The sequence below is a fragment of the Phocoena sinus genome, chromosome 8 (genome assembly GCF_008692025.1).
Source record: "Phocoena sinus isolate mPhoSin1 chromosome 8, mPhoSin1.pri, whole genome shotgun sequence".
Taxonomy (NCBI): domain Eukaryota; kingdom Metazoa; phylum Chordata; class Mammalia; order Artiodactyla; family Phocoenidae; genus Phocoena; species Phocoena sinus.
The window spans coordinates 101,016,708-101,158,531 of NC_045770.1; the positions used below are offsets into that span (position 1 = coordinate 101,016,708).

Sequence of the window (141,824 nt, forward strand, 5' to 3'; positions counted from 1 at the left end):
CGCAACAACTTTGGAAAACTGTATCTTATAAAGTTACACATACGTTAGCTATACGCCTCAGCAATTCTACTCCTACATATTTACACAAGACAAACGTAAACATAAATCCACAAAGAGTTCTCTATGAATGTTCGTAGCAGCTGTCTTCATAACAGCCCCACACTGGAAATAGCCAAAATGATGAATGAATAGACACGTTGTGGTATATTTACACAACTTAATATTATTCAGCAATAAAAAGGGAACCAAATACTGAGACCCACAATATGGGTGATTCCCCAAAATATAGAGCTGAATGGAAGGAGTGAGACACAAAGCCCATTTTGCAGTACAAAGCGGCAGGGGGGACATTTCTGAGGGGCTGGAAGTGCGCTTAGTTTGATCACAGGTGCCTACATTTGCCCAAATTCACTGAGCTGGACTTTTAAAATATAGTCATATAAACAAGGTCCTACTGTATAGCAGAGGGAACTATATTCAGTATTCTGTAATAAACAATAATGGAAAAGAGTACAAAAAAGAATGTATATGTATAACTGAATCACTTTGCTGTACACCAGAAACTAACACAACATTGTAAATCAACTATACCTCAATAAGTAATAAAATTAAAAAATAAAATATAGTCATATATAATTATACCTCAATAAAGTTGGTTAAAACAAAAGAACAAGGAGGGCTAGCCCCTGGCATTGGTAGCTGATCAGGGGTCCGCCCTGAGAGGTGCTGCTAACTTCCACACTCCTCTAGAAACTTCTACACAGAAAGATTCTGGAAACTTCTCAGGAGGCAGAGTCTGCAGTTAAAATCTGACTCCCCCACTCACTAGTGTCATAGTCTTGAGGAAATGACTTAACCTTTCTGAGATGGCTTTCCTCAACCCTAAAAAGGGATAATGCTATTTTTTTCCCCCAAGAGCTGTTGAGAATGTTAAAAGATTTATAGCAGCGCTATTCATAATAGCAGAAATGTGGGGGGGAAAATCCGTATCCCAAATATCCATCATCAGTAGAATGAATCAAAATTGCAAAATACTCATAAATTGTACTTTTATACAGCAGCAATAAGAATGAAGGAACTAGAGCCACGAACAACAGCATGGATGAATCTCACGTAATATTGAGCAAAAGATGTCAGACCCAAGAGCAAACTGTGTAACACTTTATTTTTTTTTTAAACACAAACAAAACTATAATGTTGAGAGATGCATGTTTCTGGGTGGTAAATCTATACGGTAGTCCCCCTTATCCATGGGGGATACCTTCCAAGATCCCCAGTGGATGCCTGAAACCTCAGACAGTACCAAACTCTATATATACCAAGTTTCTTCCTATACGTACATACCTATGATAAAGTTTAATTTATAAATTAGGCACCGTAAGAGACTGACAATAATAAAAGAGAACAATTATAACAACATACTGTAATAAAAGCTATGTGAATGTGGTCTCTCAAGACATCTTATTGTACAAATTTAATGCTTTTTCCAACCTAACTAAGCAGCTATTGGGCACTGTGGCTGTAACATTTGCACTTTGAGGTGTGACAGCAAGACTAGCACGAGTTCCTTTTTCCTTCTTCACAACTTCACAGATAGAAGATTCATTCTTACCATAGATCTTAGTAATCTTAGTATACGATTTTTTTTCCTTATTAACTTGAGAACTTTCACCTTTCACTTAAAGGAAGCACTTTATGGCTTCTCTTTGTCATATCCGAATTGCTGGCATCACTACTCTTGGGGGCCATTATTAAGTAAAATAAGGGTCACTTGAACACAAGCCCTGCGATACCTCGACAGTTGATCCTCTAACCAAGACAGTGACTAATGGGTGGGATACACAGGACAAGGGTTGATTCTTGTCACCAGCTGGATAGAGCAGGTGGTGTGAGATTTCAACACCCCACTCTGAACACAGCACAGTTTAAAACTTATGAATTATTTACTTCTGGAATTTTCCATGTAATATTTTTAGACTGCATTTGACCCCAGTAATTGAAACACGGAAAGTGAAACTATGGATAAGGGGAGACTACTGTACAGGCAATACAATACAATGATCACCATACTTTTTTAAAGGTTTTACTTTGGGGGAGGGAGCAGGGGGGTTTCTGGGAAGCTGGCCAAGCTCTATTTCTTGACGTGGGAGGTGGTTTTTAAGGAATGATTTTGACAAACTAATAAGCTGTATGTCTCAGTTTTGTGCCTTTTTCTAGATGTGTGCTATATTTCACAATTAAAATGTTGGAAAGAAGGAAGGGAGGGAGGGAGGGAGGTTGGGAGGGAGAGAAAAGAAAAAGAAACCCTCATTCAGAATAATCTGAGGTGTCCAAGAAGCCAGCGCCTGCCCCCAGGTCCATCCACCACCCGCAGCATGAAGACCCATCAAGGGTAGCCCGTCCTTCGCTGGTCGCCAGATCCTCCGGCACAAACAGCCTGGAAACTAAACTGCCTGGAAACTAGAGTGCCTGGAACGTGCTCTTGGCAGCTCAGCAGTCAGGCTCCCAGTCAGCGGCTTCTCACCACCTGCGCCTGCGCTGACGTGCCTGCGGGAGACTCGGCTGCGCGTGCGCTGTCTGCCCCGCTGGGCTTTAACTCCAGTCCAGCAGCACCTCGTTGGCAGCTGCCCGGTGGGCAAAGTATCATTACGTGGCTAGGAGCTGCGGTCACGTGTCCCCTGGACTGAGTTGCACGTTCCTAAGGGGGTACCCGTGTTTAGTTCCAGAAATGTTGTCCTTGCGTAGGGATAAGCAAACTTCTATAAAGTCTAGACGGTAAATACTTTCAGCTTTTGTGGGCCAAGAGGCAAAATCTCGGATATTACGTAGGTACTTACCTAACAAGAGAGGAAAAAAATATCTACAGTTTTAAAATTTGATGTAATTCAAAATATAGTAATAATAATTGAATATAATTTTTAAAGGTATATGCCTACTAATAACAATAGAATTCTATTTGGGGGATAAGGGTGAGGCGTGGAGGATAATATTTTCTTAAGTGTGGCTCAGTTAGTGTTCCCTATCATTAAAACTCGATTGCGATGTTCATCTGTTAATGCAGATCTACAGTGAGATTTTTACCCACTTCCCTTTTGAAATGTCTTTTCACACAGATATGTACTGCCAGATGCTGATATCCGCCCCTGAGCAGATGCTTTCAATCTATCATATTCACCAGCAGGAAGACATTTGTAGAATCTGTTATATTCTTCTCTTGATATTTGTGTTTTAGCAGGTCATCACATTGCAGATTAATCACTCCCAACTGGAGATTAGGTGGAAACTCCTGGATCGCACAGTTAAATGGATTTTGAAATAATGGAAATTTCCTTTGCATTTGCATCAAAGTCTGAAAAACTATGCTGGAACTGCAGTTTGAGCTTGGAAAATATACCTGCTGCAAATTTGCGTGGGAACAGAGATCTGGATTCTTGTTTTAACATCTGACAGCGTGGGAAGCATATAAGCAACTTGGCTTTACCTGTGACTCGAACATTGTTAATTGTCATCGAAATGATTTCACTGTATCATAAATTTTGCATGTAAGTGCTGTTTCAGTTTGTAATTTTAAGTTGAAATCATTAAGAAACATTATCAAGTCTATAGCAAGTATTATTTCTCAAAAGTGTCAGAGTCTCGTATAGAGGACAAATTGGGTGAAGTCATGGCAATGGCAAAGCATAAGACTCCCAGAAAGAGCACGACCTCCAGGTCCACGACTTAAGGCCCCACGCACTTCCCACGTCCCCTAGGGCACTCGCAGTGCACGCTGGGACGTGTAGTTCCGGCGTGCGAGGTCCTGCGCGCGCAACTCCCACCGCGGGCGACTTAGTCTCTAGGCCGCGCGCCGCCGTTCCCGGAAGCTGTTCGGGTTAAAGTTTCAAAGCTTCCTTTCCCCGCCTCTTAGTCCCGCAGATTGCCAATCCAAGTAGCCAATAGATGGCCGGACTGGTGCTTCCTTTTACTTGATTGGCTTAGGTTTCTGCAGCCGCACAGACAAACTTGCCGGGGATTGGCCGAGCCTTCCGTTTTGAAAATCGTAGGTTTGGCCCGCGCTGCACCGCCCCGTTGCTTCCTTGCAGCCGCGAGCTTTGGAGGCCGGGAGCGGTGGGACTTGGGCGGGCTGAGATTTGTGCTGGGAAGGTCGTCGGACTTGGATCGGAGCATCACTTAGGAGACGCGGTGCAGTCGAGTGAGTGCGCGCGGGCGGCCGGCGGGGGTGGGGGGGTAGTTAGCGATTTGTTAGCCCTTCCTCCAGCCCCGGACCGGGGGCGTGACCCTCTACCCCCCGTTGCGGCCTGGCAGTGGATGGACCACCTCTTCCAAGTGACGAGGTGACCTGCCTTGGTCCTGGGGCCAGAGATGACCCCCACCCTCCATCCTAGAGAATAACCCCGTCCCTTCCCCCTCCCGGTGCCTAGCACCTTCTTTTGTGCCCAGGAGGCCCTTTGTTGATCTGGACGCGCAGGAAGCGCACACCGACCGGGTTGTGTGACGGAATTATGCCAGATGGCATTTCTGTACAGTTAACTCTCGCTCAACACCTCCCCCATCGGCTGAGCAACATTTTAAAGTGACCATTTCTGGAGTCCACTGCTACCCCTGATCTTGTCATTTCCCAAGCACGTTCACTGACAGTGGCCTTCTCTGGGGCGCCCAGAGCCAGAACTTGGCCCCTGCCTTCCCGAGGTTGAAATGGAGGAGGCGGCAAAGCTTGTGGTTAAGAGCACAATTTACATCCAGGCCTTGCCCTTGACTTAACTTCTCTTTGCCTCAATTTGCTCATCTGTACAAGGGTCTCCTTGAGGTTGTGGTGAGAATTAAATGAGATGATGCTCCATCCAAGCACGGAGTAGGACTCTTTAAAGAAAGCAACTGTTGTGACCCTTCTTTGCTGAGGCGAGGTCACAGTTAGGTGCCCGACTTCCTGCACCCTCAAAAGAACAGGTATTGTGAAGGAGGGCCGTGGGGCCCTAGTCTGGTGTATGATGTGAGAGAAGTATTGGGAGACGAAAATGAACAAGCACCCTTCACCCTTGGTGGGATGTAGGGTGCTCTGGGTTTGTGCCCAGGTTCTTGCAGGGGCTGAAGAGATTTTTGCTGCTTTTCCCAGGACCCTCATTCTTACACTGATCCCTCCTTTCACAGGGTCACCTCTGATCTAATGACAATGACCCTTTTTAAATACCCAGGCTGAGGCTGCTGAAAACAAACTTCCTCATGGAAGAAGCCCAAACACCTTTTTGCCCTTTGTGAAAGAAGCTTTCGCCCATTTTGCCATTTTGAACAAATACTTTAAAAAAAAAGAGCAAGTTGTTGATTTCCATAGCAACAAAGTGTTTTGTCTTCCTTTAACATTTTTCTCTTTCCTAGCCTCAAACTGTGTTCCTGCCCTTAGCCAGGGCTGAGCTCTGGGACAGAGGGACTGGGGGGATCCAGAAGGATGGCAGCCGAGAGGCTGTGTCGGTGACTGGCTGGCTGCAGAGCTGTCTCTGCCCAAAGCCTCTGCAGTCCTGCCCGATTGGCCCTGCCCCGATGAGTGCTGCCTTTGGCATCTAGGAGTAGGCCTTTGGATGAGTAAGGCATGCCCTAACCTGTGTAGAATGAGTTCATTTGGTGTCCCTGTACGTGTGTATGTGTTGGGGTGGGAGTACCTGTAGAATGTTTATTTCTAGGTATAGAGTTGATAGATGGATGAATTCATTTAACAAGTATCCCTTTTGTGCCAGGCACTGTGCCATACTCTGGGCTTTCAAAGCTGCGAGCAAGACAGACAAAGGCTTGTCCTCAGGGAACAAACGCTTAGTGGTCAGAGACAGGCAGCAAGCAAACAGATACAGTCACCCAAGTGCCATGCGGAGAATTGAAATTGATGGATAGGATGGTAGCTGGTGGTCAGGTCCTCCCTGAGTTGCTGAGAGCCAAGTGCTGAGGAATGAGCTGCACAAAATAGGAGACAGAAGGTTCCAGACAGAGGGCAGAGCTTGCTCAAGGAACAAAGGCTCGTGTGCCCTGGAAATCAGCCCCCAGGAAGTCCTATGAGGCTGCAACAGGACCTGGCATTAAGCTCTGTAAGGGGTGACTTAGCCCCTCCTTCCAGGAGTTCCCATCTTAGGTGGGAGGCTGAGCTATGCGTGGTTCTTGGTTTTGAAGGTGTAGATCAGGGTGGTGGGTTACTGCCATGGCATGAGACATGCAGTCTGTTATTGTGGCTAACGACTGTCACCCATTCATTTGTTCTTTCATTCATTCTACCAGTCGGGATATTTATTGAGCCCCTGCTATGACCAGAATAGAACACTTCTTCCTTGCCTGGGGCTTTGGTGATGATTTTATAACTGAGTTTTGAGGAGAATATCTGAGTTGCCAGTTGTTTTTTTGTTTTTGTTTGTTTATTTGTTTGCTTTTTTGAGTTCCTAGTTTTTTAAGAAATTAAGTGAAGTCATAGAACAAATCTAGTTACCAAGGGGGAAGAGGGGGAAGGGATAAATTAGGAGTTTGGGATTAAGATATACACACTGCTATATATAAAATAGATAACCTACTGTATAGCACAGGGAATTGTGCTCAATATCTTGTGATAACCTGTAATAAAAAAGAATCTTAAAAACAATAAATATATATGTATAACTGAATCACTTTGCCATACACCTGAAACTAACACAGCATGGAAAATCAACTATACTTCAATAAAATTTTTTTTAAAGGAAATTAAGAGAAAACTAATTTTGTATTTTCCACTGCCTGATATTTCTAGACAATTTTTCCTAAAAACAAGACATTGCTTATCCGCTCCCCTCGTGCTCCGTCATGCGTCTCAAGGGCATTTCAGCTCAAGGGAGAGGGTTGTAGGGGCCCCTTAGAGAAGAGCCTGTCTGTAGACCCCGCTTTCTTACCCACTACTTTGGGACACAGAACCCCTTCCAGCCACTGGCCTCCCGAAGAGGCAGTTGGATTTGATGTTCTCTGGCCTGATGCCTGGGGTCAGCTCGTGGGTAACTCACCCTCCGACAGTAGGAGAGGAGCCCTTAGGAGGGTAAGAGCAGGCCTTTGGGCAGGTCAAGGGGTCCTACCTGGTGGGACCACAGTTTCTGCTGATCCAGGAAGGCAGTTGGCCGTGCCCTGTCATTTTAAGTCCGAGAGACAGCCATTTGTAAGGAGGTCCATTGACACCACAATTGGCTGGTCATTGTGGGCTTCTGGGGGCAACGTGCTGTGTGGGGTGGGGATGGGGCGGCATTGAAGAGTGTGAAGATTCCAGCCCTGAGCCCTCATGCCTCTTATCTCTGCTTTCTCCCGACAGAGCCATCATGGGGACGACAGCCCCAGGGCCCATTCACCTGCTGGAGCTCTGTGACCAGAAGCTCATGGAGTTTGTCTGCAACGTGGACAATAAGGACATGGTGTGGCTGGAGGAGATCGAGGAGGAGGCCGAGCGCATGTTCACCAGGTGCGGGAGGGACGGACCCGGGGCTGCCTGAGGCCCCAGCGGGGGCCGCTTCCCCACCTGACAGGCAGAACAGACAGGCTGCCAGCAGTCCCTGCTGAGTGCACAGGACGCTCAGGACTAGGGTGATGGGAAGCAGGGGGAGAAGTGTTGGGCTGCACCTCAGAGGGTGGGGCTGCCTGGCAACCTTGCTCCCCTGCCATGTGTCAGGGGCGGGGGGGGGGGGGCGTTGCGGAGCCCTGAGTGCCTGCGGTGACTCACTTGCAGCCTTGGAGAGCTCGCTTGGTGCTGGTCACCCCAGCTTGACCAGGCACTGCCAGGAAGGGGGCAGGGGTCGGGCTGGGTGGAGAAGGGGGACCCATGGTTTCCAGGCAGCCTCGAACATCACCCTCTTTGTACCAAACAGAGAATTCAGCAGGGAGCCCGAGCTGATGCCCAAAACACCTTCTCAGAAGAACCGACGGAAAAAGAGACGGATTTCTTATGTTCAGGATGAAAACAGAGACCCCGTCCGGAGAAGGTAGGAGGGGCCGGAGGCTTGGGGCCCACGTGGAGAGCTTGATTCGCAGGTATTAACTGACATGAGGAGCCGCCCAGGGGAAATGAAGCGTGACCCGAGGCCGTGGAGTCCAGAGCTTGTGTGTGTTGGAGGTGGGGATGGTGTTTGATCTGGGCCTCTCCTTCCAGAGGTAGGAGAAGCAAGAGAACCTGACCTTCTGCTTGGGGGAGAGTGACCAGAGGTGTAGACCGGGCGCTGTTCCCTAACCCCCTGTTGCTGTGCTGGTTATAACTACCCTGGTAATGACCATGGGCTGCTAAGTACCAGGGGAAAGAGGCTGGGTCTTGGGGGTCAGGTGGTCTTGGGTGCACACCCCAGCTCTGCCCCTTAGCAACTGTATGTCCTTGGGTTAATTTTCCACGTCTCCAAGCCTCAAGTTTCTGGAGTCTAAAGTGAGGATAATGGTCCCTGCCTCTCAGGGCTGTCTGGTGGTTTAGGCGACAGCATGAGTAATGCCTCCAGCAAGGTGTTTGGCCCAGCGTGACCCCGGTCAGTGGGAGGTTTAGGGGAATTTAATCTTCCCAGTGGTTCTGAGAGGACAGGCATTATCCCAATTTACAGGTAGGGAGACTGAGGCCCAGAGAGGGGCAGCCGGGGTGTCACGGCTAGAGGCAGCAGAGCCTGGACCAGAACCCCGGTCTTCTGCCTCCTAGCCCTCCGCTTCAGACTCCACTTGAGCTGGCGGCTCCTGGGGAGGCCGGTGCCTGCAGCTGGAATTCTGGGGAGCCTCCCCGCCCCACTGGGTCAGCTCAGCTTCCGCTCCACCTCCTCCAGCAGGTTGTCCCGCAGAAAGATGCGCAGCAGCCATCAGAGCTCCCGGCACCTCCGCAGCAAGGACAAGGTGGAGAGGCTGGCCACAGTGGTGGGGGAGAACGGCTCCATCCTGCGGCGGGTGACCCGTGCTGCGGCCGCAGCTGCAGCCACCTCCACGGCAGCCACGCCTTCGCCCACCCCTGAGTCTCCCACGGTGCTGACCGAGAAGCCCAAGGAGAGCCTGGCCCAGTGCCAGCTGGTACCCATGGTGGAGATTGGCATCAGCGAGCGCCGGAGCGCTGAGCAGCATCTCAGCCAGCTCCAGTCTGCCCAGGCTCCACCCCCCGCCCCGGCGCCGGCCGCTGCTCTGGCCTCCCAGATCACCTTGACCTCAGAGGAGGACTCTACACCCCAGAAGCCAGAGGCCGGGAGACTGGAGTCTGTCACCGTGAGCTCCCTGATAACTACACCCCAGGACCCCAAGGGCCGAGGGATCGGAGCAGGAAGATCCGCCTCCAAGCTCAGAATTGCCGCGACCTCCCCAGGCCCGCAGGACTCGCCCAGCTCTCCGGCCTCCCCGTGGCGGGAGCGGGTGCTGGCTCCCATCCTGCCGGATAACTTCTCCACGCCCACGGGCTCCCGTGTGGACCGCAGGTCAGTGCGGCGCAGCCTGATCGCCCCGTCCGCCCCGGGTCCCCAGGTCTCGCTGGCCCAGAATTACTCCCTGGTTTCCAAAGAGGAGAGCACCGTCCGAAGATCAAGCAGAAGGATTGCCAGGAAGGCCACCAAAGAGCCGGCCGCCTCCGCCCGCATCATCTGTGAGTCTGGGGCTCAGCTCTGGGCAAGGCTGTGGAGGGTGGTCCTTCATGCCTGGCTCAGCCAAAGGGGCTCTGGGGACCATTTAGCAAGGAGCTGTCCACAGAACTTTCTGCAGTGGTGGAAGTGTTCCAGATCTGTGCCGTCCTATATTGTAGCCACTAGCTAGCCACGAATGGCTATTGAGCCCTCAAAATGTGGCTCGTTTGATCGAGGAACTGAATTTTTAGTTTTATTACATTTTACATAGTTCAGATTTAAGTTGCCACACGTACCTAGTGGCTACCACGTTGGACAGGGCAGATCTGGTCCGACGCTCTTGTTTTACAAATGAGGAAACTGAGGTCCGGGGCTGTTGGCCGCAGTGTCCCTGTGGTTAATGCCATGCTGAGCTTGAACCTGGGCCTCTTCCTCAGGGCCCGCGTGTTCCCCTTCCTTCCTGTGGAGGCTCACTTAGATTCACCATGTTTGTGGGCCACCTCCTGTTAACATAACTGTTTGGTCTGGCCCCAGCTGTACATTTAAACTGAGGCTTACGGAGGCTACCAAGTCTGTAAATTGGGAGGAGCCCCACATGTTTCATCCCTTCTGGGATGGTGGCTGCTTGCTGAGGAGGCCAGGTGGAAAGCCACAGGGCGGGCTTGTCAGGCAGGTGAGGGCACCTCCCTGGGCCCGGTTTCTTCCCCGCCTGGGGAAGGGTTTGCTCCAGGGCCTGGGGCTCAAGGACACACAATCGGGGGGGCCTGTGCAGACATGCGATCTGGCACACTGTTCATTTTTGGATTCTCAGAAGGGCCCCAGTGATTCTGACCTGCCTTGGAGATTTCCTCAGGTGTGAATCTGATCCTGGGCAGGGGCCCAAGAGGGCGGGCAAGCCTGGAACTCTAGAGGGAGGTTTGGGGAGAGATCCTAAAGGCCCTCCCCATGCTTCTGGTCAGACATCCAGAAGCTCTTCTTAAGCCAGTCCGTTTGCTTGGCCCCCTGCCCTGCACACGGGTGGGCTTCTGATTTGATTCGCCTTTGACCCAGTCCTGTGGAAGGAAGACAGTCAAACACAGTGGTTAAGCCTTGGAGTCACACAGAGCCTGGGGGGCCTGGGGCACACCCTTCTCCGAACCTCAGTTTCCCCATGTGTTAAATGGTAAGAACACCTGCCTTGAATGTGGGTAGAGGACCCATCTTAGTGCTTGGCTATGGTACAGCTCAGTCCATCTAAATCAAAACAAAACTGGATGATAAAACTGCAGACGGCCTGGGTCCCTGAAGCTGAGTGGAGGTGTGGCCTGGGTGACCCTCCGGGGCGCTCAAGGGTGTGGAGCAGGGAGGGGAGAGGGGGCTTCCTGGAGGCCTTCCTGACACCCAGGCCCTGGGGCTTGGCTGGGTGGGCAACTCAGAGGTTGGATTTTACTTTGGGTTACCCCAGAAGCAGCCCTTGATATCAGGATTTGAGTGTAACTTGTTACTGTGGGAGGGGAAGGAAGCACCTGCAGCAGGGGAGCGGGGAGGTGAGCCGGGGAGAGAGGACCGCCAGTGACGCCCATAACAGGCCTGGGGCCTCGGCGGAGCCTCTGGAGCCAGTGTGGTGCCCCTCGACCCCCTTCCAGGCCTCCTCCCTGCCCCCAGACCTGTTCTGAAGCCTGAATGGCATGCAGGTGGCACTTAACATTCCAGAACATTCTTTGCGCTGGTGGAATAGTTGTGCGGTCACATGGGCATCTTCTCACCCTTCTGCCCCCTCATCAGCGAGCCCTGAGCTGGGATGGGAGGCAGGGGATGTGAGCTGTCTCCTGGCTACAGACTCCTCAGGTGGGAGCTGGCCCTCCCACACCTCCAGGCCTGCCTGCCTCACCCCAGGAAGGTCCCTGCTTCCAGCCTCGGCTCCCTCAGCCTTAACCTCTGGCCACGCACCTGTGGCCCAGATGCTCCAGCCGAGCCAGGTTCCTGTGCCCAGCAAAGCCTGCTCTTTCCTGCCTCATGGCCTTTGCCGATGCTGTTCCTTCTGCCTAGACTGGCACCTCTCAACCCCTGCTCAGCCCCTGCTTCCAGACTTCAAAATTATTGAGGACCCCAAAGAGCTTTTGATTATGAGGGCGCTATCTATTGACAGTTACTGTATTAGAAATTAACTTGAAGGATTAAAAAATTCTTAATATTCATTAATATTTTATTTTTTATATTAATACTACCTTCTGTTTTGATATTAAAAGTATTATTTAATACTTTAATATAAAAGTAATAAGCCAATCACCTGTTAAGGTTAGTTGTGTTTATTTTTGTTGGTTTTTTTTTTTTAAGAAAAAATAACTGTTTTCCAAACAAAAATGTGATGAGGAGGCTGGCGTTGTTCTGCAGTTTGCAGGTCCCTTTCATGTGTGGCTTAAAAGAAGACAGCTAGGCTCTGCATTCACTCTGTTGCATTGTGTTGTTTGGGTTCAAGTATATGAAGAAAATCTGGCCTTACGCAGCTACGTAGCTGGAAGAGGGAAGAGTACTTCACAAGCCTTTTCAGATAATGGTGCATATCCTTTTTTTTTTCCAGATAATTTGTGCATACTCACAAATATGTGGCGTTATGCACATCTTCCAGATGTCGACACACTTCATTATGTATGTTTTTAAAGGAGCACATTTGCTTTCTGGTCTCATCAGAAACATCTTTAGGCATTGGGAAGCTATGAAGTTCATGGTGGTGGATACAAGGTTCAAAATTCTATTTTTGGCTTTTTTGTGGGCTCAGTTTTTTATTCTTGGCAACAAATACTGTTCGTTTTATTTGAAGGGACAGACTCCCTTTGTTTATTTTTTGTTTTTTTTTTGCGGTACGCGGGCCTCTCACTGCTGTGGCCTCCCCCGTTGCGGAGCACAGGCTCCGGACGTGCAGGCCCAGCGGCCATGGCTCACGGGCCCAGCCGCTCCGCGGCATGTGGGATCTTCCCGGACCGGGGCACGAACCCGTGTCCCCTGCCTCGGCAGGTGGACTCTCAACCACTGCGCCACCAGGGAAGCCCCCTTTGTTCATTTTTAAGAAAATGTCTGCCAAATACCGAAGCTTGATTAGCCATAGTTTGTCAGTTGTTCTTTGACTTAAAAACAGCATTCCGTTAAAAAAGGGGCCAGTTCAGCTGAGACCTCAGACCCCTGTGCTTTTCAGAGACTTGGCTATGCAGCCCAAGGGCATTTTTGCATACTTCCTACTTTATCACATAGTGTATTAGAAAGACATGTACTTAAGTTTAGATTTAATAAAATTAATAGTTTTCATTCCTTCACCAAGGACATTCTTAAGTGAAACCAGACGTTTCCGTCCCGAGTGTGGGGTGCAGTTTGGTACCCAGGCTTCGTGCTTTACCTCCATTGCTTTCACTCTCTCAGGGCAAATCTCAACACCATGAAAAGGGAAGATAACATTTTGGTGTTATGGTGGAAATAGTTAGGACCTCGTGGGTCCCCCAAAAGGGTCCTCTTGGGCACTCGACTTCAAGAACCCCAGAGTACACTTTGAGAACCACTGTCCAGGACATCCTCCTCCCTCCCCTTCCTCCTTTGCGACCTTCTTACCTTTTTATCCTTTACGTCCCAGCCTCCAGACCAGCTCGGCTTCCCATTATAGGCTTTTCAAGTCCTCTGCTTGTTTCTGTCATGGCACGTGTCACATGTCGGTTACAGGATTATCTGATGATTATCTAGACCAGGTCGTGGCCCAGCCTGGTTCGCTCTCCATTGGGTCCCCAGGGCCTGTGCATGGTATAGACCCTCGATGTATGTTTGTTGAATGAATAAGCTGCTTTGTGTTGGCCTGTGCTGGGAGTTGGAGGCTCAGAGCTGGACATCGTCCCTCTTCCCAGGATACTCCCAACCCAGTGAAGGAGCCAAAACGTGCCCTCAGATGGGCATGTTACCCTCTAGGGGGTAGCAGGAGACATCAAGCCAGCAGCTCTGTTGAGGGTGTTAGGAGTCGAGGGAGTGCTGACGGCAGGGATCTGCACCCAGGAAAGGGGGAGAGGTCTCCGGGGTCGAGAGGGTCTATGTCTAGTGAAAGGAGGGGTCTGCAGGTGGAGAGGGTCCGGCTGCAGATGAGAAGTGGTGGAGCCCCCATCAGAGCCTGGTTCCCTGGACCTCTTGGAGGGGCACCTGGCTGATTCTGAGGGCATCTCTTGTTCCTTTGTTTTCCTGTCAGGCCACAGTTACCTGGAGAGGCTCCTGAATGTCGAGGTGCCTCAGAAAGTGAGGTGAGTTCAGTTCCAGGGCTTGGGGACCTTCCCAGGGCTGGGCAGGGCACACGGGGGGCCCTTTCTAGGTGAGCCCCACAGGTGGAGGCGTTTCCTGTGCTCGAGCCTTCCCTCATCACAGGGACTGCCCCTGGGCTGCCCACCGCTACCCCATGCCCCTGCCCCAGTCTTACCAGGCAGTGCCACCCGGGTGTCAGGTCTTCCCGAATTGCTTGTCAACATCGCTTGTCAGTCCTGGCCTCGCCTTGACCCCTCCAAGCCTTACCCTGGGGCCTGGGCTTCATTGCTTTGTCAAATCAGAGGCCTGTGGATGAGCCAGTGCAGCCGTGAGGAGCCAGTTCAGACTGGGGTGGGTGGCATGGGGGTTGGTGGGGTGCTTCCTGCTCCAGGCTTACACCCCAGCACTGCTTTGAGCCAGCGCTCCTTTTCCTGGAGGCCACGTCCTGCTGTCACTAAAACTATTCCACCACCACCACGACTCCCTGCTCTGGAGCAGAGGGACAGTGCTTGGGACAGGGAGACTGGTGACTTTGCCGGCGGTGAATGGAGAACGGGCCTCAAAAGAGACGTGGCTCATTCAGGCCCAAAGGGTCGAGACGGAGCTGGGAAAGGGCCGACCTCCCGAATCAAGGCCCTGGTGGAATACAAGCGAAGCCAAATTCAGAAGCTGGCACCGCTCGTCTGCCCAGGCCGCAGACTTAAACCACGGGGCCACTGGCTCCGGCTGCCCATCCTCCCGTCCCTCCTAGGTCGCTACCCCAGGGCGTAGGGGAGGGGCTTCTGCGGGGAGGCTTGGGCTGGGTGGCTCCCGCAGTGCCCCCTGCTCTGCTTCCAGCCCCACGGCGGAGGAGCCCAGCAAGGAAGCTGAGCCAGAGGAGGCAGCTGAGCCGGAGGTGAGATGGGCAGGCCAGGGAGGGGCGGGCCTGCGAGTCCCATGTGCAGACCCCTAAAGCCATGGCTCTTCCCTTAGGTCCCCAAGAACAGTGGCAGCGCCTTGCAGCTCCGCAGTGCCACCAAGATCGCCATTAGCACACCCGGCTCGCAGCCTGCAGCCGGTGGCCAGGGAACGCCCTCTGAAGGGCGGCTGGGTGAGTCTCCTGACCTACAGACCGTCAGGGCCACGCAGGCCGTGGTAGCCTCGGCCTGACTTTCTCTTGGAGGAGAGGCAAGCCCGGTTTTCTGGGCTGATAGGCCGAGGGAAAGTGAGACCCAGGGTGCAGCGATCTCCTTCGAGTCTGCACGTTTCATCTCCCACCTTTTGGCTGGAGCCACTGCTGAGTGCCACTGGGTGGCCATGGCTGGTTGGTGCAGGAAGCTGGGGGTGGGACCTGAATTGGGGCGTTAACTGTGAACATGCCAGGTCAAGGCCTGGAGCCTCAATCCAGGGGGGACAGGAGGAACTGTGTCCTGGGGTGTGAACACCCGGCCTCGTGTTCTGTCTCTGTCGCTGGCTCACTTCTCTCCTCTGTGGGTCTCCTGGCTAAAGGGCGTGAGAGCTGTGGGCTCTGGGGCCTGGCCTGCATCTCCCTGGTGGGAGGAGCACCGTAGCCGTGAGAGCTTGAACACGGCTCCCTCAGCTGCTGGACGGGGTTAGCACAATGGCCATGCCAGCCCCATAGGCCCCAGGGGCTGCCGGGACCCTTTGGAGTAAAGAGTGTTGGAGAGCCGGGGGAGAGATCGGCACTTCCTCCTGGCAGCAAATTGAAACATACAGACCCGCACCGCACACGTTGACCTGCTCAGGAGGCCCCGCCCCCGTGCCAGCCCCAGCTGAAAGGGCCGGGAGGAGTGGGATTTCGAAGCCTCTCAAGGGGCCTGTTAGAGCTTGCAGCTTCTGTAGGTTTCTGCCCCCGGCTCTCAGTGTTAGAGGTGGGTGGGATGTGGTTAGGGCCACCTCGATGGGACTGTCCTGCTGTTCTCGCCCCAGAGGCCAGGCCTGGGGGCGAGGGATCTGCGGGCTGCAGGCAGCGTGCCAGCTCTGCGCGTCCACAGAGGGGTCACGGCCGGGCAGTGCTAAGCCTGATGCTTCTGCTCCTGGCTACCCTGGGGTCTGCCGGGAAGAGAGCCTCGCCCCTGCCACGGCCACTGCTGGTGGGCGTGTTCCCCTGACCCCTCCGTGCTCTCCCGATCGCCCCCCTGAAACTGCTTTCTCCACAGAGGCCAAGACTGACCAAGCAGATGGCCCCAAGGAGCCGCCTCAGAGTGTCAGGTTCGCATGCGGGAAGGCGTGTGCAGGCAACCATTATGAGGGGCCCAGAGGGGCACGAACCTTGAGTCCTCCCTCGGGAAGGGTGGGCATGTGGTCAGGGACCTCTGTGTCCTCTCAGCAGGGGTGGGGACTGGCGCTCTCACTTAATAACAGAGGTGGCTTCAGGCTGTGGGAGGAGCCTGGCCTGGGGGTGGGCCACGGGATCCCAGACCCCCATCCTCCTGTGTCCTGGCTGTGTGACCTTGGACTGGTCACTCCCCTTCCTCTGACTGGGCGGCAGAGGGTTGGTCAGGGAGCCCCCACCTCTGCAGTGCCTTTCAATCTGGAGTCCCGGGGGCTGGGCCCAGTTGCATTCACAAGGGGGACCTTTTCTGGGGCGTGACAGGGGGCGCTGGGGGGGACGCGAGGGCGGGCCCTGTGACACTGCTGCACCTGCACGCCGGCAGGAGGAAGCGCAGCTACAAGCAGGCCGTGAGTGAGCTGGATGAAGAGCAGCAGCTGGAGGATGAAGAGCTGCAGCCCCCCAGGAGCAAGACCCCTTCCCCGCCCTGTCCCGCCAGCAAGGTGAGTGTGCGTCTGCCCTCCCTCCGCCCCCTGCCCCCCCACGGGCTCTGACCCTGGTCCCTCTGCAGGTGGTGCGGCCCCTCCGGACCTTCCTGCACACCGTGCAGAGGAACCAGACGCTCATGACCCCGACCTCGACCCCTCACAGCAGCGTGAAATCCTTCATGAAGCGCAACACTCCCCTGCGCGTGGACCCCAAGGTGAGGGCGGCCTGGCTGAAGGCTGCAGCATGTCCCCAGGCTGCTGGGAGCAGCGGGGGCCTGGGCCAAGGCGGGTGTGACCTGGCACTGGTCAAGAACCAGCTTGAGCTTCTGTGGCCCTGGGCTCCCTCGACATCTGGGGACTGTCCAGACTCCTTGGGCTCTGCACTGCAGCCTAGAGGCTCAGCCGGGTCTGGGATCCGGGACTGGGAAGTGGCAGAATTGGCCTGGCTGGCCACCTCCGTGGCCATCCATCCCCAGGCACCGCCCCCATTCCCTCCCGGCGGCCTGAGTAGTTAAGGTGAGGGACTCACGTGGACGCTGACCTGGGGGTGAGGCCTGGGTGACGTGAGAGGAGTGGTGGCGCTGGGAGAGGGCGCAGGCCCCAAGCAGACTCACTGGCGTCTTCAGGAGGGCGGCCTGCTTTCCAGGATGCCCTCCACCTGGCATTAACTCTTGGCTTTTTCCTTGTCTCCTCTCCTCCACAGTGCAGCTTTGTTGTAAGTAAAGCCTTTCCCTGTCCTGTAACCTAGCTCCACCCAGCACTTACCCGCCGTAGCCCTGTCCCTGCAAAACTGACAGCACTTGTAGAGGCACTAACGTCATCAGTGGGAGCGTTAAGGGGGCCGGGAGGTGGGAGGTGAGCTAGAGTTGCTGGCTGGCTGGCCCGCCGGCCCTGCAGTTCTGGAGCCGATGTCCTCCCTCTGCAGAGCCTGCCCAGGAGGATGAGAGGGGGTGTGGTCCCCAGGCAGGAGGAAGCAGAGGGGGTGTGACCTGCGATGGGTCACCAGGGCCACATCTTGCAGTGTTCCCCCCCAGCCACGTCCCTCCCACCTCCCCGGTGCCGGGCTTGCCCTCAGGGTCTGGGGCTGCAAAGAGAATAGACAAGGCATCTCTGATCCCAGGCCACCGAGATTTACAGGATTGCAGACCTAAGCTGCTGCCTTGAGGGGTGGGGCAGTGGGGAAAGGAGATCTGGGTCTGCTGGGTAATGGTGGAACTGTCAGTGCCATCCTCCAGAAAGAAGGCCACAGAAGCTGTTCTCTTCTCAGATACCCCAGAGCTGAGCTGGACCACCGGCTGCGTGCAAGGAGCCATGGGGGCCTGGGACCTGCTCGGCCCACAGTCCCAGCTCCCAGGGTCTCCCGAGCAGCTGCAAGGTTGCATCCCCCTGAGTCCTTCAGTGTCCACTGACACTTTGAAGGGCCACCTACCTGGAGGGCTTCTGCCTCCAACCAGGGGTCTTAGGGCCCCAGGAGCACTGCCGTGGAGCTTGACAAATCAAGAGGCTGCCCAGCAGCTGGACAGGCAGGTCCTGAACTGGCCTCTCCTGCAAGAAGGCTGGTCCCATCTGGGTGGACAGGGCCATGGCGTGTCATCCAACATGCCAGCAAGCAGGCTGTGAGGTTCTTATGTACCTGTCTTTGTGCCAGGGCCCTACTAGGCACCTGGGCCCACAGCAGTGAACCAGCCTTGGACTTTTTCCTCCTACAAGGAACTACCTGTACCCCACCCAGACTGATCGGGGCCTCGCAGGAATGACCAAGAGGTTCAGGAAGCTGCCCTTTCCTGCTTTGGGGAGCCCAGGTCCCTGCATGCGACATCTGCGCGGGTGGGACAGTCCTCAGGAGGCCAGGGGACCTACCTAGGTAGGTCGCTGTGGCATTGGACTGGTTTCCTAACCTTCGGGCCTAAATTTCCTTGGCTACAAAGTGTGGAGACAGAGGTTCATTCAGGGAGATTGGATGAACCAGGGAGTAGTAGCGAGTGTCAAGCACCCAGCACGTGGATCGGCATGAAGTGGTTGTTTGATGGATGGCAGAGAGGCTGCTCATTTGAGACCCCTGGAGGCAGAAGGGGCTGCACAAGCTTTTGGATCCCTCCCACCCTCTGCTTTGGGCTTGATGGTGGCCCCTGGGGAGCAGCCCACCTTCCAAGGTTGGAGCAGAGAGGAAGCACGGATTCTACGACCTAAGAAACTCTTGTTTTCTTCTATAAAATTCACAGTGCAACAGGATAAATTCTCTGACCTGGGCTGGGAAATCCTAATAGTCAAGCTTCAGGACAAAAGCCTGTTTTGCTGAGCCCTGCTGAGAGTAGGAATCTGGGGGCAGGACGAGAGGGTGGTGAGCGCTGTGGGTGCCACGTGGCCTTTGTTTCCCAGGTGCTTTCCTCATAGGCCAGCGGGCGGTGTGACCTCTTGCTGGGTTTCCCTGGGTCCGTGTGGTTGGAGAGCACAAAGCCACCTGCTCCCTCCCTGAGGGGCCCTCCCAAAGGCCAGCATCCTCCTCCAGCCTGGCTTCCTACCCCAGCTCGGCCCCTATGACCCAGGATCATCTCTCTCCATTTCTCTTTCCATCTTTAAAAAAAAAAATCTTATTTATGTTAAAAATTATCGTACAGTGAAATCTACACTTTGTGAAAGCATAGGTTTATGTAACCACTACAACAGTTGGGATGCAGAGCGGTTCCATCACCCCACAAGGCTCCCGCCCCCACCCCTACCACGTGTTCTTCACCACTATAGTTTTGTCTTTTTGAGAATGTCACGTGAGTGTAATCATACAACACGTGACCTCTTGAGATTGGCTTACTCAGCATAATGCTTTGAACTCAGTCATTACGTTTGAATTCAGTTTCTTGTAGACAGCATATAGTTGAGTCAGGGTGGTGGTTTTGTTTCTTTTTAAAATCGAACAGTGTCTTATTTGATATATTTAGTGGTATGTTTCAATTTATGTCTACTGTTTTATTATTATTGGCTGTTACCTTTGTTTTTTTCTTCTGTCTCCCCTTTCTTGCCTTTTTTGGGGTCCCTTGACGGTTCTTAGTATTCCATTTTAATTTGTCTCTTGCGATTTGGACTATATCATTTTTAGGGTTTTTAATGGTTGTTTTGAGGCATTACATACTTAACTTTCACAATTACTTTAGCATCAGTATCTTTTTTTTTTTTGCGGTACGCGGGCCTCTCACTGTTGTGGCCTCTCCCGTTGCGGAGCACAGGCTCCGGACGCGCAGGTTCAGCGGCCGTGGCTCACGGGCCTAGCCGCTCCGCGGCATGTGGGATCTTCCCAGACCGGGGCACGAACCCGTGTCCCCTGCATCGGCAGGCAGACTCTCAACCACTGCGCCACCAGGGAAGCCCAAGCATCAGTATCTTATCAGTTGAATTGGAATGTAGAAACCTTACCACCTGTAGATGCCTTGACTTCCCACTGTGTGTGATCCTTGTCTTACATATTCCATCTCCATACATCGATGACTCCAGCAGAATAATTTTTGCTTTCAACTGTCAAACATTTTAAAGAAACTCAAGAGGAAAAGAAGTCTTGATATTTACCCAGGTATTTGTCATTTCTGTTCTTCATTCTTGAAGCTTCACCTTTCCTTCTGGTATTATTTCTCTTCTGTCTGAAAAACTTCCTTTAGCAATTCTTTGAGAAGTCTGCTGGCAACAAATTCTTTAGTTTTCCTTTATTTGAGAAAGTTTATTTCCCTTCATTTCTGAAGGATATTTTCACTGAATATAGGTAGAGTTCTGGATTAACAGTTCTTTCCTTTTAGCAATCTTAAAATGTGCTCCTTCCGTCTGGCCTCCAAACTTTCTGATGAGAAATCCCCAGTCATTCAAATCATTGCTCCCTGATAGATAATGTGTCTTTTTTCTTCTGGTGCCTGCTTTTCAGAATTTTTTTTCCTTTGTTTTAATATTAAGTTTTTAGCAGTTTGATTCTTTTGTGGCTGGACATGGGTTTCCTTGGGTTTATCCTGTTTGGGTTTTGATGACCTTCTTGAATCTGTAGATTTATATCTTTGAGCAAAGCTTGACATCTTCAGCCATTATTTCTTCAAGGTTTTGGGTTTTTTTTCAGTACTTCATAGACTTTTTTTTTTTTTCCCCACACCACACGGCTTGCGGGATCTTCCCCAACCAGGGATTAAACCCAGGCCACCGCAGTGAAAGCCCAGAATCCTAACCACTAGGTCACCAGGGAAGTCCTCATAGAACTTTTGTTGTCATCTCACAGTTCCCTCAGGCTCTGTTAATTTTTCTTCCGTATATTTTCTCTCTGTGTTTAGATTGGATAAATTTTGATTTATCTTCATGTTTTCTCCATTCTGCTCTTGGATCTGTCCACTGAATTTTTTTTTTTCAGTTATTGTATTTTTAGTTCCAAATCGCCATTTGCTTCTTCTTTAGATCTTCTAGTTGCTGAGATTTTCTGTTTTTCCAGTTGTCTTAAGAGTGCTGTGATTATTTGTTGGGGCATTTTTGTCAGAGAATTCCAACCCGACATCTTGGCATTGGTGTCTGTTGATTGCCTTTTCCCGTGGGAGTTGAGATTTTCCTGGTCCTTGTATGCTTAGTAATTCTGGATTGCAGCCTGCACATTTTGAATATGATGTTAGGAGACTCTGGGTCTTGTTTAAATCTTATGGAGACTGTTGATAGTTTGCTTTAGCAGTAACCCACTGGTTCTGGCTGTGGTTCCAACCTGCTTTCTGTGGCCTGTGGTTCCAATGCCCATTCAGATTTCAAAGCCGTTACAGTGCTCCTTGGATCTGTCGTGGGTGTGCCAGTCAGCGGTCCGTCTGGGATCTGGCAGGTGGCCCGTGAGTTTAGTTCTCAAAGTTTCAGGTGTGATAGTTCGGGTCAAATCCAAACATCTCCAGTTTGGTGCTGCGCCCAGGAGTGCATAAAAACCTTATGGTACTACTTTCTCAATCTATCCAGTGCTTTCCTCTTCTCTGGGGCTCCCCCTTTCTGCCCCCCAGCCAGGAAGCTGGGGCCTTAGTTGTTTTGCTCTGCTGTGTGCTCCCCTAACCACGTGGAGGGCCTCCGGCTGGGAGACAGAAAGAAAGGCAACAGTGTTTCCCAGCATTTTGGGATCACAGCTCCACAGTGTGGCATGGAAGGGTCTCCTCCTTGAGTTTTGACTCTGCAGGTTCCAGTAACTGCTGCTGTCCCCGTTGCCACAGGATTGCTTGTGGGCCAGAGCATGAGAGAAGGGAGAAAAGAGGGAAAAAACCATAGTGTTCTGAGTCAGAACCAGAGGGCTCTTCCCGGAGTTCTGTCAGCACCTCGGTGATCTCTTTGGGGTCTCAGGCTTCACTGAGTTAGTGCTGGAGGGAAAAAAAAGCATTCAGCTCATTGCTGGTTCGGTGATGCTTCAAAGTTTGGTCTCCTTCCCCAGTCTGCCTGCGGCTGTTTACCTTGCAGAGGCCTCAAATAACTGCTCCGTGCATTCTGTTAGGTTATACAGCCACATGTAGTGGGAGAGACAGATGGGAGTGTCTACTCCATCTCACCCAGAACCGGAGCCCTTCTCTCCATCTTTAGGATGGTATTACCTCGGGGCCAGATTTCTAGGTGGGAAATCTATAGTCAAGGTCAGTGGCCAAGGAGAAATGGACAGTAAGGCCGATGGGTGGCTTAGCCCAGAGGTGGTGTCTAATGGGAGCCAGGTTGGGGTGAGGGGTGGGCCTCTAGTCCAGGTCCCAGTTTCTACCCTTATCCCCTGATCGTTACTGGTAAAGCACCAGTCTCGTCCTTGGCCAGGGAGCGCTTGGAGGCCCCACCTGTCCTGCTGGTTGCCTACTGCTATGGCCATGCCCCTGGGGCTTTCTGGGCCTGTGGAGGAGGAGGGTACCAGCATCGATCTGCTGAAGCAACTAGGACTTTTAAAAAGTTGTTTTTGAGATTTGTATGTAGCCGTATCACAAGAAGTTTGGAAAATGAAAGGGAAAAAAATGCCATCCCTAATCAGTGTCACCAGCCTATATAGTAACCTCTGTTAGCATTTGACAGTATTTTCTTTTTTTTTCAGCTGTTAGGAAAGAGTCGATACACTGTGTGTGTGTGTGTGTGTGTGTGTGTGTGTGTGTGTGTGTATATACACTCGTAAAAGTTATAAAGCATAATAATAAAAAATTAACACATGTGTACCCATCCACCCCCTTAAATAGAACATTAACCATAACTTTCAAAGTTGCCTTTCTGTCCCTTCCCAATCTGGTTCTTTTTTTCTTATTATTATTACTTTTGGCTGCGTTGGGTCTTTGTTGTTGCATGCGGGCATTTTCTACTTGTGGCGAGCAGGGGCTACTCTTCCTTGCGGTGCGTGGGCTTCTCATTGCGATGGCTCCTCTTGTTGCAGAGCACAGGCTTTAGGCACGCAGGGTCAGTAGTTGTGGCTCGCGGGCTCTAGAGCACAGGCTCGGTAGTTGTGGCGAGCGGACCCAGCCGCTCCGCGGCGTGTGGGATCTTCCCGGACCAGGGCTTGAACCCATGTCCCCTGCATTGGCAGGCGGATTCTCAGCCACTGCACCACCAGGGAAGTCCCTCGTTCTTAACTCTTTTATCAAATATAAGTTTTTATATAGTTATAACCTCTGCTAACAGAGGTTACTATAGGCTGGTGAAGTAGATTAGGGATGGCATTTTTTTCCTTTATTTTCCAAACTTCTTGTGATGTGGCTATATAATAATTTCAAAAACAACTTTTTAAAAGTACTAGTTGGAGGCTTCCCTGGTGGCGCAGTGGTTGAGAGTCTGCCTGCCGATGCAGGGGACGCGGGTTCGTGCCCCGGTCCGGGAAGATCCCACATGCCGCGGAGCGGCTGGGCCCTGAGCCATCGCCGCTGAGCCTGCGCGTCCGGAGCCTGTGCTCCGCAACGGGAGAGGCCGCAGCAGTGAGAGGCCCGCGTACCGCAAAAAAAAAACAAACGAGAAAAGTACTAGTTGGTTCAGCAGATCAATCTGAATCATCCAGTCTTGAGCCTGACTTTTGTGTTGCCCACACCTTGGCAGGGCTCAGGTGAGGGCACTCGTGACTCAGGCCCTTGGGAGGCCTTTGGGGTCGTCCTGGCCCAGCGCCGGGCTGCCCTCACTCCCCCACCGCCACCCCCCCAGGCGAAGGAGCGGCAGCGCCTTGAGAACCTGCGGCGGAAGGAGGAGGCCGAGCAGCTCCGCAGGCAGAAGGTGGAGGAGGACAAGCGGCGCCGGCTGGAGGAGGTGAAGCTGTAAGTGCCCGCGCCCCCCCTCCGGCTCCCCCGGCCTTGCTGGGCCCCCATGACCACCCTGTGCCCGCAGGAAGCGTGAGGAGCGCCTCCGTAAGGTGCTGCAGGCCCGGGAACGGGTGGAGCAGATGAAGGAGGAGAAGAAGAAGCAGATCGAGCAGAAGTTTGCTCAGATCGACGAGAAGACGGAGAAGGTGCAGGCCTCGGGCTGTGGGCAACAGCTTCCGCGGGCTGTGCCCTGGCGGGACCCAGGCCCGTCACACTGGGTGGCCCGAGGGTTAGGACTGGACCCGTCGGGAAGTTACGGGTTTGATGCCCTGTATCCCTCTCGTGGCCGTCCGTGGGGTCTGTTCTGAGCCACGTGGAGGGTGGAAGGTCTGCCCGGGACCGAGCACAGCCTTGCGCTCCTGGCAGGTCTGGCTCCCGGGTACCCCCTCCCCCGGGCTGTGGGGAGCTAGCCGGGGCCCCAGGGGCATGGAGTATCTGCTCTGCTGCGTACTGGGCCCCACCCTGTACAGCTGAGTGGCGGGGGGCTGCTCCAATGGGCGTCTGTGGATGGGCTCCGCAGGCCAAGGAGGAGCGGCTGGCCGAGGAGAAGGCCAAGAAGAAGGCGGCGGCCAAGAAGATGGGGGAGGTGGAGGCGCGCAGGAGGCAGGAGGACGAGGCGCGGAGGCTCAGGTGGCTGCAGCAGGTACGCACGCCGGGCTCACGCAGCAGGAGGACGGCACTGCCTCCGTGCCCCTGGACCGCTGGGCTCACCCCCCTGTGTCGGGTTGATCTTGGTGGGTCTTGCTGCCTTGAGCTCACAAGGAGGTTTAACAAAGGTCATGGAGGTGGGGACGGGGGCGGTGACCCGCCTTGTGTTTTCCGTAGAGGCAGCAATTTGAGGGTTAAGTGCGTGGACTCTGGAGCCAGACTTCCAATCTCAGTTCTGCCATCTATTAGCTGTGTGACCCTGGGTGGGTTATTTGACCTCTCTGTGCTCTGGTTCCTTCAGGTAGCAGTGGTATCTACTCGATAGGGTTGTTGCGAGGATTAAACGTTCTGCCTCTAAGATTACGGGCCCACCTCGTCCTGGGAACTGTCGGTCTTATGACTCTAGGGAACACAAATCTGGCATGAGGGGTTATAAGACTAATGGCTAAAATGTATGGAGTATTTACATTGTGCCAGGCACTGTTCTAAGTGCGTCACGTGTATAAACTCAGCAGTCTTAGGAGGCGTGGGCGTGACTGTTGTCCCCATTTTATCAATGAGGGTAAAACCGAGGCCAGAAGGCTTCTGTGACTCGCCTCGTGTCACCCAGCTCGTGAGTTTGGCTCCGTCCAGTCTGTACCCTTAACTACTAAATCGCTGCAGCAAAAGGAGTTGTCGCAAGACACTCCTCAAGCCGGTTGCAGTGGTCCTTGTGGATGGAGCCTCGTATGGGGTGTCCCTGCGCTCAGCCCCTGCTGTTCTTTTTTTAAATTTATTTATTTATATTTATTTCTTTAAATTTTGGGCTGCGTTGGGTCTTCTTGTTGCGGCGAGTGGGGGCTACTTTTCGTTGCAGTGCACGGGCTTCTCATTGCGGTGGCTCCTCTTGTTGCGGAGCCCGGGGTCTAGGTGCACGGGCTTCAGTAGTTGTGGCACACAGCCTCAGTAGTTGTGGCGTGTGGGCTCAGTAGTTGTGGCTCGCAGGCTCAGTAGTTTTGCTGCACAGGCTTTAGTTGCTCCGTGCATGTGGGATCTTCCCGGACCGGGGCTCGAACCCGTGTCCCCTGCATTGGCAGACGGATTCTCAACCACTGCGCCACCAGGGAAGTCAGCCCCTGCTGTTCCTGACGCGAGAGGAGCTTCTGGAAAGGACTGGCCCTCCGGCCAGCCGCTCCTCCCCCCACCCCCCCTTCCTCCCAGACCCGCTCTTGCCTCTCCAGCCTGGGCTGGCCTGCGAACCCTGACCTTGCTCTCTGGTCACAGGAGGAGGAGGAGAGGCGCCACCAGGAGCTGCTGCAGAGGAGGAGGGAGGAAGAGCAGGAGCGGCTGCGGAAGGCGGCCGAGGCCAAGAGGCTGGCGGAGCAGCGCGAGCTGGAGCGGCTGCAGGCCGAGAGGTGAGGCATCGCGGAGGCCCGGCGCCCAGGTGACCTTGCGGCGCCTTGCCGTCACGTCAGCCGTCCTCCCGTGCACATGTGTGGCTGCCACACAGATGTAGCCGTCACCTAGAGGCAGCTCCCGCCTTCGCTCGGGAGTTTGGAAAAGAAGGACAGGCTTTCTTCCTGGCTCCAGACAAGGCGAACCCCCCAAACGTGGTGTGTTGGCTGCTGGAGGTTCAAGGAGTAACGGGCAGGGTCGCTCGGGGTTGTGTCTCTGTTCTGCTTCCAACCGGATGAGCTGAGTTTGTTCTTTTCTCAGCTGACGTAAGGGGGAAGGGGGCCGCAGGACGAGCCAGCATTTCTCAGCAGCCACTGAGGGCCTTTGGGTGGCAGAGTCAGGCCACCACGTGCTGTGACTCATTGCAGGGCCTTCGGCACCCCTGGCTCGTGCCCACCGCTCGTGCCCCTCTGGGGCTGGTGATGACTCGGGCTGCCCCCCCACCACCATTTCCCTACTGTCCCGCCTCCCTCCAACTGGGGACCGTGGCAGATCCTCGCAGAGGCAGTGGTCTCTGCGATAGGCAAGAATTCCACGTTCAGTTCCACAAGCGTTTATCCAAGGCCAGTCCCTGTGCCAGGTTGCGCTGGGTCCTGGGGATGCCGAGGAGGATAAGCCTCCGTCACCACTGGCCAGGAGATATGTGGGATCCTATGCCTGGGTGCAGACGCAGACTCCGCCCGTGTGCGTGTAGACTCTCGGTGGGCCCAGGCCCAGGCCTGGCCTCTCTCCTGCTTCCACCCGCTGGGAAACACCAGGCAGCACTTCTTTCCGTGTCCGTCTTTGTGCATGGCTACAGGCCCAGTGCAGAAGGAGGTGGGTCACAACCAGAGGGCTGACTGCGTCAGGGCCATCGTGTTGTTTGGCATAAAGGGGTCCCTGGTCCTGTGGGCAGAATCAGAGACAGGAGTCTGGGAGGGGGACAGAGGGCGGCAGCTGATGTAGCTTTAGAATTGGATGTGTGTCGGGCAGCGCCAGGGGCTTCAGCGGGTGGCGACGGTCATGACGTTTGGCAGCTTGGGCGGGTACCGAGCCACACGCTTTCCGCACATTTCCTTGTTTAATCCTCACCTGAAGACACCTGCAGCGTGGGTGCCAGCTGCTCCACTTCCCGGAGGGGGACACAGGTCCAGAGAGGTTCCGTGACTCGTTCAGGGTCATGAGCGAGTTAGTGCAGGTGGCTCTGAGCCGTGAACGGCCCCTCCCTGCTTCGTGTCAGGCTTGGGGCTGGGTGTTGGCCTGTGGGTCAGGACGAGTGGCGGTAGCTCAGATGACCTCATTTTGTTCTCGTGGCAGCTCTGGAGGAAAGGCGTTATGTTCCCCATTGTACATCAGGCAAGACTGAGGCACGGAGGTCTAAGTGGTGTGGAGGCGTGGGGCCCAGTTTGGCGGGCCTCGGGGCTGAGTGCTCCCAGACCCTCGGCTGAGCGCTCCTAGCCCCTTGGGCGCGAACACAGCTGCTGGCTCTTCGCTGGCGTGACCGTCCTGCCATTCCCTCTTCTGCGGCGTGTGCCAGGGCTCTGACTTCCCTGGCAAGGGTGGAACGGGGCCGGGCCTCGGCTTCCTACCCAGACAGGCTCTTGCTCGGTCCTCAGGGAGCTGCAGGAGAGGGAGAAGGCCCTGCGGCTACAGAAGGAGCGGCTGCAGAGGGAGCTGGAGGAGAAGAAGAAAAAGGTAAAGGGGAGCCGGGCCTGTGGCTCCCACGGGGTCTGCCCTGAGCTTTGGGCTGGGAGGCCTGGTCCAGGGGCCCTGGTGCAGGAGCCGCCCTGCCTGCCTCGCTGCGCGGCGTTGGTGGGGGGGAGGGGAGAACGCACACGTGGTCTGTGACATCCCGCCCTCCGCCGGGGTCCCAGGAAGAACAGCAGCGCCTGGCTGAGCAGCGGCTGCAGGAGGAGCAGGAGAAGAAAGCCAGGGAGGCTGCGGCGGCCAGCAAAAGCCTGAACGTGACTGTGGACGTGCAGGTGAGGCCCAGGCATCAGGGTGGAGAGGGCCCCCTGGCTCTCATTATTCTCTTCCCGGTAGCCGAAGGCACAGGCTGTTGTATGTATTAGAACCATAAGAAAGTGGAAGGATACAGTTGGCCCAGTTGTATTTTTACTATATTTGAAATATATCTTCTTCCTTATTCTGAAAGTAGAATTTGTTGTAAAAAAAAGAAAAGAAAAGAAACTAAACTTTATAAAAGAATATAAAGCAAAAGAAAGGTACCCCCAGAGGGAAAGTCTTAAGTCTGGTGTATATCTTTCTATATTTTATGTGTAAATACATTTTATACACACACTTTCTCTCACACACACACATAGTTTTAAATGGGCACAGACTATCCATACTGTCTTAGTCTGTTTGTGCTGCTACAACAAATTACCCTAGACTGGGTGGCTTAAACGACAGGCACGCTGGGAAGTCCAGGGTCAAGGCGCTGGCAGATCCAGTGTCTGATGAGAGCCCTCCTCTGGTTCACAGACGGCCATCTTCTCGCTGTGTCCTCACATGGCCAAAGGGGAGAGGGAGCTCTCTTTTCTAAGGGAACTAATCCCATTTTTGAGGGCTCTGCCCTCATGACCTGAGTACCTCCCGAAGGCCCCACCTCCAAATACCATCACATCGTGGGTTAGGATTTAACATGGGAATGTGGGGGGGAATACATTTAGTCCACAACACATACCATTTGACAGTTTGATTTTTTTCTCATTTTTTTTCCTTTCATTTAATGTATCCTAGGCGTCTGTCTGTTTCACCGCTTGTAAATCTCTTACTTTTGACCGCTGTGTTCCAGTTAGTGGTACCAGAAGGTCTTTAACCAGTCCCTAATGACAAGCATTTAGCCTGTTAATGCTGTTACAAACAAAATGTAACATAAGGTTTTCATTGCAACACCATTTAAGATGTTGAAAACTTGGAAGTTAGCTGAACCACATGGTTAAATTACAAATCGTGGGGTTCCCAGTGAAGTGCCCTGCTGCGGGTCACAGGACACACACTGACACACTAACCTAGAAGGATGTTTACAACATACTTTCACATGAAAAAGGAAGACATGGAGCCATGTATATGGTGTGATTTTTTTTTTTTTTTTTTTTTAAATTAAAAAGCGACCCCTGAACCTTTTTCTTTTTTCCCGTGAAATGAGGGGAGGTGGCCAGGGCCCCATGCTCCTCAGTGGCGGGAGGTGACAGCCTGCAGGGCAGGCAGCTGAAGGTCTTGTTCATCTCTTCCAGTCTCCAGCTTGTACCTCATATCAAATGACCCCACAGGGACACAGGGCGCCCCCCAAGATCAACCCAGATAACTACGGGATGGATCTGAACAGCGATGACTCCACCGATGACGAGGCCCATCCCCGGAAGCCCATCCCCAACTGGGCCAGAGGTGTGCAGGGCCCGGAGCTCCCCAGGAGAGCTGGGTCCCCACTTGCGACTTCGAGCCCTGGAGGGGGTGGCTCAGCGGCCGCGGGGGTCAGGAGCCCATTGTACCCGTGGGCTGGCAGCTTGAGTCGTTGGCCGACAAGTCTGCATCGGGCCTCGGGATGCGCCTGGGAAAGGGTGGGCGCCCTGTGGCCAGCGGGCTCGTCTGAGGACCAGACCTGGACGTTGGGCGCTTCCATTCTCAACAGATACATTAGATTTCAGCTGGCTGCTGGCAGGCGTGGTGCTGGGTGTTCCACCTCAGACTCTATCTGGCTGCCCCTTTGGAGTCCCGCCCAGCAGGCCACAGGGACCCAAATATGCTGCCTGGGGGTGGGAATAGAGATAAGAGTAGTGGGGTTTCAGCAGCGCACAGAGCTGGAGCAAGGGGTTCCAGCCAGCTGGGGGAGTTGGAGATGGGGATGGGGGTACTTGAGGCCCAGCAGGATGGGACGCTGAGTTTACAGGCCTCTAAACAGGAGTGTGGGTAAGTGTGAAGGTGCCACCTCAGGCCTGGGTGCAAGGCCTGCGGGGAGTGAGCAGGGCCAGTGCATGCAGCGGCTGCCTTACAGAGTTGGCCGAGCTGGGGTCGGGGTGGGCTGCAGTCTCACTCCCTGGAGGAAGGGCCAGAACCCTGGAGGGGATCAGTGCTGTACAGAAGAGAGCTTGCTTTGTGAGTTTCACCTCATCTGAACCCCACAGTGACTGGAATCCGACTTCGTCTCCTTAACGTCCAGTCATTCCGGAGGCGGCAGCAGGCAGGGGTCAGCGTGGCCGGGGAGCCCTTGACCTTTACCAGCCTACTTGAACTCTCACTCAGTTTTCCCATCTGTGGAATGGGGGTGCTTAGAGCACCCAGCTGAGAAGGGCTATCGAGGATGAAGTGAGTTAGCGTAGGAAGGCCTGGTGCAGGGCAAGTGCCGGGCACACATTCTGCTTCCTGACCCCCCCGGGGTCCTCCTCAGCCTCGCTGGCCAGGCTCTGAGCCACCGGCAGTGTCAGCCTGCACCAGGCATCGTGGGGCTGTGGTGCTGATGAGATGAGTAGCCAACCAAGGCAGTCGAGGATGGCATCAGATGCTTTGGCTCTGGAGCTGGACTTGTCTTCAAATCCCGGCTCTGCCAGTCTCTAGCTGTGTGCCTCTGGGCAGATCTCACCCTTGTAAACGGGGGCGGGTAGAGGGCCTGCCTCCGAGGTGGCTGTGGGGATGAAGGGGTCATGCAGTGACCTCAGCCGAGCGCCTGGCTCACGTGAGTCGCTGGAGAGCAGCTGTAGGAGCACGCAGTGAGAGGTTATCCGTGTTTGGTTGGCGGCGGGGGGGGGGGGCGGCTGGAGGAGGCCCCTGAGAGGAGCTGATTTGACAGGAGGTGAAGGAATGCTGAGGTGGAGAGGGTGCCGAGGGCTCTTTGTGGGGGGCAGGGGGAGCCCCAGGGTAGTGACCCAGCCCTTGGTGTCCTCCTGCAGGCACCCAGCTTAGCCAGGCCATCATCCACCAGTACTACCACCCCCCGAACCTTCTGGAACTCTTCGGAACCATTCTGCCACTGGACTTGGAGGACATCTTCAAGAAGAGCAAGCCCCGCTACCATAAGCGCACCAGCTCCGCCGTGTGGAACTCGCCGCCCCTGCAGGGCACCAGGGTCCCTGGCAGCCTGGCCTACAGCCTGAAGAAGCACTGAGCCAGGCCCTCGGGCCTGCTCGGCAGCCTCAGCCTTCATCTGTGTCTGTATGTCTGTGTCTCTGTTGGTCTGGTGCCGTCCTGCCTCGTATCCTGTCGCTGAGGGTTCGGTCAAGTGTATATAGACGTCCTCTGTGGGCTACAGGGGGAAGGCGGCTCAGGCCTGCTGGGAGGCCGAGCTTGTTGGGTGTTCGGGGAAGGCCCAGGGCCAGCCTTGCCTGGTCTGCTGATAGCACTCTGTAAATAGATTGTTAAGAGTTCAACTGAATTTTAGCCTCTAGTGTTTGAGAGCTAGAGTAATAAAGTCTGTTCCTTCAAGCCTGCTGTGGGTATCGTGAAGACTGTGCTTCTCTGCAGAAAGCCCCGGATCCTGGCCGCGTCTCGGGCCGCTGGATGGGCTGGAGGAATAGGACCTGCTTTTTCTCCTGGGGTGTGCGTCAAGGCCACCTGGGTCCCACCCCCAGAGATGCCGACGGAGTGGGTGATTCTGATGCCACCCTGGACAACCCTGAGAAACACTTCAGTTACTTTCATGTTGGGGCAGGTGACGCTACTTCCTGTTTTTCTGGGGAGCGCCCTGCCTGTAGAGGGGGGCTCATTCAGTGGGTAAGACCTGGAGTTGAGGTCGGGGGAATTGGGCTCTTGACACAGCTCTGCCGCTTAAGAGAGGCCCTCAGCCCCTCCACGCCTCAGGCTCCACCCACCCTTGCTGCACGGATGGTGAAAGGACTTGAGAACGTGGACGTGCTGCTGAAGCAGGAGATCTGGGTTAGGAAGGGGCCGTCTCTTGAAACTACCTCGGGACCAGTACGTGCAAGTAGTTGAGATGTTTCTCCAACAAATCCAGGCAGCTGCTAATTAAATGCTTAGTGTCCATGGAAGCTGGCCCTGCCCCATCACTGCCAACCATGTTCTAAACGTGCCACAGCTTCATCATCTCCTACTCCAGCCCCTGGAATGGGGGTTGGTGAATTTAGGCCTGTGGGCCAAATCAAGTTGCAGTCCATTTTTGTAAAGTTTCATTGGAACCCGCCCAGTAGAAATGAATGCCTGTTGTCTCCGGCTGCTCTGCTGAGGGCAGAGTTAAGTAGTTACAACAGAGGACTTATGGTTCGCAAAGCTGAGAATATTTACTATGAACCTTGACAGATGTTTGCTGACCCTGCTTTAGGACAAAATCAAGGCTGAATATAAGGGAGCTTTTTAAAATGAGTAAAGAGTGAATGCACACAACAGAATGAAATCTAGAAGATTCCACCACGCAAAGAAAAACATTTTACAGTTCATTCAAATACGGTGCGAATTTAAATTTGTTCCATATGTTCTCTGATGAGAAACTGTTGTGAGTCAACTGGTGAATGTGTCTTTGTCTGAAACCACAATGTCAAAATATTACCTCTTATAAAAGCATTTACATAGTGTGTTTGAGAAAAAAATTGTTATTCAGCAAAAAGGTAGTTACAGGTTGCACTGCGTCTTCACTAGTACTTGATATTGTCAGTGCTTCTTATTTTAGCCATTCTAATAGACGCGTAGTGAATTTTCATTGTGGTTTTAATTTGCATTTCCATAATAGCTGGTGATGGTGAACGTCTGCTCACGTGCTTACTTGCCATCTGTGTATCTTCTTTGGCAAAGTGTTTGTTCAACTCATTTGTTCTTTTTTTTTTTTGGTTCCTTTTTTACTGGGCCACGATTTCTTTCTTCATGTGCCTTGTGGGTTTTTTGTTTTTTTTTTTTTTTTTTTGCCATGCCACGTGGCATGTGAGATTTTAGTTCCTCAACCAGGGGACCAGGTATCAAACCCATGCCCCCCTGCAGTGGAAGCACAGAGTCTTAACCACTGGGCCACCAGGGAAGTCCCTCATTTGTTCATTTTTAAATTGAGTTGTTAGTTTTCTTACTGTTGTGTTTAGAATCTCTACGTATTATGGGTACAAATGTGATGTCAGATACGTGCTTTGCAGTATTTTCTCCTAGTCTGCAACTTGTCTTTTCATTCACTTAACAGTATTTTTCATAGAGCAAAAATTTTAATTTTGATGAAATCCAGTTTATCAGCTTTTTTTCCTTTTTATGGATTGTGCTTTTTTGGCTTCATGTCTAAGAAATCTTTGTCTAGCCCCAGTTCTCAAAGATTTTCTCCTATATTTTCTTCTAAATAGTTTGTAGATTTATATATTACATTTAGGCTTATGGTCTGTTTTGAGTTAATTTTTTTTTAATGTGAGGTTTATGTTTTTTGTTTTGGGGAGCATATAGATGGATGTCCAGTTGTTCTAGAACCATTTGTTTAAAAGACTATTCTTTTTCACTGAATTTCTTTTGTATCTTTGTCAAGAGTCAATCAGCCATATTTGTATGGGTCTATTTCCAGACTTTGTATTCTGTTTCGTTGATCTATGTGTCTGTCCTTTTACCAATGCCACATGGTCAAGATTACTGTAGCTTTTATAAGTCTTAAAAATCTGGTAGTGTGATTTCTCCATCTTTATTCTTTGCAAAATTATTTTGGCTTTTCTATTAATTTTGCCTTTCTGTATAAATTTTAGAATCAGCTTATCTATACAAAAACACTGCTGGGATTTTGATTGAAATTACATTAAATCTATATATTATAAGTTTGGGGAGAATTCACATGTTTATGCTAGTGAGTCTACTAATCCATGAACATGACATATCTCTTCATTTATTTACATCTTTGGTTTCTTTTATCAGCATTTTGCAGTTTCAGCATGCAGATCCTGTATAAGATTTGTTAGATTTAAAGCTAAGTATTTATTTTCTTGGAACTGTTATAAATGGTATTGTCCTTCTAATTTTGGTTTCTACTTGTTCATTGCTAGTATATAGAAATGCAGTTTCTATACTTTGATGTATTCACCTTGTGATGCAACTAAAGCAGTACTTAGAGGGAAATTTATAGCACTAAAATGCCTATGTTAGAAAGACAGTGTCAAATCAATGACCCTAGCTTCCACTTTAATAAACTAGAAAAAGAAGAGCAAACAAAAATATAAGCAGAATAAGGGAAATAACAAAGGTAGAGCAGAAGTCAGTGACATTGGAAAGAGAAAAATGATAGAGAAAATTTTATTAAATCCAAAGCTGGTTCTTTAAGAAGCTCAGAAAAAAAAAAATGTAAACCTCTGTTGAGACTGATAAGGAGAAAAAGAGTAAACAAATGACCTATGTCAGGAATGAGAGGAAACACCACCACAGATTCTACAGATACTAAAACTAAAAGAGAATATTATGAACAACTTATGGTAATTTGACAATTTAAATGACATGGACACAAATTCCTTGGAAGATAAAAATTATCTCAGTTCACTCAAGAAAAAATATAAAATCTAAACAGCCCTATCTATGACAGAAGTTTAATTTGTAGTTTAAGATCTCACAAAAAGGGTCTTCCCTGGTGGTACAGTGGTTAAGAATCCACCTGCCAACTCAGGGGACATGGGTTCGATCCCCAGTCCGGGAAGATCCCACATGCCGCGGAGCAACTAAGCCTGTGCGCCACAACTACTGAGCCCATGTGCCACAACTACTGAGCCCACGCACCACAACTACTGAAGCCCGTGCACCTAGAGCCCGTGCTCTGCAACAAGAGACGCCACCACAACGAGGAGCCCTCGCACCTCAACGAAGAGTAGACCCCACTCGCCACAACTAGAGAAAGCCCACGCACAGCAACAAAGACCCAATGCAGGCAAAAATAAATAAATTTTAAAAATAAATAAAATTTCACAAAGAACCCTCTAGGCTTAGATCATTTTAGCGGTAAATGTTCAAGGAAGAAATAACACCAATTCTACACAACCTCTCCCAACAAATCAGGAAAAAATATTTTCCTGCTCCATCTATGTGGCCAACATTGCTCTGATCCCCAAACCAGACAAAAGACGTTGCAAAAAAGGAAAGCTAGAAGATTACCTGCCATGAACATCAAGGTTCTTTGAGTTTTAGCAAATGAAATCCAACAAATGACTCATATAAAGAGCATAATATATCTTAACCAAATAGGGTTTATCCCAGCATTGCAAAGTAGGTTTAACATTTGAAAGTCAATGTAATTCACCATATCAATACAGGGGGAAAATCATGTGATTAAATTGATAGATACAGAAAGTGAGCTGGACAGTTTAACACTGATTCATGATAAAAGCTTTAAGCAAGTAAGAATCTTAAGGAAATTTCCCCAGTTTGAAAAAGCCCTTCTACCAAAAAATCTTCAGCAAGCATGGTGAATGTCTGGATGCATTCCTCCTACTAACAGGTCCAATGCAAGGATGCCCACTGTCATTACTTCTGAACATTTTACTGGAGGTTCTAGCCAGTGCAAGAGGGCAGTAAGGAAAAAAGGTACGAGAAAGAAAGAATTAAAATTATATTCAGAGATGACTTGTAGAAAATCTCACAGTGTCTACAAAAGGATTAATAAGTGAGTCTAGCATGGATGCAGGGTACAAGATTAATATATGAAAACCGATTGTATTTCTATACACCTGCCTTGCACAGAAGTTGAAATTAAAAAACAATGCAATGGATAATGTCCAAAATTATCAAAATCTTAGTAAATTTGACAAAAGATGTGAAAGACCTGTATAGTAAAAAAAAAAAAAAATTGCTGAAAGAAACTAATGAAGACCTAAAAGGGATATGTGTATACAATGTTCATGAATTGGAAACCCAATGTTCTTAAGATGTCAATAAGAACACATTTGAGGGGGCTACACTGCATAACTTCGAGACTATTACAAAGCTGCAGTAATCAGGATAGTATTGTATTAGTGTAAAGATAGACACATAGATCCGTGGAACTGTATAGAGTCCAAATCTTATTATCTTTGTATTTGGCACAGATTTCTTACACGACACAAAAAGTATGAACTATAAAAAAAGTCAAAATTTCAAACTTTTTGCCTTTTAAAAGTCACTGCTGCTAACCATTCCCCTGCCCCCATGCGTGAGGTGGTGCAAATAGCCTATCCTACCATATTCCCAGGAACAGAGCTGGGAAGGGTCCTCAACACCTAGTCAGAGTAAAGATGAACAGATCAGGTTTATCTAGGCTCTCACTTGCTTCCGTAGGACCCATCCATGCGTGCCAATCCCACCCCTCGTTGGAGCCCTCCATCTCACCTCCCTGACACTCTTCCTCTGGTCAGGCCCCATGTGGTTCCCTGCCCTGTGAGACTTTCCCCATCTCCCTCAGGTAGACTAAGGCACAGCTGCTTTCTGGCTCCATCCAGGATGGTGATGCCACGGGTGCCCCTGCAGCTCAGTCCGCCGAGCAGCAGTGAACGCTGGGTAAGCTCTGCTTGGGGAAGAGCCACAGCAGCCTCTGCTCCCTCTGGGCTCCCCCCAGAAGCTTCGGGAAAGAAGGAAGAGCAGGCATCAGAAGGGAAACTGGCCATAGCCTGTGTTCCAAAGGTTTGCAAACTTGATCTCAGGTTACTGTCCTGTCTGTCCTTTTGGAGCTCAATTCTGAGGTTCTCGTGGATACGTGTAGAGCAGGCAGCAGCAGCCAGAACTAGAGAAGCTGAGTTACTCGAGGCCTGAGGCACCTGCTTTGTATCCTTACTGAGGAATGCAACCTTGGTTGTCCCCAATCAGCAAAGCAGAAAATAAGTTCCATGGCCCACCCCAGCCAAAGCTCCACTCCTGCCAATAACTTTGAACTTTCTCGACCAAAGCCATCTGTCCTGCATGCTGCAAAGAGGAAGTGAACTCATTTTCTTATAATGGGGAGCTTTGAAAACCGCCACACCTTCGTTTGGTACTTGCCTTGATTGCAATTTATCAAGCCTAGAAAAGGGGACATGAAGGTCCAACACTTTCATTCAGATTTAGTTGCCTAAATCCACGAGCCTTTAATCTTATTTGCCTACAGATACACACACACAAACACACAACTGCCTACATTACTTTCCTCTTTAAACATTCCCCATTCCTCTGCTATTAAGATATAGGAAAGCTGATCCTATCAGATTAATTTCAAGATAACAAGTCTAGGGTTACATGTCAAGGGAGAGGAGATAATAACCCATGAGAGCTGTAACATTTCTTTGGGTCTCTGTTGTCCCTGCCAGCCCTGCCTCTGGCCTGGAGGGATTGGTGAGGGATGGGGATCCATCCCACAGAATCAGAGCAGGAGAATTTGAGGGGTATATTTGTGTCTTTGAATTGTGATTTGAGAATAACAGAGGTAGGGGCCCCTGGGATTCTGTAACAAAACGAGTACAGGGGCTTCCCTGGTGGCGCAGTGGTTGAGAGTCCGCCTGCCGATGCAGGGGACACGGGTTCGTGCCCCGGTCTGGGAAGATCCCATATGCCACGGAGCGGCTAGGCCTGTCAGCCATGGCCGCTGAGCCTGCGCGTCCGGAGCCTGTGCTTCCGCAACAGGAGAGGCCACAGCGGTGAGAGGCCCGCATACCACAAAAAAAAAACCCCAAAAAACAAGTACAGGATCACCTCCTGTAAGGGACTGCTTGTACTCAGAAACCTCATGGGGGTGCTGGGAGCAGCAGGAAGGGCTTGGGAGGGTGCAGTCAGCACTGCAGGAATGGCAGGGAAACACGCCAGCCTAGAAGATTCCTGCCCCAGGTACCTTGGTCATGATGTTATTAGAATGTTTGTGATCCCACTGGACTAAAATGACTGAGAGCAGACACAATGGCAGAGAGAGGGAGACAGAGATTTGAGACGATGCAGGAAAAGTATAAGCTCAGGGCAGAGACGGTAGTTCTGTGTGGTCAGCGTTTCATCAGAGATCCCTTCAGGGCTGAAAAGGACCTGACAGTAGCCACTTGAGAAGCCCTGGTTTGATCTAGGTGACCATCACGCTTCCTGGATGGACACCTTTTGTGGCCCCCAAACCTGTCCCTCTTACCCCGGTGCCCCTTACCCCTGGCTGCCATGCCACCCTCTTCCACCCCCAGCACCCAGCCCTTGCTGGGTCTGCCTCTGCAGCATCCAGCTCTGCAGGAGACCCCAGCAGGGAGGACCCTCACCATGAAGGCAGTTGCAGTGATTTTATTGAGAGGGGCCAAGATGAGGTGGCAGCGCCAAGAGGGGGGAGGGTCCAGATGCAGCTGGTTACACTCCTGGGAGCAGGAACCTGTCCCCTCTCTGGCCCAGCCCAGCGGGCTGCACTGGGAAGAGCACTGTCTCTTGCGCTGCCGTCCTCAGGACCACGTGCCGCTGGCCCTCTGGCAGTTGTGTCTTGTGTTTTGCTGAAACAGATCAAGAAGACTGACTCAGGCAGATACCACAACAGGGCAGTAAACTCTTACTGTGTCAGGGTCAAGGGTGTGGGCTTTGTATCCAGCCCCAGATAGCTGCTCCCCGGGGAACTAGTTGGAAACAGGGATAATAACTGTCAATTACAAATCACCTACTGTGTGCGAGGCACCGTGCAAGGTCTCTGCCTTGGCTGTGCTTCTCAATCACACCGGCTCTCTGTGCCAGGGGAGGGGGTGGTGGTGGTGTTATTTTCATCTTCGTTTTAAGTTTATGGAAAGTGAGCCTCAAAGTCATTACCCAAGGTCATGTAGGGTGTGCAGTTAGGTCGGAATCTGACTCAGAAGGTGTTGCTCTAGGTCAGCTCTGCCGCACCGCTGTGCAGACATGAGGAAGGAAGGTAAGGGGAGGCCCCCCCATGGCCTCTAGTTGGCACCCAGACTTTTCTGATGCCGCTGCCGACCGCCCAGTCCTCGCCCAGCAGTGTTGAGCCCTGGCCCCAGGCTGCTGTGGCTCACCCAGACTTCCTGACGCCCGTGGGCAGCAGGGCATGGTATCTGGTATCACCCACAGGGCTGGCAGATGACATAGCCTGGAAGTGCGGGGACATGAAGACTTCCTGGGGTGGATTTTGTTTTTACTTTTCATTTTACATTGGAGTATAGCTGATTAACAATGCTGTGATGGTTTCAGCTGCACAGCAAAGGGTCTCAGCCATACATATGCATGTATCCGTTCTCCCCCAAACTCCCCTCCCATACAGGCTGCCACATAGCATTGAGCAGAGTTCCCTGTGCTGTACAGTAAGTCCTTGTTGGTTTTCCTTTCTAAATAGAGCAGTGTGTACCTGTGCACCCACTGGAGTATAGTTGTTTTACAATATTGTGTTAGTTTCTACTGTACAGCAAAGTGAATCAGCCATATGTATACATATATCCCCTCTTTTTTGGATTTCCTTCCCATTTAGGTCACCACAGAACACTGAGTAGAGTTCCCTGTGCTATACAGTAGGTTCTTATTAGTTATCTATTTTATACATAGTATCAATAGTGTATATATGTCCATCCCAATCTCCCAGTTCATCCCACCCACCTCCCTTTCCCCCTTGGTATCCATACATTTGTCCTCTGTGTCTCTATTTCTGCTTTGTAAATAAGATCGTCTATACCAATTTTTTCAGATTCCACATATATGCGTTAATATACAATACTTGTTTTTCTCTTTCTGGCTTACTTCACTCTGTATGACAGTCTCTAGGTCCATCCATGTCTCTACAAAGGACCCAATTTCGTTCCTTTTTATGGCTGAGTGATATTCCATTGTATATATGTACCACATCTTCTTTATCCGTTCCTCTGTTGATGGACATTTAGGTTGCTTCCATGTCCTGGCTATTGTAAATAGTGCTGCGGGGCTTCCCTGGTGGCGCAGTGGTTAAGAATCCGCCTGCCGATGCAGGGGACATGGGTTCCAGCCCTGGTCCGGGAAGATCCCGCGTGCCTCGTGGGATTGAGCCCACACGCCACAATTATTGAAGCCCCCGCGCCTAGAGCCCGTGCTCCGCAACAAGAGAAGCCACCGCGATGAGAAGTCTGCACACCGCAAGGGAGAGTAGCCCCCGCTCGCCGCAACTAGAGAAAGCCCGCGGGCAGCAATGAAGACCCAACACAGACAAAAATAAGCAAATTAATTTATTAAAAAAGTAGTTTTTCAAAAAGTGGCAATGTAGCAAAAAGCCATTATAGCAAGAAATCATTAACGAGACAGTGTTTTGTGAAGCAAGTCTATTTCCCTTGGACCAGATCCCTGTACTGAGGCAGCTGAGGCTTTTGTGTGGGTTCCAAGCCTTCTAGACGGAAGTCACAGATATTTTCCCGATGGCCATTGGGCCCTGGGCCTGTGACATCCGGAAGCTGGTGGTCACTCCTCCCTTCCGTGTGGGAATCTGGCTGGGAGGAAAGGGGCTGTGCTGGGGGAGCGTGGTCAGGTGAGGAAGCCTGATGCAGATCCGAGGCTCAGAGCAGAGCTCATCCACGCAGACACGTGTCCACTGCGTGTGGAGATGCCAGTGGTCAGAGGGCCCATCCTGCCTCAGCCTGGCCGTCAACCTGCAAGATGACATTTCCCTCTTTGACCCCGGGTTCTTCATCTGCTATGTTGCTGTGAGCACACCGTCCTGCCAACCTTATGGGAGCACCGTGCCAGATGCTGTGTGCTAGAGGCTCCCAAACTCTGCTGCCCAGTGGCACCCCGGGCATTCTGATGTCATCAGCATGGGACACCGCTGGATCACAGGAGCTTTAAGAGTTCCCGAGGGGATTCTAGTTAGGGCTTGCTTGCCTGCTTGCTTCCCAACGGGGGCAAGCTGGCTCCTTCTATGGGGAGAGGGTAGGGGTGTGTCCAGGGGTCAGGCCGGAGGGGTGGGTTAGGTGTTTTGCCCACCCCTTTGGTGGTGTTGTGTGCAGGGGGCATGCGCAGTACCCTGCTTTTCTCCCGACCCCCTGCTTTTGCTCCCGGTTCTTCAGAAGTGGCATTTGGGTTTTTGGTCTCTTTGTATCTTGTCCATAATTTGCCCCAACTGCATGCAGTTATTTTTAGTCCCTTATAGTTTCTTTGTATTTTGTTGCTCGAGGAGACGTTTATCCAGGTGCAAACGCTGCGGCAAAGTGTCCCAGGTCCCAGCCTGTCTCCATCTGAGGAGCCCGGGCTTGGGCTTGCTGGGACTAGAGCATCTCCAGGTTCTCAGAAGAGCTGCCATGTGTCATGGACCATTGTCCCCTTTTGCCTGCTCAGCATCTGGACCCTTCCTATTTGATGGGAATCTGAAGGCAGGTGGGAGACAGGACCCCACCTCACACTGTAGAGGCTGAGAGGGGACAGAGTCACATTTCCAGCTCTCCGGCACAGAGAGCTTGGACGTGCAGCAGGAGGCCCGGGTTGACCAAAGGCGTGTTCGTATCCAAGACTTTCAATTTTGAGGGAATGACAAGAATGTTCCAGAGCAATCATGATTAATCACGGCAGCCAGGGTGAACGTGGGAACCCAGTGCCCACAGACTCCACTGGTGCGGCCACCGGCATCTGAAGGTGCCAGCCCCAGGGGCACATTCTAAGAAGATGGTTCCTGTGGCTGGATCCCAGATCTGCCCGGCCTCGCTTGTTCCGGCATGTTAAACCTAGTCCTGCCTCCCCTTCACGAGTTCCCTTTTTCTTTCTTTTTAAACAGCTTATTTGGGGGGAGATACAAATCACACGCTCCACAATTAACCCATCAAAATTGTGCAGTTCGGCCGCTTTTAGTACATTTATTACAATGTTGTGCAACCATCGCCACTCTCTAGTTTCAAAACATTTTCATCACCCCCAAAAGAAACCTCATTAAGCAGTCTCTCTCCACTTCCCTCTGCCCTCAAGCCCTGGCAACCACTACTTCGCTTTCCGTCTCTATGAATTTGCCTGTTCTGGACATCAGTGCAGTCACACAATATGTGGCCTCTCGTGTCCAACTTCTCTCACCTATGTAATGTTTTCAAGATTCATCCGTGTGATAGCCTGTATCAGTATTCCACTGTATGGACATACCATATTTTTAATCTTATTCATAAGCTGGTGGACAATTGGGTTGTTTCCAATTTGGGGCTGTTATGAGTAACGCTGCTATGGACATTCCTGTACAGGTTTTTGTTTCCACTTTGGGGCTGTTATGAGTAACGTTGCTATGGACATTCCTGTACAGGTTTTGGTGTAGAATAGCGGTAGAAGGTAGAATTGCGGTTTCCAGGGGTTGGATGGTGAGGAAAATGGGAGTTATTTAACAGCTATAGAGTTTCTTTTTTGCAAGATGAAGACAGTCTGGAGACTGGTTGCACTGACTGCAGAGTGAATATGGTGTTAGGCATATTTAAAATGGTAAATTAGATGTTAAATGTATTTACTAAAATTTTTTTTAATTTACTGAATAATCCTTACAATTAAGGATGATGGGGTTTTTTCGTTTAAAAACGTAGCTCAGACAAATCATTCTTAGTGCACAGCCTCAAGATTTTGTAGGCCACAAAGTCAAAGGTAAAACGCAGCAGGCTACTTTCTATATTTCTGACAGTAAGGCCATACAGGAACTCAAAAATGTCATGGAGCTGAGATTTTCACAATTCTGTGTGGAAAAATGACAATACATGCAGCAGAGTTACGGATAAGTTATTTCAAGGAACAAGAAATGTGCAGAAAAAAACTTACTCAAGGGATCCCTGGTGGAGAAAAGATCTGGAAATACCAGAACTTCTTTGACATTGATAAATGTCTCCTGAATGATCAAATAAATGATGAAGTCATTCTGATTTTACTCCCAGCGCTAATTCTCTTGGATGACAGATGTGTGTGGACAGGTTCAGGAAAACAGTAAGAAATGTTTATTCTGCAAGATTTTACTTTACAAGAAAGAGTTGAAAATCTAAGTGATGTTTATTTTTGTTTTCCAGGAAATCATATATAATAGTAATTTCTGTGAACCGTTTTAACTTTCCATAAGATCTTTGACTCAGAAGACGTCGACTGGCGATGAGTATAAACCACAAGCTGTCTTTCTTTGTGTGTGTGTGTGTGTGTGTGTGTGTGTGTGTTTGTCTTTCTTGTCTTTTGATCTACACACTGCAAGACAATTGTTGAAACCTCAAATACATTTTCATTTCAACAAAGTATCTGCAAACCTGAAGTTCTTTTTTGTTGTCTGATTAAAATAGAGGCTTCAGAGAGCTTCATCTCTCTCTCTCTCACACACACACACAATTATTCATTAAAGCACTCATGGGTGAGATAGCTAGTGGGAAGCAGCCACATAGCACAGGGAAATCAGCTCGGTGCTTTGTGACCACCTAGAGGGGTGGGGTAGGGATGGTGGGAGGGAGGGAGACGCAAGAGGGAGGGGATATATGTATACGTATAGCTGATTCACTTCGTGATACAGCAGAAATTAACACACCATTGTAAAGCAATTATACTCCAGTAAAGATGTTAACAAAAAAAAATTAATCCCTTGTCTGGAAACTGGGTTTCCTCCCCTCCCCACCCACCCCCATCTCCCCAGGAACCAGAGGGGAGGTTCTGGCGGTTGGGTCCCGCCCCAATTCCCTGATCCGCCACAGTCTTCATCTTCATTCTGACCTCTGCTGGCCACGGCCGGGCACTTTTCTCAGCTCTCTCTGTCTCTGCCCCAAGTGTGCAGGGCTGGGAACAGAGCCAGTGAGACAGGTGACTCAGGCAAAAGCCAGGGTGAATCCTGTCTTGATTTTAAAATTTGATTTATGGCACTGATCTTGACTTTTAAAAATAGTTCACAAAAGTATTATTTATCCCACTTCCTGAGATGTTTGGTGCCCCCTTCAATTGTGTGAATCTCCCTAGTCGTGTCCCTCGAGTGGCAACATGGTCCATCCGCTCATTCACACGATGACCTACAAAGTCAGGAAGGTCAAGGGAAAAGTGTGCACTACATCGGAATAAAGCAAAGCAAGAGATTTTTAAAAAATATTTATTTATTTATTTAGGCTGCGCCGGGTCTTTGTTGCGGCACGTGGACTTCTTAGCCGCGGCACGTGGACTTCTTAGCCGCGGCACGTGGACTTCTTAGCCGCGGCACGTGGACTTCTTAGCCGCGGCACGTGGACTTCTTAGCCGCGGCACGTGGACTTCTTAGCCGCGGCACGTGGACTTCTTAGTTGCGGCACGTGGACTTCTTAGTTGCCACATGCACGCGGGATCTAGTTCCCTGACCAGGGCTCGAATCTGGGCCCCCTGCATTGGGAGCGCAGAGTCTTACCCACTGGACCACCAGGGAAGTCCCAAAGCAAGAGATTTTTAAATCAAACCTTAGCTCCCCTTACTTTTACCAGTCCCCACAATCCTGTAACAAGGGATAAGTTATTGCCACTTCTGCTCACACCTCCGAGGGTCCCTCTTCCTTCCTGGGCCATCCCCTCCACCAGGTAGACCTCTGGCCCTTTCTCGGGACAATTCAGCTCCCACCAGGTTCAACTCTTCTGTCAGGTATAACACGGACAGGAATGAAACACAAGAGAAGGTCCTGCCCTGCGGCGCCAGAAGACCAAATGGGACTGTAGTCAGTGAAATTCCCATCTCCCAGTCAGACCGGTGACCGGTGACCGGCTTGGAAGGGAGGAGGTCTCAGGATTCCGAGCAATGGCAGCTCCCAGGAGGTACCCTCCTAGGACTGCAGAACCTGATATCAGCCTCTAGACAGGGCAGGCCCAGAAAGCCCCTTCCTAGCCCCAGTCTCAGCACCTGGACAGCTTGGGCCTCCATCTGCCTCAGGACATCACAGAGCTGCCCCAGTGGAGTGAGGGTACCCATTCTCCATGGTCACGTGTTTGCCAGGCGCACCACCTGGCCAATGATATAGCCGAAGAGTGTCTGTTCAAGGGACTTGTGGCTGGAAATCCACGCGGAGTTCAAGAGAATGACGGTGGACCGTGCCAACAGCGCCAGCAACTACCAGATGTCCAGAGGATGGGAGTGTAGCAGGAACACTGGAGACGGGAGCAAAGGATGTCCACGCCAACACGTCATTCGACTAACCTTGACAATGGCAAAATAAGTGCAATCGTACAAAGTATGTTCTCTGACCATCGTGGAATCAAACTGAAAATCAAGAAGAGAATGATCATAGGAAAATCTCCAATCACTCGGTAAAAGAACACCACGCTCCTAGAAAATATGAATCAATGAATTGTCAAATACATACCCAATGTATTTATCTTAGGTGTCTTTCTCCAGCACTGGGCTGTCGCTCTGTGGAGCGGAAAAGGGTTCAACCTGGCGTCCTCATTACCTAATAAGTAGCTTCAGCACTCAGGGGATAGGGAACGGAGAGCAGACGGTAGGTACGTGAGGGCTACATGCCCTGCGGAAAATGCACTGGTAACAAACTCGGGTGGAAAGAAACAGGAATCACAGACCAGGGAGGAGGCTAGAATCCTTAGTGTCGTGTTAGAAGTTTATGGCGAAACGAGGATGGAGAAAAAGACCTCATGGAAATATTGCTCGTCGTTTTCCTTCTAAGTACACTCTGTAGGACTCTTATTACTTGGAGCTGGAGGCAGGATAGTAACATCTGTCCAGGCAGAAGCGCATCGTTCTAGCTGCACTTCTAACACGTGTCTTAGACTAAAGCAACTATTGTGTCTCCTGGAAGTAAACACTCGAGTTAAAACACTTCTCACAAAACACATGAACAGAATGGAAAATAATCGGAAAAAAATATATGTATATATAACTGAATCACTTTGCTGTACACCTGAAACTAACACAATATTGTAAATTAACTATATTTCAGTTAAAAAAAAAAAAAAGAACAGGATGGCAATTGCCTGGGGATGGTAGTAAAGATACACGTGTTTCGTCAGTTTCTGACTAAAAGGGCTCAGTGAGGGCTAAGATAGATGAGTGAAAAAGACTGATGTCTGAATAAGTCCTAGTTTCCGTGAACTTTCAGAAAATCAACGTTGAAAAGAAAAATCTAAACTTTTCCCACAAAATAACTAGAATTCACAACAGACTTTTCATCAGCAGCATTAAAAGAGAATGGAGACAGAAAGTAGATTACTGATTGCCTAAGACTGAGGGAGTTATTGGGAATGGGGAATGTCTGCTGTCTGGGGGGTTCTTTTGGGGGCTGATGAAAAATGTTCTACAATGGACTGTGGGGATGATTGCACAACCTGAATATATTGAAAACCACTGAAATGTACCCTTTAAATGCATGCATTCTATGATATGTGAGTTATATCTCAATAAAGCTGTTGAAAAAATGTGTTTTGTTTATACATTTTGCTGAGGGTGACAGGATTAGAAGTGAAATATTGGGACCTCCCTGGCAGTCCAGTGGTTAAGACTTCGCGCTTCCAAAGCAGGGAGCACAGGTTCCATCCCTGGTCGGGGCACTAAGATCCCACATGCTGTGTGCAACAGGGCCAAAAAATAAAATACATAAAAATAAATTTTTTAAATATTATTTTTAAGAAAAGAATTTAAGGAAAAGAAATGAAATATAGTGTTTGCCTACCAAGATCAACAATTTACAAAATAGTTTATGCTCTAGACAGTAAGGATATTAAAAACAGATATCAGCCCGGCCGTCGTTCGCTCACTTCTCGCTCCCTGCTCCTGGTGGCCCTGAGGGAGTGCGGGCCGCAGTCTGCCCCCAAGAGTAGGAGGTGCACGGAGAACAGGTAAGGGACCCGGAGGGGGGTCCCCAGAGATGGCGTGGGCGAGCGGACACGGCCTGTGGACCCCTCTCCAGGGCTCCCGGGGCAGAGACGGCAGCCCCCATGCCCCCCCGCGCGGCATGGCGTTTGGCCACAGAAAACGGTCTGCGAGTCGAAGTGTGGCGGCGGCGCACGTGCAGCAAGAATCGGGAGAAGCAGGAGACAGCGAGGACAGGCGCAGGCGCAATGGCGTCCAAAGAGGAACAAGCGGTAACACTCTCGACATGGAACGTGCCAACCAGGAGAATGAAAACAAGGATGAAAAGGGGCGAGATGCTGATAAAGGAGAGCCCGTGGCCCTTTGGAGGCTGGTGAATATTGTGTACCTAGAGGAAATCGTAGGCGGTTCTGCATTAGGCAGCCCATCCTGCCGTGTAGATGGGACATGACTCAGAGTCTTAGAGAGCCGCAGCTAAGGATGAGAGAAGAGAATATGGAAAGGATTGGGGCGGAGGTGAGGCAGCTGAGGGAAAAGCAGTGAGTCAGAGTCTGCGGGCAGTTAGCCCTGACCCCCCTCACCAGGATTATGATGAGCTTTGCCTTATGCCTTGGATCCTGATGTCTTCCCTGAAGGTAGTAGGGAGACACACCGTTTCCTAAACTTACATGTGTGTGACGTACCTTTGTTGTAAACCTTTCGGTGTTACTTGTTTCTCGTGGCTCTCCCATTACCAGCTTCTAATTGAATGTTGTGTTTCTGACCCAATCTGTAAGTTTCTATCAGCAGGGGAGTTTTTACCTGTTGCATGGAGAGATGTTCATTATATATTGTGAAGTCAATAAAGCAGTTTAAAAAAGCAAAACAAACAGATACTAGAGAGCTATTTACCAAGCCATTTTCCTCTGCCGCCAGGACACACAGCTGTCTTTGTTTCCCTGGGGTGTGGCCACGTCCCTGAGTTCAGGCCAATGGAATGGGGGAGTCATGGGAAACATCACCTCCAGACATGTCTCGGAAAGCCCCTTCCCTGTTCCCTCATCTGCCACCTAACGCCAAGATCCAGTAGAGTCCTAAGGCCCTAAGAGATGCTTGAGGCCTTCATCAGGACAGCCTGGGTGCCTGAGTGACCGCATGGAGTCGGGGGAGTATCGAGGACAGGGCTCTGGGAGTGGTCTGTTCCAGGGCAATGGAAGGTAGAACGAGTATTAAAACTTATACTGATATCTCTTCAGGGAGGTGGACTTTATCACTGATGTTATTTAGAAAAGTAGGTTCTGGGGAAGCTTCACTTTTACTCATCACTTTCAAATGCTCCACAGGCACTGCATCTCTTTACGCCCACGCCCAGTGCAAATACTCCCACCGCCCACTCTCAGCATCCACTGGGTTCTGAGGAGCACCCCCAGCTCCAGTCTCCCAGCTTGGACTCATATGTAACAGTAATAACCATTTTTAGAGAAACCACTGAGATAATATAAAAATAAGTAGGGCTTCCCTGGTGGCGCAGTGGTTGGGAGTCCGCCTGCCGATGCAGGGGACACAGGTTCGTGCCCAGGTCTGGGAGGATCCCACATGCCGCGGAGCGGCTGGGCCCGTGAGCCATGGCCGCTGAGCCTGCGCGTCGCAGCCTGTGCTCTGCAACGGGAGAGGCCACAACAGTGAGAGGCCCGCATACCGCAATAAATAAATAAATAAATAAATAAGTAGAAGGATGAAGATATATATGTGTTTTGGAGGTAAAGAAAGAATATCAGAGACTGAAAGAATTATTGGATTCAGATCTATTGGGACTTCCCTGGTGGTCCAGTGGTTTAGACTTCACCTTCGAATGCGGGGGGTACGGGTTCCATCCCTGGTCACGGAGCTAAGATCCCACGTGCCTCGCAGCAAGAAAAACAAAACAAAACATAAAACAGAAGCAATATTGTAACAAATTCAACAAAGACTTTAAAAACTGGTCCACATCCAAAAGGAAATTCTTTAAAAAAATCTATTAATTGCCCACTTAGTCCTGTCTCTGAGCAGCGTATTTGCCAAATATACACAATCTAACAACTGAATACTATTTTAAAATTTATTATTATTATTATTTGCCTTTGAACACATATAGGAATATGCAGTGCATACCAATCCTGTTTTAATCTCATTTCAATTTCTGTTTCCTTGGTCTCTACTCAAATGTCTCCTTCTCAGTGAGATCTTCCTTTTGTCTACTTCCACTTCTTCTCAACCGTCCTTGTGTTTTTTAAAAATTATTATTATTATTATTATTATTTTTTTTTGGCTGTGTCAGGTCTTAGTTGCGGCTCACGGGATCTTCACTGCAGCATGCAGGCTCTTTGTTGTGGCGCGCAGGCTTCTCTCTAGTTGCAGAGTGTAGGTTTTCTCTTCTCTAGTTGCGGTGCGTGGGTTCCAGAGCGCTTGGGCTCAGTAGTTTGCGGCACGCAGGCTCTCTAGTTGAGGCGTGAGCTCAGTAGTTGTGGTGCGGGGGCTTAGTTGCCCTGAGGCATGTGGGATCTTGAAAGGTGGATTCTTTACCGTTGGACCACTAGGGAGGTCCCTCAACCTTCCTTGTTTTTATGAGTATTGATAGCTAGGAGTGAAAATAATAAGTAGGGTACTTAGTATTATTTAAATGATACGTATATAAATGTACTTACATGTCTGTGGTTATATTATGTCCATGGTTCTCAGAAAAGGGAATCCATTATAACTGTAAAAACGATTAAGGACCGCAAAAAAGAGTTTCTGTTTAAGTGGCTTATAAATATCTACATTTACACAGAGTTTAAAATGGAGACATTTATAAAATATTTATTTTTTATTTAATCATAAGAATAATAAATTCATATATTTTAATATATAGCATATCTTTATTTAAAAGTTTATATTTTCCAAAAGGACAAAAAAAATTGCGTTGCATTGGGATTAGCAATGTTTAGATTTTTGCAAGTCTCTTTAACATATGACTGATAGAAAACTGCTGAAATATATTTTCTTCTGCATTAAATCTGTTGCTGTGTCACATATCACATAGCCTCTGGAAAACTCTAAGGAACAATTGTAAGAGAATGAGAGTGACCTGAAAAATAATAACTTAGTATTATTATTAAAAGAGTTTGATCTCCCAGGACCCCTTGTAAGAATCTCAGAGTTCCACAGTGGCCCATGGACCATGCTTTGAGAACCACAGTATTATGTCAATGTGTGTGTGTGTGTGTGTGTGTGTGTGTGTAAAAATTCTCCTCTGAAATCATTAAATATAGGCCAGAGGTGGCCTTGGATTAAAATGTGAAACATACACAGGGGATTCCAAAACCAAGGGTGCAGTTCAATATCATACACGTTACCGATATCATCATCTCAACAACTGAAAAAAAGAAATCTCCCTATTATACGACTAGATGAAGGTTATTTAATGAAACTCAATGACCATTCTTAATAAAAATTTAAAGTAAAATAAGTATAGAAGAAACTATTTAGGTACAAAAAAATAATTTACAATGCCAAGAGCAAGTGCAGTTCTAAAATAATGGATACAGGAATTCCCTGGCGGTCCAGTGGTTAGGACTTGCTGATGTCACTGCCGAGAGCCTGGGTTCCATCCCTGTTTGGGGAACTTAGATCCCACAAGCCGCGTGGCACGGCCAAAACAAAGAAAATCATTAAAAAAATTAAAATAAAATAAAATAATGGATGCTAATGACATTTCCATTAAAATCCAGGATAAACAAAAATATGCCTGTGACATGCAGTCAGTCAACCTTGCTTTGTGTCAACCCCCCTAAGTAGCGACAAAAATAATAAAATGGACCAATCCTAAATATTTCCAAAGAAGACAGAAAACGCATTCATTTGCAGAGAGCATGATTGTTTTGCCAGGAAACATGAGACAGGCTCTTGAAATACAACAAGCAGTATTAAGATAGTAAGATGAGATACTTTGTAAGGTGGCTAGATGTATCAACAATATGTAAAAATACAGCAGCTTTTATATGCTCTCCGTGATAGCTACTGGAAATTAGAGAGGAACTAGGATATCCCCAGAGTGAAATCAGCAAGATGGCGGAAGTCCCAGCCTTTATTCCCTCACAGAAAGACTGATTTAATAATGATACATGGGGCTTCCCTGGTGGCACAGTGGTTAAGAATCCGTCTTCCAATGCAGGGGATATGGGTTCGATCCCTGGTCCGGGAAGATCCCACATGCCGCGGAGCAACTAAGCCCGTGCACCACAACTACTGAGTCTGCACTCTAGAGCCGGGAGAGCCACAATTACTGAGCCCACGTGCCATAACTACTGAAGCCTGCACGCCTAGAGCCCGTGCTCCACAACCAGAGAAGCCACTGCAACGAAGAGTAGCCCCCGCTCGCTGCAAATAGAGAAAGCCCACGCACAGCAACGAAGACCCAATGCAGCCAAAGATAAATAAATAAATATTTTTTAAAAAACAAAGAAAACACAATGATACATGGACCAAAACACCTTTATGAGAGGTCCAGATTCCCGTTAAAAAGTTTCAATACACCAGATGAGCACAATACGGACTCTCATGTACAGAAGGAAGTGTATCTCCATTTCCTGGGACTTAAGATGAATTGGTTCTCTCAAGCTGACATAGTCCATATAGCCCAGGGCTGGCAAGTCAGGACTACACCTCAAATTCTTTATTTTATTGACTGGTTTCTCTGCCTCTCTCTCTGTTGATCGTGGGAAGGCATCAGGTCCCCAATCAGTGGTCTGCCACAGATAGACAAATTCTAAACTGGATTCTAGAAAGCTTTTCTCCCTTAAACAATACCACAGCACATGACTACTGCCCTCTTCCCACCTTCCTATCTTCATCAGTGCCTTCCGTTAGAGAACTTAATGAGAAGGCAGCTGGCAAGAGACTCTGAGATTGGGACTTCCCTCTGGCGAAGTGGTTAAGAATCCGCCTGCCAATGCAGGCGACCCGGGTTCAATCCCTGGTCCGGGAAGACCCCACATGCCGTGGAGCAACTAAGCCCGTGCTCCACAACTACTGAGCCTGAGCTCTAGAGCCCACGAACCACAACTACTGAGCCCGCATGCTCTAGGGCCTGCGTACCGCAACTGCTGAGCCCACTGCTTCTCCTGCAATGAGGAGCCCACGTACCGAAGAGTAGCCCCTGCTCACCGCAACTAGAGAAAGCCCGCACACAGCAACGAAGACCCAACACAGCCAAAACAAACAAATAAATAAGTAAAAATTTTTTTAAACCTTCATTTTCATTCAACCTGTCATGGACACCACAGAGTTACTCCTTTCTTCTCAAGGGGAAAGGTGGCGAAAATCTGCTATTTCCATTATTGTAAGTGGCACTTGTGTTTGCAGAGGACTCAAACTCCCCTATTCAGGAAAGGACCAGTGAAGGGGTTGTGACTTGCTGTCCTCAGGGGTCTCCTGCACCTGTGGGGCTGCCCTACAATGAGAACGTGTATCTCAAGGACACGCCAGCTCACCTTACTGTGGGAGGGGCAGGAAGAGTTGTTAACACCTGGCTTCACTGCTACAAGGCAGCTCTCCCTCGGAATTGCTTTCGGTAACATCCGTTCCCTAGGTAGAACAGACGTATTGGAACAGTACCTCACCTTGGTCTGGCAGTCTTGACTCCTGCAGAAAAGGGCTTCGGATGGAGGGAGAGTCCTTGACATTCAAGTGTCTTCTGCATGGTAAGGGAAACCTCTGGAACACTGCCTGGAAATCAGGAGCCCATGACAGTTTCATTAATGCAGTGCTCCTCCAATCTTTCAAATGCAGCCTGCATGTTCTTCTTGACATGGGAGGGTTCGCATCCACAAAAGATCTGCTTATTGTAGTTTCTTTAGTCCCTACATCATCCCTGACTTTATGTATGTATGGCCTTGCCACAGCTTTGGGGCCAGTGGAATATATGGGTATAATTTCATGTTAAAGGCTATGCGTGTCTGTTGGAATTTTTCTTCCATGTATTGAAATGTTTGGCCTGTGTCTTTGTGAGAAGAAGTCTCCAAAAGAACGTATATAAAGTAAATCAAGCAATGCATCAACAACAAGTGCATCTGGTGTATATCTACATAATGGAATACTACTCAGCCATAGAAAAGAATGAAATTTTGCCATTTGCAACCCCATGTATGGACTTGGAGGGTATTATGCTCAGTGAAGTAAGTCAGACAGAGAAAGACAGATATTGTATGGTATCACTTATATGTGGAATCTTAAAAATACGACAAATTAGTGAATATAACAAAAAACAAACAGACTCACACGTACAGAGAACAAACTAGCGGTTACCAGCGGGGAGAGGGAGGGTGGGAGGGGAAATATAGGGGTAGGGAATTAAAACTATTATGTATAAGCTACAAGGGATATATTGTACAACACAGGGAATATATCCAATATTTTATAATAACTGTAAATGGAAGAAAACCTTTAAAAATCGTGAATCTATTGTACACTTGCAACTTATAAAATACTGTACACCAACTATACTTCAAGTTTAAAAAAAGTGCATCTGGGTAATGGCATGATGGTGTTCCACTATACACATCTTACAATGCTTCTGCGTGTTTGAAGTTAATTCCAAATACAAAGTTAAAAATTGTATTATTGAGGCAAAATGTATTGTGATGAACACAGCTCTGCCTTCTCAGGAGAGGAGGCCTTGGGCCATCCAAATAGTGTACCTGACAGCACTGGCTCACGGGAGTACCCCACTGATGCCACATGGTGGATGAAGTCAATTTACAAGTGGATCATGGTCCCCAAACTGTAGGTTGTGTCTCAACTGGTACCTGGGCTGGATCCCCAGCACTATGAACAGCACAGGTAGTCCAGGGCACACGATGAGTAACTGGTATGGAGAATTCCGGAGCAAACCAAGCATTTCTGATATTTTCTTACCTCCTTCTGCCTAACGTATGACCCAGAAAAGGGATTTAAACATCACAAGGCCATCACTTCATGGCAAGAGTTGGTGAACAAGGTGAAGGAAACAACCTCTGATGCCCAGTGGATTTTTCCATGTTATATGCCTCCCTCTGCAGCTCACACCCTTGGCCCAAAGTCTGAGCTGCAATAGGGGTAGGAGTGGGGCTGGCAGGTGGTCTGTGGGAGTAGTAAGGAGTGGCTACATCACTCACACGTTTCCCTGAGGAACCTCAGGGCATAAATCTCATAGGTTCCACAATGCAGAAAGGCATGGGAAGAAGGGATAAAATGGCTTCAAGGAGTTTGTAAGATAAGGTGTATTGGTGATTTGGGTACCAGCAGAGATGCTTGCAACTTTGCATGAAGACCAGACATCTATTTCAATTGTTGATTCTTTTTAAACACATGATGTAAAACGTTATTGATAAATGTATCTCTTCATGAACTGAATGAGGACTCTTGATTTTACACATACATGGATACTGTGAATTATTGCTAAACTGAGGTACTTTTATTCATGTTTTTCATCTTCATGGATGTAAACCCTGAAAACACTTGTCACATGAATTTGCGGTTGCAGAATGAGTTTTGTGATAGCGATGCCATTCAATTTTTTCAATCATTCTGAACTACAGGCTAAAAATGGCATCGGAATTTATCACTCAAAATGATTTTTAATAATTTATCAGTCAGCTAAATTAGGTCCTCTTTTGATTTTATTAGAGGAAAGAAGTAGAAATCACTTGATATAGAAAAATTTTTCTGTATCACCAAATAAGACTTTAAACTGTTTCTTTGAGGTCCAGGGATTTCTAAACGCAGAGTCAAGGCTCTGTGTTAAGATTCTGGTGGATGATGCAGAAACCTACTGTCTTTGGTAAATTGGAACAAGAGGGATTATGAAAGGGGAGGTGGGACATATGTTCATCAGTTGCAAGACCTAAAGAATCTCTGGGTTTTCCAACCTCAGCCAAAAGGACACGAGTGACCAGAGCATCCCGCTGAAGACGTGAGTCCCCAGAGTCCCTGTCTGTCTTGGGATAAATAATATCTATCTCTACCCACCACCTTCCTATACCCTCGTTCCTATAGTCAGTACTAAGAATATTAAAACCGCAATGACAGTCACTTAGAACTCGCCATAAAACAAAGTGATTGAAAAAGGAATGGTCTCTTCTTAACCGAGAGAAATCCCAATGGAACCAGAGTCAAATTTTGAAGCACAATTTGTTAGCATTTAGGATAAATAAACATTCCTCATAGGCAAAGTCAGGCAGACTCAGTTTGCTATTTGACTTTGGGAGAGAGGTGATTTACTTTGTTTGACTTAGTACTTGTATTCTTTTCCTTTTGGTTACTTAAGTGTCATAGCTACTTTTACTGCCAGATACTGTGCTGGACATTTTTTCCTGTATTAATTTATTTATCCTAAGACAAATCCCATGAAGTAGGCAGGATTATGTCACCTTATTTTACAGATGGGGAAACTGAGGCTGGGAGGGTGAGCACCTTGCTGGTGTCCCCACAAGTAGAAAGTACCAGAGCTGGGCTTGAACCTGGGACCAAAGTCGGGCTCCTCCTCTCAACCCAGTAAGTGAGTACGTGCTAATTTTGAGACATTCAAACAGCACTTTAGAATTTAAAATAAGCCCACAGCTACCATATTAGGAGTCTAATGGGGGCTGCACTGATAGAGTAGTTTGAGAACAGTCGACATCATTAAATGCTTTCGTATTTCCTTGAAAGTAAGGTGGGTGCCTCCATTTATTTAGACCCCTTTCTTGGCTACAACTAGAAACAAAATTATGAAGTGAGAAAGCTCACCAGTGAAGGCAACATACAATAAAGGTAGGAAACCATCCACACACAAGGCTAGTAGGGAGGTTACAAGACAGAAGTAGTAAAATCATCTGTATCCGCAATAAGCCGTTAAGGGATACGCAAAACAATTAGATGTAAAATATGACGTCGAAAGCAGTAATTGTAATGGGAGGAGTACAGATGCAGGGTTTTTAAAATCCATTTGAAATTAGGAGATCAGCAACTTAAAACAATCATATAGGGGCTTCTCTGGTGGCGCAGTGGTTGAGAGTCCGCCTGCCGATGCTAGGGGACACGGGTTCGTGCCCCGGTCCGGGAAGATCCCACATGCCATGGAGCGGCTGGGCCCGTGAGCCATGGCTTCTGAGCCTGTGCGTCCGGAGCCTGTGCTCCGCAGTGGGAGAGGCCGCAGCGGTGAGAGGCCTGCGTACCGCAAAAAAAAAAAAAAAAAAAAAAAAAAAACAATCATATATATATTATGTGTGTGTGTGTGTGTATATATATTTAGACTGCTATACAAAAACCTCATGGTAGACCCCCTTTTTTTCTTTTTTGCGGTACGCGGGCCTCTCACTGTTGCGGCCTCTCCCGCTGCGGAGCACAGGCTCCGGACGGGCAGGCTCAGCGGTCACGGCTCACGGGCCAGCCGCTCCGCGGCATGTGGGAATCTTCCCGGACCGGGGCACGAACCCGTGTCCCCTGCATCGGCAGGCGGACTCTCAACCACTGCGCCACCAGGGAAACCCTCTCTTCCTCCTTCTTAACCTGTGGAAACCACTGATCTTTTTACTGTCTCCACAGTTTTACCTTTTACAGGATATCATACAGTGGGGATCATACAGCATGCATCCTTTTCCAGATGGGCTTCTTTCACTTAGTGATATGCATTTAGATTCCTCCGTGTCTTTTCAAGGTTTGATAGCTCATTTCTTTTTAGTACTGAATAACAGTCCATTGTCTGATGTGCCGTGGTTTATTTATCCACTCACTTACTTAAAAATCTTGATTGTTTCCAAGTTGGGCAACTATGAATAAAGCAGGTACAAACATCCTTGTCTGGTTTTCATGTGGACATAGGTTGTCAACTCTTTGGGGTAAATAGCAGAGAGCCTAATTGCTGGCTTATATGGTGAGAGTATGTTTCATTTTTAAGAGACTAACAAAGTGCCTTCGAAGGTGGCTGTACTGTTTTGCATTCCCACTGAATGAGAATTTCTGGTGCCTACATCCATGCCGGTGTTTGCTGTTGTTAACACATAATCTTGTCTAAAAAACAAAAGAAGGAAAAAAGAATTAAAGAGAGACAGATGAAGGAACTACAGTGAGGAGTCCTCCACTAGAAAAATTTATTTGATCAGAAACTGAGGTGCAAGGGGCAACTGAGATGGAATTTAACTTGCATCCACCTCCGGTCCACCTGACACGTCACCGCTACTAGACATCCAACCTGAAAGTACCACTTTCTTTACAATGCAGAGATCATCAGTGCTGGAGGTGGACTTTCTGGCTTTGAAAATGTACGATTTTGAGCAAGTTTCTTGCTTTCTACACTTGGCTGCCTCAACTATACAATGGAAATTGTAATAGTTTATAGCTTATACATTTGTAGCAAGGATTAAATATAATAAACTGTGTTTCTACAGTGTCTGGCCATAGTTAGCAATCAAATGTTGCTACTCTTTCTATTACCACCATTGCTATTAGCTGCAGATATTTTTGCAATCCAAGAGCATGTATGGAAGGTGACAACTGTATGTTTCCAGCAAAGAATGTCTGCTGTTCCTCTTCTCTGGGCCAGGCACTGTTCTAAGCAAGGAAGAGAAAACCAAATATTGCCCCTGCGATTATGGAGCTAAAGTCCAACGGGGCTCGCATCCATTAACTGAGTTTACTGTTGTAAACCGCAACCTCGTCATTGCTGCCAAAGATACGCATGGTACCAGCCCAGCCATAAAAGAGAACACTGACCAAGTCATTGGGAGTGAGGGACCAATTCCCCAAGGATGGGAAGGCTGAACTGAAATAGAAAGCCAGCTAGGCAAGGAGGAAGGCAGACATGAGAAACGATAAGCTATGAGCTGAAAAAACCCTGAGCCGGTGGGAAAAGCTTTTGGAGTAATAAAAATGTGTGGACACAGTCCTCTTTGAGAGATACCCATCCTTGTAACGGAATATACTTGCACCAGCACAAGCTCTGTTCAGCAGAATTCCTCACAGCTCCAAGTGCTGTAAGAGAGATTTGACTGCATACTTGGGTCCGTGGGTCTACAGACTCAGAAACCATGAGCTGTGTTTGCTTCTCCATCTAGTTCAGAGAGAGGAAGTGAATCTAGGTTTCCTTCTAGTTCTGAAAATTGGTGATTATGTGGCTTTCATCAGTGCTCTAAACTAGGAAGAGCCTATGACACGTTTTTTGACAAAAAGGACAAGAAAATAGTAGTCAACTTTTATTGAGAGTTAAGTTTGTGTCAGACTGGTAAATTTTACACACAAACACACACAATTTATTCATCATATAAAACCTGTGGTGTGGCACTTTTATTAGCCATCTTTTACAAATGAGAAAACTGCATTAACTTATATAAACAGAGTAACTGTCATACGATCTGAGACTGCAAACAATATGAATCCAGGTCTCCGCGGTTTTCATCACTGTGCCCGCCGCTCCTTGGGGACGGAGGGGGAGCTGGCCGCAGGACCTCCCCAGCATCCTGTGGGATTGAGGAGAGCACCACTGCCGCCCCCTGGTTGGGACTTACCAAACCCTGCCAATGTGCTCACTGATAACGCAGTTCATAAAAGTGTCCCTCGTTAGTAAAGGACCTTCTCGGTGGTTCCCGGTCCTGCTGCCCCACAGAGTCACTGGTGGAGTTTAAATAGTCCAAGTGTCTGGGATTTACCTCAGATCTATTGAGTCAAAATCTCCAGAAAGGGGAGCATGGAGAATCTGTACTTTTTTAAAAGCTCCCGAGTGATTTGATTGCACAAGCAAGACAGCAAACCTCTGGCCAGAACTCTCAAATATACTTTAACATCAGTGGATAATTTGTGATTTTAAAAAAGCTTCTCGGGCTTCCCTGGTGGCGCAGCAGTTGAGAGTCCGCCTGCCGATGCAGGGGACACGGGTTCGTGCCCCGGTCCGGGAAGATCCCACGTGCCGCGGAGCGGCTGGGCCCGTGAGCCATGGCCGCTGAGCCTGCGCGTCCGGAGCCTGTGCTCCGCAACGGGAGAGGCCACAACAGTGAGAGGCCCGCGTACCGCAAAAAAATAAAAAATAAAAAATAAAAGCTTCTCCCTCACACAGAGCAATGTAAACAAAGAGGAACAAAGGGTGTTGCTCACCACCCAGTCCTACAAGGATTAAGTCACTGAGGAAATTAGAACAATAACAGGATACTCTGTGCTTTGGAGAAGCAGTCCCCTTAGATAGAGACATCTCGGGAAGAATTTTAATGAACCCAGATTCCTGCATCTTCCCATACACACACACACAAAAATACCAAACCATTAACTGAGATATCTGATCCTTGTGACCACGCGTAATCTCTTACCGAGATGTATGCTTGCCTGCACGTATTCCACAGCCAAAAATCATATACGTATACTGGCTTCTCCCCTGCCTCTTCAGAGCGGTTCTCTCAGAGCTCCTGAGAGGCTAGAGTCCTCAGTAAGGTGCCCAAATAAAACCCAAACTCACAGCTCTTATGTTGTGCGTTTTTCCTTCAGTCAACAGCAGAATGGCAAGAGAGTGGGGCTGTGCTATCGTTGGGATTCTGTCCCCAGAGAGCTCACCACAAGCCAGCAAGGAAAGAAGAAGAGAAGCACACAGTTCGAATTCTGTGTAATGAGTTCCACACTGGTGTGCACACAGGGTAACAGCAAAGGGACTCAAGGAAGGCGACCCTGGATGGAATGACTTCTGAACTTAATCTTGAGAAGACTGGGGGATGGGGAATAAGGAAGAGAAGGGAGGTCCAGGTGGAGGAAACACGCAGCAGCATAATTGCCGCTAGGGAGTGGTGAGAATGACGTGTCTGGGAGCTGCAGGTAGTACCGTGTGTCTGCACAAACGTCGAGCCTGGGGCAGAGTGCTACAAGATGCCTGGAAGAAGGAACCAGAGTTCCATCTGTCAAGCTGGAAACACCTAGAATAGGCCCGTGAACATCCAACAAGCAGATGTGGAGCTATCAAGAGAGCCCTGGGCTGGAGACAGGGCTTTAGTGATCATAAAAGTTGTAAGTGAAGCCATGAGTGTGGTTTAAATTACCAAGCTCATGAAGAGAGAAGAGAACTGACTGTCAGAAAAGTCTAGACAAACAGAAGGAAGGGAAGCCACCAAGGAGACTTATAAAATAAGGGCAGAGGGCTTCCCTGGTGGCGCAGTGGTTGAGAATCTGCCTGCTAATGCAGGGGACACGGGTTCGAGCCCCGGTCTGGGAGGATCCCACATGGCGCGGAGCAGCTGGGCCCGTGAGCCACAGCTACTGAGCCTGCGCGTCTGGAGCCTGTGCTCCGCAACAAGAGAGGCCGCCATAGTGAGAGGCCCGCGTACCGTGATGAAGAGTGGCCCCCGCTCGCCGCAACTAGAGAAAGCCCTTGCACAGAAACGAAGACACAACACAGCACAACTAAATTAATTAATTAGTAAACTCCTACCCACAACAACTTCTTTAAATAAATAAGGGTAGAGACACAAGAGGGGTCACAGTGGAAAGGAGGGGTGAAGTAAAATCTGCAGAGTCAAGCAAGATAAAGCAGGAAAAGGGCTCATTAGACGTGACCGCTTGGAATCCAGCCTGTGGCTTCTGTCTCCTCTGAAACAGGAAGTGAACATGTCTGCTGAGAGAGAGGGCAGGCATTCTCATGCAGGTGTGAGTTCAGGTTGTAATCTGGCTAACTAACCAAGGCCACATCACAAAGGCTTCAGCTCCTCTGCCTGCCTTCCTACAGGATCTGGCGGTGGGGTTTCTACTGAGCATTACTCCTTCCGTTGACTAATGTGGAGGTTGCTTCAGACACACCAGAATTCCAGAGTGAGGGTCACACCTAACACTGACCCTGCAGCAACTGGAGATGGGTGTTCTAATCCTCCCGGGTACAAGATCACAGGAGGTAAGGAAGAGGAGGTTTTGAGGACAGATATGAAATGCAAGGTAAGAATGAAAAACTGTCTTTTAAACTTAGTGGTTGAGCGGACACTGTCAACCTTGGAGAGAAGAGTTCCAGTGGTCGACTGTGGCAGTGGCTGGAATGGAGTGCGTGGAGGAGTGAGTGGGTGACGGAATGGGGCAGAAGGAGAGAACATCGTTGGCAAATTCTCTGGACTTTATCAGGGTGTTGCCTTTAGAGACTGTTACTATAACTTCTGGGTCCCCCCACAATGACGGACATAGGGATAATATAAAATCATGAATTTGGACACAAAGCCTCATTGCCCAAGCATAAAATAGGCCAGTGTTAAACTCCCACTAGACCATACAGCTACGGAGAGTGTCCGCTGGTTTGAGGCATCTCCAGCCTGCACAGTTCCCACTGAAAGTTGATGGTTCTGGCTTACAAGTCAGGGGCGTGTGAGTTTAAGGGAATCTGCTCATGGGATCTGCCCAACCCTGGGTAAACTTGGCAAAGGAAATGATTAACAGAATTGCCTGGAGCAGCGATGACAGAGTCCAAAACCGAAAGGGAAATACAGGATGCCTTGTCTAGGACACTTAGACATTTACCCGGAGGCTTGGCAGTTAGCCTGGATATAGGAGGGTGGGAACCTGGGACTTTGTCGTTGACACCCTAGTTGCTGTTGCGTCCCCCCATCAACCCTTTCCCAAAGGCATCACAATGTCCTTGGTCATTGTACATTGATGGAAGGTAGCCGAGTTCCATCAGACAAAGAGGATGAGCTCTGTTAACAAAAATAAAACAACAGTAATGTTGATTATAAACAGCAGCTCTGGGTCTGCAGGCATCCTCTCCTCCACCCAAAGGACAGAACCCGACATCAGCAGCAGAGATGAAACCCAGGATAACCAGAAATAGGACTTCAGCAAGCAGCAGGAAAGGCTGTGCCAGGGTTGATCAAGCAAACCAGACAAACCCAGACAATCGCATTTGTGTAAAATAACAATAGCCAACATTTTATTCTAGTCCACATTTCACACAATACTCTCACATACATCATTTCTTTCCATTGAGCGATGGCAAGGAACATATTCTGAAGTGGCTCCTGGAAGAGAATGGTCTGGATTTATTTGAGCAGAGGGAGGGCAATAGTCCAGCTCAGAAGAAACAAGTAAGGTTGCCAGGATTGCCCTAAGCAGACACACACTACGGGATTTCAGTGCGGGCCCTTGACCTTGTAACGCACAGCAATGGAAAACTCAGGCTTCATTTTAAGATTTTCCTGCTCTACATTAATGGGAATCTAGTGACAATCTCATTGAGATATTTGCTATCTACATACCATCTCTCATTGGCTATGCCGTCAGCACTGCCTGCTCAACATGGCAAAGGAGAAAATCCTCCTCACTTACTCTTACTATGTTTCTGAATAGGATAATAAGCATAGAAGAAATTAAAAGGTGTCAGTCGTCTGCCTCAGGGTCAGCAAACTTTTTCCGTAAGGGGCCAGGTAGTAAATATTCTAGGCTACTAGAAACTACTCAACTCGGCCACTGTAACATGAAAACAGTCAACTCGGCCACTGTAACATGAAAACAGTCTGTAAACTACTCAACTCGGCCACTGTAACATGAAAACAGTCTGTAACAAATGAGCATGGTCATCTCCCAATAAATCTTTATTTATGGACACTGACATTTGATTTTCACATAATCTCCAAGTGTCACAATGTATTATTCTTCTTTTGGAAATATCTGCACTCCCATGGTTCATTGCAGCGTCATTCACAAGAGCCAAGATATGGAAACAACCTAAGTGCCCATCAGTGGACGAATGGATAAAGAAGATGCGGTATCTATTTATATACCACAGAATATTATTCAGTCGTGAGAAAGGACATCCTGCCATTTGCGACAACATGAATGGAGCTTGAGACAGTATGCTAAGTGAGATCAGTCAGACAGAGAAAAACAAATACTGTATGATATCTTCATACGCTAAATCGAAAAAAGTCAAACGTGTAGAAACAGAAAGTAAAATGGTGGTTACCAGGGGATGGGGGATGGGGGTATAAGACAGATGTCGTTTAAGGACACAAACTTGCAACAAGTAGTAAATAAGCCCTAGAGATCTAATGCACAGATAATGAATACAGACAACAATATTATATTATAATCATCAGACCTGCTAAGAGACTAGAACTTAACCATTCCAACCACTAAAAAGAAATGATAATTATATGACGCGACAGACATGCTAATTATTGCTACACTGGCGATCATGTTACAACATATAAATGTATCAGATTAACCTGTTGTACACCTTAAATTTACACAATGTTATACGTCAGATATACTTCAATAAAAAAATAGTTTTCCAAGATAAATAAATGAATAATATTATTCCTCCTTTGATTTTCTCAATCATTTAAAAAATGTATAATCTATTCTTAGCTTTCAGGCCATGCAAAAACAGGTGTAGGGCCGGATTTGACCCATGGCCCATGACTTCCTGACCCCTGATCTAACTCACAAAAAGCCCCCAGACCAGACGGATTTACTAAATAATTTTCACTAACCTGCAAGGATCAGATAATTTCTATGCCATTTGAGCTGTTTGTTCTATTAATGTATTACTAACCCTATGCTTTAAATTTGTCAATATCAATATCTTTTTATCTATCATCTTCTCATCCTAGACTGCAGTTCTCCAGGGGCAGCGATTGTGTCTGGCATCCCCTCCCTCTTTGTCGCAGGCTTTTTGCCAAGCAGTTTATTAATAACGTTTGTGCCGTGGCTGATAAAGGAGGGTGAGGAACATGGTGATAGCAGGGTTTGAATCTCAGCCCTTTTCTAATGGGATAAATGAGACACTCCTTTGGCTGGGAATTTACAGCCTAGGCTGAAAGGACTTCTTTCAGAGAGGCATCATTTCTTACTGCCCTTCCCAGGGGTAGATGAAATTAAGCAGGTGTCCTCCAGGCCAGCTTCTGCCATCCACTCCAGTCCAGAGGTACAGGACGCGGTTACAGCTCTCTGGCCACAATCCGGCACTGTTCCCTTAAGGATCCACTGGTAGAGGACTTGCGATTATAATGTTGGCCACTGGGGGGTGCTTTCTCCACCCGCAGCCACTCTGATACAGCTACATGTAAAAAAATGAAATTAGAACACTCTTTAACACCATACACAAAAATAACCTCAAAATGGATTAAAGACCTAAATGTAAGACTGGACCCTATAAAACTCTTAGAGGAAAACATAGGCAGAACACTCTCTGACATGAATTGCAGCAATATCTTTTTCGATCCGTCTCCCAGAGTAATGGAAATAAAAACAAAAATAAACAAATGGGACCTAATTAAACTCAAAAGCTTTTGCACAGCAAAGGAAACCATAAACAAACCAAAAAGACAACCCACAGAATGGGAGAAAATATTTGCAAACGATGAGGCTGACAAGGGATTAATCTCCAAAATTTACAAACAGCTCATGCAGCTCAATATCATAGAAACAAACAACCCACTCAAAAAATGGGCAGAAGACCTAAAATAGACATTTCTCCAACGACATACAGATGGCAAGGGGCACATGAAAAGATGTTCAACATCGTTAATTATTAGAGAAATGTAAATCAAAACTATAATACGATATCACCTCATACCAGTCAGAATGGCCATCATCAAAAAATCTACAAACAATAAATGCTGGAGAGGGTGTGGAGAAAAGGGAAGCCTCCTACACACTGTTGGTGGGAATGTAAATTGGTACAGCCACTGTGGAGAACAGTATGGAGGTGCCTTAGAAAACTAAAAATAGAGTTACCTATTGTATCATCCTGCAATCCCATGCCTGGGCATATACCCAGAGAAAAACATGGTCCGAAAGGATACACACATACCCCCAATGTTCACTGCAGCACTGTTTACAACAGCCAAGACATGGAAGCAACCTAAATGTCCATCAACAGAGCAATGGATAAAGAAAATGTGATATATACATATAGAATGGAATATTACTCAACCATTAAAAAAGAATGAAATAGGGCTTCCCTGGTGGCGCAGTGGTTGAGAGTCCGCCTGCCGACGCAGGGCACACGGGTTCGTGCCCTGGTCCGGGAAGATCCCACATGCCGCGGAGCGGCTGGGCCCGTGAGCCATGGCCGCTGAGCCTGCGCTCCGCAACGGGTGAGGCCACAATAGTGAGAGGCCCGCGTACCGCAAAAAAAAAAAAAAAAAAGAATGAAATAATGCCATTTGCAGCAACTTGGATGGACCTAGAGATTATCATACTAAGTGAACTAAGTCAGAAAAGGCAAATATTATATGATATCACTTACATGTGGAATCCAAAGTACAATACAAGTGAACTTATTTACAAAACAGAAACAGGCTCACTGACATGGAGAACAAATTTATGGTTACCAAAGGGGGAAGGGGAGAGAGGAGTATGGGATTAACAGACACAAAACAGATATAAATTAGATAAACAACAAGGTCCTACTGCATAGCACAGGAAACTATATCCAATATCTTGTAATAACCTAGAATGGAAAAGAATCTGAAGAATTTACATATATATGTATTAAATATAATGGAATCACTTTGCTGTACATCTGAAACTAGCATAATATTTTGAATCAACTACACTTCAATAAAAATAAAGTAAAATAAAGAAAAAATTTAAAGGGTTGCCTCCTGGCAGTAATGCCAGGGACTGGAGAAGTGGAGGGGGCAGGGGGACAGAAGACTATTACTTTTCACTTTCAATTCTCCTATATCTTTTTTTTTTAACTGTACAGCGTGGAATAAATTTATGTGCCTTCTTTCCCTCTCCCGTATTTCTCTTTATAGCATGACTGCACTACCAATGAGACTTGCAGACCTCAAATTTTTGGCTTTTGAGTTTAAAAACCACAGTCCAGATATAAATAAAAACTATTTCTAGGAATCCAACCGCAGGCAGAATCTATCTGCACTCACACATTTCCCATCCTGACTGATTAAAAATCCTCTGGTCAGCGGGGAAGAGGAGAAAGCTGGATCTAAGATCGTCTAAGAACAATCACGGGACATGTTTATGTGGAGGTCCTAAAAACTGCCTCATGACCTGTTTCTCAACAAATTCATCTCCTGGAGTCAGGGGTACTCGAACTCCTAAATGAGTTCGGGAATCTCAGAATAGAGAGGTCTGAGTCCCATTTCTTGTATGAAAGTCCTGGGGGGAGGGGGGGCAGCAACCCCAAGACGTTTTTGTGTTTTGTTTTCTTTTTATTGGCTGCGCCAGTCCTCAGTTGTGGCACACAGGATCTCATTGCTGCGTGTGGAATCTTCATTGCGGCATGCAGGATCTTTAGTTGTGGCATGCGGGACCTAGTTCCCCAAGCAGGGATCGAACCCAGGCTCCCTGCATTGGGAGCACAGAGTCTTAGCCACTGGACCACTAGGGAAGTCCCCCCCCCAAAAAACTTCTGCACACCCTAGAAGGTCTGGAGGGAGCTCACCGATTCCCACTCTGCCCCAGTGGGACCTGTGGGAAAGCCTTTTCCCCACGTGGCTGAGAGTGGTGGGGCTGGGGAGTTGCTACCCAGTGACCCTGGGAGGACCTAAAGCCATAGACAAGAGGATGAAACAGACACACTCTGGCCACTACGGCCAAAGACCAGGGGGGAGTTGGGTTGTCCGCAGAGTGGCTGAGGTTAGAAGAGGTGAAGGTTGTAAAGCAGTGCGCTGGTGGCTCCTCCTCGTGAACCTTCAGGAAATGTTAGCTGTTCCTTACGTTTCTTCTTCTCTTCCTCCTTCCCTCCCTCCCCTTCAATCCCTTCCTCTGTCCTGCTAACTCGCCCCACCCTGCCCCGCCCACTTCCTCCTGCTCTGGTCCCACCTCCTCACTCTGCCCCTGGGAGCCCTCCCGCTTCCTCTCCTCCTAGAAAACCAAGAGCCACTGTGTTTAGGATCACCTCCTTGGAGCTCTAGGCAACCTCTGATTTTAAATGGTGTTATCAGTCACACAAATTGGTCATCCCTCCCTTCCAAATCCTACTAAAATGATAACAGACGATGTTAAAAAGTATATTAGCCACAAGGACAGGGAGAAATGGAGAGAAGGCCCTGGAAGGTAAAAAAGGTCACTTTGGAAGATGGAAAGCAAACGGCTGATGAAAGGAAGTTACAATCTACCTAGAGGTGAATCAATTTACTCAGGTGAAGCCCTGAGAAACTCCATACTTGGAGCACAGGAATTACCAAAGGTGGGGAGACAGGGGTGACAGCAGCTTCAGGCTGTCTACCTAGTATCCTGTCACCCTTCTTTCCTACCCAGAGAACTTGGTTTTATTCAGGGATACAGGGTGCCCTGTTAAAAATAAAAACTCCTTTTTGAATTAAATAAAGGCCATCTGAAAACAGACCAAAAAAAACTCCACCCTGAGACTCTTGCCACTAGGGGCAGCCATGGGACCCATTTCTGGCCAATGAAAAGTCCACTTGGGGACTTCTAAGGATGCCTTCTTGAATTAAGGGGACAAACCTAGTAGGCATGAGCTTTCCCCTTCGCCCTTCCCCATTCCTCCTGCCCAGCAGTGATCAAAGTGCCCAGAAGGATGCCAGAAACAGGAAAGTCACATGCTGAGAACGGCAGAAAATGGGGTGCACCACCGCTGCAGCAGCCTGGATCACTCCCACTAGATTTCGTGTTATACTCTTTTTAAAAATCAACACTTACCTTGCGAAACCACTTGGTCAGGTTTTGTTGGGGGCCTTTGAACCCAATCCGTAACCCAAGCAATTGTTGTTGGTTGAACATTATATACCAAGTTAAACAGCTACATCGCTTCTCTGATCCCACAGTCAGACAAAAAGCCCCTTCCTCACCCTCCTCAGAGGCCAGAAGTTTAGCCTTTAAAGAATGAGTGTAGGGGAGAAGGAGGAAAGCCCCGGCGCGGCGCGGAGTGGGCGCTCTACGGGGACGCTGGGCCAGGCACCGGGCTGTGCGGAGAAGTGAGCGCGCTCCCCTGACCCCGTCCTCGCCACCCCAAGCCAGAAGGGGCGAGCGCCGCCTGGCGGCGTCGGCGTGCCCTCGGCCCGGCCGGCTCACCGCCGCCTACCCTCCCGTGCCCCTGCCCAGCTGCCGGGTCTGTGGTGGAAGCAGCCCCCTCCCAGGAGACGTGTCAACAGTTTTGGTGAAGAGCTTGGAAGATAAGATAAGAAGAAATATGAAGGGCACTGGTATCCTGAAAAGCCATACGAAGGATCAGGGTTTAGATGTATACACGCAGGGGAGAAAGTGGACCCAGTGATTGAACAAGCCTCCAAAGAGAGTGGTTTGGGCACTGATGGTGTTCGTGGCAATCTGCCGTAGGAGCCTAGTGTTTGGATCGACCCATTTGAGGTTTCCTACCAAACTGGTGAAAAGGGACCAGTGAAGGTGTTTTATGTGGATGATAATAATGAAAATGGATGTGAGTTGGAAAAGGAGCTCAAAAACAGCTTTAACCCAGAGGCCCCGGGTTTTTGTTGTTGTTGTTGTTTTTGCGGTACGCAGGCCTCTCACTGTTGTGGCCTCTCCCGTTGCGGAGCACAGGCTCCGGACGCGCCGGTTCAGCGGCCACGGCTCACGGGCCCAGCCGCTCCGCGGCATGTGGGATCTTCCCAGACCGGAGCACGAACCCGTGTCTCCTGCATCGGCAGGCGGCCTCTCAACCGCTGCGCCACCAGGGAAGCCCAGGTCCCCGTTTTTATGCCCACAAGTGACCCAGCCTCATCAGCGTCCAGCTCTCCATCTCCTCCCTTTGGTCACTCTGCTGCTGTAAGCCCTCACCTTCATGCCCCGGTCCACTCAGCCTTTAACCTTTACCACTGCCACTTTTGCTGCCACCAATTTCGGCTCTACCAAAATGAAGAATAGTGGCCGAAGCAACAAGGTTGCACGTACTTCCCCTATCAACCTCGGCTTGAACGTGAATGACCTCCTGAAGCAGAAAGCCATCTCTTCCTCAGAGCACTCTCGGCATGGGCTTGGCCTGGGTAGCCAGCAGAAGCCACGGCCACAGCAACAGCCATCCCAGCCACCGCCTTCACCACCACCGCAGCAGCAGCGACAGCAGAAAACCTCCGCTCTTTCTCCTAACGCCAAGGAATTTATTTTTCCTAATATGCAGGGTCAAGGTAGTAGTACCAGTGGAATGTTCCCAGGTGACAGCCCCCTTAACCTCAGTCCTCTCCAGTACAGTAATGCCTTTGATGTGTTTGTGGCCTATGGAGGCCTCCACGAGAAGTCTTTTGTAGATGGCTTGAATTTTAGCTTAAATAACATGCAGTATTCCAACCAGCCATTCCAGCCTGTTATGGCTAACTAAAAAAAAAGAAAAGATGTATCGTACAAGTTAAAATGCTCAGGCCCAAGGGGGATTTTTTTTTTTTATAACCTCCTTGAGATTTTTTTTTTAAGCTTATAGTAAGGATACATTCAAGCTTGGTTACAAAAATAAAACATGCATCATTTTTCATTGCAAACCAAGCACAAAGTTATTATTTTCTTTTTACAAAGTTATTTTATACTGACTGTATATTTTAAAGTATACTCTCAGATATGACCTCTTATAGTATTTAAGATATAGCAAGGACATGGCTGATTTTTTTTCCTTCATAAAAAATTGGCACAGGGCTTCCCTGGTGGCGCAGTGGTTGAGAGTCCGCCTGCCGATGCAGGGGACGCGGGTTCGTGCCCCGGTCCGGGAGGCTCCCACGTGCCGCGAAGCGGCTGGGCCCGTGAGCCATGGCCGCTGAGCCTGCGCGTCCGGAGCCTGTGTTCCGCAACGGGAGAGGCCACAACAGTGAGAGGCCCGCGTACCGCAAAGAAAAGAAAAAAAAATTGGCACTAATAAGTGGGTTTATTGGTCTCTTCTAATTGTATAATTTATTTTAGTACAAAGTTTGTAAAATATCTAAGGTTATATATATATTGTTCCTACGACATGGTATTGCATTTATATCTTTTTACTACAGGGACCTGTGGCAGCAGCAGCTTCAGGCTGTATTGTTTTTACTGAAATTTTAAAATACCCATTTTAAAGACATCAACTATTCTAAATTGTGTACAGGATATTCCTTTAGTGGTGGAATTAAAATGTACGAATATTTGCTTTTTGAAAAAATGTATTTTCTGTTAAAGGTTTAAAGATTTTCGCTATATATTGTGGAGGAAAATGTAATCATAAATATTAATTTTGTACCTATATTGTGCAATACTTGAAACTAACGTATAAAAGTACTTTGAGTCAGGGTCTTACATGTTAAGAGGGACTGAAATAGTTCATATTAAAATTCTTCAAAATTCAAAAGAAAGAATGAGTATGGGGGTGGAGTCAAGATGGCGGACTAGGAGGACGCAGAATTCACGTCTCCGCACAACTAGGGTACCTACCAGGCACCGGTGGGGGACCACGGACACCTAAGGGGACGGGAGGAACCCCCAGCGACTGGGTAGGACGTGGGGTGTGGGGGGGAGTGAGGGGGGAGGAGAAGTGGAGGCAGGACGGGACCAGCACCCCTGAAGGGCGGCTGGGGGAGGGGAGGAGTTCCTGCACCCAGGGGGACCCACCCACGGTTAGGGGTCCAGCGATGACGGGGGAGACCCTGGGGGAGACCAAGAGGGGGTGGCGCAGAGGACAGGAAGGGAACATGGCAGTGCTTTCCCTGTCCACTTAGGCACCGGGGAGCCTCTTGGGCTCCTGGTCCTAATCCTCTGCCCTCGGAGCCTCCCTCCTACAGTGCGGAGCCCAAGCCCCGCCCCTACACACCCACCCAGGGCCCCACCTCTACACTCGGAGACCCCTTCTGAGACTCCCTCCAACCGCTGGGCAAAACCCCACCCACACACCCTCACCCAGGGCTTACCTCCAAACTCCGGAACTCCACACTCCACAGGTGCTGCCTCTCCCCTTCCACGCAGGTCCTAAGCAGAGGCCCCACCCCACACTTGAATGCTGCCCCCGCCCGAAGGCCTTCTCCGGCTGCACGGGTCCTGAGCCTAGGCCCCGCCCTACGTTCTAGCGTCACCCTACCCAGGCCCTGCCCCACCCTAAACCCCACCCCTGCCTAAGTTCCACCACCCCCCCTAAACTCCTTCCCCCATAGCCAAGGCCTTTTTTTTTTCTTTTTTCTTCTTTTAGGTTGGGGTTTTGTTTTACCTTGTTGTTGCTGATTCATTTATATATTTTTTTTCTAATCTTTTATTTTTCTAATTTTATTTTATTCTTTATATTTTGTTATTGTTCTGCTCCTTTTGGCTTGTTCCCCCCCTTTTTTTTTGCGATACACAGGCCTCTCACTGTTGTGGCCTCTCCCGTTGCGGAGCACAGGCTCCGGACGCGCAGGCTCAGCGGCCATGGCTCACGGGCCCAGCCACTCCTTGGCATGTGGGATCTTCCCAGACCGGGGCACGAACCCGTGTCCCCTGCATCGGCAGGCGGACTCTCAACCACTGTGCCACCAGGGAAGCCCTGTCCCAGTATAATTTTTTAGAGTGCCTCATTTTGTTAGCAAACAAAACTTGGGTCCACTCATCCACTTGCAGTAAAGCCAATCTACTGACACTGGGTTGTGGTGAAGGAAAGTGTAAGGTTTATTGCAGGGCGCCAAGCAAGGAGTCCAGGCAGCTAACACTCAAAAGGCCTGAACTATCCAATGGCTTTCAGAGAAAGGTTTTTAAAGACTGGGTGAGAGAGAGGGTTGCAGGGTACACAATCGGCTCGTGGACATTCTTCTGATCGGTTGGTGGTGAGGCAATCAGGAGTCAACATCATCAACCTTCTGGTTCCAACCAGTCTGGGGTCCACATGTTCATGGTCAGCATACAGTTAACTTCTCCCACCTGGTGGGGGTTTCTGTATTTGCAAAACAGCTCAAAGGACATGGCTCAGAATATTATCTTAGCCCCTGAGGAGGAACTAAAGGTCCTCGACTTTGTTTAATGGTTAAACTATTATTTTTTTGTCTTGCTTGAATGTTTTCCTTTGTTTCTGCATTTTCACACTTTGATTAAATCTATTCTTTGGAACTCGGGAAGACCTAGGAATCTAAAGTTTTTATGAAAACAAAAGGCAGGCACAGGACATGGGGGGATCTGTCCTGGGAAGGCCTCATAGGGTCCTGCTCGGTTACACTTTTACCCTCAAGTGTGCTGGTTTGGACAACAAATTATACAGCCCCCTCCTTCTCCATGCCTTTGCCCAAGCTGAATTTCCCACCTGAAATGCCCTCTGTTTCTGTTTCCTCTTCCAATTCAAATCCTTTATTTCCTTTGTACCAAATTCAAGATTGTCTGTGCCAAACCACTGCTCACAAGTTCCTTTCCTTTCTCTGAAATCCTCTAATACCCAAATAATTTATGCCACAAAATCTTTGACTGTGTTGCTTTTTTTTGCCCCAGTAGTTTTCATTCATTGGATAATGGATATTTGTCATTTGCAGCTACCCAATCTTTTCAAGATTCCCCCTACATTTTGGCAATTTTTTTTTTTTTTTTTGCGGTACGCGGGCCTCTCACTGTTGTGGCCTCTTCCGTTGCGGAGCACAGGCTCCGGACGCGCAGACTTAGCAGCCACGGCTCACGGGCCCAGCCGCTCCGCGGCATGTGAGATCTTCCCAGAGCAGGGCACAAACCTTGTCCCCTGCATCGGCAGGCGGGCTCTCAACCACCGCGCCACCAGGGAAGCCCTTGGCAATATTTTTATATGAAGCATGCCTTCCCACAGTAGAAACTCCAAACTGGGCATTCCTAGACTTCCTTGCAGCTAAGGTGAGGGCCCATGACCTGGGTTCCACCAACCAGATGCATCCACGTGAGTTGTGGCTTCACAAATGAGCAAGGTGAAGAAGTGGCGGGGGGAATGTGCTCCTGGTAGCCAAGTAGCCAAGGTCCCTGGTGGCCAGGGGAAGCAGAGCTGGAGAGACAGGTGTCCAATCCCAAGGGAAGGTGACTAATGAGGGTGCCTAGCAAGTTGGTGAAGGTATGTTCTTTGGAGCCTAGAGTAAGCCCCATCGCGTGGTTGGTTATTTTTCCCATCTGCGTGGATTTAGAGCATCCCAGAGGTTCTTAATATTCTCTAATAAGTCCTTGTGCACCTTTGTATTGGAAAAACCTACAAGTCTTTGCTCTGTATGTCTCCTTCTGTCCTTTGCTCCTGTATGTCTCCTTTGCTCTCATACTATTACCACTTTCACAATACTTCTCACCAGCTGGGTGTCCTACAATTTAACTCAGTTCTGACACTCTGCCACAGGTTAAGGGCTCAGTCCCACAAGACTGCTCCCACCCCACTTCCAATGCCAATCGCAGGGGTAGGACCCCAGGTTACCCACAACTTCTGTCAAACATGGGGACAAATCAGGGGTTCCCATGATCCACACACCCTCCCCCCACCCCCGCCACCATAAGGTTCAATTACTTTGCTAGAGTGGCTCATAGAACTCAGGGAAATGTATTTACCAGTTTATTAAAGGATACGATAAAGGATATAGATGAAGAGTACATAGGGCGAGGTCTGGGGGGTGGGGCGGGGTCCCGAGTGCAGGGGCTTCTGTCCTTGTGGAGTTGGGGTGCGCCACCCTCCCAGTACGTGGATGTATTCACCAACTTGAAAGCTCACTGAACCCCATACTATTGGGATTTTATGGAGGCTTCCTCTTGTAGACATGATCAATTATTAGCTCCATTTCCCACCCCTCTCCCCTCTCTGGAGGATGATGGATGGGGCTGAAAATTCCACACTTCAGATCACGGCTTGGTCTTTCTGGTGAGCAGCCCCCATCCAGGGTTCACCCAGGAGCCCACCTAGAGTCACCTCATTAGAACAAAAGATGTTCCTAGTGTTCTTATCACTTAGGGATTTACAAGGGTTTTAGGAGCCCTGTGTCAGGAACACACACACACACATATATATTTATATATATATATATATATATATATATAATTTTTTATTTCACAAGCCTCATCTAGCCAGATGGGTACCAATGTATGCAACCAGAAACTCTGACTAATACAATCTGTCCGGTGTCTACAGCTAGTTGATAATCTCCCTACAGTCACCTTGGATTTTTGAGAGCTTTCATATTCCTCTAAGCACCTCCCAGCACGACAGTGCCACATCAGGTTGTGCCCAGTGAAATCAGGGAAACATATTCAGGGGAGAGTGTGTGGTTGTGAAGCCTACAGTGTGGTGTTGTGGCTCCTTGCCAGGCACAGGGACAAACAGTGAACAAAACAGTCCAAAGACAGATGCCCACCGGACCCCAGATGAATTCCAATGAGGCACTAAAGCTTTTGGCTGGCTGCCTGTGTGCTTTCTCCACTTCTCCCAAAATGGGTGCCAAGCAGGGTCCCTTATTGTCCCTAGAAAAACAGTTTAGTGGCCTGTCATCTTGAGAATTTACCCAGCCTGCCTTGCAGAGTTGCCTAATTCCAGTAAGCATTGTGTAGCTTACTTGGTTTCTTAAAGGGCCTCACATTTTAGAAGCTTATTTATTTGCTCTTTCCTTTCTGGATTTAGACATTTGCATGCTATGTGCTTATTATGCAGGGAAACATTTCAAAGGGACTGATGACTGGAATCCTGTCCAAGGCAGTAACACAGCGATCGACTCCATTAAAAACCTGTGGCTCTCCGAAACTATTTTAGAAACAATTCTCATATTTTTTGTGAACTCTTGGTAGGAGGAAAGTTGTAATTCATCGATACTCTTGAAACATAACTTATTTCCTGCTCCACCTCCAACATGTATCATGCATAACCTTTGACCTAAAAAATCTACTTTATGGATTTTTCTTAGAGGATTAATCAAAAATGCAAATAAGGACTTATGTATAAAAATGTTCCCTGAAGTATTATTTCTAGTAGTACAACATTTAATAGCATGGAAATGCTCACAAATAATGCTACCTGCGGTGAAAAAGTAAGAAATAGAGCATCTTAATAGTGAAAGGGAGAAATATACCAAAAAATTTAACTGTGAGTATCTCCAAGTGGCAGAATTATAGCCATTTTTATTTTGTCCTTTATACTTTGCCATGCTTTGTCTACAACAAATACACCCCTTACATGAAAATGTAGTTTTCAGCTGAAAATGTATTCAGGTTAGACTTCTTAGGGTTGATTAATCTAGAGAAGGATCCTTCCTTATATAAGTATGTTCTCTTTTTCAGATGTTGAGCTTTGAATTATAATTACTATCCATCAGTATCCTCAGGACCCCCAAACCTCAGCCCAACCCGTCTGATGCTGAAGCTCCCCCATCTGAATGAAGTTCGTCCATTTTTTATTCAATAAGCATTTTGAGGGCTTCCTTGGTGGCACAGTGGTTAAGAATACGGCTGCCAATGCAGGGGACACGAGTTAGCCCTGTTCCCAGAAGATCCCACAGGCCGCGGAGCAACTAAGCCCGTGCGCCACAACTACTGAGCCTGCGCTCTAGAGCCCACGAGCCACAACTACTGAGCCCGTGTGCCACAACTACTGAGCTTGTGCTCTAGAGCCCGCGAGCCACAGCTACTGAAGCTTGTGCACCTAGAGCCCGTGCTCCACAACAAGAGAAGCTACCACAATGAGAAGCCCACATGTTGCAACGAAGAGTAGCCCCCGCTCGCTGCAACTAGAGAAAGCCCACGCACACCAACGAAGACCCAACACAGCCAAAAATAAATTAAATAAAATTTTTTTAAAGTTAAAAAAAAAACATTTTGAGCAGTTACTGTGTACCAGGCTCTGTGCCAGGCCCAGAGCATAAAGCACTGAACACAACAGCCCAGATGGTGCCCATCATGGGGCTGTTACTACCTCTAAGCCACAACCCTCAAGTAGGCACCAATGTGACTCTGCCAGGAAAATGGATTCCGGGCACCTCTATCTGAAATCCAGGGTTTTTCTCCCATAGCAATAAGTTGTGCTCACTGATCAGCTCACAAACATCCAGGCCACTCCAGTTTCATTCTTCCCAAGAGCTATTGCCCCAGACTTCTGGGAATTTGCTTTTTGGAGTTTCTGAACCATTTGTTCTTTATCCAACAAACATTTATGAAAATCTTCAGAGAGCCAGGCACTGGTCTGGCCTTGTGTTGCAAATAGAACTGTCAAGGTTCCTGCCCGTAAGATGCTCCTCACTTAGTCTGTGGACAGAAAAGCCCACCAAAGGGCTATAATCAGCACTGGGAATTTCCCTGGGAAAGATGTGGGTGGTGCTATGGCAGGAAGCTTAGCTGATAGACACCTCTTGGAATAGCTGCCTCTTCACTGAGAACTGCTATCAGTGCTGCAAATTTATTTGGGGGGGGCCTAATTTTAATCGTTCCCAGCCTATTTCAATTCCCCCCCAGCCTACCCTCCCAGATGGACTGAACCAAGAGCACTCTAACACTGGGCACTTAAACAAAAGCTCATTCATCATTCATGGAGCACTTGAATGGAAAAAAAGGAAAACCAAAACTGGCACAAATTTCCCAACCTCCTAATCCCCTACTCTAGATCCCATGAAGAAGACTGTCACAAACGTCGGTTTGGATGAGTTTTCAAAGGACAAGATCTCAATAGCTCCTTCTAGATACGTGGCTCTCAACGAGTGGTCCCCAGAGAAGCAACAGCAGCATCACCTAAGAACTCATTAGAAATGCAAATTCTTGGGCTTCCCTGGTGGCGCAGTTGTTGAGAGTCCGCCTGCGGATGCAGGGGACACGGGTTCGTGCCCCGGTCCAGGAAGATCCCACATGCCGCGGAGCGGCTGAGCCCGTGAGCCATGGCCGCTGAGCCTGCGCGTCCAGAGCCTGTGTGCCGCAACAGGAGAGACCACAGCAGTGAGAGGCCCGCGTACCCCCCAAAAAAAAACAAAAAAACACAGCAGGATGAACTGAATGTTTCCTAGTCAAGATTATGGTGTAGCATATTTATGGCTGAAGGAGGCTTCCTTTCCATGGCCTTGACCTGAGGCTGATGTTGAATTTATCTGCATCCCCTGGCTTGCACTGTCAAACTGGGTCCCTAAGAGGTACCCCAGTGATAGAGTAATGTAGGCTGGGATTCAAAGTAGCTGCAGTGAACACAGCTTGAATATGACACACACATTTGACTACCCGGAAAAGAGATAGGAAGATGTTTCTAGAGTGCCTTTTGTGTACAATAGTCCAGTGTTGAGAGAACTTTCATAGCTTAATAGCTGTCTAGGGGAAATTTCATAAATAGCAGTTGCCGGATGTGGGGCTGTGTTAGAGCGGTCAGAAAGTCAGTGAGATAACTTCGGTTGCTGATGCCTTGTGGTCTCGGAGAAAAGGCAGGACTAGAAAAGGACTGAGTTCTCTCTGCACAATGCCCGCTGCTTATTTCTTCTAATTCAAAGCTTCAGGCTCCGTAAGTTTTTGCCGCTATTTTACGTAACAGAATAATGTATCCTTTGGTTCATGTCACTAATCTAGTACCTTGCAGTTGTTTTACTGGGTAGAAGTGCAAACTTCTATTTGAAGGTCACTATGGTAACAGTAATCTAGGGCAGCTCCGGGGGAATACAATCAATCATCTAGGGGGTTCAGAGCCTTTCAGGCTCCGGGGCAGGGAGGAGGAAAAGTGTCACAAAAAAATTAGGTCACTTGTGGTTGAAGGAATTTAGAGCTGAGATCCTGAGACTCAGAGGAGGGGTTTTCAGACCCTTCAGTGCAGCCCAGGCACAGAGCCAGACCGATTACGGAGGTTATCTTTCTGTTCTTTACCAAACGTTACGGGGAGACACAATTAAAAGGAAGAGAATAACTAGCAAGTCTGCAAAACATCTCGGGCAGAGGAAGGACTCCAGTGCGTGCAGCGGTGCTTTTCAGTTTTCAATTACAAAACAGCGGCACATCGCTTCTTGCATGTCGCCATCAACACCACCCCTCCGCCTCGTGAGGAGGAGGAGGAGTTCCCCGCATCCCACTGGGAAGCTCGCGTGCACAGAAGGCCAGCATAGCCCCTGTCCTAGGAGCCGGGCCTCGAGAGTCTGATCCGCAGTGGCCAGGCCGGCAGAGGGGTTGCGCCGCGGCGGCGCGTTGGGGCTTTACGGTAATTCTCCGCGGCGCGCTGCCCCGCCCTCGTGCGCAGGCGCGGAGCCGTTGCTGGCAGAGAGGTTGCGGGCACAGCGGTTTCCAGAGCGGCTTCGACTGGAGAGACTGGACTGTGCAGGTTCCGAGGCCGACCGGGAGGCTTGGCCAAGCCCGAAGCCCCGGCGTCCGCCTCCTGCGGCGTCCTCGGTAAGTCGACGGTCCTGAGAGAGTCGCCACCCGAGACCCCGAAAGGCACACTCCCCGGTGCCGGGGGCTGGAGGCGGGAGGGCACTGGCGAGATCCAGCCCTCAGGCCGCCCCTGCAAACCGAGGGAAACCGAGGCCCGACGTGGGGCCGGGGAGGAAGGCTGGAGCTGCGACCCCAGATGCCATCCCGGCCGGGGGCCCAGCACGGGACAGGAACCGGGGTTCCCCGGGGAAACGGAAGCCCGATGTCAGTGGGCGAGGAGGGGGCGCGGGCTCTGGGGCGCAGAGCATCCTACCGCCCCCGCGAAGTCAGCAGGTGCCCTGGGCCGGGGACGGGCGCTCTGGGCTTTACTTGCAAAGTTCAAACCCAGCCGCCTCTGTCCTCCGTATTCCCTGGGTCTCAGGAATTTGCCTGAGGCTGTAAATTCTGAGGGCTTTCCCCTCCCTGCGTAGAAACTGGACCTTGTCCCCAACGGGAGACTTAAGCCCCGTGCGGTTCTCTTGGACCCGCTTGAAAGGACGCTTTCGTCTTCCTGATCCCTAGAATCCGTCGCCATGAACCCCGCCGTCGTCGTGGTCCACGGTGGCGGAGCCAGCAATATCTCCAAGGACCGCAAGGAGCGGGTACGCCAGGGCATTGTCAAAGCCGCCACCGTGGGTTACAACATCCTCAAGGAGGGAGGGAGTGCAGTTGACGCTGTGGAAGGAGCCGTGACCGTCCTGGAAGATGATCCCGAGTTCAACGCAGGTAAATTTGCACTGCAGCTGGTAACTGATGCCAAACCGGGTTAAGCTTCTACCCCCAGATAAATAGAACCTCTCTAAAGTGTCAATGAATCTCTTCAGCTTTATGGTAAAATCTAATATGCTGAAAAGATTTAGTTTTTCTCTCTTTACCTGTTGACCAAGTTGCTCTAAAGAATTTTAAAATTCATTATTCCCCCTTTTTTCTTTAATCTGCTTTCTAGAATTCACATACCAAGAGGCTCTTTTTGGTTTTCTGTGGTTTTTTTGCGGTATGTGGGCCTCTCACTGTTGTGGCCTCTCCCGTTGCGGAGCACAGGCTCCAGACGCGCAGGCTCAGCGGCCTTGGCTCACGGGCCCAGCCGCTCCGCGGCATGTGGGATCTTCCCGGATCGGGGCACGAACCCGTGTCCCCTGCATCGGCAGGCGGACTCTCAACCACTGTGCCACCAAGGAAGCCCCAAGAGGCTTCTTTTTATTACATCTTTTTGTGGGGGAAAAGGGTAGACTACTGTTGGGTGGCAACCTTGGGAGCTTCAGGGTGTAATTTGAATCAGTCCCCCATACACGGAGGGCAGGGAGAGACCACAGGAAAAGGCAGATCTCTCCAGATTGGTAGGTGGCAGGTTTAATAAGCATGGGAACTTACACAAGAGGCTTGCCTTGCAGGATAAATAGACCTCTGTCCATGCCCACCAGAATCTTAAAAGTTTATATAGTGGCCTTATCTGGGCTCAGTCACATATACCGTCCAGATGGTCTCAACACCACATCTCAAGGCTGTGTCCTGGGCAGCTTCTGGTGCAAGAAGACAAGCAGAGAGCGCACTCCAAGGAAAGAGGAAGGGGTGAGGGGACTCCGATTGCCCCAGCGCTCCACCCCTCGCGACCGGCTCTTACCGTCTCACACACTTTCTCTTCCACAGTGTGCCCTGGGCGGGCAATAACGGGTGGCTCATTTGGCGGCTGTCTGGCTGCATTGGAGACAGATGCCACAGCATCAGGCACATACAGAAGAAAACACGGGTTGAGCCAATAATTCCCCAGACCACGGATACCTTTCTCCACTGAGAGCCTCGTGATTCAGACCATTGTTACTAAGTCCCCTAGGCTGGGAGCCAGATCACTCAAGAGCGTTCACTTGTGTCCTGTGATTTAATAAAGGCAACACATTAACAGACTCATCGGGTATGAGCACACAACATCCTGTTTGGATAATGGCCTAGGTGCCTCTTTGCAAGGCAGTAATAATGGCCAAGGTCTTTCTGTTTTGGAGGAGAGCTTGTCTCATTAGAGACATTTCAGTGTGCTGGAAGAACGGGCTTTGTTGGCTGTCATTCAAGGCTTGGTGAGTACATTTAGTAGGAGGCTCTATGTGTGCTGTCATGTGCTGCAGGCCAATGGCGGGCTCAAAGACAGCAGCCAAAAGATCATTCCAGTGGGAAACAGAACGTGCCCACCTGGCCTTGAGAGGGAGGTCAGCAGCCTTAGGAATTTGACCTGGTTTTATATACCGTACATGTTAGCCAGGGGAGGTAGTGCTGTCAGGCTTGAGGAGATGGACTGGTGGCAGGATACATGAGACCAGAACCCTCACCTTCTCCTCTTTTCCAGTGGTGCGCATTCCATTCCAGGTATAATGCATTTCAGCAGGCCCAGCTTGTGGCAGGACAACAGGAACCCAGTGGAGATGGAGTAGTTCCCCCTCACCCATCCTGGTAGAGTGTCCCAGTGCAAATTCCAGTAGATAATCTCCTTTCCCAGGTGTGATGCAGTTTGGTAGCACGTAGCACGTTGATCCATGGTAAAAGTCAGGGCAACGGCTGTTTCCTGACATACCTTTTTGGTATCGGTGCTTCCGTAGGGGTCCCCAGTCTGGGACGTGGGGCAACAGCCCTACTCATTGATCATTCAGATGTGTGAAAGCCTCGGACAGTACTTTAGTACACCCAGCCACAGTGGCTTTATCTGTTAGTAATTTAAGGTACTGCTTTAACATTCCATTTGTCCTTTCTCTCAGCCCTGCTGCTTGTGGGTTATAGAGGAGATGGAACCTGCATTCAGTGCCATGTTCTTTTCCCCAGCCTTGCATATCACAATCCAGTCTTTGAAATGTGACCCCAGTCACTATCTATTTGATGAGGGTACCCCTACATGGTACTTAGCTTCTCTAATCCCCTAACAGTGGCGGCCTGTTTGCATGGGGACAGGGGAAAGCTTGGGTTAAGCCAGATGTGGAGACCACACAAACCAGGGAACGTTAGAGCCCTGTCTCAGAGGGAGGAGGCCAGTATAGTCGGTTTGCCAATCCCTTACCAGTTAGGAGCTCTGGTGGGTGGCCCCAGACTCCTTTGGCAGTTGCCATGGGCATTGTTTAGAACACACAGGACATGCTGATTGCATTAACCCAGTCACTGTGTTTCAAGGGCAACGCGACATCTTTGGCAATATGCCATCCCACCCGAGCTCTGTGGTGGCCACTCTTTCCATGCATCCAATCCGCTGTATCTACTGAAGGGTCAGTTGCTAGGGATTGAACCCAAGCTAGGGCATCAGCTCCCTGATTGCCAGGGGGTGTCAGTGCCTTATGAGCCAGGACATGGACGACAGTGAGGATTGCCTCAGGCTCTTGCAGGCAAACCCAAATGTCACCTCCACACATCCTGACCCCACAAAGGCCCACTCGTTAATCATCCACCCTTCAGCTTCCTGTTGTCAGAGCCATAGGGTTAATCTCTTTAGAACAGCCCAGCTGTCAGTGCAAGGGGTTAACGGCCAGGGACCAGGAGTAGTAACCAGCCAAAGGGCTCTGAGTTCAGCCCGCTGACCGCTGCAGTTCATCCCTCCTGAGAGGCTCCACCTGGAGCTCTGTGTACACCACTGCTAGGAGCTGTTGCTCTAGGGGAAGTACGTGGGGTTCCTGCCCCCTTCCAGAGCTGAGACCAAATCCCAGGAGCACTCTCCGCTTCTGCTTTCTCTGCCACAGCACCTGCCCTATACCTACCAGGGTCACAGACACATCTAACTCAAATGGTAGCCCTGCTTGGGAGACGCCCAGAGCTGTAATGTGCTTCACTAGTGCTTTTGCCTTCTCAAAGGCAGCTTGCTACTCTGATCCCCAGTCCCACACGTGCCCTTTCTTTACTGCGTACCATAAACTGTACCCATTTTAAGTTTTGAAAAATGTACATACCTGTGTGACCACACTACAACCAAGATGTTAAAATTTCCATCACCCGGGGCCTTACCCGGGGGCTTCCCCGGTGGCGCAGCGGTTGAGAGTCCGCCTGCCGATGCAGGGGACACGGGTTCGTGCCCCGGTCCAGGAAGATCCCACGTGCCGCGGAGCGGCTGGGCCCGTGAGCCGTGGCCGCTGAGCCTGCGCGTCCGGAGCCTGTGCCCCGCCACGGGAGAGGCCACAACAGTGAGAGGCCTGCGTACTGCAAAAAATGAATAAATAAAAATAAATAAAAAAATAAATTTCCATCTCCCCCAAACATTCCTTCCTGCCACTTTGCAGTTAATCCCCCCTCCCAGCCCCAGCACCAGGCATCCACTGATCTGTTTTTGTCATAAATTTGCATTCTCTAGAATTTCATATAAATGCAGTCACAAACAGTGTATTCTTTTGTGTTTGGCTTCTTTCACTCAAATCAGTCCTTTTTTAGAGTAATAATCATCATAGCTACCACGAGTGTCTACTATGTACCAAACAGTGGTCTAAGAAACTTGCATGATTAACTCATTTAATCTGCACATAGTCCTATGAGTCAGGTGTAATTATTATTACGCTCATTTCTCAGATGAGAAAACTAAGGCACAAAAAGTTTAAGTAACGTGCTGGAAGACACTCATTTCCTTTTTATTTTGAAGTAGAAAACCTAAGATCTAGGGATTAAGACGCTTCTAGGGAATTACACCACCTACCTGACATCTGTCAGAGAAAAGAATTTCAGGAAATCTTAACCAGTTAGTCAGCAGATGTTTAGTAATTGTTCTGTCCCCTTGCCTCTGTTCTGTGCTCTTCAACACTTACACAAAATGTGGCTTCATTACTTAGGCATCATCGATGAAATCCTTGGCAGTTGGTGATTGATTCAATCTCCAGTCCTCCCCTCCCCAGAAATCAGGGGGTGGGACTAAAAGTTCCAGCCCTTTAATCCTGGTTGGTTCCAGTGGCAACCAGCCCCCCCCCCCACCTTTAGGGGGTTTTCAAAAGTTAACCTCATTAACATAAATTTGGTTTTGGTTGAAAACTGCTTGTTATGAGTAACAGGACACCCAGGTCACCTGTACGGATCTGAAGTGGTTTCAGGAACTGAGGGCAAAAGACCAAATATTATAACAAAAGATGCTCCCATTGTTCTAATCCCTTAGGAAATTCCAAAGGGTTTGGCAGCTGTGAACCGTACCTGGATGAAGACCAAAATATGTAATTATGATAAATCAAAGTATCACACCTCCTTTGTCAAAGATCAGTTTATATATTTATGTGGATCTGTTTTGGACTTTCTATTCTGTTCCATTGATCTATTTGTCAAATTCTTTCACCAACACCACACTGTCTTGCTTACTGTAACTTTTAGTAATGTCAGCTGCAAATAGAGACTATTTTATTTCTTCTTTTCCAAACTTTATGCCTTTTCTTTCTTTTCTAACATTGGCTGGGCCATCCAATATTATGTTGAATAGGGGTGGTTAGAGCAGAAATTCTTGCATTTTTCCCAGTCTTAGGGGGAAGGCACTGTCTTTCACCGTTAAGTATGATGTTGGTGGTAGGGTTTTATAGGTGCCCTTTACCAGGTTGAGAAGTTCCCTTATTCTTACTTTTTTGAGATTTTTAATCATCTGTGGATGTTGAGTTTTATCAAATCCTTTTGCTGCATCTATTGAGATGACCATGTGGTTTTTCTTTTGTCTTTTGATATGGTGAATATTGACTGATTGATTTTTGAATTTTGAGCCAGGTTTTCTTCTCTGGGATTAACACCACTTTGTTGTGACATGTTATTTTTTACATATGTGAATGCTGGGTTTGATTCGATGGTGTTTTCTTGAGATTTTGCATCAATGTTTATGAGAGATACGGGTCTATAGTTTTATTTTCTTATAACATCTGTCTGGTTTTGAAATGAAGGTGATGCTGGCTTCATATGATGAATTGGCAAGTGTTCCCTCTTCTGTTTTTCTCGAAGTTTGTATAAGGTTGCTATTATTTCTTTGTAAATATTTGGTAGATTGGTTTTTTGTTTGTTTTGATGGAAAGTTTCTAAGAAATTCTTTCTAATTTCTAAGAAATTCTTTAATAGGCATGGCACTATTCAGGTTATCTATTTCTTCTTTGAGTGAGTTTTGTCAGTTGTCCTTCAAGAAATGTTTCTATTTGGTTTAAGTTGCTGAATTTGCAACATTTCTGTGTTATGCTTTTGATGTCTCTATGGTCTGTAGAGAGGTCCCCTCTTTCATTCCTGAGTTTTGTAACGTGTCTTTTTTTTCTTTGTCAGTCTAGAGTTTATCAAGTTTATTGTTCTTTTCAGAGAACTAGTTTTAGTTTCGGGGGGTGGATTTGGTGAATTTTTCTGTTTTTTTCTTTTCTTATTTATTTGTTTGTTTGCGGCTGCGTTGGGTCTTTGTTGCTGCATGGGCTTTCTCTAGTTGCAGCAAGCAGGGGCTACTCTTTGTTGCAGTACGCAGGCTTTTCGTTGCGGTGGCTTCTCTTGTTGCAGAGCACGGGCTCTAGGCACTTGGGCTTCAGTAGTTGCAGCACATGGGCTCAGTAGTTGTGGCTCGCAGGCTCTAGAGCACAGGCTCAGTAGCTGTGGTGCATGGGTTTAGTTGCTCTGCGGTATGTGGGATCTTCCAGGACCAGGGATCGAACCCACGTCCTCTGCATTGGCAGGCAGATTCTTAGCCACTGTGCCACCAGGGAAGCCCCTTTTTCTGTTTTTTCTTTTGTTCTTTTTCTGTTCTGAATTTCATTGACTTATCTTTATTGTTTCCTTTATTCATCCAGCTTGCTTTGGAAATAATTTACTGTTCTTTTCCTGTTAGATCATTAATTTGAGACTATTCTTTTCTAATACAAGCATTTAATGTTTAAAATTTTACTCTAGCACTGCTTTGATTTTTACATGTTTTTACAGGTTGCCTTAATTTTCATTCTGTTCAAAATGTGTTCTCATTTTCCTTGTGACTTCCTCACTGAATCATGGGTTAGTTAGAAGTGTGATGCTTAATTTCCAAATATTTGTGGATTTTCTAAATACCTCTCTGTTAATGATTTTTAGTTTAATTCTGTTATGATCAGAGGACATACTTTGTGTGATTTGTATTCTTTTAAACTTCGTAAGGTTTGGTTTTTGGCTCAGAATGTGTTCTACCTTGGCCATTTGCACTTAAAAAGACTATGTACTCTGCTCTTGTTGGATGGAAAGATCTATAAATCTCAATAAGGTCAAGTTCATTGGTAATGTTCATACCTTCTGTATCTTGATTGTCCATTTCTGATTAACGAGAGAGGAGTATTGAAGTCTTTAATTGTAACTGGATTCGTCTATCTCTCCTTTGAGTTCTGTCAGTGTTTGCTTCATGTATTTCGAAACTGTTGTTTACAATATAGATTGTTGTCTTCTGGTGAACTGACCCCTATATCATTATTTAATGTCCTTATTATTATTTAATGTTCCTTATTGTGAAGTATACTTTGCCTCCAGTATTCATTTGATTCATTTTGGCATGGTATAATTTGTCCATTTTTACTTTTAACCTATTTGCATCTTTATATTTAAAGTGGATTTTTTTATTGGCAGCATGTAATTGTGTCCTATCTTTTTGTGCAATTTGACAATCTCTGTTTTTTTTAAGATTTATTTATTTTTTATTTATTTATTTTGTTATTTATTTTTGGCTGCATCGGGTCTTAGTTGCGGCACTCAGGATCTTCACTGAGGCATGCAGGATCTTTCGTTGCAGCACGCGGGCTCGTCGTCGTGGTGTGCAGGCTTCTCTCTAGTTTTGGCTTGTGGGTTTTCTCTTCTCAGGGATCTTAGTTCCCTGACCAGGGATCGAACCGCGTCCCCTGCGTTGTAAGGCAGATTCTTTACCACTGGACCACCAGGGAAGTCCTGACAATCTCTGCTTTTTATTGGGGTGTTTAGACCATTTACATTTAATGTGATCATGAATATGGTTAGGCATAACTTTGTCATCTTGCTGTTTGTTTTCTATTCATCGTTCCCTGTTTCCTCTTTTTCTGCTTTTTTCTGCCTTCTTTTGGAATAATTGAATGTTCATAATTCCATGTTATCTCCTTTGTTGGCCTAGTAGCTCGACTTCTTTTTTTAAGGTTGTTTTAGGGTTTATAGTATATCTCTCTCACTTGTCACAGTCTACCTTAAGTAATATCACACTTCATGCGTAATATAAGAACCTTTTACAGCATACACCTGTTTCCCCTTTCCTAGCCTTTGTACTACTGTTGTCATATGTTTTACTTATGTGTATAAGTTGCCTAATGCACTGTTATTTTTCCTTTAAACAGTTATATTTTAAAGATATTGTAAAAATAAAGGGAAAAGGTATTTCTGTTTATCCACATATTAGCCATATCCAGTGTTCATTCTTTGGGGGAATCCTGATTGCTCTTTGCTATCATTTTCCTTCTGCCTGAAAGACTTCCTTTAACATTTCTTATATTGCACATCTGCTATTGATGACTTTTTTTAAACTTTTGTTATGTCTATAAACGTGTTTGTTTTGGGTTTTTGTAAGATGCTTTCACTGGGTGTAGAATTCCAACTTGACAGGTTTTTTTTCTTTGAGGGCTTCAGAGATCTTGCTCCTCTGTCTTCCGGTTTGCATTGTTTCTGACAAGAAGTATGCTATCGTTTTTCTTTTTTCCTCTGTACCTAATGTGTCTTTCTCTGGCTGCTTTTAAGATTTTCTCTTTCTCATTAGCACTAAGCTGTTTGATCATGATGTGCCTGTGTGTAGTTTTGTCCATGTTTCTTTTCCTTGGAGTTTGCTGTGGTTTTCGGATCTGTGAATTTATAGTATTCACCAAATTTGAAAATTCATCATTTCCTTAAATATTTTTTTTGTACCTCTATCTCACCTCTCCTTTTGGGGACTCCAATTACACATATACTGGCTGCTTGAAACTGTCCCTGAGCTCAGTGATAAACTCTGTTCAATTTTTTTTTCAGTCTTTCTGTTTGCTGTGTCTTCAAGTTCATTCATCTTTTGTGCAGTGTCTAATTTGGTGTTAATCCTATCCAGTGTATTTTTCATTTCAGACTTCTTTTTTCGTTTCTAGGAGTTCTCTCTGGGTCCTTATCATATTTTCTTCCATGTTCTGGTACATATGACAGGCGTTTTAACATTTTTGTCTAATAATTCTATCATTTATGTCATTTCTGAGTCTGTTGCTATTTGTTGTTCCTCCTCATTATGGGTCATATTTTCCTGTTTCTTCGTGAGCCTGATAATTTCTTATTAGATACCAAACACTTGTTAGTTGCTGGATATCTTTATACTCCTTTAAATATTCTTGAGGTTTGTTCTTATCCCTTTGTTCTTATCCCTCTGAGGAAACTGAGTCACATAGAGTTTAAGAATAGCTAGGGGGCTTCCCTGGTGGCGCAGTGGTTGAGAGTCCGCCTGCCGATGCAGGAGACACGGGTTCGTGCCCCGATCCGGGAGGATCCCACGTGCCGCGGAGCGGCTGGGCCCGTGAGCCATGGCCGCTGAGCCTGCGCGTCCGGAGCCTGTGCTCCGCAACGGGAGAGGCCGTAACAGTGAGAGGCCCGCGTACCGCAAAAAAAAAGAAAAAAAAAAGAATAGCTAGGCTTACAAGTATTATCTAGGCAGAGAAAGTTGGAGAAAAGTTGCTAGTGGTAAAGAGAACAGAGTAATGAGAGCTAATGGTACATTCAGGGAAACCTAATATTTCAGTAAAATGTTGCCAAGGAGAAGAGATGAAGCTGGAAAAGTAAGTCAGAGGCCAGATCAGGAAGGGCTTCATACCGTTTATTGTGTAGGTCATGGGGTATCAAGCCAGGTCTGTGTTTTTAAAAACGTTCCTTTGACAATGGAGCAGAGGATGAATTAAAGTAGGCAGCTTAGGGGAAACTCTGAAGCCATCTCTAAATTCTTAATTCTTGCTTTTCGGCTTCTTTTTGATTTTAGGTTGTGGATCTGTCTTGAACGAAAATGGTGAAGTTGAAATGGATGCAAGTATCATGAATGGGAAAGACCTGTCTGCAGGAGCGGTGTCTGCAGTCCGCTGTGTCGCAAATCCCATTAAAGTCGCGCGCCTTGTTATGGAAAAGGTATGTGGGACTAAAGCACCGTTTTCCCAAGGAATTGTCACTGCTGCACTTCAGTGACTACAAGGGTTCGGACTTGTAGGGAAATACTTGAGATCGCTGTTCTCCTGAAATTGAAAGAACAAAAACAATGTTATTTAAGTGTCTCAAGGAAACCAAGACTCTGACCCTGTTGATGTAATTTGACTCATGGTCACTTAACCAGTGATGACATTTCACATTATCTTCATGTTTTCATGTTATCTTCCTGTATTTTCTTCAGCCTGCTTTCAACACATGGAACACAACACACACACACTGAACAGACCAACTGTTTAAATAGCACGTGTGGGGGAATTCCCTGGCGATCCAGTGGTTAGGACTCCATGCTTCCACTGCAGGGGGCCCAGGTTTGATCCCTGGTTGGGAAACTAAGATCCTGCAAGCTGTGTGGTGCAGCAAATAAATATATACCTACATACATAGATATGTAGATAAATAAATAGCATGTATGAAATAAAAATGGATTAAATTCTCTAAACTTAAGATCATATGTAAGTTGGATTCCTAGTAATATTCCATCATCTGGGTTTTTCTGAAAATACAAAAACTCGGAGAGCTCGGCTTTTTTCATCATTCAGGAAAGCAAGCCAGTGGAATTTGCATTTTTGAGGCTCTGTACCCAGAGAGAATAATGATTTCCACACAGTAGGAACCGTTGAAAAGATTTTAACTTTTTCACAAAACTAACTATTTTCCCATTTCTTTTTGGCTCAAGACACCCCACTGCTTTCTGACTGACCGAGGTGCAGCAAAATTTGCAGCAGCCAGTGGGATTCCAACAATTCCTGGAGAACAGCTGGTTACAGAAAGAAACAAAAAGCGTCTGGAAAACGAAAAGCTTCAGAAATCAGACTACCAAAAGTAAGTATCATCTGTGGCTCACATTTTTGCGAGTTATTCACACGTGAAAGTGGGACTCATGTCTGCTTATCCACGTTTCTTAAATAAGTCAAACATCACTTGGTCGTTTCAGTTTTTGTACAAAATAGTTCACACTAAGTAATGGAAAAACTGCTCTTTTGACTCTGAAATTTAACCTCACTTATTACTGCTATGAATAGTAACTCAGATTCAGCTAAGAGTTCCTTCTCCAGCATGATTTAATAGGTGAATGCCGTGCGTAAAGGTATTAATTACCTGCATACTTCTTGATCAGTTTGTTATCTTCGGTACACTGCACAGGTTCTCTGTGATGTAGACCACCCTATGAACTTACTTAGGCGCCCTTTCACAGGGCAGAGAAATCAGTACAGCCCTTATAAGTGAATTCATCACGTGTTCTGAATTATGGTTTTCTGTGTTACCAATTCAAAAATACCAAATAAAAGGACCCTTAATTTAAAGCAAAATTTGAAAAATAAAATTTGAATGTGGCCTGGAGGTTTATAATGGAATATAATCTATTAACTCCACATACCCTTTTAGATTTGTAATGTTTAACCAGAGGTATACTTTCGTATCACTTAGGGAGCTTTTTCAAAATCTACATGTCTGAGCACTTTCCCTACAGAATCTAATTTAGGGACTTCCCACGTGGTCCAGCGGTTAAGACTCCAGGCTTCCACTGCAGGGGGCGTGGGTTCGATCCCTGGTTGAGGAACTAAGATCCCGCATGACGCATGGCATGGCCAAAAAAAAAAATCGAATTGAGTAGAGCTGAGGTGGAGAGGCCAGGCAAGTCCATTAGAAAAAAGTTCCCCAGGTAATTCTAGTGTGTCCCCAGGTTAGGAATTTGTTTTACAAGATTGGCCATATGTTGGTAGCTGTTGATAATCTTTACAGAGTGTGCTGTTGTGTCTATAGGCTAAAGTCACAGGAATGGGGTTGCTTTATCAGTGGTTCGTGTACATTTTAATAGATGTTGCCACATTGCTTTCCAAAAATTCTGCAACAACACACATCTCCACCAGCCAGTACTGCTCTTCGATATAAGGAAGAGGGGCTCCTGCCCTGGGCCCTGCACTTTAGATGACCCTCATATCACAGTTACACAAAACAGTTGGTGTATTGCAGATCCATGGGGCATCTCTGTCACTCAGCAGTGACACAGCATTACCCATAGCCCTCATCATCCACTCTTGTGACAAATATCATTCAGCCCCCAGGGAAGTGCTTCTCTGCATCTCTTGCTCTATGTCTTGGAAGTAAAGACCACCTGAGTCAAAAGGTTTGTGGAATATGCCACTGCTGACCTCAGAAATAGACCCTGTTTTGGAGTGTGGGGAAGACTTGAACAGCAGAAGGACTTAGGTAAGAGAAAAAGACAATAGTTTGTCAAACAAATTCTTGCATAAGGAAGTGTTGTTTCCCAGTAGTGCACAGTGTCCTTTTTCTTTCTGCATGTTTCAGTTTGTGGTTCTAGAGTTATTCATGAATTAGTACGGTATCTGCAAGACTGGCACATGAGGGCTGATTCCTGTTACTCTTAAATTTGTAGATATGTAGGTCTAGACCAGCACTGTCCAATAGAAATCTGAGAGCCATATATGTAATTTAACATTTTCTAGTAGCCACATTAAAAAAAAAGTAAAAAGAAATGAGTGAAATTAATAATATATTTAACCCAGTACCCCAAATATTATCATTTCAACATGTAATCAGTGTAAGAATTTATTTATGAGATACTTTACATCTTTTCATGCTAGATCTTCCAAATCTGCCGTGTATTTTACACTGACCGCACGTCTCACTGTAGACTGCCTGCATTTCCAGTGCTCAGCCACATGCAGACAGTGGCTGCTGTATTGGACATCACAGGTATAGACAGAACCTGCATGAGGAACCAATTTTTTATGCTGGCAACTAAATGGACACTGAATATTAGACTTATGAATGGTTTTATTCTTATAAAAATACTTAAGGTTGAGTTAAACTTTTTTAAATGTTGAAATTTTAAAGTAATTTTTATTTAAGATGTTATATTCATTAATTATAGTTGATGTTTAGACTTTCATATTAATAATTTTGTAAATTTTAGGAAAAAACTAACTTTTGAAATTATATCTGCAAATTACTTTTATTCTTTTTGGGGGCATTTGCCCTTAACTTTGATGAAAATATATTCTAACTTTGTACACTCTCGGTATAGTTACATTTCACTTTCTAATTCCTAGATTACTGAAAATGTGTACAAGTCAAGATTTTGATAGAAAAAGAATACTAAAGTGGAATTCACAAAAGAAAAAAAAGCTAAAAGGAAGAAAAGAAGTAAAAGATCTTCAAAGAAACAGTCTGCTTTAAAAGTAAGCACTCTTAGACTTCCCTGGTGGCCCAGTGGTAAAGAATCCACCTGCCAACGCAGGGGACACAGGTTCAATCCCTGGTCTGGGAAGATCCCACATGCCGCGGAGCAACTAAGCCCACATGCCACAACTACCGAGCCTGAGCTCTAGAGCCCGCGAGCCACACCTGCTGAACCTGCACGCCACAACTACCAAAGCCCATGTGCCTAGAGCCTGTGCTCCAGACCGAGAGGAGCCACCACAATGAGAAGCCTGTGCACCGAAATGAAGAGAAGCCCTGCTCGCTGCAACTAAGAAAGCCCACGAGCAACAACAAAGACCCAATGCAGCCAAAAAATAAATAAATGAATAAAAATTAGAGAAAAAAAAAGTAAGCAGTCTTCTTCCAGGATGACCCACATAAAATTCACAAAGAGAACATTACAGATTCTTTGTTCAATGAAGATTTAATTACTTATCAAAACAATGGGGCTTCCCTGGTGGCACAGTGGTTGAGAGTCCGCCTGCCGATGCAGGGGATGCGGGTTCGTGCCCCGGTCTGGGAGGATCCCACATGCCGCGGAGCGGCTGGGCCCGTGACCCGTGGCCACTGGGCCTGCGCGTCTGGAGCCTGTGCTCCGCAACAGGAGAGGCCACAACAGTGAGAGGCCTGCGTACCACAAAAAAAAAAAAAAAAAAAAAAAAAAAACAATGAAAATTAGTAGGAATAGTATTCTCACCAAATCCACAACTTGAACAATTCAGATGAAATCCCGACAACTTCATGTTCTTTACTAAAGGAAGATTTAATTGCTAATCATAAAGCAATTTGGTGTAATCATACACCAAAAAAAGGACACGTGCAATTATTAGAAGCGCTGGGAAAAGGCTGAATAAACAATAAACAGTTGATAACCAGAAAAGACACAGATAGAAAACATAGATGTAATGTTCTTGAAAGAATAATAATATCTGGACAAGTGTAATGGTACTTTTCATGACCCCATCAACACAACGTTTACGGAAAACAATGGGAAATTTCTAGGGTTAATAAAAATTATTTCAAGTTTTGATAAAATGCCAAAACGTAATTAGGAAAAAAAACCTAATGATAAGTATCTAAGCAAGACATGAAATCATAATGAAGTTTTAAAAACTCAGTTCAGCTAGAGTGTACCATGATCAGAAAACATGTTGAAAAACTAACATTTAAAAGGGAAGCCCGTGATAATGGAGCTAACATGGTAGGTGAATAAAAGGTACGTAAGCACGAACTTTGGCCAAGAGTCCAGAAGTATCCTGTGTGACACGGCCAGCTCACCGTGAGCTTGTTTCTAGGAGACATGCCCTCAGCTGCGCCAATACTGGTGATGCTGTGAGACAGTAGAGGGTCCACTGCAAGATACTCTAGATGTGGCCGAAGGTGGAACAGCTTAATTAGACTCACATCTGACCTTATAACAGACCTCAGAGAGACGTGGGGGGGAATTCCAACTAAATGCTGTTGAAGTAATGAAATCGAATTTAGATAAGAAGAGTTCAGCAAAAATTGCAGAAGTTCCTTAAAGAACAAATCACGGACTTTGACAGAAAGTGACATTAATTTTGAATTTGCACTATTTACAGTGACTTAGTCTGAACTATTCCTCTCCATTGATAAGCTTAACAGAAGCTTTAAAAAAAAATCTAAGTTTGGCTATTAACATTTTTTAAAGGATTAAAAATGTTTTTTTTTTTTAAATTTAGAGAAACAAAGCCAAAAGTGCATGGGAAATATGCAAGAAAAGTGACATCTGCAGAAAATATAAGGAAATTGAAACAAAGGAAACAAAAAGATTTGCCTGACTTGAAGAAGAGTCATGTACAAAGGATCCTGAAACCAGTTTCTTTAGAGGCTGTTTTTCTGTTCATTATATATCGAAGTATAAGTATCATTTGTAGAGAGATTTGAACAAAATCGAGCAACGTACTGCTATCTTCCGTTTTCTTTGTAATATACCAGCAATGAAATTTGAAAGAAGAATTTAAGATACTCTGCATTGATTTAAACACTGCTTAAGAGATGACAAAAATGACTATAGTAAGTGATTGTGATTTAAATGATCAAATTAAAATATTGAGTAAAATCTTCTGTGATAACAGTTTATCAAACGTAACCCCGTGTAACATTTGAGTGTGGTAATGTAAAAATCAACATTCATTTCCAAATCTAAGTATTGCTTTAAGAGTTTTACATATAGTTCCAATGTTACTGCCTCAGCAGAGTGAAGCTTCTCCAAGTTAAAATTAATTAAAAACTTCCTAAGGGCTTCGCTGGTGGCGCAGTGGTTGAGAGTCCGCCTGCCGATGCAGAGGACACGGGTTCGTGCCCCGGTCCGGGAAGATCCCACATGCCGCGGAGCAGCTGGGCCCATGAGCCATGGCCGCTGAGCCTGCGCGTCCGGAGCCTGTGCTCCGCAACGGGAGAGGCCACAACAGTGAGAGGCCCGCGTACCGCAAAAAAAAAAAAAAAACTTCCTAAGAACTACATCGCTCAAGAAAAGTTGTGTTGGGCTTCCCTGGTGGCGCAGTGGTTGAGAGTCCGCCTGCCGATGAAGGAGACACGGGTTCGTGCCCCGGTCCGGGAGGATCCCACATGCCGCGGAGCGGCTGGGCCCGTGAGCCATGGCCACTGAGCCTGCGCGTCCGGAGCCTGTGCTCCGCAACGGGAGAGGCTGCAACAGTGAGAGGCCCGCGTACCGCAAAAAAAAAAAAGAAAAGAAAAGTTGTGTTGTCACATTGCCAGTAGAATGCGTGTTACATGGAAATGTTGATCATAAGAACGTGATCAATGCCCCTTGAGATGAAGGCAATGAAAATTAATTTTATGGAATAAATACATAATAATTTATGATTGTATATGTGTCCGTGTGTGGTTTGTTCCCCACTCATCCAGCCATCACCAGCTGATCAACAAAGGACGCAAATGTGCATGTTAATAAATTGTCATCATTGGTAGTTTGTCAGCTTCCAGTCAAATGAAAACCATAGCTTTACAGTATTTCTCAAGATACATTTATCACGGTAAGAGGATAGAACATCTTTATTATTTCTAAATATTGCATGTGTGTGGGCCTCCATTTGCCTTTGTATTTTTGCCTCAACCCCTTCCTTGTACGTGTTGGGGGGCTGCCACCAGCAGTGACAGGGCACCTCTTTCCTTATGTGGCGGGAGGGGCTCGCGTCACTGCTGTTGCTCCTCCCTGACAACCACCAGCTTGGATACTTTGCATTTGTTTATGGGTCATTCTTTTCCGGGAATTTGCCTGTTTTTGTCCTGTGATCATTTTTTCTCTTTAGTTGTTTTGTCCTCTTCTTATCAATCTTAAGGCTGTCTTCTCTGCTAAAAACAAAATTCCCAAATCTGTTGTTTTTATTTGCTTTTACTTTGCTTACGGTATTTTTGCCATTTGAACGTTTTTTTTGTGATCAGTAGTACTCTCCCTCTTCTTGTGTAGTTTGTAAGACCAGAAACTTAGGAGCCATCCCCACCCTGAGACATACAGCTGCCTAGATTTCCTTGAAGAATTTTGTGTTTTATATTTAGGTCCTTAGCTATCTGGGTTGGCTTTTGTGAGTGATAGGAGATAGGGTTCCCGTTTCCTTCTAATAGGATACCAGCTTTCTCTTTCTAGTCCTTTGAATGCCAGGCTACATCTCTAGCTGCAATTTAGCCTCTCCATGTGATTGCCCAACAGGTACCTCAAGCTTTTGTCCAAAACTAAACTTGTTTCCCTACCCAACCCCACTCCACACACACCACAAAGCAAAAAACGTCTTCCCAGTCTTCCACCTTTCAATAAGTGTTTCTTGCATCCTTTCAGTTTCTGCCTTAGATTTCTCTCTCTCACATCCGTTCCACCTGCAAATTCTGTCAGCTCTGCCTTCAAAATGTCCCAGGTCCAGCCTCCTTCCCACCCTCTCCTCTGGAAACACCCCGACACAAACCACTGCCTCTCAAGCCTCTTAAGGGGTCTCTGTTTCCTCTCTCATCTCCCTCAGTCCACACACAATGGCCGGAACGGTTTCCCTAAGATGACTCTCTGTAGAAGTATAGCACACATTCCGGATGCATAGATCCTATCTGGAGCCCTGGATGCGCTTTCACGGGGTGGACACACATGTAATCAGCACACAGCCCGACACACACCCCCCTCCGTCACTGCCCTCCCCGCAAGGAAACCGCCTGCCCGGCTTCCAGCACCGTGGGCTAGTGGTGCCTGTTTTGGAACTTTATCTGAGTGGGACTGTGTAGTACGTGCTTTTCTGGGTGCCTCTTCTTACGTTTCTGAGATCTGTCGTGTGTAGCAGAGTCCACCTTCACTGAAGCATAGTGTATCACAAGTCATTTACTTGGGTAGATGTTTGTGTCATTTGCAGTTCGCTGTTATTACAAGTAGTGGTGCCGTGAACATTCTGTACACCTTCGTGGTGAACTTACCTCCACGTTTCTGTTGGACAGAAATGTGGGCATAAAATGGCTGAGTCGGCTTTAGGAGACCCCGTGGGTGGCCTCCCAAAGTGGCCTTGCCAGCCCACATGCCCAGCAGCAGTGAGTGAGGGTCGTGGTCCCCGCACCTCTGTGCCCATCCTTGATGCCGTGTCTGTTTCATGTTAGCCGTGCCGGTGATGGGCGTGGTGGTAAGAATGGTTATTTTTTAAACTCAACTCATCTCGTGACACTTCTCGGTTCAAACTCTCCAGCGTCTTCCCACCTCACTCAGACTAAACGCCCTTCCAATGGCCTGTAAGTAGGATGACCATGTGATTCAGTATTCAAACTGGAACTTAGCTTTGAGAGTAAAAGGGGCACTATTCATTAAGCCGGGACAACAGGCATAAGTCAGGGCGGTCCTGGGAAACCAGGATGTACAGTCACCCCATTTGTCAAAGCCTCATGGTCTGCCTGCTGGCCGTCCCTCTGACCCTGCTGTACACTCTCCCTGGCTTTCTTCTCTCCAACCACAGTGGCCTCCTTGAAGTTCCTTGAACTTGGCAAGCACGTCCTGCTTCAGCAATGTTCTTCCCCAGCAATCAGCATGGCTTACCCTCGGTCCTTCAGAGAGGCCCTTAGAAAGCAGCACCGCTCCACCATCACGTGTCGCACGTGCTGCTATAGGCTATAGTTTATTGCTGTTCAGTAAAGCCTGACATTGTTTATTGCTCCATCACCCTGTGCCCCAAATGCAAGCTCCGTGGGAGAAGGTTCTTTGTCCATTTAGTTCTCTGCTGTGTCCCAGCATTTAGAACAGTGCCTAAGATATAGTTCACTGTAGAACCGGGGTGGTGGGTGTACGGCTGTTAGCGTACAATTGCTTCAACTTTTTTGACTTGCAAATTTATAATAAAATGTTAGAGAAAATGTCAACTTATTTCGTCTTCATAGCAAGCCCCATGAAACGGGCAAAGGGGTGTGCGGACAGGCGGCAGCAGCGTCACCCAGGTGGTTGTCAGAAGTACACGATGTTGGGTCCCATCCTGTACCTGCCAACTCGGGGTCTCTGGATGGAGGTGCTGAGGATCCAAGGGATGCTGATGCACACGAAAGTCTGAGATGCGCTCAGTTATTTGTATCCCCATTTTATAGATGGGAAAAATGAGGCGCGGTAAAACTTAACTCAATCACCCAGCTAGAAAATGGTGGTGCTGGGATTGGATGGACCCTTAGAGCTGAGGGCTAAAGGTATGTCCAGCAGTCTAACTGACGTGTAGAATGTAATGCAAACAGGCTTTCTTTGCCGTTTCCATGAGTGGGGAATGCTGGAATCAAAGTGTGTCCCATGTGCCATTAACATAGAAGTGTATTAAGCTACCCTGTCACCTGTGGGAGTGTCTCTCATCTTCAGCCACTCTTTGTTGGTTTTTTGGCAGAAACTTGGGGACCGTGGGTGCCGTTGCCATGGACTGCCGAGGAAATGTGGCTTACGCGACCTCAACGGGGGGCATCGTCAACAAGATGCTGGGCCGCGTCGGGGACACGCCGTGTATAGGTGGGATGGACGGATGATCACTGCCCCTGCCCCTGCCCTCCCCCGTCCTCTCGTCCTCTTTCTCCGGTCTTCGCCTCACCCCCACGCCCACTTCTTTCTTCCGTCATTTCCTCCTCCTCCTGGTGGCAGCTTTAGAATTTCTGGGAGTGGCGGTGGGTCGGAGGGGGTCGCCCAGGGCACGTGCAGAAGGTGGCGTGTCCAGCAGGCACCTGTTTCCTAGGTGCTGTGTTTTTGGGGAGGGCGTGGAGGACTCGGGAGGGAGGTGGAGCTGGGGTACTGAAGCCGCCGCAGCACCCCCGGTGCCTCTGTCTTCTCTCTGATCCGTTTCAGGAGCTGCAGACTATTCCCAAAGGGTTAAGTACACGAAGCCTTTTCCCAGGCATGGGCTCCAATGAGCAAACTAAGAAAGCTGAGAATTTAAGTTTGCAGTTGTTAGATCTGAGTGGCATGAGGGTGACACACCGCCGCTACGGAATACTGCACGTCAAAGTGTTCCTCGCGTTAACCTCGGAGCACATTGGCTTAATTCCTGGTGGTGGGGGGAGGGGAGGGGTGTATATGTCTTACCCTGTGCGCTGGGTGGATGTGCTGGGGGCAGAGGAGGGGCTGCCCTGGTGTCGCTGCCCTGGGAAGGCTAGGCCTGCCTCCCCGACATGCCCTCCATCCCCATCTCAGGGTATTATTTACACGGCGCTCACCGGTGCACCTTGACCTTTAATATTTATGTAGCGTTGGACTCGTAATAAGTGTTTGAATTTCTTGACGGTTGCCGCTCAGTTAGAAACAATTCCCTTCCTTGAGCAGGATCTGGAGGTTATGCTGACAATGATATTGGAGCCGTTTCAACAACAGGGCACGGAGAGAGCATCCTGAAGGTGAATCTGGCCCGACTCACCCTCTTCCACGTGGAGCAGGGTACGTGGAACAAGGCCGTGCCGCCTGACTGTTAGGGGATAGGAGCTGTTTATAAATCGACGGAGAGGGTTGGGAAACCCTTTCTTGTTTGCTGCAGACGTTGCTTTCAGGTTAACGCCCCTTCTGTTAGGGTCAGGAAAGAAGAGCATTTGGAATACTGGTTGCCTTCTGCCTCCTGGGGGCGGTAGAGAGGCTCTGAGCCTGCGTGTGGGAGAAAAGGCAGCTTCATCCAGCGCAGGGAGGGCCTTGTAGGGTGAGAGTCCTTGTCTGAGACGTTGAAATAGAAATCACTCACTAGGAATCTTCGTTAAGACGCTTTGGTTTTTCATACTGTAAATAATTTTCCCATCAGATTCCTTTCAGTAACTTGTGTTGTTTCTCAACCTCTCATTGCTTTCAGGAAAGACGTTAGAAGAGGCCGCTGACGCGTCGTTGGGTTATATGAAGTCAAAGGTCAAAGGTGTAGGTGGTGTCATCTTGGTCAACAAAGCAGGAGACTGGGCGGTGAAGTGGACCTCCACATCCATGCCCTGGGGGGCCGCAAAGGACGGCAAGCTGTACTCTGGAATTGATCTTGGCGACACCAGCATCACTGACCTGCCCTAAGTCCCCGGAAGCTGTATTCTAGAAGCTAAGACTTAGCTTAATCAATTAGATCTAGAAATGGAAAATTCTGCAGTCTGTCACTCGTTTTGTTGCCTTGATCAGTGTTTGGTTGGGGACAGATTCCGAAGTGATGTGCGACATGCCCATGTTAGGATCAAATAAGACTAGTGAAGATGACAAACTCGCTGAGCCTTCCTCGTGAATACTCCCCATCATCTGAGGTTAGAAAGAAGAAACAGCATGATCTTAACAGGACAGAAACAGCCTCAGTGCAGGGAGTGCCTTTTGGAACTGGGGGACCCACTGCAGTGACAGAGGCTGTAGGCGCGAGGGTGCGGGGGGCCCGGAGGAGAGCAGCGCTCTGGGGCAGGACCCAGTGCTGGGATGAGGTGGGGGGACAGTGAAGGGGAGACAGGGCGGCAGAGCTAACGGATTGGGGAGTGATGCGCGTGAACATTGCAGAGCTCGTTCTGAGACAGAAGAACATTAGGTAAAAGAATCTCTGAGAGAGAAACTGATTTTTTTTTTTTTTTTTTTTTTTTTTTTGCGGTGCGCCGTCCTCTCACCGTCGTGGCCCCTCCCCTTGCGGAGCACAGGCTCCGGATGCGCAGGCTCAGCGACCATGGCTCACGGGCCCAGCCGCTCCGCGACATGTGGGATCCTCCCGGACCGGGGCACGAACCCGTGTCCCCTGCATCGCGCAGGCGGCCTCTCAACCACTGCGCCACCAGGGAAGCCCCGAGAAACTGATTTTTTTCAGAAAGTGCAGATCTTCTCTGACTTACTAACATAGGCGTGTTTCCAGATGCTCTAAAAGGACCCTCTGGTAACCCGTGGCTCTAATCTGCTGATGAAGGGTCGTCATGGAGACTCTGGAGGCCCTCCAAGTCTGAGGGTTTTCTCAGGCTCACACGCGAGCCTGCTCACCTCGTGTTTCCCCCCAGCCATCCTCCGCCTCCCAGACCCCCGGGTCCCCATGATGAGCGATGGAGGTCGTGACCTCTCCGCCTCTGCTACGACAGGGAAGGGCCAGTCAGTGTCGAGATGACCCTGACTTAATGGCGTCCGTGACTGTCCAGTGCTGTGGGTTCCCCCAGCTGAACCAAGTGTCCACTGTGGTCAGCACGGTGAAGAAAGGCATTTCCTTGGTGGAGAGTATTCCTATTGACCTCTTTACACTGGGAATGGTATTTTTGCTGTGACATATCTGCTCAATTTTTTAGTCTGTCAGGGGTTACCTTCTCTCTGGAAAGAAATTGCTTCACTTTAAATTCCATGTGCCACTAATAAAATGTATTTTGAAAGAATAACAGCGTGGTTAGGAGTCACCGTTGACAAAGACCAGAATGTACACGAACTCCCTTGGTCTGTCAGTTCAGACAGGTAAACTCGTTAAAGAGAGCTTTCAGCATAAGTGTGGTGTGTGGATGTGATAAGACTGCCTGCCTCATGGAGAATACTCGAGAGTTGTCAGAGGAATTGAGTTTTTTCGGGATGGGTTAAGGAAGAAGCCAAACCACCATTGCAGGAATCAGCACGGCTTATGGATCCAGCTTCTCGCGCTGGCCGTCCATCGCACGAGACAGTCACGCAGTCCGGGCCCCTGTCCCCTGACCTTCCCCGTGCCCGTGTCAGCTGCCCTGAGCCCGAGAGAGGGAGAGAGAGGTGGCGCTTGGAGGCAGAATGGATCCTGCTTCTCCCCACGACCTGGGTGACCCGGGGCAGGTTAACTTCTGAGAATTTTGTCATCTATAGAATAGGTCACTATGAACATTAAATGAAAACAAAGGACAGCTGCTCAGTGTTTATCTCCAGATCCTCTGGACAAATAGAGGCCATGTGGCCAGGCCCAGGAGGGAGTCCATGTGGTTCCGTCCTTGAACACCTCAGATGCAGCAATCGTCCTTTAGAAATAAGTACTTTGTTAGCAGGTGTATTCGTTTGCTAGGGCTGCACATGCGGTGGCTCACACGACAGACGTTCCAGAGGCGGGAAGCCCCAGGTGCAGGTGTCGGCAGGGTAGCTTCTCCTGAGGTCGCTCTCTCTGGCTTGAGCGCAGCCTGTTCTTTATACGAGTCTGTGGCCAAATCTTCTCCTCTTCTAAGGACACCAGCCACGTGGGATCAGGGCCACCTAACGGCCTCATTTTCACCTCTTCAAAGGCCCTGTCACCAAATACCTGGGGCTTAGGGCTTCAACATAGGGATTCTGAGGGGACACAGTTCGGCCCCTGACAGGAGGCAGAGCAGGACTACATTAGGGGTTGGGAAGGGAGAGACTTTTGCGGAAGTAACCATCCCCGAGTGGAGAAGGGAGAAGGGAGGAGCGGGGAGCAGAGGCTGGTTTTGCGCTTCTCGTTTCTGTTCACGAGAGAAGTGGATCTAGTCACCAGGGGCCGCTGGGGCCTCAGCTCGGGCCACCTGCCCTCTTCGGTCGGGCAGCCCGCTTAGGGAAGGGTCCCCAGCCCCTCTGCGTGAGCCCAGGCGCGTGTTGTTGCCCTCGGACCTCGGTTCAGTGAACGGTCACTCCACTAGCCTGGGATCCCATATGTGGAGACCACCGTGGGTCTCTCCCGCCCCCCACGTTGCCAGGGGGCAGCTCCCTAACTGTCCAACAAATGTAGGCTCACCGTAGCGTCTGAAGGGGAGCGACAGCCTTTTACCCCTTCTCTGCCACAGGAGGGCAGCAAACCACACACTGTCCACCGCTTTCAGCCCAAAGGGGAGAAAACTCATCTCCACTCTGAATCAAATCAATCGACTCAGAAATTTTGGAACCGCGAGGGGGTTCCTGTTCTGACCTTCATTTCGTCTAAATACTATTATTTTAGAGCACAGTTGTCCAGAAAAACAAATGCTAGCAAATGCCCCACAGAACGCATCGAAAGCAACCACGTCTCTGACTCTTAAATCAGTGAAGCCTGCTCTGCACCTGCTGCCGCGGCCGGCCGCCCCTTCCAGCCAGGAAGAGGGTTACACGGTCATAAGGAGAATATGGGAGCCCGGAGCGGGTGGGTGTCTGCGGGGGGCAGCTGGGCCCCCGTCCAGGGAAGGAAGGGCCTTAACTGTGGAGCTGTTGGACAATAAATGTTTCTTTCAAGTAATGTCCGTTCCAGCCGTGTTCTTCTCTAGCATGAGAGATTATGGACTCTGAGGGCAGAGGGGGAGGGAGTGGGCTGTGTCGTCCTCTCCAGAGAAGTGGGAGGCGTGGGGAGCCCGCGGGGACACCATCCCTCCCGCCCCACCTCTGCCTTCACCCTCGCCCAGAACCGTGGCTGCATTTGGACAGGCGGTGGCAGCTCTGAGGGGGCGGGGGGCGGCCCGCAGGGCGGCCAGCTGAAGGGCGTGTGGTGCCCTCCGCCCCCTCTTGCACTGTGTGCGAGCGACCCAGGAAGGAATGGGGCTGGGACGGGGCTGGGCTGGTGGTGGGCACGGTGCCCAGCGGTGGTTCCCTCTGGGGCACAGGTGCCATTACAGAGGCAGGCCGCCCGTCCAGCTCATCCACCCAACACGTGTGACCCAGAAGAGCTGGGCCACAGGCATGCAGCTCGTCTCTTGTGAGGGGTTAGCGTGCCAGGGGAGGCTCAGGGACGACAGGGCTCTGCTGACAGATGATGTAAGGCCCAGAGAAACAGGTTTCCCGGGGCATTCGTTGCATTCCAGTTAAACTGCGGTTTGTGTTGGCCTCCCTGGTCCCAAACCCTCTGTCCCTGGGTGACGATGGACTTCTCACGTCGTGCGCGGCACCCAGTGGCCCCAGATGCAAGTAGGGGCCGTCCCATGAGCGCTCCGGGTGACGACGAGCAGGAAAGAACAGCACGCGTAACAACTTTATCTTTCAAATTCTGCTTTTCTTCCCCAACCCACGATTAAAATGGACTTGGATTTTCATACAAAGAGACGTTTGGGCTAGGCCTAGACTGGGTTGGTAAAGGAGACCAGGCTGGGATCCTTTTTTTTTTTTTTTAAATCACAGATCATCTCAGAGTCAAGTCTGTTTTTTGCTCTGCAATTATCAGTACTTTCTGGATCCTAGGCCGAACTCAGATGGGGTTTGGGTTCTAAGCTCTGGCTGGGAGCAAAGGAGCAGAGAGGTTAGTTCTTCCCGTCCTGTAGGCCATGGCTCCATCCATGACTCAGGCAGCCCCAGGGTTGTTATTTTTCAGGGTAGCAATTTTTACCAAACACTTTTTAGTTAAAAATAACCTTTTAATATAATAATAATAATATTATATAATAAATTAATATAATAAAAGGGAGTGTATGTTCATTGTAGAAGTTGGAAAAAAATTGACCAAAAAAATTTTAAGGGTGAGAAAACATAGATCCACAAAAATAAGAAAAAAATAAGGGGAAAAACTTCTTAGCACCCCAGTCAGTATCACTATTAACACCTGCTGTGTATTCATTAGTATTTTGTCCAAGATGAGGCCACGCCATGTGCTTTTTAAATGTTTTTTTCAGTTAACAATCCACCTTTCCACGTCAATAAACTTTCACCTTTTATAATACCCAGTCAACATTCAGATGACTCCAGTTTACTCAGAAAACGTCACCAACAGCAGTTGTGTCCAAAGCCTGTCCCTAGCCTGGATGGGTGACTGTGCCCTTGGTCTCTCCTCGCAGGTCCTACCCCGTCTTAATGGCTCTGGCTCGTTGGGTAGTCAGGACCCCCGCCACACCTGCCAGGCCGTTCAGGTTCCCTCCTCTGCTTCTGCAGTGGAAGCCTGCAGTGCTGGGCTGTGGGAAGAGGACCGGGCATAAGGTTTGGAAAGGGAAGCGTGGGTTGTGCCAGAGCACAGGGCCCCACCCAGAAATGTGACCAAGAGTGACTTGGAGTGGGTCGAGCAGGTGGGGAGCGGGTTCGCCCCATGCAGCCCCCAGGGAAGGCCTGGCCTGCCGTCCACACGGTAAGCAGGAGCTGCGCCAAGTGCCTCTTGGGCAAAGGGCATTTTCCGAAGTATTTAAGGATGGGCCCCGCTGGGTGCCGTCTCACCAAAGGCAGGAATATTTCTGTGGGCTGAGAACAAAGGCTGGGCTGCTCTTGCCTTGAGAACGACACTCTCCAGTCCACTGGTGCCAGATCCCTGGGGCTTTGAACTCGGACGCTGCCTCCCAGTGTTCTATTGAGACGCCGAGTATTTAAACCTTTGAAAAAGTAAGGAAGACCCAGGCGAGTCCCTCCCTCCCTCCCTCCCGCCCGCCCGTCTGCCCCCTCCCTTCCCTGGGCCCACTCAGCCCGCACAGCTCACTGTGGCCCCTGCTTCCCTGGTGACCCCGCCCTGGATCCAGCCTTTCTGCCTTGTGCTTCCCCAATCTTCCCATCCATCTCTGCTCATCTTATCTCTGGCTCTTGCACAGATAACACACCCTGAATGCCTCAGACTCAAGACTCTGCCGCTCCCCGCCAAGCCCTTTCACACCCTGTCCCCTTCTTTGTCTTAAATTCCTGCATGTTTGTCAACTGCTCTCGAGCGGAAATGGTCAGGACCCAGGGCGGGATGCCCTGCAGAGCCAACCTCCCCACACACACTCCCCACTCCCAGCCCCAAGGCCTTACGTGGATGCACGGCAGCAAGTGGGCGGCTGTCCTGGGGAGGGCGATGCACCTACCTTGTTGCACCCCAGGTCTCAGGCCGAGGGCCTCCACCCTGGCACTCCGGGGTGGCCTCCCTTGGAAGGGGCTTCATTTTCTTCGAGAGGAAAGATTCCAGCGCTGTCTCCTGTCTCTGACCACTGGGGCCATGGCCCTACCACCCCCTCCCTAGCTGGGCCAGTCCCCTGACCAGGCTGCATGAGGGGCTCAGACCGGGAGGGCACCATTGTCCTGTCCGCGTGGGCGGAGTGCTCGTGGCTCCTCTAAAACCCGGCAGGCGGTGCTGCCCTGCCCTTCCCGGGGTCAGGTCCCAGGATGGGGTGCGGCCTGGCACCCGCAGGCCCTTCTGCAGGCCCCTTGGCCACCACGCTAGCCAACCCGGCTCCGAGAGCCTCAGCCCATGCGCCAGCACTGCCCGGTTTCTCGGCCCTTCTTGGCGTCGAGGATTCCCAGAGGGGCCGCATGGGTGGCCGCTGGACCTGTGCTCAAGTGAGAAGCCAGAGGAATAAGGAAGGCCCACAGCCGGTCCTCCCAAGAGCCCCCTCCTGCCCACCCTCAAGGATTAGGTCACCCAGGAGCCTCCGAGGGTTCCTGCTGCTGTGGTGTCAGACCCCTACCCCTGCGTGCGAGGGGCTCCCCAGCCTCTGCCCACCCCTTTCCCTCTCCCAAAATGCCTTTCCACCCTTGAAGGGTTTACGGGGAGGAAAACAGTAACCTCCCTCCGAGGGCGGTTGTGATGCTTTATCAATTAATACACAGAAAAGTCTTAGAAGTGTGCCGGGCACTGAGTAAGCGTTAGCTCTCCTTAGTGTGTTACTTTGTTCCCAGGCCACGCCAACCAGACTGAACTCTTCCTTTTCTGAGCCCCTGCCATGCTTAGGGTCCCCAGCCAGCAGCTCCTAAAATGGGTCTCCATTCCTTGGACCTAAAGTTGCTTTGACCTTTTGGAGACACAGACCCGGGGCTCGGCCAGCAGGCCTGGCTGCCCCCGTGTGGGGCAAGGCCCCTGGGCAGGACCCCACCTACAACCATGCCGCCGCAGAGGGGAAGTTTCATATTTTGCGGTTTACAAAGCACTTTCCCATCTCTCTCTACTTTGTGGAGTAGAAGGGCAGAAATCATTATTCCCATTTTCCAAATGGGGCCCTCGAAGCCGAGAGGCAGTGAACACCTCACCGAGGTCACACACCAGTAAGTGGCCCGGTTAGGCCCCGGATCCTGTTCTCCTTGATGCCAAGCCCAGCACTTTTTCCTCATCACCGTGCTGGGTCATGATCAGTTAAGTGCATCTTCCTCCTTCTGAAAGGAGCTCAGAGGCCAAAGGAATTAGAAACAGGCACCCGATGTAAACCAGACGCCCTGCCCCTTGTCTCTGGACCAACTCCCAGGAAAGGGAGGACAACGGATGTGTGGCCCCCAAGGCCCGGCCCGCCCAGTGAGCTCATCTCCTGGCAGAGGGAGCCTCCCTGAGAAAGGGCCTGGAGCCCCCCGGGCTTGAGAAAGCCTCTCCCCAGAGCTGGGCCAGACTGCAGGGCCGCTCATCTCCGGGGTTGGAACAAGGAAAGTCCAAGGCCACCCGTGATGCCACTCACCCTCCCTAACCCCAACAACCTTGCCCACCCGGTGCTATGTCCATTTTTCAGATGGGAAAAGCGAGGCCAGGGGAGATGGGACTGCCCAGGCAAGCAAGCAGGGATGCCTGAGGAGGCTGGATGACAGCCCAAGCCTCAGCCCTAGTCACAACGGCGCCCGGCGGGGGCAAACCCACCCAAGACTTGGGGAAACAGAGCCAGCGCTGCCCATCACCCCGTCTAACCCCAGCCCAGAGGCGGGCCCACCACGAGGCCCCAGGCCCCACCGTCCGTGGGCTCAGGGTCCGGGGCCCCCTTGCTGTTGCAGGAGAGACGTCAGCTCCCAGGTGAGGTGAAGGCCCTATTGGCAGTGGCTCCAGCAGGTCAGGGCCTGGGTGGGGAAGCGGGGCTGGGCTCCGTGAGAACGTGAGAGGGGCAGGGAGCAGGCAGAACGCGGGTCCACGGCTAGGGCGCCCAGGTCACCAGCCTGGAATCGCCCCTGGAGGGCCATTTCTACAGCCAACTCCCCATCTGCCTGATAGGACTGCTTGTGGGGCTGAGGGCAGAGTCAGGCTCAGGCCCAGCCCCAGGCCTGCGTGGGTGTGGATGTGTGGGCAGTGTCCCTCTCTGTATCCAAGTTCATGAGCCCAATCAGGGGGATTGTTTACATTCATTTAACAAACATAACAGCCATGACCACAGAGTCGAAATAACAATGAACTCAAACTCCACCCCAATCCCAGCCCGCCCTCCAGAGTGGTGCTTCTAGAAGACTCCATGAACTGAGCTGTGCCCACCTGCCCTCCCCCACCCCAACAAGCCCCATTCTCCTCCATCCACCAGATGCACGCCCCCCGTCTGTGCCCCCTGCCCCTGCTCCAGCCTGCCCTGCACCCCACTTTAGTACCTTTCTAGGTGTCCTGTGACCAAGTTAAACGCAAATGCCCCTTTGTCACTCTAGGCTCTGTGTGGACGGGCCCCTGCCCAGAGGTCTCCAGCTCATCGAGCTTGTGGGCCTCGGCCATGCCGGCTTCTTACAGGGCCCCGCTCCCTCCGGCCACCAAGCTTCACACACTCTTCCCTCTGCTCAGAGCCCCCTTTCCTCCCCCCACTAGACAGTGCCTACTGATATCAGAGCCCACCCAAGGGACCCTTGCTCCAACACCCAGGTCCAGTGATCCCTCCTCCATGCCGGAATCTCTCCTTCATGGAATCTGTCACTGTTGCGATTAGCATCTGTCTCCCACTCTAAACGGCGTCCTCAGTACCAGCCCCAGGCTCGGCATGTGGAGAACAGCCGATGGAGGGGCCGGCCTCTCCCAGCTCTGACCTCGCTTCCTTCCAGCTCCCACCCACCCACCCACCCAACTCAAAGACACCTCCTCTAGGAAGCCTTTCTGTCTTTTCCTCCTCTGAGCAGCTCCTAGGGAACAGTCTGTGAACCATGGTCACCTTGTCCGTCTGCCTCCCCATATGCTTGTGAGACCCTTGAAGCAGGGCCAAGCCCTGGGCCCCGGCCAACCACTGTCTCTTCCCCACACGCTCCCCTCAAACCACTCAAGCCGAGGCCTGTGGAATGCGTGGGCTTCCTCCCGTCACTTGCTGAACCTGACAGCCCCTCTGAGAGGGACGGCTGGCGGCCTCCACTGGCCCCAATGTACAGATGACACCTCTGAGGCTAAGAGAAAAAAAGCTCAAAGTCCTGCATCGCTCCAAACATCCCTGTGCTGGGCACTGTGTCGCCTGTTGGGAGGACGGCCAGCTTCAGGTCATGGGCCTTTCCTCACAGAGGCCCAGCCTTCCAGAGGGGAGATGGGGGCAGGGGGGGAGAACTTAATTACTTCAGTCAGCATTGTATTTTATTTTATTTTATTTTTTAAATATTTATTTATTTACTCATTTATTTATTTGGCTGCACCGGGTCTTAGTGGCGGCGTCCGGGATCTTCGTTACAGCATGCGGGATCTAGTTCCCTGACCAGGGATCAACCCCGGCCCCCCTGCATTGGGAGTGCCGGGTCTTAACCACTGTACCGCCGGGGAAGTCCCAGGATTGTATTTTAAAACTAACTCTTGAGCGGTCTGAACCACAGAGAAGTATGTAATTACACAAAAATGTTAAGATGCGATTTGCAGTAATTACCTTCTATTTGCCAAGTTCCGTTAGTCCCCTCCCCGCACCTGAACGTCTTTTCCTTCAAAATTTTCACAATAGTTCTATGGAACCAATTTTTCTTGGCAATAAAAACAGCAGGTGCTTGGGGTGAGGGATGAAGGGCCAGAATTAGGTTTAATCCCCGCCCCCCCCGCCCAGCGATGTCCCAGGTTCCAGAACACAGGGCTGGAGATGGGATGGTCAATGGCGGGGGCAGGGTGGGGACCCTCAGCACAGGGGCTGGAGATCGTGGCCAGGGTCAGCCTGCCAGGGTTTAGATCCTCCCTCCTCTACTTGTTTTGTTTTGTTTAAACTTTGATTTTTTAAAAAATTTTTATTAGAGTATAGTTGATTTACAATGTTGTGTTAGTTTCAGGTGTACAGCAAAGCGATTCAGTTATACATATACATGAATCCACTCTTTTTTAGATTCTTTCCCATGTAGGTCATTACAGAGTATTGAGTAGAGTTCCCTGTGCTATACAGTAGGTCCTTATTAGTTATCTATTTTATATATAGTAGTGTGTATATGTCAATCCCAATCTTTCAATTTATCCCTCCCTCCCCCGTTTCCTCCCTGGTAACTATAGGTTTGTTTTCTGCATCTGTGACTCTATTTCTGTTGTGTAAATAAGTCCATTTTCACCATTTTTTTTTTTTTTTTAGATTTCACATATAAGCAATATCACATGACACTTGTCTTTCTCTGTCTGACTTACTCCTTCCTTTACTTGTGACTGCAACACTTCCGGCAACTTCCTGAGCCTCAGTTTCTCCATCTTTGAAATGGGGACGGGAGCAGAACCTACCTCGTAGGACTGTTGTAAGGCCAAAACGAGAGGTGGAGTTGAGTGCGGTGCCGGGCAGAGGGCGGGTGGGAGTTATTGCTGCTGCCGTCACTGCCGATGCTACATTCTCCCTGAAGAGGTGAGAGAAGTCTTAGTGGAAGGTTGCCTTTGGCCTGAGTCTCGAAGGTGAGAAGGATTTCTGCAAGTGGAGATGGGAATGGAAGGTCGGTGCACGCAGGGAGATCTCAGCAGGTAAACATGGGGAAGGACAGCTGAGGGCATCTCAGGAAATGGGAAATTACTGAGGCCAAGCCCCAGGGCCTGGGTGCAATAACTGTCCCAGAAAACACTGAGTATTTTGGTATTTAGTATGTGCCAGGCCCTGCTCTGAGTGCCATCCTCATCCTCCCCACCACCGACGCTCACAGAACACCCGGTGCTGAGGCTGGGGCGGTGAGAGGCTAAGAGCCCCATCCATTCATTCAACAAATACTTAATAAGCACCTACGACGTGCACGGCCCTGGAGAATCATGGGTGAGCATGGAGTTTACGTTGGGGGAGGGAGGGGAAGGCAAATAATAGACAAACACGTAAACGAGATCATTTCAGATGGTAATGAAGGCTCTAAAGGAAAAAAAGCCGGATTCTGAAATCCAGAGCGACTGGGGAGAGGGGCCCGCAGTGATCCGGGAAGGCTTATCCACAGAGGGGCTCTGAGAGCTGCAATCAGGAAATAATCTGGGATGAAGCATCCAGGCAGAGGGAGAGCGAAAGCGAAGCCCCAGAGGTGGGCTTGCCCTCCATGTGCCCTGCAGGGAGGAAGGTGTGCTATGCTGCTGCTTCCCACTAGCTATTGAACATTTGGTAGTGTATATATGTCGATGCTACTCTCACTTTGCCCCAGCTTCCCCCTCCCACCCCGGGTCCTCAAGTCCATTCTCTGTGTCTATATACTAACACCATGCACCAGCAATTCTAAACAATGTCAGTGATAAAATACTCCTACCTGGAATATTCTCCTAAGTCCAAGTTGCAAGCATCTGATACAGGTAATGTAGAGTTTTCATAATATATACGTAAGCTCCAAATTAGCACATGTTTATTGCTTATCTTTTAACAGGCATTGTATTCTACGTGGAAATTATTTCTAAGAACTCCCAGTTATACAGTGGTCTCCAATGGGCTCATGTCAAGAGTAAGTTTGTCGTGAAGACAGGAACACAAAACTACTAATAGCAATCTTTGTAAACCTATGCAGGAAATTAAGAGGGCTACAGGACTAGAAAGTGGGAAAATATGGATATTAAATAATTTATGCAAAAGGTTTCTTTTTATTTATTTATTTTTGGCTGCGTTGGGTCTTTGTTGCTGCACGCGGGCTTTCTCTAGTTGTGGCGAGCGGGGGCTACTCTTCGTTGCTGCATGCGTGCCTCTTACTGTGGAGCACGGGCTCTAGGTGTGCAGGCTTCAGTAGTTGTGGCACGCGGCCTCAGTAGTTGTGGCTCGTGGGCCCTAGAGCGCAGGCTCAGTAGTTGTGGTGCACGGGCTTAGTTGCTCCTTGGCATGTGGGATCTTCCCGGACCAGGGATCGAACCTGTGTCCTCTGCATTGGCAGGCAGATTCTTATCCACTGCACCACCAGGGAAACCCAAAACGTTTCTTTTGTTTTCTTTTCTGGCCACATCACGTGGCATGCAGGATCTTAGTTCCCCAACCAGGGACCAAACCTGTGCCCCCTGCAGTGGAAGCACAGAGTCTTAACCACTGGACTGCCAGGGAAGTCCCTGTACAGATCTTAAATGAAGTCTCTTAAACAAGAGAAAGCAGACATGATAATGGCTTTCCAGGATATAAAGGATTGCCACATGAAAGAAGAGGTTCACTTATGTCATATAGCTCTACAAGGCAGAACTAGAGCTAATAGGTGGGAATAATAGAGTATATTTGCAAATATGTAAAAAGAAAATTGTTGGTTAAAGCTATTCAACTAAAGAACAGGCTAAGTACAAAGTAGAAAGCTTGCCATCGTTGAAAGTTCTCACATAGAAGCCACTGACTATCCGCTTAGATTACTGTGAAAATTAAATTTGCTTACTACGTAAAGCACTTCAAACTGTCTGGAACATAGATACAGCTCAATATACATTATCTACTATTCCTATCCCTATTATTATTACCTAAAAGTTTAGTAAAACTTGCCTGTAAAATCAACTGGACCTTCTGATTCTTAGGGTTCTATGATTTCTTCGGTTACTGTGCTAGCATATCTTTAAGTTTACTTGAGTCAATTTTACAGTTTGTTTTCTTTCATTCATCTAGTTTTGTTATATTGTTTTGCTATAAATCTGTATGCTATATTCTGTTGTAATAAAGAACATTATTTTATCAGTGGCTCAAAAAAAAAAAGAGTAAGTTTGTGAAGGGGCAGAATCCTTGGAGCTGGCTTCAGATTCAGTTCGTCTCCAGCTCCTGTGTGCTACGTACTGCTGTGCTCAAACAGCAAATTCAAAGTAAACAACCAAAGTGCTGTGTTTGTAAAAAGCAAGAACGAGAACTTGAATTGCTTCATTTCTGTCATCTTAGGCCACTTGAGCTTTTCTTTGGGTTTAAATTTTTAAACAGTAAAACAGTGTAAGGTATAATCTTTTTGTTTAGGAAGTGAACATTTTTGTTCATACATGAAATATTGGACTGAATTTTAATATCTTTAAAGTTGAAATGTATTCTTTTTTCAACTGCTGATTGTTTTAAAACTAAAGAACAAATCAAATAAATAAAACAGTACATCAGTGGTACAATTTAGTAGTTGCCTCACTTTACCTTTTGCAGGTACATATTTCAGTTTTATAAAACTTTACTTCTGGCTAAATTTTAATTGGATAATTATTTACATAAGAAATTAATATAGCAGATTATAACCAAAGGATCAGAGTTCATTAGGTAAATATACAAACTATTGAATAAATAGCTGTGCTTTTGTTTTTTTGTGTTTTTTTTTTATTAGAGTATAGTTGATTTACAATGTTGTGTTAGTTTTTGGTGTACAGCAAAGTGATTCAGATATATACATATATATATATATATTCTTTTTCATATTCTTTTCCATTATAGTTTATCACAGGATACAGAATGTAGTTCCCTGGGCTATACAGTACGGCCTTGTTGTTTATCAATTTTATATATAGTAGTTTGTATCTGCTAATTCCAAACTCCTAATTTATTCCTCCCCCACCCCCTTTTCCCTTTGGTAACCATACGTTTGTTTTCTTTTTTTGCGGGGGTGTATCTGGTCTTAGTTGTGGCACGCGGGATCTTCGTTGCAGCATGTGGGATCTTTCGTTGCGGCGCGGGGGCTTCTCTCTAGTTGTGGCGTGCGGGTTTTCCTCTCTGTAACTGTGGCGCGCGGGCTCTGTGGTTTGCGGCATGCAGGCTCTCGACTTGAGGCATGCAGGCTCAGTAGTCGTGGCGTGTGGGTTTAGTTGCCCCTCAGCATGTGGGATCTTAGTTCCCCGACCAGGGATCGAACGTGTGTCCCCTGCATTGGAAAGTGGATTCTTTACCACTGGACCACAAGGGAAGTCCCCATAAGTTTGTTTTCTATGTCTGTGAGTCTGTTTCTGTTTCATAAATAAGTTCATTTGTGTCATATTTTAGATTCCACATGTAAGTGATATCCTATGGTATTTGTCTCTCTTTCTGACTTACTTCACTTAGTATGATAATCTCTAGGCTAGTCCATGTTGCTGCAAATGGCATTGTTTCATTCTTTTTTATGGCTAAGTAATATTTTGTTGTGTATATGTACCACGTCTTCTTTATCCATTCATCTGTCGATGGACATTTAGGTTGCTTGGCTATTGTAAATAGTGCTGAAGAGCTGTGTTTTAATGTGTGAATATTTGTGTGCTCTGATATTTATATTTGCCAGCAGCGTGTGTGTATTTCAATAAAATAAAATGATCTTGACAGATAAATAAATCAGTGATCACTGTCTGCATTTCTTTTCTGTTTCTTTTCTTTTCTTCATTTCATTTCACAGTTATTAATGAGAATAAGTTTTGTTGTCTATAGTAGGGAGGCGTTAAAAACGGATCCTCTCTGGTTATCAAATCCACCAGGTAAGCCGCCGGAGAGACCAAGCCTTAGTGAGATGGCAAAGTGCTCAGGTGGGTCTGAAGAATCTGAGAGCAGAGAGCAAAACCCCCCAAAGAAGAAATGGATGTGTGATAACATCTGAGGTGGTGTCACAGCAGAATCTCCCAGCCCCGCACCACGTGGGAGCAGCAGTGGAATTCTGTGCACCCAGGAGTGGCCCCGAGGTGGCAGAGAAAGCCAGTGAACTGGAGGCCTGCACAGGCTGATGGCCAGCAGCAAGAGATGAGCTGGTGACAGGTGACATCAAGCACCAGACGCTGTCACCACACAAACCCCACCAAAGCCTTGGTTCTGAACAAGCCCCCCTGGAAGTTAGGTACAGCTCTGGACGGGAGAAGCCCCAAGGGGGCTGAGACTAGGTTTCCACCCCCTTAGCAGAGTGAAGGCTTGAGACTGAAATTACATTTTATTTTCGTTATTTTAGTTATCATATAAATATTATATATTATTATCATATGTATTATGTATGTTTATATGTATATGTGATAAACACATTACATGTAAAATATATAGATATAAACTGTAACTATTTTAGTTATAAAAATAGAGACAGATGATAAATAAAGTTCTAGTTCGTTTCGTGAACACCTGGGTTTGAGGACGCTGCATCACCCTGATGGACGGAAAGTGATGTGGGTCCCAGAAGGGACAGCGTAGGCCGTGGGTGGAGGACGCAGGCCAGGGGTTCACCAGGCTCCTCTGGGTGAGACATCGCTGGGTCTCAGACTACGAGCCTGAAGGAGCCCGTGGTGGTCTTCTCTCCCCTTCCCTGTGCTTGTGGGACCACCGCAGCCCTGCAGAGCCTCTCGGCCAGCCAGCAGCAGAGCTGGGCCCTGACCCCCGTCTGCTGACCACGTGGGCTTATGTCCCCCCTGACGGGTGAGGGCAGGGCCGTCAGGCGCTGGGCAGAGGGACCTTGGCAGTGACCTGCCAAGTCCACAGTGGGCAGAAGCCCAGGGCAAGACAGACGTGGAGGGCAGGACCTGGTGACTCACTGCAGAACAGAGAGCCTGCAGAATTCAGCAACCAAGTGCACAAGCTCCCTGGGAAAGGTCAGGAAGTGAATCGTGTCACATGCTGTCAACGCAAATCTGCTACCCAAATCCCCAGAGCTGCCAGTAAAACGGAGGGGAAACCAGTTTCCACCCTGCAGAACAGGGCCTTCCATCACCTTTATTGTCCCCACCCTTGGAGGGAGCTTCCCCCAGAGCCAGCTGGTGCTGCCAGGCCCCCGGTCTCAGGAAAGCCCATCCCCAGCTCCCAGCCCCCAGGTTTCAGCTCCAGGAGCCTGCCGGGCTGGGGAGCCAAGAAAAGGCTCAGATCCTCAGCGGGTTGAAACCTGCCGCAGCCCACCCCTCCCTGAAACTCCAGAAACAGCAAAAGCCAGGTCACTTTATACCTGGGTACAACCCGCAACTGATGGATGGGTAACGCGCTCACAGGATGCCGCTTCAGCAGCCTACGTGAGCATCTCGGTTGGCTACTGCCCTCTTCTGCAGGTTGAAGGACAACTTGCCCCTGGGAAGGTGATCAAGATCCCTGCACAAATCAGATCCCCCATTCCTCACCCACCCCGACGCCCTCCCACTCCCACCTTCCCAGCCCTGTCATTCACCAACAACAACCCCTCCGCAGAGAACGTCAATACCGGTGGGGAGAGAAGCACGTCTTAACCAGGCGTTGGGCAGAAAGAGGTATGTAGTTGCCGAGTGGTTTATAATGGCAGAAAAACTGGAAACAATACAAGTGTCCATCAAAAAGTTACTGGTAACTTAAATTTTATTACATCCTGCAAATGCGTACTCTACAGCATGAAAAAAATCAAAATCTGTAAGTGCCAAGGCTTAGAAAGACATCCAAGACATATACTAAGTGGGAAAAGAGAGCTCCAGAGCTGCGTATGTAGAATGATACTATTATGGGCTGGTTTTCCTTGCTTTCTTTTTTCTTTTTTTTTGCCACGCCGCGTGGCATGCAGGATCTTAGTTACCTGACCAGGGGTCGAACCTGAGCCCCCCGCATTGGAAGCATGGATTCTTAACCACTGGTCCCCCAGAGAAGTCCCAAGGCTGGTTTTCTTATATTTGACACTCACACCCCCTCCCCCCACTCATTCTCCATCTTTTCATGATCTACTCCATGTCCCTGGAGGCTGACATCTAAGGGCCACAAAACCGGGGCTTCCTTGCTGGCTGATGCCACTTGGTTAGGCCAATGGAAGGCTCTGGCTACAGAGCAGAGGACAGGACAAGAGAGAAGCTGGGGTATTTCTTCTCTCTGGTCCCTCCCTGCCTGTTTGGATGGTGGCTGTGTTCTGCTATGGCCACAGCTGGAGATATTGTGAGGGCCTATGAGTTTTGATGTTTCTATCCCATATCATATCAAACACATTCAAATATATACGCTTCCCACAATAAATAAAATTTGGGCCATAAACTTTTGAAAGAGGCTTGTATAAATTTAATAATTCTGACCCTAAGAATAGATTATGCATTGGGTTCATACAACTTAAACTTTACTGCATCCACATATAACTATATCATAGTTGAACAGAGTCCCAGTAAGCTAGTGGAAATAATGTTACATCCACATGTAACTATATCATAGTTGAAGAGAGTCCCAGTAAGCTAGTGGAAATAATGTTACATCCACATGTAACTATATCATAGTTGAACAGAGTCCCAGTAAGCTAGTGGAAATAATGTTACATCCACATGTAACTATATCATAGTTGAACAGAGTCCCAGTAAGCTAGTGGAAATAATGTTACATCCACATGTAACTATATCATAGTTGAACAGAGTCCCAGTAAGCTAGTGGAAATAATGTTACATCCACATGTAACTATATCATAGTTGAACAGAGTCCCAGTAAGCTAGTGGAAATAATGTTACATCCACATGTAACTATATCATAGTTGAACAGAGTCCCAGTAAGCTAGTGGAAATAATGTTACATCCACATGTAACTATATCATAGTTGAACAGAGTCCCAGTAAGCTAGTGGAAATAATGTTACATCCACATGTAACTATATCATAGTTGAACACATCCACATATAACTATATCATATATATCATATATGATATAGTTATATATCCACATATAACTGTATCCACATATAACTATATCATAGTTGAACAGAGTCCCAGTAAGCTAGTGGAAATAATGTTACATCCACATGTAACTATATCATAGTTGAACAGAGTCCCAGTAAGCTAGTGGAAATAATGTTACATCCACATGTAACTATATCATAGTTGAACAGAGTCCCAGTAAGCTAGTGGAAATAATGTTACATCCACATGTAACTATATCATAGTTGAACAGAGTCCCACTAAGCTAGTGGAAATAATGTTACATCCACATGTAACTATATCATAGTTGAACACATCCACATATAACTATATCATATATATCATATATGATATAGTTATATATCCACATATAACTGTATCCACATATAACTATATCATAGTTGAACAGAGTCCCAGTAAGCTAGTGGAAATAATGTTACATCCACATGTAACTATATCATAGTTGAACAGAGTCCCAGGAAGCTAGTGGAAATAATGTTACATCCACATGTAACTATATCATAGTTGAACAGAGTCCCAGTAAGCTAGTGGAAATAATGTTACATCCACATGTAACTATATCATAGTTGAACAGAGTCCCAGTAAGCTAGTGGAAATAATGTTACATCCACATGTAACTATATCATAGTTGAACAGAGTCCCAGTAAGCTAGTGGAAATAATGTTACATCCACATGTAACTATATCATAGTTGAACAGAGTCCCAGTAAGCTAGTGGAAATAATGTTACATCCACATGTAACTATATCATAGTTGAACAGAGTCCCAGGAAGCTAGTGGAAATAATGTTACATCCACATGTAACTATATCATAGTTGAACAGAGTCCCAGGAAGCTAGTGGAAATAATGTTACATCCACATGTAACTATATCATAGTTGAACAGAGTCCCAGGAAGCTAGTGGAAATAATGTTACATCCACATGTAACTATATCATAGTTGAACACATCCACATATAACTATATCATATATATCATATATGATATAGTTATATATCCACATATAACTGTATCCACATATAACTATATCATAGTTGAACAGAGTCCCAGTAAGCTAGTGGAAATAATGTTACATCCACATGTAACTATATCATAGTTGAACAGAGTCCCAGGAAGCTAGTGGAAATAATGTTACATCCACATGTAACTATATCATAGTTGAACAGAGTCCCAGGAAGCTAGTGGAAATAATGTTACATCCACATGTAACTATATCATAGTTGAACAGAGTCCCAGGAAGCTAGTGGAAATAATGTTACATCCACATGTAACTATATCATAGTTGAACAGAGTCCCAGGAAGCTAGTGGAAATAATGTTACATCCACATGTAACTATATCATAGTTGAACAGAGTCCCAGGAAGCTAGTGGAAATAATGTTACATCCACATGTAACTATATCATAGTTGAACAGAGTCCCAGTAAGCTAGTGGAAATAATGTTACATCCACATGTAACTATATCATAGTTGAACAGAGTCCCAGGAAGCTAGTGGAAATAATGTTACATCCACATGTAACTATATCATAGTTGAACAGAGTCCCAGGAAGCTAGTGGAAATAATGTTACATCCACATGTAACTATATCATAGTTGAACAGAGTCCCAGGAAGCTAGTGGAAATAATGTTACATCCACATGTAACTATATCATAGTTGAACAGAGTCCCAGGAAGCTAGTGGAAATAATGTTACATCCACATGTAACTATATCATAGTTGAACAGAGTCCCAGGAAGCTAGTGGAAATAATGTTACCTCCACATGTAACTATATCATAGTTGAACAGAGTCCCAGGAAGCTAGTGGAAATAATGTTACATCCACATGTAACTATATCATAGTTGAACAGAGTCCCAGGAAGCTAGTGGAAATAATGTTACATCCACATGTAACTATATCATAGTTGAACAGAGTCCCAGTAAGCTAGTGGAAATAATGTTACCTCCACATGTAACTATATCATAGTTGAACAGAGTCCCAGGAAGCTAGTGGAAATAATGTTACCTAGATAAATATTCATTCATTACAATTTTGATTTTCTTTTTATACTTGGAATCCAACAGATACATGACAAGTGTTTAGGTCCTCTGAAAGCTCACAGGCCCCAGGCATCACGGCCAGTGGAGTTTTGCTCATTCTGGCTGAAATGTCCAGAAGTTGCCAGACCCCTCCTGGTAGGGCTCGGTCAAAGCAGGGGCCTCCCCAGGAGCCACTGAGGCAGAAAAGAATGAAGCAAACCCACAAGGGAAATTCTGCTCTGCTCAGGGGCCGTTTCCTGAACGGGCATGGAGCCAGAAGCCCAGGGGGGAGGGAGGAGGCTAAACACTCTACAGCTTGCCCCATGAGCTGACCCCACGAGCCTATGGCCTGACCAGTCCCAGTCTGCTGGCCCAGCCGGATGGATAGGATCAGCATGGCCCTCCCACAGCCTCCAACCTGTTTTCTGGGCCAGGCTGGGACTTGCAATAGGCCAGATGCCAGCCCAGGCTGCACCCCAGCCTCTGGCTCAGAGTCGACACCAAGCCCAGGGGCCAACAGCAGGTCTCAGTCAACACCTTCCCTGGGCTGCCTCTGGCCCAGGCTTTCCCACCACCATCCCTACCAGCCCTCTAAGTGGGGACCTGGGCAGGCTCCCCAGGGGGCATTGAACAGAGCTCACCAAGCTGGCACCCACGTGTGCACACACACACACACGCCGCATGCAGGGGAGAGGGATCGGCACACCTTAAAATCCAGATCCCCAAGCAGGGCTTCTAGATCCCCTGGGTCCCTCCCACCCTCGGGCCCCAGCGGATGCTGGAGCCAGGCGCAAGGTGCTCTCACCCTCCGAGCTGGAGCCTGGGGAAGGTTGCACCCAGGACAGGCTCCTTGGCCACTGCCCTAGCTGTGGCCAGGCCCTCTCCCTGAAGCTCCAGAGCCAGGCCCAGGAAACACAGGGTACAGTTTTTTGCTAGGAGGACCCAGCAGGAACTGTGCCAACTCACTGCCACACCCATGGTGCTAATAACCAAGAGTCTTATCTTCCTGCAGACAGTTTGTCTTTGCACAGTGACCAGGTGACTGCCCACGCGCGGCCAGAATCGGTGGCTCCCGGCTCTCACCATGTGCTACGGTGGGCTGCAGGTGCTGGCCTGGAATTCGCAGTGCGGGGGTGTTTAAGGTTTGAGGAGCAGTTGTTAGGGTCTAAGAAGCTCTGGGCTCTGAGCCTTGACTGACTCTTTTTGCCTAACTGCCCACAGGACAAGGCAGAGAAGCAGCTGCTCTGCAGACTCTCGGGCGGGGGAGAGAAATGCCCCTCCCCACCATCCCACCAAGGGCCAGGATGGAAGAGCCCGTCTTGGGACACTTGGAACCAGGAATGGAGTATCCAGAGAGAGGAACAGAAGCAGGAACAGTACATTCACGATTCCGCGCGACACAGCCCTGGAGAACAGCACGCAGACCGCTCTGGGGGGATTAGCCCAAGGTTCTTCATGAAGGCTGAAGGTTTTTGACCTGATGAACTGCCTTGATGACACTCATAGGGCCCTTCCCTGCACAGCCCCTGGGCGGTGTCACTAAGGAGACAGGCCATGTGCCCAGAAGGCCCTCCCTGTCTGACAGCCAGTTTGGGGGAGGCTTCATGGAGACACCCTAGTTCTATGACTCAAGGATGAGGATAAGAGGGAACTAAGCCTCTTTACGTGGCTTACCTACCGGGGGACCTCAGAACTACTCTTTGTTCATGTAACCTTGCCTATCAAGCCCTGCCCTGGGGTCAGGTCAGGAACGTGGGAGTCAGCTAAGCTCACAGGTGTATGTGACGGACACAGCAGTGTAGAAGGAACAAAGGAAACCCTCATCCTGGGGGCCCAGGCCCAGCGTGAATGCAGCACAGTTTACCCAAGATCCTCTGCATCCCCCGGAGTCAAGTGTGTGAATTTGAACAAGGAAACTCAAAAAAAATTTTTTTAATACCATGCATTTTCTTTTCTTTCCTTTTCTTTCTTTATTTTATTTTATTGTATTTATTTTTGGCTGCATTGGGTCTTCATTGCTGAGCACGGGCTTTCTCTAGTTGTGGCGAGCAGGGGCTACTCTTCATTGCGGTGTGCGGGCTTCTCATTGCGGTGGCTTCTCTTGTTGCAGAGCTAGGCGCGTGGGCTTCAGTAGTTGTGGTGTGTAGCCTTAGTAGTTGTGGCTCGTGGGCTCCAGAGTGCAGGCTCAGTAGTTGTGGCGCACGGGCTTTGCTGCTCCGCGGCACGTGGGATCTTCCCGGACCAGGGCTCGAACCCGTGTCCCCTGCATTGGCAGGCGGATTCCTAACCACTGTGCCGCCAGGGAAGCCCAGGAAACTCAAAATTGAAAGGACTTCTCTTGCGCCTTCAACGTGGAGACACGCCAGTATGATACTCGCCAACATTCACTGAGCACTTTCTCCATATCAGGCACCCCTTAACGTGCATCACCCAGATTTAATCCTCATGGCCAGATGCAATACATAATATTATTATGCTCATCATACAGACAAGGAAATCGAGGCAGAGAGGAGTGAAGTACTTTGCCCAAGATAGTACAACTGGTAAGCGATGCACCTGGGATCCAACTCAGCCTCGTTCTCTGAGCTGTTCTCTCCCTTTTTTATTATTATTATTTTTTAATTAGGACAAAACACATACAACATGAAATTTACTATCTCAACCATTTGTAAGTGTATATAGTTCAGTAGAATTAAGTACCTTCACATTGCTGTGCAATCGTCACCACCATCCACCTCCAGGACTTTTCATCATCCCAAACTGAGACTCTGTCCCCATTAAACAAAAATAGCTCTTCGTCCCCTTCCCCCCAGCCCCTGGCACCCAACATTCTTCTCTCTCTCTCTATGAATCCGACTACCCTCAGTACCTCGTATAAGCGGACTCACGCAGCATGTGTCTTTCTGTAACTGGCTTATTTCGCTTAGCTCTGTGTCCTCAAGGTTCATCCATGTTGTAGCAAGTGTCAGACCTATTCTTCCTTTTCTATTGATAATATTTTTATATAATTCCTGAAGCAAAGGGCACCAAAGTGCTTATACAGTGAAGTCTCCTTCTCTGGGTCCCCTCCGTGCACCTTGTGGAAACAACCAGCACCATCCACTTCCAGAGATGTCTTCTGCATAGACAAGCAATTACATATGTGGATTCTTTTGCTCTTATATTCTGTTTTTTACTCTGTTCCACTTTGTTTTTGTCTGCTTTTTTAAATAAATTTATTTATTTGTTTATTTTATTTTGGGCTGTGTTGGGTCTTCGTTGCCGCGCGGGCTTTCTCTAGTTGCAGTGAGCGGGGGCTACTCTTTGTTGCGGTGCGAGGGCTTCTCATTGCAGTAGCTTCTCTTGTTGTGGAGCACGGGCTCTAGGCACGCGGGCTCTAGAGCGCAGGCTCAGTAGTTGTGGCGCACGGGCTTAGCTGCGATCTTCTCGGACCAGGACTTCAACCTGTATCACCTGCACTGGCAGGCGGATTCTTAACCACTGAGCCACCAGGGAAGTCCCCTGTTCGTCTGTTTGTTTGTTTGTTTTCCCCCTTTGCAGCCTGCCTCGGAGATCGTTTCATGATCAGTTCAGAAGACCTTCCTCTCCTGATCTTTCAGCTACACAGTAGTTTACTCCATGAGTCCACACGATGGCAACTCCAGAACCTGTGCTTTTAACCGTGTTAAGGCAGCTCTGAGCCTCCAACTCTCACATTCATCGATTAATGCCACACGGATTCCTTTTTAGCAAACATTATGTAAGAGGTTAGAACAAGTAAAGAATTGCAAAGTGAAAGCATGAAACAGAGGGCCGTAGAGGCTGACAGTGAGAGCGATGGCTGACGGGGACCGCAGGTTGAAGAATGCTTCACTCTGATACCACCCCCATCCTACTCCTCCCGAGTCTTTTTTTTTTTTTTTTTTTTTTTTTGCGTACGAGGGCTCTCACTGCTGTGGCCTCTCCCCTTGCGGAGCACAGGCTCCAGATGCGCAGGCTCAGTGGCCATGGCTCACGGGCCCAGCCACTCCGCGGCATGTGGGATCCTCCCGGACCGGGGCACGAACCCGTGTCCCCTGCATCGGCAGGCGGACTCTCAACCACTGCACCACCAGGGAAGCCCCCGAGTCTTTTCTAGGTCAGGAAATAGCACCCCAGGCCCCTGGCTGCCCCAGCCCGATGCTTCCCTCCCCAGCCCGTCTTATTCTATCCAACGTCAAGCCTGTCCCTGGGTCTCTCACATCCTCACCCCACTGCCATCAGCTGGTCCAAACCCACTATCCCTTCTGCTGAGCCGCTCAGTCACTCCCACCCCACCCCATCCTTTCCCCTCAGAGCAGCAGTCAGAGACATCTCATCAGAAGGGAAATCAGACCCCATCACTCCCTATCAACGCCTTCCAGACTGTACACCCAGCAGCATCACTCACGATAGCGAAAATGCAGACACGACTGTAGTGTCCGTCAACGGGTGAATGGATAAGAAAAATGTGATCTAGACATAAAATGGAATCTTATTCTGCCTCAAAGAGGAAAGAATCCTGCAATATGCTACATGGATGAACCTGGAGGGCGTTATGCTGAGCGAAATGAGCCAGTCACAAAGGGACAATTATGGCACGATTCCACTTTTATAAGGTTCTTAGACTTGTCAGAATCATGGAGATGGACAGGAGAACGGTGGTTGCCAGGGGCTGAAGGAAGCGGGGTGGGGAGTTGGTGTTTAGCAGGTATAGAGTTTCAGTTTTACAAGATGAAAAGAGTTATGGGGGTGGATGGTGGTGATGGGTGCCCATCAATGTGAAAGTATTTAATACCACTGAGCAGGACACTTAAAAACGGCTCAGACAGTAAATTTTATGTTATGTGCATTTTAACACAAGTTTTTTAAAGCAATGAAAAAGGAAACCCCTTCCAGAGCATAAAGAACTTAATTGGAGGCCCTTCGGGATCTGGTCCCCACTCCCCACTCCAGGCACAATGCCCCTCAGTGCTCCAGACAAGCCCAGGTCCTTCCCACCTGAGGGCCTCGGTGCTGGGCACCCCCTCTGCGCAGGCCCCTCCCCTGTAGATCTTGGCACCGAGTCACCTGCTCAGAGAGGACCGCCCCATCCCCCCACTTAGTCTCACTCTCCTTTTCCACCATAGGGTCCCCGCTTCATTCTCCCGTAGCGCTTAGCACACCTGCGAGTGTTTCGTTTGTTTCACCAGCCGCTTGCTGTCTCCCCACCAGAGTGAAGTTCCACGGCAGCAGGGACCTGGGCCCGCCTGGTTCATTCCTGCATCCCTGTTGTGTGTTGATGCTGTCCTGACAGCAGATGCTGAGTTGGAGTCTGGGGTACAAGATTATTACTAGGGATCAATAACTGTGAAGGGAAACGGGCAGAATCTGGGCTGGGCAGAAGGGAAAACCGGCCTGCAGGCCACGCAGGCCCGGCAAAGACTTGGCCAGCCAGGCACAGCGCTCTGGAGTAAAAGGACCACCTGCTAGAGCTGCCCCGGGGAGGGTGTGACCTTGAGCAAGTAGCTCCCTGCAGCTGCGGCAGACCCCCAGGGACTGGGCAGACCCCCGGCACTGGTCACTGGCTACTCTCTGCTGACCTCACTCCTCGAAGCCCAGCGGCAATTTCATCTTGAAGGCGCTCCAGAGCAGGGCTGCTCCATGTCTAAGCCAACGCCTAACTCCTAGCACAGTGCCTGAAACTCCTAGCAGGTGGTCAGCACTTATTGAATGAATGAATGAATGAACATTTGATTGAATCTTGAAGTACAGATAGGATTTGGAGGAGACAAGGCAGATGTGTGTTCCAGGCACGAGGCACAGCTTGTACCAAGGTAAAAAGGCATGAAGAAAAACGAGGCATGTTCCCAAATCGGCAAATACTAAGGGTTAGGGCTTCCCTGGTGGCGCAGTGGTTGAGAGTCCGCCTGCCGATGCAGGGGACACGGGTTCGTGCCCCGGTCCGGGAAGATCCTACATGCCGCGGGGCGGCTGGGCCCGTGAGCCGTGGCCGCTGAGCCTGCGCGTCCGGAGCCTGTGCTCCGCAACGGGAGAGGCCACAACAGTGAGAGACCCGCGTACCGCAAAAAAAAAAAAATTAAGGGTTAAATCCCCACGCAGGGGAGCAGAGGAATAAGGCTCAAATGGTAAGCAAAGGCCAGTGGACAAGGGCCTTGTAATAAATCACACTTGAATTTTATCCCATCCGCCCAAGGAAGCTTTAAAAGGGTTTCAAGAAGGAAGAGGATGTGATTAGCAGGCTTAGAAAGATCCTTCTGGTGGCCTTTCCCAGGATGGCCAAGGAGGACAAGTTAGGAGGCAGAAGGCCGTTTAGGAGGTGACTTTGACCCGGGCAGGCCTGTGTTCTAAGGCACGGACGCTGGAGAGAGAAGCAGGCAGCCTCTGATGTAGCATCAGGAGGCCAGAAGGGGCCACGGCCACAGCCTGGAACCACCAATACGTAAGCTCGATCAGTGAAGAATCAACATCTATAGAACAAGAAGGTCGGTCAGGGAGGAAAACAGCAGAGGACTGAGTCGTGGGAGCGCAGGCGAGAGAACGGTTCAAGAAGTAAACGGCAAGAGGGTCAAAGGCCATTAAGAGGTCAAGTGCAATAAGGCCCAAAGTGCCCGTAGATTTGCCGTCAGGAGGGCAGGACTCCAGACCCAGCTGGTGCAGTGCGTCCTCCAGCCTGACCTGGGGCTTGGGTTTCAGGGACCTTCCGGAGAACTCCTTCACCTGTCAACATGCTTCAGTCCAGGGTCTCCCCCAAGTCTGACCACGAGATGTTCTGGACCGTGGGACCCTGGAAGCTTAAGGTCCAGCCATTTCCTTGGAGAGGAGCCCATTGAAGTATCAGGAGTCCCGAGTCCTAGTCCTGTTGCTGCCACTGCTATGGGGCCTTAAGCCTCAGTTTCTCCCAGGGTGATGGGTCCAGGTGGGCTCTACAATTGCTTCTGGCTGTCGATCTGGACTGCCCAGTGCTCAGGTTCAGAGAGAGTGGCACAGGCGGCCAGCTCTCCAGACCCTCTGACTTGGGAACCCTTGCTGCCTCCACACCAGACCCTGGGTTCCCCCCTCCCAAGTGGCCTATTGTGTGAGCTCAGTTTCCATGGGGACAGAAACCGGGTTGAGAAAGAAGAATGTTTATTTTTTCCACTGAGCTGATGCCCATGTAAACAGTGTGGTCCCATAAGTGGAGCCCTCGCCCTGCCCTCCCCGCTCCAGGAGCATATAAGAAAATATGGGCCGGATGGGCATATCTCCCACAAGACCACCAGATCCAGAGACAGGGACAGAGCCTCCCTCACCAGCCTCCCTCCCACTATGAAGCTTGCCCTGGCAGCCCTGGTGAGTGTCCAGAGCCCTCTGCCCCAAGCCGAGCTCAAGAACTCTCCCAGTTCTGCTCGGGAGAGGGGACGGCTGTCCATGCCCTCTGTTTAGCTGCCGGGAGAGGCTGGGAAAGCTGACTCCCAGCCAGGAAGCTGGGTCTAGCGAGCAATCTCATCTTGGGAACTTAGGGAGAGCCCCGAGGCTGTGGGGAAACCTGCAAAGGACCCCATCTTCCATATCCAGCAACCTCAGAAGTGTAGGGAATGGAACAGACTGGAGGAAGGGATGGAGAATATCCCACCTAGATGCAATGACCGGCAGAATAAGAGTAACAAACAAGCTTCTCAAAGCCCAGGGCTGGACAGACCCCGAGACGCCAAGAGACCTGGGTGCTGCCTCCAGATGTGGGGTCAACACACCACTCTGGCAGCCAAAGAGGCTGGAAGGAGCCTCATGGGCTCCAAAAAAACCCAACCCAAGGCAAGGTCCCCCATTCTGCACAGAGAGGAATATTCTAGAAAGGGCTCTTCCCTTTGGGAAACTGCCAACTCAGAACGGAGATTTCTAAACATTTTCTGTCCTCTGCAAAAAAAGGGTTAGGAGTCTCTGAAGAGTTGCAGCTGTCACTAAGAGGAATGGGGGTGGGGTGAATCACACCTCCCCGGAGACCCCCTGATCTCTTGGGAGCTGGGTTACTGAACTGTTTTTTACTCTGTATCAGCCTCTTCTACTCCTTCTACAACAAAAGATTTTAAACAAATTCCCGATAGTTCACTTTCAAAGTTTCCTGACAACCATGGAGATAAGTTTTATGACCTTGGCGAGGCAGGGGAGTTAGTTAGAAAACCAAGACCAAGAGGCAGTGGGAACAACTACGGTGCAGAGATGTCTATTTTAAAGGGGAAATAACATCATTTGGACTGAAACGTATGTTAATTAGAAGATCTCAATGCCAGGTACAGAGGGGGGTGGCTCAGCAAGACAGGACTGAAATACGTTAGGAGGTGGGGCCGGGATGTGTTGGTATGTTCCTGTGTGTGCACATACGATAATACCAATAATAAGGTCTAACATTTATTTAGCACTTACAATGTGCCCATCACCGTGCTGAACCCCATTCACAACAACCCTATGAAGTGGGGACATTATCCCCATTTTACAGATGAGAAAACTGAGCTAAAGAAAGATAAAGTAACTTGGCTGGTGACGTAGTAAGTTGCAAAGCAGGGATCTAAGTTCTGGAGAGGGTCTGACTTGGAGTGGCCACTTTGAGTGGGGCCCTGGAGCCCAGGCAGGGGAGTTTGCACACCAGGCAGCAAATTCAAGGACGGGGATTTGAGACTCAGTAGGAAGATGGGCAAGCAGGGAGTAGGGGACGGTGACTCTCCCCACGTTCCTGGGGGCAGGGACCTAAAAAGGAGCACAACCGGAGGCGGGGTAGGGAGATCTCTGGTGAAGGGAACACGGCAGGGCCAGGAATAGAGGCAGAGATGTGTCTGTGTGTGAATGAGCCCCCAAGGCCTGGCGCCCACAGTGGATTCCTCTTCTGGGCCAGGCTCTGGGGCTCATGCTTGGCTGGTACAAGTGCCTCTTCCTGCCAGAGCCTGACTTTGTCACCTGTGGCTCAGACCATCACTAACCATCGGTAAGAGGCATATTTCCAGTGGGAGCCAAAACCCTCGACGGCCTCTTCCCGGCCCCCGCACGGCACACCAAACAAATCAGATCAGCAGCTTCTATTCTCAGTGCCCTGCCTAGAACTCTATCAGAAAGAGCCAGTAGCACCTTGCCGCCACAACCCAGGAAGTACAAGGGAGGCTCAGGCAAGCCACGAAAAGCTGGCCACAACCCAGAAGGCATCCACATGGCGTCAAAGAGCCGACTGCTTGGAGCGCCACCAGGTCTCCCATTCAAGGCCGTCGACGAAAGGGCCGCTATGTCTTGCTGACAGGCCCAGCTGTGTGCATCTGGGCCAGGCCCAGGCAGGAAGCTGGCCAGTGTAGACAAGGGCCTGGATACACACGCTCTCCCTTTTCTGTGCTCCAGCATTTACAGAGGTCTGCCTGAACTTTCTACATGTCATTGAAAACCTCTTCATGGGCACGCTTCCCAGCTATGAGGCTGCCCTTGAACCCTTCAGCCCTGAGGAAGACATGAAAAATGCAGGGGCCCAGTTGAAGATGCTGGTGGACACCCTCCCCCAAAAGGCCCAGGACGGCATGATAACACTCACGGTACACGGCTCCCTCCACTCCCACTGCCCAGCGGAGGATTTCCACATCCCTCAGCTGCAGTGTCAACTCCCTTTGGGGACCCTTTTCTAATCCAGAGAGAGGAGTCACAGTGCAAATATCCCCAGGGAGCAGGCACAGCCATCTTACCTTTTTTTTTGGCTGTGTTGGGTCTTCGTTTCTGTGCAAGGGCTTTCTCTAGTTGTGGCGAGCGGGGGCCACTCTTCATCGCGGTGCGCGGGCCTCTCACTATCGCGGCCTCTCTTGTTGCGGAGCACAGGCTCCAGACGCGCAGGCTCAGTAGTTGTGGCTCACGGGCCTAGTTGCTCCGCGGCATGTGGGATCTTCCCAGACCAGGGCTCGAACCCGTGTCCCCTGCATTGGCAGGCAGATTCTCAACCACTGCGCCACCAGGGAAGCCCCATCTTACCTTTTTTATTTATTTTTATTTTATTTTATTTTTTTGCCGTACGCGGGGCCTCTCACTGTTGTGGCCTCTCCCGTTGCAGAGCACAGGCTCCGGACGCGCAGGCTCCAGACGCGCAGGCTCAGCGGCCATGGCTCACGGGCCCAGCCGCTCCGCAGCATGTGGGATCTTCCCGGACCGGGGCACGAACCTGTGTCCCCTGCATCGGCAGGCGGACTCTCAACCACTGCGCCACCAGGGAAGCCCTATCTTACCTTTTTTAAAGAAGCTACTGAGGGACTTTCCTGGCGGCCCAGTGGTTAAGACTCGGCGTTTTCACTGCAGGCGGTGTGGGTTCGATCCCTGGTCAGGGAATTAAGATCCCGCATGCCGTGCGGCCAAAAAGTTAAAAAATAAATAAATAAATAAATAAAATAAGAAAATAAAAATAAAGAAGCTTCTGAGAAATAGTCTAAGCTTAGCTCCTCAAAGAAACACCGAACCTCTTAGGTGACATTAAAGTTTCTGGGTCTGACTTTGACGTTCATTCACTATTGTATTGGGTTTTTGACCTTGGCGTTCATTCACTATTGTATTGGGTTTTTTGTTTGTTTGCTTTAGGACAAAATAATCCAAAGCCGACACTGTGCTTAGGATTTAGAAGCGGAAGATCTCCACCTGCCGAGGACCCTGCCACTCCCCGGATGTTTCCTTCACTCCATCCCCACCAGCCCTGCCTGGCTCCCTGCAATAAAGTACAAGCACCACATCTCTGTGTCCCCATCTCTTTTTTATTCACCTGCTAGAGTGAGAAGGTGTGCTGCTGCTGGGGTAGGTTTAGAGCAAAAAAAAGCAGTGGCCATGGAAACACATCCCCAAGGGGCCCAGACCCTGTCTCACTTCCGGTCCACAGGTGGCCAGACCAGCTTCTAGCACATACTCCCTTCCATGGGCAGACAGCTGGCCTGGAAGCGTTCCCAGGGCCTTGCTCAAACTTGACCTATGGGGGAAGGCAGGGGGAGGTTAGACAGGGTGGCAGCTGACCTGAGGCTGACCCCCCTAATACCATTTAATAATGAAATTAAGTGTTCTGTTTCTTCTAGACCCTTTGGGATCCCACTCTTGGGTGGAAAAAAATATTTCAGGTGATTATGCTACCCAGACATGCCTGCAGACAAAGATGGTGCTTTCCAGAGAGTTCTGTCTCCCAAAGATAAATGGTGGACGTTTCAAGCATTTTGACAGAGCAGTAGGGTGCTATGAGGGGCTGAGTGGCCCTGTGACAGTCCTGCAAATCACACCCAGCACATGACTGATGCCCTCCACCTACAGAAGGATCAAATTACTAAGAAACTTAGGAAACAAAGACAGGAGGGAGGAACAGACTCGATTCCTTGATTAGGAATCCAGGGTCCTTGGGGCTGATTTCAAGGAGCAATAGACTCTGAGGGGCACCCCTAGAGAAGGCAGGCTGTTTCGCTCACTTCATATTTGCTACACGAAATTATGTGTCCAACTATTTTTTAAAGCAAACACCCTCTACTCATGCATTTTCTAGATCCTTTATCAGTCATCATTGTTAGGACATCCTATTTCCAGGCTGAAATTGCAGAGGCCTACGTGTCAAACTGTCCATTCACGTCAGTCTCTGCCCAGAAGAGGAGTCTGGGGGGTGGGTGGGTCGGGACCAGGCTGGTCAGCACCTAATTACTGCCGTCCACCGGCGATGATGCTCTCGTTAGACCCCGAAGCCCCTCTCTGACCTGCCCCCGCCTCCCGCCGTTCCCTGAGTCCCCTCCCAGCCAACTTTCACGCCACCCCCTTTTTTTCTTGCGGCAAAGGAGTCTTCAGGCGTGAAATCAATCCCTGGGTATTTACCAGCACTTTCCATGTGTTCATAGTGGTGCTGGGCGCTCTGAGGAACCCGGGAGCGGATTTCATAACCCAACAAATATGCATGAAGCCCTTGCTCTGCGCCAGAACCACACTGAGGCCCAAGTAGAGCGGAGTGAAGAAAACAATGGCCTCTGCTCTCAAGGAGCTGGCAAGCTAGCAGGGAAGATGGTCAGCGCCCTGCAAATCAACCAGGAAACAAATAGACAGACAGATAGAGCTCTGATTAAAGCATAAAAGAAATACAGGGAGTGATGTGACCAAGAGCAGCACGGACAGGCCAGCCCGGGAGTCGTCCCCACCCCCCTCAGGGTCTGAGCAGGGATGGGAGGAATTCAACGAGATTGGGGGAGGCGGACAGAGCATTGCAGGCAGAGGGCGAAGCAAGAGGGAAGAGGGGAGGCTGCCTGGGCTTCTTCCTGAGCCCCTGCCCTTCTTGAGGCCCCACTGAGCCCTGCCCTTGGACCCCAGGAGAAAATTCAGAACCTTCTAAAGGGAGTTCACTGGTGGTCTAGTGGTTAGGGTTCTGGGCTTTCACTGCCAGGGCCCAGGTTCAACCCCTGTTGGGGAACTGAGATCCTGCAAGCTGTGTGGTGCAGCGAAAATAAAAATAAAAAAGGAAAGAAAGGGCTTCCCTGGTGGCGCAGTGGTTGAGAGTCTGCCTGCCGATGATGCAGGGGACACGAGTTCGTGCCCCGGTCCGGGAAGATCCCACATGCCGCAGAGCGGCTGGGCCCGTGAGCCATGGCCGCTGAGCCTGCGTGTCCGGAGCCTGTGCTCCGCAACGGGAGAGGCCACAACAGTGAGAGGCCCGCATACCGCAAAAAAAAAAAAGGAAAGAAAGAACTTTACCTCCAGGTTTCTATCACCGCCACCAGAACAGCCCAGACCTTGTCCCCTTATATCCTACCATCTACCCAACATCTCAAACTCCTCTTGTCCAACAGAAGTCTGATTCCCCCCCCACCCCACCCCATCTCTTTCCAATCTCTGTAAATTCTATCCCTAGCCACCCGGTTGCTCTGGCCTGAAGTCCAAGGGGCATCCCAGGCCCTCCCCTCTCCAGCACTGTCACGTCCAGCCAAGCAGGTTACCTCCAAAGCACCTCTGGGAACTGTCTCCATGTCCACAGAGCCACCCTGGGCCACACTACGCATTCCTCCACCACACAACCCCGGGGGAGGGGAGCCTCCTAACTGGCTCCCAGCTCACACTCTAGCGCCCCTGCAGTCCACACTCCACACTGAGGACAAAGTAGTTTTTATCAAATGAAAACCCCCTTCCTGGGCCACTTCCCACACCCCAACCAAGTAAAGCCCTTCAAAGCTTCCTAGCACTCTTCTTATAAACTTCAAATGCAGAACGTGCTCATCACTGGCTCTCATCTCCCACCCTCCTTCCCACTGCTCACTCCATCTCTGCAGTCCACCCCTCTGGCCTTTAGTATTTTTAAGAACCAAGCCACCAAGCCCCTTCCTACCTCAGGGCCTTTACACAGGCCACACAGCATAAGTTGCTCAAAAACTATCGATGATTGCTGTAAAAATTCCCCCTAGGGACCTCCCTGGAGGTCCAGTGGTTAAGACTCTGCGCTTCCAATGAAGGGGGTGCGGGTCCCATCCCTTAGTTCCATCCCCTTAGGGGGAACTAAGATCCCACATGCCTCCTGGTGTGGGGGAGGGGGGGATTCGTCCTAGAGCGAAATGGGCAAAGGCTAGAACTCGTCCTAAAGATGGGTCCCATGTGGATATAAATATCCCCCAAACATCCCCTGTCCCTGTGGCAAATGGTCCCTGTCGAAGCCACACCATCCCCAGCAATTGAATGAAAGTGGAGGACGCGCACAGGGGAAAAGGGAATGGAGAGGGCATAAGCAGAGAGAACGCAAGGAGAGGTCTGAAGAGAGAGAGAAACCTCTTCCGTCTGGATTTTTCCAAGAAGCAACGTGGTCCCACGGGGACGCGCCTTCCCCGCCCTCAGCGGCCGGTGCCGCCGAGGCCACTGGGGGGCAGTGTCGACCAAGGTGTCCAGGAGCGGACGCCCTGGTCCGGCCCTGGAGCTTCTGAGCCCTGCGGCTCCACCCAGTCCGCCTCACTCCGCGGGACAGATGATGAAGCACAGTTCCTTTCTAGGGATCTTTTATCATCTTTGATTGCTTTAATTTGATTTTTCAGGGGGTTTTTCATCAGAATTCTGAGGAAAAGCAAGGGCAGTCACACCGAGTTGCCGCCCGCTGAACGCTGCCAGTGATGTGTCAGCACTTTGGGAATTAGTAATGATTCCATTCCCAAACAATTCCAAGGGCGCGTCCAGCGGAATCTACAACGATGGCCCCGGAGGTACAGAGGACCACGGGGCGCTGGTGGAGCTGACCTTTGACCTCCATCCACTCCATTTTTAAAGTCTCTAGTAACCTAACAATTTCTTTTATTGATCGCTTACTCGTTGGCAGGCATTTTTGCAATTTCTTGTTTATTCCTCACACAGCCCGGATTCCAGAGCCCACGCCCCAACCCCTGCCCTACAGAGAGAGGATCCCAGACGCAGGAATTTCCTGAGCTAATAACTGAAGTGATACCGATGAGAAATGTCCACCCACCCTGCCCCAAGCGCATAAAGCCATTGCACCCCTCCCTCATTGTCTGCCACAAAAGCGGGCCTGTGACTGTAAAAATTCCAGAGCAGGTCAGGGGGATTGGCAATTCCAGAAGGTTCTTGGTAGAGGGTGGGGCGCCTCCTTCCCCCCCCTCCTCCCCAACTTCCTCACTGCGGACTCCCAGGGGTTCCTCTGAGCCATCCACCTAGGTGAGTGTTGTTCAAACAGATAAGGATCCAGGGTCATAATGGTTCAGAATTTTAATTACCTAGTCACAACTGGGTAATATTTACCTAGGGCAAATACAACAGGTATCTGCAGATAAAAGGGAGTCTCCACCTCAAGGGAGCTGCAGAGGTAGGCGATCCAAAGAATGTGAGCTGTCAGCACACAGAAATGTACATTTAGTTTTAAAAGAGCAGAAGGCAAGATGAACTGATCACAGCCACAGAAAGAGCACGTATCTGTGTGACGCATGTTGCCAGAAAGCAAGAGGAGATTAGAGAAATGAAGGTATGTCACTGGGTTCTTTTTTTTTTTTTTTTTTTTTTTTTGTGGTACACAGGCCTCTCACTGTTGTGGCCTCTCCCATTGCGGGGCACAGGCTCCGGACGCACAGGCTCAGCGGCCATGGCTCACGGGCCCAGCCGCTCCGCGGCATGTGGGATCTTCCCGGACCGGGACACGAACCCGTGTCCCCTGCATCGGCAGGCAGACTCTCAACCACTGCGCCACCAGGGAAGCCCACTGGGTTCTTTTTTGTCTTTTTTTTTTTTTTTTCCTGGCCTACGTTATAGCACGACTCTGCAAACTATGGCTGGCAGGCCACACTCAAGCCATGGCTTATTTTTGAACAGACCTCAAGCTAAGAGTGATTTGTATATTTGAAGAAGGAGGAGGACGAGAAAAAGCGTGTCCAGCCCTGGATCATATAAATATATAATTATATAATCAGCCTTTTTCACTATGAATCTGCCAAACTCTAAAACACAAGGAGGCCAATGTATGAATATAAGCTTCCTGCGTTTGAGAAGTATTACGCACAAACTGTGTAAAGAAAAAAATGTAAAATGCATCTCAGTAAAGCCAAAAAGAAAAAGATTAAAAACAAGAAATGTATTTTTAGCACTATATTACTTTTAGCATTTTTTATTTTTTATTTTTTTATTTTTTTTATTTTTTTTTTTGTGGTAAGCCGGCCTCTCACTGTTGTGGCCTCTCCCATTGCGGAGCACAGGCTCCGGACGCGCAGGCTCAGCGGCCATGGCTCACGGGCCCAGCCGCTCCGCAGCACGTGGGATCCTCCCGGACCGGGACACGAACCCGCGTTCCCTGCATCAGCAGGCGGACTCTCAACCACTGCGCCACCAGGGAAACCTCCTACTTTTAGCATTTTTTAGCATTCATACCTCTGAGGAGCCCAGGGGAAAGACCACATTTTTTCTTGATCACGTTGTCAATGAAACCGTGAATCTGGGTGAAATTGATCTTTGAAAAGTATATTACTCCCGCAGTCTGCCACCAAAGGGACATTTACTCCTTTTTTAAAAAAAAATATTTATTTATTTATTTTTATTTGTTTATTTTTGGCTGCACTGGGTCTCCGTTGCTGTACCCAGGCTTTCTCTAGTTGCGGCGAGCAGGGGCTACTCTTCGTTGCAGTGCGTGGGCTTCTCATTGCGGTGTCGGGCTCTAGGCACGCGGGCTTCAGTAGTTGGGGCACGCAGGCTCAGTAGTTGTGGCTCGCGGGCTCTAGAGTGCAGACTCAGTAGTTGTGGCACACGGGCTTAGTTGCTCCACGGCATGTGGGATCTTCCGGGACCAGGGCTCGAACCCGTGTCCCCTGCATTGGCACGCAGATTCTTAACCACTGTGCCACCAGGGAAGCCCGGAACGTTTACTCTTGAAGAAAGCTAAAGATATATGTATGCATATAGCTGATTCACTTTGTTGTACAGCAGAAACTAACACAACATTGTAAAGCAATTATACTCCAATAAAGATGTTAAAAAAAAAAAAAAGCTAAAGAGGAGTGGTCATTACCAAACATTGCCACCACGTTGCAAAATCCAAACACTTGCCCTTGCTATGTCAATGCCTAAATTGATGGATCAGTAGGAAAGCTGCAGTTTTACATCCTCAACATGTGAGTGGATTGATGTTAGCCAGGCAGAAAAATCTATAAATGATTCACAAGGCAGGAAGAGGAAGTGAAACCAGCCCTTACCAACTTTATGTAGATGATGTGGATAAAATGATGTCTAGTTTATGGCTAATGCCAGCGTGCTGTTTGCGAATGCCAGGGGATTTGTGGGTAGTAATTCACCGTAGGGTGACTGCTGTTCAGAATGGCTTCAGACAAATGATAAAGAAAACCTTGATTGATGAGGAAGCGGCCACACAAACAATGCCTTCTGCAACGTGTAATTAGGGAACGTTCCTCCCAGGCACTTACGGATCGCACCAGCGGGCACGTGGAAACAATGTGAGCATGAATCATTAGGAGTTAGCCACCCAACGGATCTCTGTGAGCAAACTAAAATTATAAAGCTATAGTGCATGCAAAGATAAATAAATCTGAAAATAGATTCAGCTTAGCATGGACGGTCGCATCAGAATGGATAAACCAGGCGTTTGGAACTCAGATTCGTCCCCCATCAAGTGAATGGATTCCTAGCCTATGACAGTAGCCTAGATAACTCCTAAAATATCTAAAGTTATGTGCCTGCAACACCCAAGCATCCTGTGTGACTGCGAGACATGTAGCTACAGAGAGTCCTTTAAAATTCCCTCTTATGGCCCTGGTGACACATGTAGATAGTCCTTCAGCTCTGGGACAGGATGGAGATGCTGGTCAGGGACTCCCTGGGAGAAAGAAGATGAGGGCCAGGCCTCAGGGCACTGGGGCCAGAGGAAGGATCTCTTGACCTCTGACCCTATGTGTCCATTGGTCTCTGAGTCCGTCTCTTCTCAGTTTACCTTGAATGTGTCCCCTTCTCCCTACTCTGATTCCAGTAGCAGGTCTTTACCATCTGTGGCCTGGAGTATTGCAAATAGCCTCTAACCTAGTTTCCTATGGCTCCTGTAACAAATCACCACAAACTTAGTGGCTTTTTTAAAAAATTCACCTTTATTATCTTACAGATCTGGAGGTCAGAAATTCAAAATGATTTCACTGAACTAAAAATCAAAGTGTTGGGGCTTCCCTGGTGGCGCAGTGGTTGAGAGTCCGCCTGCCGATGCAGGGGACACGGGTTCGTGCCCCGGTCCCGGAAGATCCCACATGCTGCTGAGCCTGCGCGTCCGGAGCCTGTGCTCCGCAGCGGGAGAGGCCACAACAGTGAGAAGCCCACGTACCGCAAAAAAAAAAAAAAAAAAAAATCAAAGTGTTGGCAGCCTGTGTTCCTCCTGGAGGCTCTAAGGGAGAGTCTGTTTCCTTGTTTTTTCAGTTTCTAGAGGCCCCCTTCATTCGTTGGCTCGTGGCCCCTTCTCTCACCTTCAAAGTCAGCAGTGCAGCCTCCTCTTCTGCCTCTGGCCTCCTCTTCTGCCTCTGGCCTCCTCTTCTGCCTCCTTCTCCCATGCGGAAGGACCCTTGTGACTGCACTGGGCCCACCCCAGTAATCCAAGATGATCTCTTCATCTCAGCATCAGCTGATTAGCAAGCTTAATTCCACCTGCAACCTTCATTTCCCTTTGCTAACAGGCTCCTACAGGATAAATTCCAGACTCTTCGCCTGGCTCAGGAGGCCCTCCTGAGAGCCTGGTCCTCCCGGGTGCTCTGGACTCAAATCCTGCTGCTTCCCCCACCTACGCTGGGGGTACAGCAGTAGACAAGGTTTAGAAATAAGATTGCCCTCCAGGAAATGCAAATCAAAACTACAATGAGGTATCACCTCACACCAGTCAGAATGGCCATCATCAAAAACTCTACAAACAATAAATGTTGGAGAGGGTGTGGAGAAAAGGGAACCCTCTTGCACTGTTGGTGGGAATATAAATTGATACAGCCACTATGGAGAACAGTATGGAGGTTCCTTAAAAAACTAAAAATAGAACTACCATATGACCCAGCAATCCCACTACTGGGCATATACCCTGAGAAAACCATAATTCAAAAAGAGTCATGTAGGGCTTCCCTGGTGGCGCAGTGGTTGAGAGTCCGCCTGCTGATGCAGGGGACACGGGTTCGTGCCCCGGTCCAGGAAGATCCCACGTGCCGCAGAGCGGCTGGGCCCGTGAGCCATGGCCGCTGAGCCTGTGCGTCTGGAGCCTGTGCTCCGCAACGGGAGAGGCCACAACAGTGAGAGGCCGCGTACCACAAAAAAAGAAAAAAAAAAGAGTCACGTACCACAGTGTTCATTGCAGCTCTATTTACAATAGCCAGGACATGGAAGCAACCTAAGTGTCCATCAACAGATGAATGGATAAAGAAGATGTGGCACATATATACAATGGAATATTACTCAGCCATAAAAAGAAATGAAATTGAGTTATTTGTAGTGAGGTGGATAAACCTAGAGTCTGTCATACAGATTGAAGTAAGTCAGAAAGAGAAAAACCAATACCATATGCTAACACATATATATGGAATCTAAAAAAAAAAAAGGTTCTGAAGAACCTAGGGGCAGGACAGGAATAAAGAAGCAGACGTCAAGAATGGACTTGAGGACACAGGGAGGGTGAAGGGTAAGCTGGAACGAAGTGAGAGAGTGGCGTGGACATATATACACTACCAAATGTAAAACAGATAGCTAGTGGGAAGCAGCCGCATAGCACAGGGAGATCAGCTCAGTGCTTTGTGACCGCCTAGAGGGGTCGGGTAGGGCGGGTGGGAGGGAGATGCAAGAGGGAGGAGATATGGGGATATATGTATATGTATAGCTGATTCACTTTGTTATAAAGCAGAAACTAACACACCATTGTAAAGCAATTATACTCCAATAAAGACGTTAAAAAAAAAACATTGCCCTTCAGGTTAGTCTGGTAAATTCACAGATGGTAGATGGGGTGAGCTATCCATGGGGATGAACCAAGAAGTTGTCTCTAACTAGGAGAAAAGAATGCAGCCACACCCTACACTCCAGCAAGGTGATGAGGGAGTCATCTGGGGGGCAGGACCAGAATCTGGGTGTCGTGTAGGACATGGAAATCTAACCTGATATCCTGTGCCAAAGAGGAGGGGATGGATAGCAGTGCGAGGGAGGCACAGAGGTCCTGAGCAGGGAGAAAAAGCAATGGAAGAACGCTTACTGGTTCTAAGTCTGTGCTCACTTCCCGACCTTCCTGACGCCCATCCACAGGGGAGGATACGCCGTCTGGTCCACTAGCCTCTGATTGCTTAATCCACCAACGTGCTTCTCATTGAAGCTCTTGGTGTGGATGCTCAGTTAGGGTGCAGCCGCCTTCGGGACATGAAGCCCTTCTCATCGTGTCCCTCAGGCAGGTCCTGATGCCACAGAATCACAAGGCAGACCCGGGCAGTGCTATCTAGGGACAACCAGGACTCACTTCTCATCTGTCTCCCGCCAGCCCAGAGAAGGGAGAGCAAAGGGTCAATCTCCTGATGCCACCAGCCCAGAACAGACCATCTTCCTGGCGGGCAGACCTCCTTCCTCGGGTGACACTTCCCTGCATTACCATGAGGCACACACATTAATATTTAAACAGGCAACAAACCCATGCTGTTCCCACCTCCACAGACTATAATGTCTCCCCTTCCCAAAGTCACTTGAAGACCCAAGCTCCATCCTCCGTGCCCTATGCAATGTTTGGGACATAGCTATACCAAAAAAAAAAATTCATTATTTAACTAAAATTCAAATTTAGGGATTTCCCTGTGGTCCAGCAGTTAAGACTCTGATCTCCCAAGCAGGGGGCCTGGGTTCGATCCCTGGTCAGGGAACTAGATTCCACATCCTGCAACTAAAGATACCGCATGCCACAACTAAGACCCAGTGCAGTCAAATAAATATATATTTTTTAAAAAACTAAAAAAAAATTCAAATTTAACCTGACATCTTGTATTATCATCTGCTAAATCTGGCAACCTTAAGATTCCTTCAAGACTCAGCTCCTAGGCTCTTCCTCTAGTGGCTAAGTTAAGACCCATCTGGAAACTAAGACAGTAGATTAAGTACATTACGGAACTGGAGAGCCTTTTTATTCCATCTCTCTACTTCCCGGTGGGACCACATCAATAACCAAGTGGTCCCAGGGAGATAACCCTGACTCCCAAAGATCTGCCATCACTCTCTGGCCAACCCATTGGAGGAAGGCAAGCACTTCATAGGCAGGAAGTTCTAACCAAAGTCAACGCTTTCCCGAAAGTTAGAAGCTCATTGTTTCCCATTGCTCCCTTCTTCGTTCTTGTTTCTCATAGAGATGAGATCAGCTTAGGAAACTGGAGTCTTTGAAACCACAAATCCATCTGAAATGTATTCGTTTCACGATCAATAAATTTCAAGACCTGATTATTTTGCAATTATATTGATGCCGAAAATGCTAAATATTAACCAGATAACCAAAAATTTATCTTTCGATATCTTACACCATAGACAAGAATTTCAGACTGTACCCCAGTGACCGGAAACTTTGAAAAATCCTTTGCCTGGGAATTCCCTCTCTGTCCCGTGGTTAGACTGCAGGGGGTACGGGTTCCGTCCCTGGTTGGGGAAACTTAAGATCCCGCCTCCCACGCGGCGCGGCCAAAAAAAAACAAAAGAAAAGAAAAATCCTTTGCCTAAAGAAGTGTATTGACTGACATGTTGAAAATAGCGGTTTTACTTCTGTGACTAAGGAAGAGAAAGGAGGGAGAGAGGAAGGGGAGAAAGAAAGGAGAGGAAGGAGAGAAGAAGTTGGTGTTCTCTCTGGCACCTCATCATCTGGGGGCAGAAGTCAAACACTGACTCTGAAAAATAGTGTCAGAAAGTCTCTGCCCGTAGCCAACGCTCCCAGTAATTTTAACAACGCCAGGGAAGGGAGTAGTGAAAACCACCAAGACTGACCCAGCACAGATGCTTGATAGATGTTTACTGAGTGAATAAGTGAAGGACCACCACCCGAGCCCCATCGTTGCCAAAGCCCACTCTGGTTACAAACCCGATTCCCTTAGAAGTGAAGAAACGCACCAAAAAGAACTGGTGCAGCAGCCCTTCGTCCAGAGCTGGCCGGGACTCTAAAAGCCACCTCGTGGAAGGTATTCCTTTAACTGCAGGTGTTTGTTTCCTTTGGCACAGTGATATGTAATTTCCCATTTTTAGAACAATGCTCCCAAGAACAGTCACAAAAACGACCTTCAGAGGGGGCGGATTTCTTCCTGGCCATGGCTACAGCTCTGTAAAACAACAATAACAAAGGGGTTTTTATTCAAAACACTGTTTGCATCTCTCCATAAAATCGGGAGGCCTTTTGTTAACTTTTCACAGGCTGAACACAAAAGGTCCCCCCACCCCTTGGAAGAGCACCTCAACAAACTCTTACTTTGGGGAGGGGCCTATACGGAAACGATCCCGCTGTGGGATCTGTTTGGGTCTTGACACGCCTCCCTCTGTGGGTTCCCGTGTGGCAAGGGTGGAAAGGAAGCTCGTAGAAAGCCAGTGTCTGTCCTTCGGGTGCCCTGTGCAAGTCTGAGGCCAGAAGAGGACAGTGTGTTCTTGAGAATGTACCAATAGCAGGCCGAAGGACGTGCGGAGCCAGGGCGGGATGAGATGCACGCCCTCTGGTCTTAGCCATTAAGGAATCCCTTTCATCATCTCCAAACTGACTTTCTCCCTGCTTCGTAAACTCATAGAGTGGCTCCCAGATTTGAGGATTCCTTCACCCCCTTCCCCATCTACCTGCACCTTCCTTCCATCCCACCACCTCCACCCTGAGGTGCACCCAACTCATCTCCACCTGGACCCGCACGTTTCTCTCCTCACTGGCCTCCTGACCAAGTCGATTTCCCTCCCACGTGGGTGTGCACGTCCGGGCTTCCTCGTACACCTCCCTCCTCAGAAATGTTCCACGGGGGTTTCCCTGGTGGCGCAGTGGTTGAGAGTCCGCCTGCCGATGCAGGGGACACGGGTTCGTGCCCCAGTCCAGGAGGATCCCACATGCCGCGGAGCGTCTGGGCCCGTGAGCCATGGCCGCTGAGCCTGCGCGTCCGGAGCCTGTGCTCCGCAACGGGAGAGGCCACAACAGTGAGAGGCCCGCGTACCGCAAAAAAAAAAAAAAAAAAAAAAAAGAAGAAGGTAGAGGGATTTGAGTTCCTGGAATATCAGGATACACGATGACGTTCTCTTTAAAATATGGTATCTAAGGCTTCTGTGTTTGGGAGGAGTAGCAGGCGAAACAGAGAGCTTTGATGGTGAACGAAGAATCACTCTGAGATCCCAAGCCGAGTGGCAAGAGCTTGGATTGTGGAGCTCGAGTCCTGGCCCCGGTACCTACTAGCTGTGAGTCTCAGACAAGCTAGTGAACCTCTCTAAGCCTCAGTTTCCTCACGTGTAAAATGAGAATAATACCTGGCCGACAGGTGAGTTTCGGTGGATGAAGTGAAAGAATCTGTATAAAGCACCTGGCACATATAAGGATACCCACCACCCCAGTCCAGATATAGACTATTTCTGCAGCCCAGAAAGTTCCCCCTTGCACCATCTCAATCCATATGCCCACCAGCTACGACCATGATTTGACCCATATCTTTGCTTTGTCTCTTCTTGAATTTCATACGAATGGACTCAGGTAATGTGTATTCTGTCACGGTTGTGTGTGTAGCACTCCATCGTATGAATATACCACAGTCTATGTCCCATCTTCTGTTGATGGGATTTGGAGACAACTCCTTTGAACATTCTTTTTTTTTTTTTTATCTTTTGTCCACACCACGTGGCATGTAGGATCTTAGTTCCCCGACTAGGGATCGAACCTGTACCCCCTGCAGCAGAAGCACGGAGTCCTAACCACTGGACCGCCAGGGAATTTCTCCTTTGAACACTCTGTACATATCCTTTTGTCAGCTCAGGCACTGGGTTTGTGTACCTGTGAGTGGAATTACTGGGTTCTAGACTGGGAAAGGTTTAGCTTTACTAGAATCTGCCAAACAATGTTCCTAAGCGGCTGTGCCGTTCCTACACCCCGCACAGCAATGCGTGAGGGTTCCAGTGGCCCCTTATCTTCAGCGACGCCTGGTGCTTGCTCTCATTTTTGCCATTCTGGTGGCTGTGTAGTGGTAGCTTCCTGTGGTTTTAATTTGCATTTTCCTGATGAGTAATGATGTTGAGCACATTTTCATAGTTTCTTTGACCATCTGGAGATGCTCTTTTGTGAGTGTCTGTAAGGTTTTTGCCCAGTTTTTATTGGGTCATTCGCCTTTTTCTTACTGATTTATAGTGGCTCTTCATTTACTCTGGAAATGAATACTTTGCCTGTTATATGTATTGCAGACATCTTCTTCTGAGACTGAGACTCGCCTTTTCATGTTTTTAATGGTGCCCTTTAAAATTTATTCTTTACTGAAGTATAGTTGATTTA

The 141,824-nt window shown here is 48.7% G+C and overlaps 4 protein-coding genes, 2 long non-coding RNA genes and 1 pseudogene across 9 annotated transcripts in view; 4 read left to right on the plus strand and 3 right to left on the minus strand.

Annotated features, from left to right (window-relative positions):
• Window positions 1-4,060: 4,060 nt before the first annotated feature.
• On the plus strand, window positions 4,061-32,808 carry INCENP (inner centromere protein). Of its 3 annotated transcripts, none has more exons than XM_032641094.1 (18): window positions 4,061-4,192; window positions 7,304-7,450; window positions 7,854-7,967; window positions 8,781-9,577; window positions 13,753-13,804; window positions 14,640-14,697; window positions 14,775-14,892; window positions 15,962-16,013; window positions 16,460-16,577; window positions 16,646-16,777; window positions 23,694-23,803; window positions 23,874-23,994; window positions 24,369-24,491; window positions 25,760-25,890; window positions 27,526-27,604; window positions 27,784-27,891; window positions 29,149-29,299; window positions 30,799-32,808. In XM_032641094.1, the coding sequence occupies exons 2-18, from the start codon at window positions 7,311-7,313 to the stop codon at window positions 31,011-31,013; spliced, it is 2,619 nt and encodes an 872-aa protein (XP_032496985.1). In that variant the 5' UTR covers window positions 4,061-4,192; window positions 7,304-7,310; the 3' UTR covers window positions 31,014-32,808. The 3 variants fall into 3 exon arrangements, with proteins under 3 accessions (XP_032496985.1, XP_032496987.1, XP_032496986.1); XM_032641096.1 differs by having other exon boundaries at window positions 29,185-29,299; XM_032641095.1 differs by having other exon boundaries at window positions 8,784-9,577.
• Window positions 32,809-43,755: 10,947 nt separating this feature from the next.
• On the minus strand, window positions 43,756-48,054 carry LOC116758480. Its single transcript, XR_004351177.1, has 4 exons — window positions 47,369-48,054; window positions 47,161-47,278; window positions 45,018-45,460; window positions 43,756-44,914 (listed from the first exon to the last, which is right to left on the minus strand). It is a non-coding gene; the product is annotated as an uncharacterized LOC116758480 (long non-coding RNA).
• On the plus strand, window positions 45,456-47,167 carry LOC116758479 (annotated as a pseudogene).
• Window positions 48,055-48,180: 126 nt separating the features above from the next.
• On the minus strand, window positions 48,181-70,360 carry LOC116758481. Of its 2 annotated transcripts, none has more exons than XR_004351179.1 (3): window positions 70,249-70,360; window positions 52,096-52,201; window positions 48,181-48,360 (listed from the first exon to the last, which is right to left on the minus strand). It is a non-coding gene; the product is annotated as an uncharacterized LOC116758481 (long non-coding RNA). The 2 variants fall into 2 exon arrangements; XR_004351178.1 differs by lacking the exon at window positions 48,181-48,360 and adding an exon at window positions 48,908-49,073.
• Window positions 68,090-68,708, plus strand: LOC116758478 (protein Tob1-like). The gene is given in 2 exon segments (XM_032641327.1): window positions 68,090-68,167; window positions 68,169-68,708. Coding segments are annotated over 2 exon segments (618 nt in total).
• Window positions 70,361-77,374: 7,014 nt separating the features above from the next.
• Window positions 77,375-99,808, plus strand: ASRGL1 (asparaginase and isoaspartyl peptidase 1). Its single transcript, XM_032641090.1, has 7 exons — window positions 77,375-77,617; window positions 78,161-78,364; window positions 87,546-87,688; window positions 88,443-88,588; window positions 96,859-96,977; window positions 97,782-97,892; window positions 98,293-99,808. The coding sequence occupies exons 2-7, from the start codon at window positions 78,172-78,174 to the stop codon at window positions 98,496-98,498; spliced, it is 918 nt and encodes a 305-aa protein (XP_032496981.1). The 5' UTR covers window positions 77,375-77,617; window positions 78,161-78,171; the 3' UTR covers window positions 98,499-99,808.
• A 39,524-nt stretch (window positions 99,809-139,332) lies between these two features.
• Window positions 139,333-141,824, minus strand: part of AHNAK (AHNAK nucleoprotein) — an 85,102-nt gene continuing 82,610 nt past the window's right edge. Inside the window, exon 6 of the mRNA XM_032640208.1 lies at window positions 139,333-139,644. Within this exon, the coding sequence (XP_032496099.1) occupies window positions 139,637-139,644 (8 nt within the window). The 3' untranslated portion in view covers window positions 139,333-139,636. The remainder of the gene's footprint in view (window positions 139,645-141,824) is intronic.

What these genes read in the sequence shown, in the direction of transcription:
- INCENP (XM_032641094.1), top strand. Translation starts at nt 7,311, where the DNA reads ATGGGGACGACAGCCCCAGGGCCCATTCACCTGCTGGAGCTCTGTGAC. An exon ending in GAGCCGCCTCAGAGTGTCAG is followed by an intron (nt 16,014 to 16,459) that starts GTTCGCATGCGG and finishes GCACGCCGGCAG; the next exon opens with GAGGAAGCGCAGCTACAAGC. An exon ending in GGCTCAGGTGGCTGCAGCAG is followed by an intron (nt 24,492 to 25,759) that starts GTACGCACGCCG and finishes CTCTGGTCACAG; the next exon opens with GAGGAGGAGGAGAGGCGCCA.
- ASRGL1 (XM_032641090.1), top strand. Translation starts at nt 78,172, where the DNA reads ATGAACCCCGCCGTCGTCGTGGTCCACGGTGGCGGAGCCAGCAATATC. An exon ending in CGGGGACACGCCGTGTATAG is followed by an intron (nt 96,978 to 97,781) that starts GTGGGATGGACG and finishes TTCCTTGAGCAG; the next exon opens with GATCTGGAGGTTATGCTGAC. An exon ending in CCTCTTCCACGTGGAGCAGG is followed by an intron (nt 97,893 to 98,292) that starts GTACGTGGAACA and finishes CATTGCTTTCAG; the next exon opens with GAAAGACGTTAGAAGAGGCC.